Source organism: Cotesia glomerata, linkage group LG2, assembly GCF_020080835.1.
Source record: "Cotesia glomerata isolate CgM1 linkage group LG2, MPM_Cglom_v2.3, whole genome shotgun sequence".
NCBI classification, from domain to species: Eukaryota; Metazoa; Arthropoda; class Insecta; order Hymenoptera; family Braconidae; genus Cotesia; species Cotesia glomerata.
Genome location: NC_058159.1, coordinates 5806281 through 5950459, shown reverse-complemented (window position 1 = coordinate 5950459; position 144179 = coordinate 5806281). Strand labels below are relative to the sequence as shown.

At 27.5% G+C, this 144179-nt stretch overlaps 7 protein-coding genes across 17 annotated transcripts; 5 read left to right on the top strand and 2 right to left on the bottom strand.

The window, feature by feature from the left end:
* Positions 1 to 19038: 19038 nt before the first annotated feature.
* LOC123259580 (dolichyl-diphosphooligosaccharide--protein glycosyltransferase subunit DAD1) lies at positions 19039 to 20522 on the top strand. The gene is made up of 2 exons (XM_044720175.1): positions 19039 to 19360; positions 20286 to 20522. Exons 1-2 carry the CDS (start codon positions 19156 to 19158, stop codon positions 20414 to 20416), a joined length of 336 nt encoding a protein of 111 aa, XP_044576110.1. The 5' UTR covers positions 19039 to 19155; the 3' UTR covers positions 20417 to 20522.
* Positions 20523 to 23894: 3372 nt separating this feature from the next.
* On the bottom strand, positions 23895 to 125818 carry LOC123259575 (E3 ubiquitin-protein ligase AMFR-like). Of its 3 annotated transcripts, XM_044720161.1 has the most exons (10): positions 56314 to 56722; positions 55662 to 56068; positions 51692 to 51991; positions 44367 to 44624; positions 36368 to 36523; positions 31204 to 31514; positions 29381 to 29777; positions 29058 to 29299; positions 24265 to 24303; positions 23895 to 24158 (listed from the first exon to the last, which is right to left on the bottom strand). In XM_044720161.1, exons 3-10 carry the CDS (start codon positions 51956 to 51958, stop codon positions 23963 to 23965), a joined length of 1866 nt encoding a protein of 621 aa, XP_044576096.1. In that variant the 5' UTR covers positions 51959 to 51991; positions 55662 to 56068; positions 56314 to 56722; the 3' UTR covers positions 23895 to 23962. The 3 variants fall into 3 exon arrangements, with proteins under 3 accessions (XP_044576096.1, XP_044576097.1, XP_044576098.1); XM_044720162.1 differs by lacking the exons at positions 55662 to 56068; positions 56314 to 56722 and adding an exon at positions 125570 to 125818; XM_044720163.1 differs by lacking the exon at positions 24265 to 24303.
* On the top strand, positions 58387 to 61790 carry LOC123259579. Of its 2 annotated transcripts, none has more exons than XM_044720174.1 (6): positions 58387 to 58556; positions 58631 to 58917; positions 59074 to 59645; positions 60694 to 60798; positions 61291 to 61449; positions 61654 to 61790. In XM_044720174.1, exons 1-6 carry the CDS (start codon positions 58492 to 58494, stop codon positions 61720 to 61722), a joined length of 1257 nt encoding a protein of 418 aa, XP_044576109.1. In that variant the 5' UTR covers positions 58387 to 58491; the 3' UTR covers positions 61723 to 61790. The 2 variants fall into 2 exon arrangements, with proteins under 2 accessions (XP_044576109.1, XP_044576107.1); XM_044720172.1 differs by having other exon boundaries at positions 59074 to 59696.
* LOC123260129 lies at positions 76103 to 78589 on the top strand. The gene is made up of 3 exons (XM_044721086.1): positions 76103 to 76197; positions 76269 to 76555; positions 77955 to 78589. Exons 1-3 carry the CDS (start codon positions 76133 to 76135, stop codon positions 78587 to 78589), a joined length of 987 nt encoding a protein of 328 aa, XP_044577021.1. The 5' UTR covers positions 76103 to 76132.
* LOC123259576 (hepatocyte nuclear factor 4-gamma) lies at positions 87415 to 124977 on the top strand. 6 transcript variants are annotated; one of them, XM_044720167.1, is made up of 8 exons: positions 87415 to 87807; positions 90244 to 90357; positions 118182 to 118380; positions 118585 to 118679; positions 118933 to 119069; positions 121266 to 121545; positions 122356 to 122490; positions 124333 to 124977. In XM_044720167.1, the coding sequence occupies exons 2-8, from the start codon at positions 90276 to 90278 to the stop codon at positions 124839 to 124841; spliced, it is 1437 nt and encodes a 478-aa protein (XP_044576102.1). In that variant the 5' UTR covers positions 87415 to 87807; positions 90244 to 90275; the 3' UTR covers positions 124842 to 124977. The 6 variants fall into 6 exon arrangements, with proteins under 6 accessions (XP_044576102.1, XP_044576099.1, XP_044576100.1 ...); XM_044720164.1 differs by having other exon boundaries at positions 87416 to 87807; positions 122338 to 122490; positions 124333 to 124976; XM_044720165.1 differs by having other exon boundaries at positions 87416 to 87884; positions 122338 to 122490; positions 124333 to 124976.
* A 3740-nt stretch (positions 125819 to 129558) lies between the features above and the next one.
* On the bottom strand, positions 129559 to 132194 carry LOC123258677 (DNA replication complex GINS protein PSF3). Its single transcript, XM_044718836.1, has 4 exons — positions 131841 to 132194; positions 131628 to 131772; positions 129901 to 130030; positions 129559 to 129833 (listed from the first exon to the last, which is right to left on the bottom strand). The coding sequence occupies exons 1-4, from the start codon at positions 131944 to 131946 to the stop codon at positions 129600 to 129602; spliced, it is 615 nt and encodes a 204-aa protein (XP_044574771.1). The 5' UTR covers positions 131947 to 132194; the 3' UTR covers positions 129559 to 129599.
* A 1266-nt stretch (positions 132195 to 133460) lies between these two features.
* LOC123259259 (TBC1 domain family member 13) lies at positions 133461 to 140993 on the top strand. Of its 3 annotated transcripts, none has more exons than XM_044719602.1 (12): positions 133461 to 133855; positions 133957 to 134020; positions 135103 to 135176; positions 135235 to 135360; positions 135437 to 135590; positions 137548 to 137704; positions 137797 to 137799; positions 137865 to 138063; positions 138139 to 138340; positions 139987 to 140109; positions 140226 to 140283; positions 140363 to 140993. In XM_044719602.1, exons 2-12 carry the CDS (start codon positions 134001 to 134003, stop codon positions 140438 to 140440), a joined length of 1194 nt encoding a protein of 397 aa, XP_044575537.1. In that variant the 5' UTR covers positions 133461 to 133855; positions 133957 to 134000; the 3' UTR covers positions 140441 to 140993. The 3 variants fall into 3 exon arrangements, with proteins under 3 accessions (XP_044575537.1, XP_044575538.1, XP_044575539.1); XM_044719603.1 differs by having other exon boundaries at positions 133935 to 134020; XM_044719604.1 differs by lacking the exon at positions 137797 to 137799 and having other exon boundaries at positions 133465 to 134020; positions 140363 to 140987.
* The last annotated feature ends 3186 nt before the right edge of the window (positions 140994 to 144179 follow it).

Genomic DNA, 144179 nt, shown 5'->3' with positions numbered 1-144179 from the left:
ATTCAAAAAATAGTGTTTTATCAAACTTCTATCAGACTTTTGAGCTCGAAGAGAAGCATAAAGAAGCTATCTCTTTGAGTTCGGAGAACTCAAAATAACACAGAAATTGTACTTTTGAGCTCGAAGAGCTCAAAAACAAAATAAGTGAAATGTTGAGCGTGTAGGTATGGTTAGCGGGAAATTGCAGGGATGGCCTTTAAGGTCAACCGTTTTCCTAATTTTTTTTTCTTTTTTTCTACGATTACTGAAAAAGTAAGAACTTTTTTTACTAACGTGAAAAAATCAATTTTAAATTATCAAGTGCTATTTACATATAAAAGTTGCAAAAGTCATGTAAACAATATTAAATGAACATATATCCATGTAAATATAGTTCAGTTCAGAGGGAGATTGAACGCATAATAAAGACAGAAATATATCGAATGATAAATAGCTATTGAGTTTTTGATAAACTTTAGAGTGTCTTTGGATCGGTAGATCGGTACGTTTGATCCGCCGCAGTGAGCATGGATTTCGGGGTAAATTCTAAACACGCGAGCTATAGTTCGCCATTCGCGACACCATAAACATGTCAGATTAGTATATAAACAAATCGTATACATAATGCATGCCGTTGCTCGTATCCTCGTACAGTGCCGCCAAACTTGCAGAGTAAACGCGTATCCTCTGTATATATGTAATACATAATACATATATGTGAGTAAATTGTATGTAAACACAAACACAGGCATATTTATCTTATTTAGATTCGAATTTCTTGCTCTTCTGATTATGTACAATACAACATCGGTTTCTTGCTCGGATCTCTGTCTGACTAGACTGTTTCATGCATAAATATATATTTCACTTATTATATTCGATTGGCTGCATCCATACGGGCTTTTTGCGGTGTATACGTGTGGACACAAATGAGATGGTGGTGTGAGGCAGATCGAGCATTATTATTCATATCTCGAACTCGACAGTGTTGTGTGTATTAAAAACCCGATCAAGATATAAGGCTAACAATAAGAAGAACTCATCAGAAATTTTCCAATATGCTATGTGTTAAGTTAATTCTTTTTTTATTATGTATCGCTGTACATTCGACACCACATCCGCTTTTAATTTTTACTACTACACTATCGTTTTTATTTATCAATGTATTGACAATTATTCTTTCATAGAAATTTTTTCAAATAATTATTTTTATTGAGAAAAATCTTGGAATCAAAAAATTGATTCATTGTAATAGATCAATTACTTGTTTAACAATTGTGCAAAAGTCTTTGAAAAATTTTCCATGCAAAAATTGTAAATAAATAAAAATACAGTCGACGCTCTCTGTATTGGACCTCTCTGTATTTGACCGCTCTCTGTATTTGACCACATTCTTCCTCTGTATTTGACGATTTTACACAGCTCTTATGGATAAGGACGAGTCAAATACAGAGAATGGTCCTGTATGGGCGAGTCAAATACAGAGAGCGTTGACTGTATAAATATGCAATAACTTGATCTGGATATCGAAGCATTGAAAAATTTACCGTTTTTTATCCTATTTCTCGACTAAAAAATTCCCGAAATTTTTTTTTATCTATACCGTAACCCGACAAAATATAAATAAGTTTGTCTGACAATTTATGGCTGGAATTCCATCGAAAAAATTTTAATTAGAGCATTTAAAATTCTTCAAACAGAGAATCTTACTCGTTTATTAAATTATTTAGATAAAAAATGTAAAAAACTAAAAGGTGATATACCGTTAACTGAACCTTTCACTATTAATTCCTCCAATCGGCAAAGTCATACAATACCCTCTTATCCAAACGCTCGAAAAGTTCTATAAGCCCTGAAGCCAAATAAAAAAATTTACCTTTCTCGTTTCTTGTCCAGTGCTCTTCTATTCGTCCGTCACACAAGCCTTATTAAAGGTAAATCCACAAGTAGAGATTAAAAATAAGGTAACACAATAAAAAAATATAATACTTTAAAGAACTAAACTGAAAAGTGAAGAAATAATTCAAAATTTCGCCGAGGAACGATTCTTCTGTGTTAAGATCTGAGAGGTGAGGATCGTAAGCCGAGAAAATTTATTACTTAACTATACTACGGAAAACCCAGATCTCACTAGGTAAATATTTTTTTTTTAAGTAAAATGATTACAAATACAAAATTCGCTGAAAAAAAAAATTACTTGTATCAAACTTAATTAGCGAATTTTTTAAATTAATATTTTGATGAAACGATAAGAGATACGCAGTAAAATTGATAATTACCTTATTGATTTAAAATTAAATTTCCTAAAAAGAAGTATCCCTACACAGACAAAAAGGTTCACTTGAGCCAAGAAAATATTTTTCTTCCTAATTATTTTCTTGAGCGAAAAAAAAATTTTTTTTTGACACAAGAAATTTCACTTATTCCAACTAAATTGATTCTCTTGCTTTAAGAAATACGTATCTTAATTCAAGAAAATTTATTTAAGTCAAGAAAATCTTCTTGTTTTGAGAAAATTCAGCCACTTGCTCCAAAAAATTTAGTTCTTGATAGAAGTAAATTTTCTTGTCTTCAGAAAATTTCTCTCTTGCTCCAAAAAATTAAATATAAAGATAGAAGTAAATTTTCGTTAATATTTTTATTGATTAACATGTCAAATGGGAAGATCAAATAATATTGAATCATTTTTTTTTCATTCAGTATGTATAATTGCACGCTAAAATAATATAAAATGGGTATCAAATATTCAAGAGAAAAATTGTCTGAAGGTGAGAAAATTTTTTTCTCAGCTGAAGTAGGTGGCACTGCTTCCCTAAAGTATTTAAAAATCTTGATCAAATATAAAAATGTATTGTATTAAGTATTTATGATAATTTGAATCAAGAAAAAATGACTTCCACCAACAATAGAATTTCAAGAAAAATTTTTACTTCGGCCAACACAACTTCGGTCTTTCTTCAGGTACCCAAAAATTTTTTTGAGCCAAGAATTTTGTTTTCCAGTCAAGAAATTTTTCTTTCTGAGTTCTTTTTTTTCGTATCTTAAAAATTCAACCTACAAATTAAAATTAAAACTTGTTACAATAATTTTTAACGCCATCTTAAGTAAAGTAAATAATTTTGATTTTTTCAAAAATTTATCAACATAAAACTGACTTGCCGTAAATTAAGCAGCACTGAAAGGATAATAATAACAAATAAAACAATCGGAGACGAGCATAAAGCACAACTGAGTGAACAGATGAAAAAAAAATAAAAATCGAGGACCGTAAGCAAGAGAGGAGGTCGCGTGGGCGTCACACCACGTAAGCATACGCGGGTCACGAATTCAACATACTAATGAATCTCAATTCTTTTCCGTCTGCATCAAAACTACTACAAGAACATAAACAGCACAACTGAGCAATGAGTATACAGTAGAATGGTTCATGACTCGTCCGTCCAATGTCTCGCCTTATGCCTTGTCCTCTACTCTCTCGAAAATCCAGGAGTTTGTTCTATTGTATGAGTGTGTGTGAATTAAATGCAGAAGGTGTAGCCCGCGCGTGGGTCATCGGACACCACAAGTCGTCACACGACAGCCGACAGCGCAGCTTGGATGTCTTATGTGCACTCGGGCTCATGTTCGTATTCAAGTCTAAGCTCAAGTTCTTTATTTTATTTAATATATTTTATTCAGTCCCTCATGTCGCTAAATTATTTATGTTTAAAAAAATCTCCGATAAAATTTTTATTTTTTAACTAGCATAAATTTTTCGATTGAATAAAATTTTTCATCTAAATTTGCGAGTTATATTAATTTTAATATTTTTATATATTTGACACATTTTAACAATGCAATGTAATGTATGTGCAGTGGCACTGTCTTTCAAATAAAAGTGTCCGAGACAATGATAACAGAGTAAAGTTAGAGTGGATGTCATTAAACTTTTCAAGGGAACATGCTACTTAAATTCTTGAAACTATTACTCATCCGGATTTTATCATTTTCTTTTTGTTATGTAAATATACTATTTTATTAATCTTGAGACAAGTTGAGATTCGTTTTATTTCGTTTAGTCATAAGGTAAAATAATGCTAAGTATAAAACAGATTATAAATTACGGTATCAGCGTGCTATATTTCCTAGTAAAGATATACCTGGTATATTTTTAGATTATTAGTATGCAATAGAATACTTGTGAAATCCTCAAATCGACGGTCTTCCATTTTCAATAAAAATTATAATTTCTTACGATACCAAATACATATTAAATTAATCTGTTATGCTGATGCAAGTATTGAATTAGATGACCGAATATATTACGAAAAATTTAAACTTTTTCTGAAATAGGAATTAATTTTTTCGTGTATTACATTTATCAAAAGTGTGAGGTTGATTTTCGAGGTATTGATAAATTATTTGTATGCGCATTTTATAAAAAATTAAATTTTAATGCTGTAAAAAATTTCTATTCAAATATTGGAGTTACGAAAAAATTATTAGGGATATTTTTTTATGTATATAATTTTAATTTATTCTCTATATCGAATGTCGTATGATTGTGCTCGCGGGGGTGTCAAAGTATTTATATTTTGGCACGCATTGTGCAGGTTATAACTAATTAGCTGCTCTAATTATATGCATTTATTTATCAATATTATCAAGTTATTAAGAGTTAGGTACACGGATTGTGTAATGTTTTGAATTTAAATATCGTGATGTAAGTATTAACTACGCAATCGAGAAAGTCACGCAAACTTAAAAGTTATAAATAAAAAAATCTTAAAAGCGGTTGACCCTGCAGCCATCCCGGTAACTTCCGTTATTTTCTAACTCAAATACTTTGCACGCATAAAAACAATTTTGTTGAAATAACAAAAGACGGGATAACTGAAAAATATGTTCTGGTAACAAATGAGTGTAGTTATAGCAAAAAATTTATTAACATTAACAAAATGTTTCAAGTTGTACTAACAAGCCAGTTTCTTAAATCACAAAATCAATTTGTTGTCCTAACAAAATCATTTTGTTACTGTCACAAAATGACTTTGTTGCTGCAAGAAAATGATTTTGTTGCAATAACGAAATTAATTTGTTGCTAAAATATTTTCCAAATCAACTATAGCTGATTATAGCATATTTTTAAATTATGTATTCTTTTAAAATTTACTGAAACAAATTTATTTGTTATTCCAACAATTTCTCATTGTTATTATTACAAATTCTCTTTATTAATTCCACAAATTGTCTTTGTTACTCCAAAAAATTCTCTTTGTTATTTTAATAGAATAATTTTGCTATTCAAATAAAAGAATTTGTTATACCAACTAAAGTATTTTGTCGAATCAACTTAAAGATTTTGATATAGTAACAAAATTGTTTTGTTGTTTTATTTATCAATAACTTGTTTTAACCTAAATTTTGTTATTTTAACATATAATTTGTTATCCCTATGTTAACAAATTCATTTGTTACCACAACACATCTTATAGATTATTTTAACAAAATTTTTTTCTGCGTATGGAAATTTACCACATAGTCAATTTCCGAGCTCTTTAAACTCAAAAATCAAAAAATTACTGAACAATCTTTTTTTTAATCTTTAAATTGCAAGATTTTTTAAATGTGTCGTAGAATTTTAATTTTTATGAGTCGATTGATCAAATAATTTGAAAGTTATACTAAAAAAATTTTTTTTTATTTCTTAAACGGTTAAAAATCGTATCGAAATCAATAACTTCTTTGGTTTAAAAATTATTAATTTTTTAAATGAAAAACAAATAATAATTTCAACAATTTTTTTTCATACTTGTGACAAAATTTATAAAAAAAAAATACTACACCGAACGATAACTCAATAATTTTACGAAGATAATTTACAGTTTTATAAAACCCAATATATTTTACTATTAATATGAAACAGTTAACGGCTGCGAAGCTAAATTAAAGGACAATAAAAGTGTGCCATTAAACTGTTTTATGGATTTTTAAAAATTATTGCCGGTATAAAAATATATATGGACGTATAGATATATAATGTTATTTAGACATAAAATATGAAGCACACTCGATTAAGACGAGCGAAATTTTATTTAGGTGTCGGCTCCAGGCGCGAAGGTACTTCTAGGATACAAGAAAAACTGCGGATTCGCGTGCACCACGAATATTTTATCCGTCTATACATCCGTGCCATGAGCAAACTGAACTCCGATCCGACCAGCCCTCTCCAGGTTTTGTTTCAAAATAACCAATGAAAAATAAGTTGCCTAGACGCCTAGCCGTCCTGAGGGTACTCACCCCGTCAAATATTCTTTTTAGTTACTCTATTATTTTCTTAATATAACGTAAAACATATCACATGAAAAAATGAAAAAATTCAATCGCAAGAATATCAAAGAAAAACGTTTACTTGTATAAGAAATATATCGTTACTTTTGTTGTAAGCCGTTCTACCTGAAAACTTGATCTTATCTTAATATTTTTTTAACAAGTCCACTGCCTATCAGTTTGGTAAACCGAACTTTCGTAAGTCTTTGGATTTTATAATTTCCTGCAAGTTAGGTATTCCAAACATTCGCCAAACTTCGTCTTACCATAGATGGCCCCAATTACTTTTAAGTTTGGCAAACCGAACTTCCGTAGACCTTTGGATTTTATAATTTCCTGCAAGTTAGGCATTCCAAACGTTTGACGAACTTCGGCGTTTCTTGCCAAAGTACTCTAAAACGGAGTGGGAGTAGATATTTGGCTTCAAGTCTTTCCAAGGTTAAGCCTTTTAGTTCTATACATATAAAAGTGTGTATTTATGAGAGTATTTGTGTATTGTACATATAAACATGGTGTCTCATGTACCCGACTAGAAATTTCATTGAGGCATATGCCGAAGAACCAATTCGGGGCAAGTTTGGCTTGCCTAACTTAGGCTTGCCTAGGTTGTACCTCATAAAAACCAAGGTAGGCAGAACGAAATGTTTGGCTTGCCATATTTGAACGTAACTAGGAAAGTTTCATAGATTCCTTAAGTCTGATATATCATGGGAACGCCGAACTGGTTTCAAGTAACGATAACCTGAGTTTTGCTAGTTTGGAGCGAACTTGGCTTTCCGGACTTAGGCTAGCCCAATTCGAATCTTATTTGTTTTAAATTAGGCAAGCCGAACATTGGTTGTGCTTATAAGTATCTTGAAGTAAGAGGTCGCTCATCATCGGCGTAGCGTCGCGGTATGGTATAGGGCCCTCGTGCGTCGGGTACCGTGTTCGAGTCTCGCGTTCGACATGTACGATTTTTAATAATTAATAATTACTAATTATAATTACTATTAAGGCGAGTGTGAAGTAAAGTTAAGTGTTATGTGTGATTAGTGTATCTAACTCCTCCATCATCTCCTTTCCCCTTTGACTTATCAAATCTACCAATCAAAAAAACCTCTTCACATTAAAAAACGCTCCAAAAAACAAAAAAAAAATTACAGAAAAAATAAAATTAAATAATAAAAATAATATTAAATAAAAGCAACAAAAAATTTGTTTTTTTTTTTATTCATGAAATATTTAAAAAATTTAGTTCTAAATTTAATATTTATACTTAAAATAGTAAAAGAAGATAAAAAAATAAGCATTTGTTATTATTAATTTTCGCTTGATAATAAAAAAGCTAAAAATCAAGAAAGAATTAGATTTGGATTCTTCGTTGCGAATTTGGTTTCCAAACTGCAACCTATTCAGGAAGCCAAGTTAGGCTGAGCCTCGCAACTGCGTTACATCCCAAACTTCGGCCTGGTTTGGATGCCTCACTTACTGCAAGTTTGGAATTCGGCATGCCTTACTTGCGACAAATCACTGCCTCACTGAAATTTCTAGTCGGGTATGTTGGATAAATTTAAGATACACAGTCGCTCTATTGGTCAGTTAATAAAATAGTGTTGAATCACCTTTAGACTGATAAATTTTAATTTATGTTAAAGTTTTTTATTTTCTTTAAAAAAATAATTTTTTACCGTAAATTGAAAAAAAAACTACTTGATTCAAGAGTTTTTTGTTTTGAATATTATCGAAATTTTCAAAAATTTACAAAAGTTGTGTTTTTTTAAATAATTTTATATATTTTTTTAGAAAATAAATAGTTTCATTAAAAATAGCAAAAATTTTGTTCTTTTCGAGTTATAATTCCTTTACAGATTTTTTTTTTTGCAAAAATCTTTGCAATAAAATTTTTTATTAACGTGCAGAGGATCCAAAAATTATCTTAAATAAATTAGTTTTTTTTTTTATTCAGTGTAGATCTAGTTAAAATCGAAAATTTCCGTAAAACTTCATTATTTACAATTGATTAATCGATATTTTGATGGATGTTTTCACTCGCTTGTTACAACGCTGGAATTGACTCCTAAACATCTCAACTTTTCATTCATTTTTGTATTTCCTCGCACTTTTATCTTGGTAGAATCGATGTCATTTTTAGATTCACCGAGCCGATCCTTGGTTCTTTCTTCTTTCGGCACACGACCCGCAAATAACCCGCCTCGATACTCCACAACTCAAGTTTAACTTGAACATATTGAATTGAACTCTATATTTGATTCTATTGGATTTAATTCCGTTCCATCGTATCTTAACCTCTAGTGATACAAATAAAACGAGTGGGACTATTTTTGACATACACTGTGTGTATGAATCAAAAAGATCATTTTTCATTTCATCTGGTACCGCAAAACAAAATCACCCTCAATTTTCTCATCTTTCATCTCTCTTTTCTCAATCTGGCAGTAGTAGTCGTACGTATTATACACGTAAACCGGTGAATGGCCTCAACTTTTCAGGTCTTTTTGTTGTTTTTCTCTCCCTCTCAGACCGACGTATGACATACACTCGTTATTTCTCTTATCTCCTTCCCAAGCATTATAAACTTTACAAGTAAAGCTGTACATCTTTCTCAGTTTTTTAAACGTCGGTTTGTATGTAGTGTGTCGATGCTCTGGACGAAGGCTAACATATTATTATATGTATACAATATACAATATACTATACACTAGCATCATCGCAATATCTCTTTATTTCTCTCTTACTCGCGTTCTTTTATCATATTCTATATACTTGTTGTATTTTAGTATTTTTTAAAACCCGACGTCATATTGTCAAATGTCCATGAAAATAAGTCACTGCACCGGTCAAAACCTTTATACATTAGCAAATGAGAAATTTAAGATTTTTTAAAAATAAAAAAAAAAGCTAAATAACATTTATTATTTTTTACGTGTTTTATTTTCTTCATTTATTTCGTTTATATATAGACTGAAAAGTGTGTATTTGATTGCGGTTTTGTTGTTACCAATGCCACAATACAGAGTTCCAATGAGTCTTGCGGTTTTAACGGAGAATTGTACTTAGTAATTTTAAGTTTATTTTTATTCTTACTGACTGCCAGTTGAAAAGGACAAACGCTAAATAACACTAATAAAAATAAAATCACCTTTAGATATTTTACTTTTTATTTGTCATCAACATGAAGGGGTTAATGGACCAGCAAACAAAAATTCAAAATCCTTTTATCAATATCTAAGTATTTTAAATAAAATTACCTATACTGAAATAGTAATTTATGTCATATGGCCGCAAAGTGGCGATTTTCTGACAATGATGATGTTGCGATATGAGCTTAAGGTTCGTGGCGGGAATGTACAAAAACGGGCGTAATTTTAACGTCCGAAGCGAAGCCGAGGACGGAAATTTATGCTCGTTTTCGTACATTCGCGTCACAAACTTTAAAGCGAATATCGTAAAATCGTCGTTGTCAAAATCACCACTTAGGGGCCAAATGACATACAATATTTTTTGTTATTATCGCTCCATAAGTTTAACTTCTGAGGGATAGGAGGCAAATAATGACATATTCAAATTTTATAAGGGCAAAAAAAAAACATAATTTTATATTAATTATTTGGTTGTTATTTCATTAACATTAGATCTGATTCGTAATAAACTGCCAGCAGAAAAATAATTAGCGCCACTCAATAGTAACTAAGTTTAAAATTTACTCAAAATCATCGGTCGGTACACTAGAATTTAATTTATTTCGTTCTAAATTTCATCCGATTACACAAGGACATTACGGAAAAAAGGGAGAAGTAAACTTTGCAGCCTAGGCCGCGGAAAAAAGGCGGTATGGTAAAGTCTCTAAAAATGATTATCTTTTCGGACGCCACCCAGCGCTTAAAAGTTGAACTTTTGAATCGAGTATAGCAAAAAAAAAATTTATTCGATTCAAGAGAGTAATTATTGAAACAAAAATATCATTGTGGAAAGCTTCATATTGATTTAAGTAAAAAAAACTTTTTTGGTTCAAGTCAATTTTACTTTAAATAATCATTTTTAAAAAAATGTATCTTCATTTTAAAACTTAACCGAGACTTAACTCTCTTCAAAGGAAACGATTCGGGGGCCATACGCCTTCTGTCGGAGATTCTTAACACTACATTTAGTCCAAAAATTATATACGGACGTTAAATTTTCTGATATAGCAGTATAAAAATGTTTTTTACGGGGTTAAATACAATAAACTTGTAATGTAAAAAAATACGACGTTATAAATTATTTGAAATGGTAATACAACCCTAGTGGTAGTGTACCTTATTCCCCAGAAAAAATAAAACAAGACCAATGATAGGATTTTGTATAAAATTTAACACATGAAGTAACATTATAACCAGCAAAACAGTGAAAGGATCACATCAGCAGAAACAGCAGCGCCCTTTCGTTAAACGTGACTCGCCTACCAAAATTGCAGTAACGTTCCCTCCTACACATACTATACTCCCTAACACACTATACTATATTCTACATTGCAGTGTAATAGTACATTATAATATACACAAGATACAAGATACAGGCACACCGTTTTTATCCTTACGCGATTTATCATGCGTAGGATTTTAAGCCATCATATATGTCTTGGCTTTCACACACACAAGTATTTTTTTTTTCATGAATAATACACCGTGATATGAGCGCTGAAATAAAATATCGCCGATATTTTCGTCCGTAGTGACTTTAACTAATTTGACACACACTCATTAGACGGTATCTTTATAATTTATAAGACGATTTAAACTGTATTTTTTTTTTTTTTTTCATAATATTATTCAATTTTTTTTTATTATTATTTTATTATGACTGGCTGATGAGATCTGCCAGGTCTGTTGAGCATTTCAATCATTAATCATAAAAATGTGCCCATGTGAATGTGTGTGTTGTAAGTTGATGGTATGTAGTGTACAAATTTGCCGAGCGCATTCTTATTATAAATTCCATATGAATGAGTAAGACACACAAAAGACTCGAGAAAATTATGAGAGTATACACACTATTCAGATGTACGTTTGATCCCTACAGACCTTGCCGCATAGCATCACATCTAGGTGTCTTTATGATTGATTTTATCATCACGTCATACTCCAGTATATTGTGTGAATTTGGACGTGTATTTATATAACAGTATTATCATCATGAATTCTTCATACACATATATTATTATATTATATTAAATATTTAATATTTAATCCAACGTTCTCATATTGTTTTGTTTCATCATTTCGATCCTAGTATATTTAATATATTTTATCTTTACTAGTCTTGAGTTAGATTCAGATACGTGCTCTTGTATTATATCAATCATGCTAAAACTATTTTTATCGATACAACATTTGTTTATATAGTGGTATTTATTCAATACTCAATTTTAAAATTTAATCTGCTCAATATTTATAAATCCAGTAATTATGCGGCTTCGTGACTCAAGACAGTTTTAACTTCAGAGTTATCTTTATTTTTTCTTTAATTGTTTCTACTTATTCGTGGGTCGACGAAAAAAATTATACCGTATTATTTTTTTTTTTTTTACTTCAGTAATTTCAGAGTTCCGTAGATAAAAAAATATTTAATTGAAGTGATTATTACTTAGTTGTTTATTATTTTTTTATTTAGAGGCAAGATCAGTAACTCGATTATTTCCGAAAATAAATCTTGATTTAACGAATAAATTTCCAAGTGCATTTTTTAAAGTTAATATAAAAATTTATAGGACAATAATTTTCTCAGTTGAAATATAAGTCCTCTGTTGAATGCAGACACGTATTGTACTCTTAAAAAATCTAAAACTTTAAGGAAAAAACCTTAAGAAGAAAGAGAAAAATTTTCCATTAGAAGACATTGAAAATTCAAAGCGCAATGGCTCAAAAACGTAAGATAAAATAAAAACCACACGTTTATTCAGATAGTTTATTATTTAACGTTTTTCGTTAAGGTAGAATCCACTTTACGAGGTATTCGACAAAGGTTGAGCGAACGCCAGAGCTTGAATTTTATTTAAGATGCAGGAAAATAATGATTCGTTTTACGTATGTATCAGTACGACCCATCTTCGTCCTTTACATACGATTTTGTCGAGGATGGCCAACCGAGCGTGCTCTCTACTATATGTATACCCATACCCATACCCTCTGTTATTGTTGCTACTGCTGCTGCTCCGCCACTAAAGTTATTGTAAGCGTATATAGTGTGAAAGCACCGTGTTACACTCTTTTCATCTCTTGCACTTTATTATCCTCAACTTATTCTCTCTCTACTTATACATATACTACATACTACAATGTATAGTGTCGGTGCCAGTATCAGTCTACTCTTACTTTTACTCGAACTACTACGACTCTTATTATTATCATTATTTTCATTTTTATTATCAAAATCTGTCCATATACTTTCCTCAGCTATGCTTCTACAAACTCAAGCTAACCATACGTTCCAGGTTGTTGAATTGTACTCTACTCGCTTGACTCAGGTTCTCATTTTAATGGCCTTCTTCATTTTATATTTTTTTTATTACTTTTTCTTAACTTATATTTTTTCTTCCGTTGGACGCGGCGTTAAATTCCTAACGATGAATCATATCACGCGACGCGATATGCAAAAATGAAAATAGGTCGAGTTGAGTAAATTACTTGTGTACATAGGAGTATATACTTATATATATATATATATAGATGTTATTGCTCCTCTTTCTTTTACTACTCACCTATCTCTACAATTTTATGAGTCATTTCATGGCAGTCTGATGTTAATCATTGATAATCATAACTATAATAGAGAAAATATTTTCTGTACACGGAGAAAAAAATTATCCTCAAAATTTTAATTTGCCGATTTTGGTTGTATTGAAAGATTCGATAGAACTTTAAATAGGAAATGAAATTTAGTTTCAAGTAGTATGATTCATTTTTCCCGGGTCAATAAACCATGCAATACAATTGTAGATACCGCGGTACACAGAATGAGATAAATATTCATAAAAAATGATAAAATTTAATTCCTAATAAAATATTAATGATTTAAGTTGAGATTGAACACGTCTGTCATTTTACAATGTGACAAAAAGAAGATAGAAATCGAAAGATACTATTGAGAGTATTTGGAGTGGATTTTAAAATCGTGAGTTAGCATTGAATTGCGTTAATATAAAAACACTTTTATACAGACAGTAAAAAGTTAGGTAGAGTTATCAAAAATTTATTTGTTCAAAAATCGAATTATTATTAATACTTTACCGATAAATTGATATGATAAAATAAAAATAAGATTTAATTAAAATAAAACATTGAATTTTTTTACTTTAAAAAGTAATATTTTATCATAATTATTTTTATTTTATCGAGAAAATTAATAAATTGGTTTTTATATAAATTAAGTTTTTTACTTCAACATATTTTTTTACTGTCTCATTTTTTATTATTTTAACAAAATAATTTTTTTGTCTTTATAAATTAAACTTTAAATTTTTATAACTATCCAACGAGAATTATAAAAAAAAATGACAGTATTTGTGATCGATAATTATTTTTGTTGCTATCATTATGATTTTTCCAGCCACCGTTTTTTCTACACACTATAAACGCATTAATCATGATGACTATCACAAGCTAATAACAAGGGAACACTTAGAGTCCAATTAAAAAAACATGATAAGATTGTAAATTAAAAGGAGCTCGTATTTTATATTTTAATATTTAAATGAAGAGTTCACACTTTGGTAGGGAGCTAGTAAATATTGCGAACTGGGAGTATGAGTCTGCAGTCTGGTAGACAGAGTTTTAAAGAAAAAGAGTAAATAAATAAAACTAAAATGAATGCGTAAAAATAAGTGCAAAATTACCATCATACTGTGTATAGCCAACAACCGTAACAATCTCATTCAAATTTTTCTTTCTCTCTTATTCTCTCACCATCCTATGCATAAATATGTTTTACATGGATGTATATGTATAATATAGAGCTGTTATATTTCGTGAATTTTTCACATCCGCTGTGTATTGTCAAGGGCCAGCAATTGCGACAACAACCCGACCCGGGAATATAATATGTAATGTTTTGAAATTACTTTAACAAGAGCCCTTTTTTACTCTATCTAGTTTTCTCTGGGGTTTAAAAGGCCCTTCAATTCCACACTCGGAAGTCGCGAGACCTTCAATTATACTGCTTGCAATTGTACGAGTATTTTTATACAAATTGATTCAAAATAACTCTTACCTTAGTTAAACAAAAAATTGTTGTGTGTATTTTTAGATTTTTAATCGAACTATTTTGTTTTAGTTTGAATTCTACTATTTGATGGTCTCACAGTTGGCATCTGGTTCTCGGACCGTAAAATCTGGACAATGAAGACAAGCAAATGTAAATTGTACAATAGAAATAAAAATAGTGAGCGTCAATAAAAAGAGAATCGAATTCATCATTTTTTTAATTTTTTTGGAGAAATAAAAATTTTTATATCAGATTGACCGAAAAAAAAAAAAAAATTTTGTTTTATTGAATTGATTTTATAAGGAATTTTGTTTCTGTTCTTCGAGAGATTGAATTAATCTATATTATTAAGAGAATAAGCCAAATTTTGTGGCCAGTGTATTTATATCATAAAATGGGTTTTTATGGTTAAATTTGGTATCGTTGGAAAAGCCTTGACTTGGAGTTGTACCTTTTAATAGTTTCATATCATTCTCACCAATAGTCAATTTATGATGATAAGTATTTAGGTTGCATTCGAAAATGCTCTATCTCTAGATACATAAGTAAGAAATTACCTTGTATCTTGAGAAATATTGACATTTTTAAAGATATAAACTCATCCCGATGTTACACTCATCGAGACCTTTCATTTGAGTATCCACATCAATTTTTCATATATTTTATATATTTATATGTTTCACAAATAACATATATATATATATATATATATATATATATATATATATATATATATCATATATATATATATATATAAAATATATAAAAAATGCCATGTGGGTACTTAAATAAAAGGTCTCGATGAGTGTAACATCGAAATTAGTTTATATCTTAAAAAATGTCAATAATTAAGAAATGACATTGTATCTTGTCAACTATTGATATTTTTAAAGATATAAGCTCATCCCGATGTTACACTCATCAAGACCTTTCATTTGAGTACCCACTTGCATTTTGATATATTTTTCATATATACATATATATACATAATACATATAAATATATGAAAAATATACAAAAATTTTTCCATTTTAAGTTACTTCACCTCTCATGAGGATAAATATTAATAATTTATTATGTATTACATCGAAAAAATTTTAACAAAATTTTTTATGGACGATAATCAAAGATATAAAACTTTGCAAAATCTGTAATTTAAACGATTGTATAGTTGGCTTTGAAACTGAAAAAATAAATTAACTTAAATAAAAAAAAAAAATTCTTGAACCAAGCAAAATTTCTTCAAAATTATTTTTTTTATTCAAGTCAATTTTTTTCCTGTATATTTATTTTAATTTTATAACAGTATCGAAACGATTGATTAAACGATCTTCAAATATATTTACCAATATGTGACTGCGGTCAATATCTACATATTAAAATTTAATTGTATTCAGCTTTATATATATATATATATAGCATATATATATATATATATATATATATATATATATATATATATATATATATATACATATATATATATGATTACTAAAACAGAATAGTAAAATAATTACAGTTAATTTATGGACATTGCATGTGCAATGCACCGATATTTTTTTCCGTTTGATTACGATCGTTGACTGCCGGTGGTTTTGAGTTTGAGGGAGGATACATGCACAAACATGTAAATAAATATGTGTATACATATATGCATAACAGTACGCTCAAAGAGATGCGTATGCTACAGCACATGATGTATAGCATATCTATGTCGATCAGCTAAAATATCTGAATGCACTACCATGACCCCGTAAAAATTGTACACACCAACCGGCTCAGGTTAAGTGTACCGTTTCGCCGTAAATGCGCATTACATTTCCGGAAATTTATGTTGCTATTGTAGAAAAATTATTTATATAAATAGAATGATAATAATACAAGTATTTTCAAATCTAATATTTTAAATAATAAAGGAGGAAGAATTTATTGAAATGAGAGATTTATTAGAGCATCCCTGTTCACACGAGCAGAATTATTTTGGTATCCACAGATTCTGAGACCAGGATGTATGAATATTTATAAATTTATTCTTATGGTAACGAAAAAAGATCGAAAAAAAAACCCTTCATCCTCAATTTATTGTGTATGTATATTGTATTGCTTTTGCTTTAATATAATGTACCGACTCGACAATAATAATTTACCAATTCCGTATAAAAATGCATCACATCCGCCCACGTTAAAGTACGGGTTTTAATTCTTATTATATTATCTGTATAACGGGAACTTAACATTGCAACTGAAGCACGACGATACTACTTAGTTATTTATTAATTTATTATCTGATAATGATAATCTAATTACAGACAAGTCAGGTTGATTCTTCAACCGCAACGAGATCTTGTACGAACCTCGAAAAATGAAAGTAATTTTAAGTCCTTTTATATTTTTTTTTTTATTTATATTTTCTGGTCTATTTATCCTAGAGATTTTATTTTTTTTGGGAGAATATTTTTGAAGGTACTTTGGTCTGATATTTTAATAGCTAGTGAAAAAAGAATGCTTTTAGGTTTTATATAAATTCAGGAAATTTATTATTTTTAATTTAAGGAAGAAATAAATTCAATGCAATTTAAAGTTTTTAATGAAAGGTTAAATATTTCTGATCCTTAGAATGTGATGACATTAAAGTTAACAGTCAGTTCAAAATTTTTTAATTTTATTGAACAAAAAAATTTGTTCCAAAAAATGATTTTTAAAAAATTGCACTTTTTATTTTTCAAATTTTCTACATGTCAATTTTTTTTTTCAAATTTTTTTTTCCATACTTTATTAGTGGCAAAATTCTTTAAATAATTAAATATATGCTAAATTAATTATGACATTAAAGTCAGCTGTCACTTGACCAATTTTTAATTTTATTTAACAATTAAATTAATTCTAAAAAATTATTGTAAAAAAATTGCATTTTTAATTTTTAAAAATTTTTACGTGTTAATTTTTTTTTCCATAATTTATTTGTTAGAAAAATTCTAAAAATTATTAAATGTCAGCTAAATTAATTTTCATAAATTTTGAGAATTGAATTTTATTAATTTTAGACATGGTCCTGACATCTCTGAGATTTTAACGGAAGCTCGTGGAAGTAAATACGAGGGTAATTTTATTTCATTTATAAGCTTGAATTTTTATTGTTTTATAATTGCAATTTTAATAAAATAAACGAAAAAACTTACAGTACTGTAGACCTCGATGATTGAAAAACAATTATTCCGCATCCGCAATTCTTGACACCAAATACTCTGTACAAATTTCTGTCCTCTAAAGTCGCTAAAACTTCACTTTCACAAATTAACAATAAAAAATTTTTAATTTACACATTTTTTTACTATTTTTAATTTCTTGAACTAGAATCAAATTAATAAAAAAATAAATTACTCTAAAATGTAAAAAAATAACTAAGTTTCTAATTTTAAATTTCTCCGCGCGCGCGCGCGACGTTTCAGTTTACTACCAGCGCCACCAACGAACAAACTCGAAACTAATTCTTAGCAAAATAGATTTACTTAAAAATTTTTTTTCTTTATTTAAAGAAACTAATTTAATATTTAAAAAGTCGTGATTTATTTCATATTAAAAAAAATTTTTATTTTAATTATTAAATAAAATGATTTACGTCAATATTTCAAATTCAGGGGCTCCTTAATTTTTTATAAAACCAAGTTGCGTTCAACAATAGAATAAATTGTAATACTAAAGTTAGCCGACGTATTTAATTTTTTGATTTCTTTTCATTTCTTAAATTGTAATTAAAAAATATTTTTTAAAAATTGCACTTATAAACCTTCAATAATTTTACATATGAATTTTTTTTTTATGTTATTTCATAATAATTTTTTTAATAAAAAAAATTCAAAAAATTTTTAAATGTCAGCTAACTTAATTTTAATGAATAAATTGCGTCTTACCATTGTCAGTTCAAACCGGCTGAAAAATAAACTAAAATACGCATTGAATGAGACTGAATTTATGCTTAAAATATTCCTAGGGTTAAATTTAATCTGCGTGAATATAAATTTTTATTTATTTCAATAATTAAATATTACTTTTCCATGAATTTGTCAAGAGATTAACCGAGGCGCTCGTTGGTTGTCGCTGTAATGGCGGCTAACGGAATAGGCTACTGCGCATTAACTTCGCGCAGGAAGACTTGCCCCCACTTTTCTTGCTTTTCAACTGATGATACTGAAGTTAGCTAACAGCTGTCAATTTTTTTAACTTTTACAAGATTATTACAATAATAAATATTTTTTTTTTTTTTCAATTTTGACATCTGGAATTTTTTTAATAAATTTTTTTCATTATTAAAAAATATAAAAAAATTTCAATTGAATTATAATGTCAGTTTGAATGTCTTTATCAACTGCCGAGCTCTTGCTGTCATTTGATTACACAGAAATCAATGTTAACTTTTTTCAATTGATCGTATAAATTTATTCGTAAGTATTCCTTCTATATTATATTATATTGTATGCGAGTTTATCTATATTTTTTATGTTGTTACAGATACTATTATATATTATTAACCGTGATATTGGTGTTGCCACGCGTCAATCACTGGAAAGCTAAAAAATTATTGAATAAAAAATTATAATTGTTATAAATAATTAAAAAATAGCAATAATGTCTATCGTTGCAGTGCTGAAGAAATTTTTCAACGAGTACAGCAAAAGTACACCCAAGAAACTTAAAATAATTGATTCGTACTTGCTGTACATTTTACTCACCGGTGTCATACAATTTTTGTATTGTTGCTTAGTTGGCACATTTCCATTCAACAGTTTTTTAAGTGGATTTATTTCATGTGTTTCTTGCTTTGTTTTAGCAGGTAATTTTTTTTTAGATTTATTTACTGTCATAACCTCATGGAAATAAAATTAGCCGACTTTAGAATTTTTTTTTATTGAAAAAAAAATTAGATGAAAAATTTTAAGTGCAATTTTTAAAAAATTTTTTTACTTATAATTTTTATTGATTCAATAAATTAAAAATTATCTCATGTCGGTTAATTTTAATATGATAATATGTAACCTCTAATTGCTATTATTAATCAAACACACTTCTGTCATTTTTTAAGAAAAAAAACTGACATCTGATAATTTTATTTTTTTAACAAATCAAACTACAAAAAAATTATTTTTATTTTTTAAAATAAATTTTTTTTTTATATTTTATTAAAAAAAATTCAATACTGTCAGATGTTTATTGATTTTAATTAAATAAATTTTTCATGAAATAAAAGTATAAAATTAAATATTTTCTAAAGATGTAATTAATTTTTTAACTCATTGAAATTTAATGACACTGAAATTAACATGTATATAAAGTTAGCCGACATCTAAAAATTGTTATGATTTTTTTTTATTAAAAAATTATTACAAAAAAATAAAAAAAAATTTTTTTCATTTGTTTAAAACTTCAAAAACTATAAGTGCAATTTTTTTAAAAATATTTTTTAGTTATAAATTTAATAAATTAAGCAAAATAAAAAAATCAAAAATGTCGGCTAACTTTATTATTATGAAATTAAACAAAAGAAATTTTCATAACAAATCAATGATTATAAAATAAATATTGTTAAAAATTCGCACTTATAATTTTTTTTAAATTTCTACGAGTGAAATTTTTTTCATTATAATTTAATTGTTAAAAAAATCTAAAAAGTTGTTAGATGTCTGTTAAATCCAGTATCACGAAATTTACTGTTGTTTTTTTTTTAATTAATTATTAATATTGATTTTTTTAAATTGCAGTTTGCTTGAGACTACAAGTTAACCCGCAAAATAAAAGTCAATTTTATGGAATAAGCCCTGAACGTGGATTTGCTGATTTTATTTTTGCACACATCATCCTCCATCTCGTCGTAATGAATTTCATTGGATAATTTAAATATTTAATTACTAAAAAAATCATCAATTATTGAAATTATATCTAGACGACAAAAACTCTTTGCACTATTTGTAATAATGAAATAAATTTATTATTAATAATTATTTTCTTATTATTTTCATAAAATTAGTTTCAGTGATTAAAGTTTAATATAAATTCATTTATCATAAATTTAATTATCAATAAAATTTTTTTATAAAAAAAAAATTCACAATCACACAAGGTTTATATGATAATCATAAACTAAATATTAGAGGATTTGTTTTATTATTATCAATATTTTTATACAGTCAGTTCGTTTACATATTCATTAATTTTATAAATCACTAAAACAGTCTAGGAAATTAGACAAGATATAATAAATAAATTAAGTGAATAAAAAATAAACATTCAATTAATATCCTAAAAATGAGAATTACAATAAAATTTTTTTAATCACTCAATTCTTTCCAGTAAGGAAAAATCATTAAAAATCACTCCAGCAATTAAATTACAAACTTAGAACACTTTAAAGACTAATTTTTTAATTATCAAATAAAAATTATCTATTAATTTTTTAATAAAAAAAAAATGATTAATATAAATAACTCATAAATAAAATAAAAAATCTCAAAATTAAAATGAAATAATATTTTTAATGTATAAAAATCGACAAATTCATGAAATATATTCTATAATTAACGCTTTAATTCTAATTAAATTTTATCACAAAGCAATCAGCTAATTAATAATCATACCATATAATAATTAATGAATTATTTTTAAAGAAAGCACAACACATTTAATTATTATAATTTATTGTAGATCATATTAAGTTGCGTAAGCTTATTAATAAATTTAAAAAATAATAGTAAGATCAATAACGATTAAACTTATTTAATACTTTTAAGATACATTACATATTGATTATTTATTAATATTTATAATTAAATATTCACTCATTACTTATATCTATTTTGCTTTCACATTTTTTATTTTTTCAGCTTAAATATATAAAACATAAACCTCACACAAATCTCTCAGACTTTAATTAATATCATCAGCTCGTTTACAAACTTTTTTTTTACATCATAATTAATAATCGATAATTATTACAATGGCTAAGTATTAAATGGATTTAATTATTTAGATTAAAAGTACTCTGCCTTAAAAAGCTTCAAAATAATTTTTTTTTTTTTTAATATAATTTCAGTAGAATAAATAATAAAAATCATAATATTGTTCCTATAATTTCATGGATGAATTGTTAATAATAATAATAGAAAAAAAGTAATTTTAAGAAAGTACAATCTTTAAATATTTTATAATTTACAAAGTAATATATTTAATAATAAACTAAAATGTCTTATTTAAAAAAAAAAAACACTCGTTTTTTTAACTGTTTAATTTAAAAATAAAAATTAATGATGATTATAATTTTTAATTAATTAATAATTGATATAGTGATATATATTTTAAATAAATGAAATGGATACAACAGAAGCCGAGTGTATAATTGGCACATGAATGACAAATACATGTTAATTAAAATAAATTTTCAAATAAATAATTATAATTAAGAGTAATTATGACAGTCCTTTTTGAAAGATTTATTGTCGAGTAATTAATTATAGCAATTGCAAGCTTTTCCTAATTTTTAAAATCAATAATTTTAATAGTTTACTTTTTATAATTTTTTTTTCAATTTATAAATTTTTATATTTTAACTTTCTAATATTTTGATGGCTTATTATTGTGGAAAAAAATTTTTAAATCCTGCTCTGGAATATCGTTAGAAAAAATAAAATTATAAATTGTGATCAGTAATAATAATTTTTATGTTTTTAATGAATATAAATATTTGCTGGAGTATTTAACTATTTTATCTTTAAATAATCAACTCAACAATTAGTACTTTTAATCATTAACAGTATGATCTAAGTTTATTTTTTTTTGAACACTTGAAATAAAAAAAGAAGTTATCAGAGCAGACTTGAATAAATATTTATTTAAGCATAAAAGATAAAGTGCTGTTAAAATTGTCGAAGCGTTTCATCAGCCAAAGAATGCTTTGACGTAAAAGTATGCTGCGTGTTAAAATTTTAAATTCGTTGATTAATTAAAGAAAAAATAATTTATGAATTCCTCAATAATTAAGTACTACAAACATATCGCGTTACAGACCCCATAAGGGCGTATAATAAAAATCCTATTTTTTTTCTAAGTCCAAAAAAAATTTTTAGTTTGGAAAAATTTTTTTTTTTGCGTTTCTGCACGTCTCATATAAAAATACGTTGATTCCCAAAAAAAAAATTTTTTTTTACACCCTTCCACGAAAAAAACAAGATAACACTGGATATCATCCCAGATTATACTAAGTGAAAAAAGATTTCAGATAGTAGCTAGTATAATCCAGATATCACGCAGTATAATCTGGTTTTTTTTAACTACTATCTGAAATTTTTTTTTACTACAGATATCACTGAATATAATCTGGGATGATTTCTAGTGTCATCTTGTTCTTTCAATGAAAAAAATTTTTTTTTGAGAACTGACGTACTTTTTTGTGAAATGTGCAGAAATGCAAAAAAAAAATTTTCTTCGAACAAAAATTTTTTTGGACTCATTTCAGACAAAAATACAATTCCCGAAAAAAAAATTTTTATACGCCCTTACAGCTTTTCACCGGGATCTTTTGCCGATATGTACCCTCTTATAGCATCTGGAACGCGATATAAGTGAACAATTAAAAATTATTGAGTTTAAAAATTAGTCTTTAATCTGCTCTAGTGGTCGGATTTATTTGAGCTGCTGATAATTATAACATTTACTCAATTTTCTAAATAATTACACTTATCAACTTTAGTACTTTTAATAATCAAAAGCTCATTGCAATTTAATTTTTTTTTATTTTTATTTTCTATTAAAAAAATTTACTCGATAATAATCGGCAGATTTAATGCAAGGCTGAATTTATTTATCATTCTCTTTAGTAAATCATTCAAAAATCTAATTTATCTTAAAATCAGCTATCATTTTTAAATATTTTTTTTTTCCTTTGATTAACTTGATGTAAAGTTTTATTTTAAGTTTAATCTTGCATAAAAACACAGCCGTTTGTTATTTATCATTTATTATAATTATGTATGTTTTTATTACCATTAGTTTGTTAGCTTTGATATTTAAGTTAAAATTGAAAACGATAAAACATTAAATTAACATTTTTAATTTGTTAATACGCCTTGATTTTTTTTTTTAATTCCGATATGCGCAACTTTGAGAATTTATTATTTTCAATTTTTACGTTCTCATACTTTGCATTTAATTGACAAAAATAAATATATCATTAATATATATTGTCACAAATATAATTACTGATTATTTTTTATCTTCAACATACAATATTTAAAAAATCAATTGATCTTACTTTAATAATTTTTTTTTTTTTTTATTCGTAAAAGATTGATGAATCAAAAATAAATTTATTTTTTTTTAATTACCAATTTTTTCAATAATTTTACTCGAAAATAATAATTAAAATAAATTTATTTAATGAGTTATTTTAAGATCTGGACTCTATTGAATTGTCAGAACAAATTCCAGATGATGTTGACTCAACTTCAGACTTTCGGTGTTTCTCAAGATACTTTCGTCTTGCTGTCAAAAGCATATGCTCTTTACGACGGTGTAATATTCGCTCACGTTCACTTGAACATTTTGAAAATCTTCCGCCAACAGTTGATGGTTCTTCAGTTTGACTAAAAAGTATTATTATTATTATTATTATTATTATTATTATTATTATTATTATTATTATTATACAAAGCTTAATATTTTATAAAATAACAATAAATAAATATTTACTTTTCCACTATTTGAATAATATCATTACTTGGTGACAATCTAAAAAAAAAAAAAAAAAAAAAAAAAAATACATCAATTATAAATAAATTAAAGCCAGACAATTTTTTAATTTTATGTTAAGAAAATTAATTGTTAAATATTTACAAGAAAAAAAAAAACTTCAACTCTTAAACTGATACTTTGTAACACATGTTTGTTGACTTTACATTGACCTACTTAATAACATGATTTTATTATCATCTATTTGATAATTATTATTTATGCATTCAATATTTAACAAAAGTTAAAACATTAGACAATAATAAATTAATTTAATATATTAATAAAAAAATTAAATTTCATTTTTAGTAACTATAAAATAATTTTTTAGACCAAATTAGGGTAATTATTTACAAGTGGGGTCAACCCTATTTTGCCCTATGTTTAACCGAAGAAAATTTTTTTTAAATTGTTCGTTTTTTTTATGTATTTTTCAAAAAAAAAAAAATATATATATCAAAAACATAAAAAAAAGATAAAGTAGAAATTTTATCCAAAAACATAAAAGCCAATATTTTTTCTAACTTTTAAAGGCAAAAAAGCTATCGAAATCTTTATTTTTTCCTATCATGACAATTTTTATCATAAATGCGCTAAAAAGAAAATAGCGAAGATATTCCAAGGTATAATTCAAGATTCTACTGAGTATAATCTAAATTCTACAGGATACAATCTCGGACTATATCCAGTAGAATCTTACGCGGTATAATCTGAGATTTTACTTGGAGAAATGGAAAATTACAATGATTATAATTCAGATATCACTCAGTATAATCTAGATTATACTAGCTACTACTCTGATAGCCACGCTTTTTTTAAAAGTAGTTGGATTTCAGCAGTTACAGTTAACTTAGCATCAAGTTTGCGGTAATTCTTTACAGTACAACAGTTGTGAACAAATTGACGAAAATCTACGTCCACAATTTGAATACAAGTTAACACCAAACTTTAGGTTAAATTTCCTTTCAACTTTACTAAAATACTTGCACTGCAAGTCTTGACGTCAAATTGCAGAATAACTTATAGACAACTTAAGGAGGGACTGTGCAAAATCACTTTTACGCGCATTTCTGAGTGAATCGTTTATTTGGGAAACCCCATAAGTCATATTTTTTACGAAATCGGGTTTATTGCATTTTTCGGTTCTTTGAATTTCCTCTTACTTATACCAGTACCAAAAAATAATAAATTTGTGTTAAAGACCTAACCAATCGGTCGATATAAATCTCTTTTAGTTGAGAAACCCCATAAGTCAGTGACTTATGGGGTTTTTCGAATAAACATTCAATTTCAAAATTCCAAAAATAAATTTCTTTTTGTTTTTTTTTTTTTTTTTTTTTCAATAAAACTTTTTCTGAGTAGAAAAATTCAGTTCAATGCAAAATACTTAAATTTTAATAATTTTCACAGTATGGGTTGAAAAAAATTAAATTAAATTATTGTTTTAATGTTTGATATGATTTCACTGACTTTAATTCCAAAATGATTGATTATTAGACAATTAGAAACTAAATTTACTGTTAAATACTTGAATTTTAATGAGTTTTACAATATTCGCTTGATGAATTAAAATTAAAAATATATTGTTTTATTGTTGACTCTGATTTAACTGATTTAAATTCTGAAATTAATGATAACCAAATAAAAATATATTATATTTACTGTTAGCTTAGATACTTTGATTTCAATAATTTTTGCAATTTTAGTTTTGTAAAGTTAAATTGTGATAAATTAAAATGTTGTTTCATTGTTGACTCTCAGTTCACTAATTTGAATTTAAAAATAGAAGATTTATTATAATTTTCGTTAATTGTAGTTCCAATACAAATTTCGTACTTTATTTTATAAATATAATAAATGATTGGCGGAGAAAAATTAATATATTAATGATTTTATTACTATTTTGTTCGTTTATTTGAGAAACCCTATAAGTCAATCAACTTCAAATCATTTTTATGAGTAGTAGGAATTAACAATTAAATTTTTTCATGCTCGAATATTTTTTTGGGATACTAACATTATTATTATTCATCATTGGTTCATGATGTTAATGCAAACTTAACCGAGAAAAATGTTTTTTGCTTCTCCTGAAAAATTTAGTATTTTTGACTTATGGGGTTTCTCAAATAAACGATTCAAGTGTCCTCTATACGAATAAATTTTTTTTAATAGTCCTTGCGGTGCTAATTTTCGAAATATTAGCAATTAAAAACTGTACATCTAACATGTATTCCCTATCCTGATCGTAGTTAGAGTGAACATTTTATTGAATAACAACCATACTTTTCTTAGAATTTTTTTGAAAAACTGAGAATATTTCATTGAAGTTATAACAAGTATTTTTTATCAAAAATAACATAAACGAGCGGTGTTCATTTTTTTATAAAAAATGTTTGAAGTTAGTGACTTTCGATATTTTACGTGAGTGGAAGTAAGTGAGCGATAGTCTGTAAAGAGAGGCAGCACTAGTGCGTGAGAAAGAAACCAATAGCCATAACCTATTGGTGTCTTTTTTTTGCCGCAATACCTCCTTAAGGGGGAACACCACTGTAACGATCGAAAGAAAGACGTGATTTTCGGAAATTTTTTCGACAGGGAAAATAAAGGAATTTGAGGATTGGATTTTTTTTATTTTATTAAGGGTACATTAAAGATTGTTACCCTAAATTTTTATTAAAAAATATTTAATTATTACAAAGTTATTAACAATCTCGTCGAGCACTACAGAAAATTTCCCCCCTCCACGGTCGGTTCGATAACTCAAAACAGATCATCTGAAATTAAAAACCCCAATTGCTTTTTAATCAGTAAGGATGTAGTTATCGTCACACGTACGGAATTTTGAAATTTTTATTTTAAAAAAAATGGCGACTGATTGAAAATTTTCTCACTATTCTTAATCTTTTTTTTTTTTGCTTTAACCCGGCTAAAAAAATCTTTAAAATAAAAATTTTTTTAATTCCGTACGTGCGACGATATCTACATCCTTACTGATTAAAAAGCAATTTGGGTTTTTATTTTCAGATGATCTGTTTTTGAGTTATCGAACCGACCGTGGAGGGGGAAAATTTTCTCCAGTGCTCGACGCGATTGTTAATAATTTTGTAATAATTAAATATTTTTTAAGGTAGTTTGATCGTCGCATTCCGAGGTCAAATTAGTAGATATATTTTTTTTCTTTTTTGCAAGAGATCACTCGAAAAATAGTATAAAATATAAAATTATTCTAATCAGAATTTAATTGATTAAATTCAATTCATAATTATGGTCAAATAATTATAATAATATAACTATTAAAATATCAACTGACAAGTACTGGGCTGTCACAAAACAATAACAACTGTTATAGGTTATGTAAGGTCAGTACTTAAAACAGTTGCTCACGGTGTTCATTTATTGTTTAAATTTACAAATATCACTTCAATATGTTAAATCTGCTATAATTTACGTGAACTTTTAATGAATGTATAATAACAATTTATTTTAATGCAAAAAAACTTTATGATTATATTTCAATTTCAAATTTGCCGCGCACCGAGAAGTCGCCATTTTTTCCCTAATAAAGATGAGGGAGTAATGTCTCCGACAAACAAAGATAGAAACCAATTTGTGATATTAAAAAATTAATTAAATTAAAACTATGTGGTAAATCGTTATCAAATTTTGATAGAATATGGATGAAACATTGTTCTATCTATTGGAAAGTTTTTTTTACTGGGTCAAGTAGGCCGATTTTTTATAAATTCTCCATTTCCGGTTATTCACTGATAGAAGGATTTCTTAGTAAGGTAAAAGCCCCAATAGATGATCATGTACCAGTATATGATCACTCCATGTATTTGTATACCTATATTTATGAATATAGATGTACAAATACATGGAGTGATCATATACTGGTACGTGATCATCTATTGGGGCTTTTACCTTATTTAAAAAGATTTCTTTGTATTTAAGAAATCATTTCTTAAACATCATTTCTTAAATACAAAGAAATATTTTTTAAATATTAAGAAATATAACTACTAAGAAATATTTCTTAAATGCAAAGAAATATTTCTTAAATACTAAGAAATATTTTTTAAATGCTAAGAAATGATGTTTAAGAAATGATTTCTTAAATACAAAGAAATCTTCTTAAATGCTAAGAAATCCTTCTATCAGTGTTGAACAAGGACACTCATAAGAGACCGTGTATTTTTGCAAAACTTTAATTAATTATATCTCTTAAACGGTGTGGTAAAAAAATCTGATTTTTTTTCTATAGATGTATTAAATCATAATCTTTCGAATAATTATAAAAAAATATGGGGTCAAGTTGAAGTCATTTGGAGCCCAAACTACCTTAATAAAAATTTAGGGTAATAATTTTTAATGTACCCTTAATAAAATAAAAAACCCCGATTCCTAAATTCTTTTATTTTCTTTGTCAAAAAAATTCCCAAAAATCATCTCTTTTTTTCGATCGTCACAGTGGTATTCCCCCTTAACTAAAACCGTTTGGTTTGCAAACTCTTTCCATCAAGTTGGTTACAAATTTCGACAATAGATTGAATAAAAGTTTGAGTTAAGGTGGCTATCAGGGTATTTTAAATTTCTTTTCACAACAGATGTCACTGAGTATAATCTAAAATTTTATCCAAATTAATCTTGTTCATTCCGTGTAGTTATGGCCCAAAATAGAGTTGAGCCCACTTGTAAATAATTACCCAAATTAGTCATAAAATTACTGTACAAAAAAAAAAAAATTAAATTACCTATCAACAACAGGTACATCAAATTTAGGATCCCACGTCTTTGAAGTAACTGGACTAGGCAAAATATGATTACTACTAGTTTGAGTTTGAGTCGAAGTTTCAGGTTCGATCTCACCAATCACATGATGCGGCAGCGTTAATCTACCGTCTAAGATATTTTCTACTGTTAACTCGACAGATCTGGTGATTCTTAAGTCTTCTAATACAACATTCCGCGGGTAATGAGGAAATAACTGTAATACCTGAAAAAAAAAAAAAAAAAATTGTATGATAATATTAATTAATAAGAGTAATTGAATATTCGGGAATACTGATCGACTTACTTGTCTTGCCATTGCATCCAGCTGAGAATTGCTGTGTGCCAAGGTAAGAATGTCACCTCGCAGACGATTATGCGTAACTTCAACAGAAAAACTCGGCAGCCAAGACACGTACCGCGAGCCGTCAAAGTGAAAGAAGTGATTGTCATTTCTACCAACTGATGTCTGTGATTCGGGTGACTCTACTCTTAATTCTACTGTGCTATCACGTCTATTAGCCTGCATGCTCAATGTCAGTCTGCATGTCGGACACGAGGTGTCTTGTTCCAGCCAAGATTGCAAGCAGGAGTTGTGGAACAAGTGGCTGCATGGCAATTTTCGGGCTGAGTCCATTTTCTCCCAACATATTGCGCAGTTGTCGCAATTTTCGGCTAGTTCTTCTGGTGCGGCCATTGGGTAGCTTTAATTTTTAATAGAATTTATTAATTATTTTTTTTTTTTTTATTTATATAAAATTAATGAAAAAATTATTTTTATTAAATCATATTAGAAAAAAAAATTTTTTATCAAATAAAATTAATAAAATAATTTTTTAATAAATTAAATTAATTTAATAAAAAATTTTTTTGTTAAATCAAATTAATAAAAAATTTTTTTATAATTATGAAAATCAAATTAAAAAAAAATGATTGATATTACACTTAAAAAACTAGATAACTAAAATGTTATTTTTACGGTTTTAATTAACATAAATTTAACAATCTGAATTAATTTTTAAATAAAATGTGTCATGTTTAACAATTTTTTATTAACTAAAAACCAGTTAAGATAAGTCGAAAACCACTCTAAGGATTTTAATATTCAAACAAAGCTTATTCTAAAAATATAAATTTACTCAAGCATCTTTCTACCCCCGACTGTAGTCAATTAAAATAAGAAATATTCTTAAAATTATTAATTTCTAAAAATAATTTTTATTTTATCCCGCTTTTCTTCGAACTTAATGAGCTAAGTTTTAACAAGTGACCGATTGAAAAATTCTTTAATTTTCTCTTGTAAAAAAAAAAAATACAGTGCACAGAAAAAAGTAAACTGTAGTAAATAACAGTCGATTTATAATAAGTAATGATCAACTGCTAAAAATTACCATTTTAAACAGTAAAATCGTGATTTTACTATTCACTTTATAATATTTACCATTTAAACGTTACAATTCACTCTTTACATGGAAGAAAATACTAGTTCAAACAGTTATATTCGCTATGTTAATGTCTAAAATGTTAAAGTATAATAATTAAGAATTCAGACTTTGATATTTATCATTTCGTACCTAAAAAATGATCTTATGATATGTAAAAAGTATAAAATAAAGTTAGTAAATTTCTAATACAGACAACGTCAATATTTACTAAGTAAAATGGTAAATTTTTCAACGCAACGCTAAAAATCAAACTGTAATTATTGACTTGCTTGAATTGGTAAAATGTATATTTTAAAAGTATAATTTTTACTGTTTCAAACGTTAAATTCTCCCAGAGTGAGACCCCCTTCTCTTTCATCTGAGTTCCCCTTCTCCTCATAATATCGACTATATATTGAAATGGCAATTTTTACTGTTTGAAACTGTAATTTTTAAAGATGAAAGAGTCGTTATTTACTATAGTGACAGCTACTAATCACTTATTTTGGATATTAAATTATAAATTGTGGCTTTTATACTTTCTACATTAAGTTCTGTAATATTTATATTTTTGCCACTCCAATGTCCGCTTTACTGTTTGAAACTATAAAAATTAACCGGAATAATTTTCCGTGTATAATTGAGCAACTATCTTTACTGGCAAATAATGACATTTTAAATTCTAGATAAGATAATAAATACATACTTTTTCTCCATATGGTTTAATACTGCAAGATAGTTCCTGTGTTTAGTAATTCTACGTTGAATCTCATGAAATAGGAAGCGTAACTGCATGCATATTACAAGTGACGCCATGCTTAGTAAAATGTTGCTCCACAACAGCATGTGCACATGGTGAAGAAAGTCAACTGCGAGAACAGTTAATTCGCAAATTAATTCCGTGTAATAAGCCAGCGGTCCACGTTTGTCTGATGACCGGGGCGATGATCTCGTGTCGTAAAGGTGAATCGCGTATCGCAGCATCACGTGAGTTGTACGAACTGACAGCAGGATACACTGGAAAAATAATACGATTATTAATTTATATAATTAAGAGAGTAAAGAAAATTTTTACTCTTGTATTAAATGACAAAATGAGTTTTTTAAATGAAATTTAGTATCATTGGAAAGCTCTTGACCTGAATTAGTGCTTTTTCAATGTTTTATATGCTTTTCTAAAATAGTTTATTTATTATGATGTTTTCAAAGTAGTTATAAATAGATTCGAATTTAGCAATAAACAAAATTTGTTTATTTATTTATTTTCTTTTGTACACGTCAATGTGGTTATATTTCAAAAATTAATTTATGTAATTAAGAGACTAAGAAAAATTAAGTAACGGATATATCTTTATCATAAAGTGGGTTTGATATTTTTTAGCGATAGTTATTTATGATTTAAATAATTGAGAGAGAAAGGAAAATTTTGTGACGAGCATATTATTATTTTTAAAGAAATTTTTATAGTTTAATTTGGTATCATCAGAAAGGTCGAGACAAGGATTAGTGCCTTTTGGTTTTATATATTTTTTAGTAGTCAATTTTTTATGTCAAGTTTTTGGAGGTGTTTTTAATAGTTTTTTGGTTTTATAAATTTATTCGGTTACATTTGTCCATTAAATTATTTGTAATTGATCCTGTAATAGCACTATTATTTTTAAAATTTATTTAAAAAGTACCTACCCTATGCTTAGTGTGATTATAAATATAAAAAAATCATTAAGGCAAAGTTTTCTTATTTATAATTCGTAAATCTCGACAGTTACATAGTGACTGGAGGTTGTTAGTAATTGTAATTATAGTTTTTAATAAAAAAAATTGCTTATTAAAATGCATTGAATTTTTTTTTACTTTAATTTTTTTCAGCGATTTTTCAATCACTGTAATTGATAATTATTGCAACTGAGAAAAATCAAGTACAATGTTGAATTATCAAGTTTTTTAAAATAGTTGTTAATCACAGTAATTATAAGTATGTATTTATTTTTTTACTGCATGCATACATTTTATTAGATTCAGTTGTTGAGTAAATAATTATTACTGATATTCGAAACGAGATGTATCATTAAATTATTATTGAGACTATCGACCTACTTCTGACTTAATGTAGTTCTCGATAATTTACATTTATACATTTATTAATTAAATATTCGTTGTGAAAAAAACTACCGTTAATTTGAAGCAAACTTTTTTGCAGTGAGTCATACATCGGAATACATACATAATTCGACGATATTCAAGTATTATACTTTTATTTTCGTTGATGTTTATTCATTTAAAGTGGAACCAAATTTTGTTTTTTAAAAGTTCCGAAAAGCGGCTGTAGTACAGTGACATTAAAACTATACAAGGAAATGGCATTGTTTGAGTTACACAGAAAAAGAAATTAACTTGTATTAAGTAAATAATTTTGAAGAACTTTATCTTCTTGATTTGAGTAAAAAAATTTTTAGACTAAGAAATTTTTCTTGGTTTAAGTAAATTTTACTTGATTCAATAATTTTTCTCTTGATTCAAGTTAATTTTTTGTTCTGTGTAAAAAATCAGGTTATTTTTAAAATTAACATTCAAAAGTATGAAAAAATATCTGACATATTTAATATTTATAACTTTCTACAAACTACAGCTTTTTTTAAATTAATAGCTTACAGAAAAAGTTTAAATTTAAAATAATATTAAATTTTAATGAAAAAGTTAAATTACAAAAATTTTTTATAACTTAACTAATTATTTTCAGTGTAAATAATTGGATTAAAAATTTTTTTTTTAATTATAAAGGTGAAATAAAATAATTGTTAAAGTTAATGAGTGTAAATTGTTAAAAGCACTTTTTTTTATCCACAACTTTGCGAAATAACATTGTGAAGATTTTAAAGTAATAATTACACTGCCAATGTGATGCGTGTTCTATTTTGAGCTGAGGAAGCATCTGCCCGGAAAATTCAATCATTAAATTTTCGAGGTGTTGTTTTACACTTTCGTGAACAAAAATTACCCGGTCTAATAAATTAAAATTCGCCAGATTTCACTCAAGTTATTTTGTAAATTATTAAAATTCTAAATTTTACAATTATAATTTAATTATGTAAGTTTCAAGTTACTTTTTATACTTTGTAAACACAAAAAGTTATCTAACACCCAATCTGACGAAAATAATTCATCAGATCAACGTAATACAATAATAATTATTGCAAAAAATTTTGAGTAGACATTAGCTAAGAAAAAAAATTTTATTACAATTAAATTATTAATTACCCAGATCCCAGGATAATAATTCAAAAATTATTGTCTATGAAAAATGATTAATTACTTGTTATAAATTATGAGTAATTTAAAAATAAAAAACAAAAAATTTTCCCATCAATCATTGAATAACACGTAATAATTTTTTGCAACTGTTATATAAATTATGAAGGTTAAAAAACTGTATATATATTTATGTACATTCTTGAAATTTTTTTATTTTTTTTATTGCAAGAAAATAATAAATAAAAAACTTTCTATAACCGCGACTACAAACCGGCAGACCACGAGCAGGAAGGAAAAGAGAAAGGTGCAAATAAAAGATAGAACAGTGTCGGTTGATGCCCGAGACCTTTGAAATAAAATTATATACTTTTTCTTAAAGGTCGTTTACCATCATATCTAATTGCCTTTTTTTATTTAATTAATTTTTGAATTTACTATTACATATTTTTTTTTAATTTTGAGCTCCAGGCACAGTCTTTTGTAATTTTACTTTTAAAAAAATTTTTTCCATAATTTTTACTGACATTAAATCATAAAAATTATTTTTACACAGAAAAAAAGATTCACTTGAGCCAAGAAAATATTTTTCTTCCTGATTATTTTCTTGAGAAAAAAAAATTTTTTTTTGACACAAGAAATTTCACTTATTCCAACAAAATTAATTCTCTTGCTTCAAGAAATACGTATCTTGATCCGAGAAAATTTATTTAAGTCAAGAAAATCTTGTTGTTTTGAGAAAGTTCAGTCTCTTGCTCCAAAAAATTAAATATAAAGATAGAAGTGAATTTTCGTTAATATTTTTATTGATTAACATGTAAAATGGGAAGATCAAATAATATTGAATCATTTTTTTTCATTCAATATATGTAATTGCACGCTGAAATAATATAAAATGGGTATCAAATATTCAAGAGAAAAATTTTCTCAAGGTGAGAAAATTTTTTTCTCAGCTGAAGTAAGTCGCGTTGCTTCCCTAAAGTATCTAAAAATCTTGATCAAGTATAACAATTTATTGTTTCAGGTATTTATGATAATTTGAATTAAGAAAAAATGACTTCCACCAAGAATAGAATTTCAAGAAAAATTTTTACTTTGGCCAACACAACTTCGGTCTTCCTTCAGGCACCCGAAAATTTTCTTAAGCCAAGAATTGCGTTCTCCAGTCAAAAAATTTTTCTTTCTATGTGATAAATCAATTTTGAAAGAAAATTAAAAAAAAAAGTATTAATAAAAAACTTTTGGAAGAGAAATTTAAGAAAATATACTTTGAAGTAATAAATATTAAGTAAAAAATTAAGAAATACTTTGGAGAAAGAAATTTATAAGAAATAATTTCAAAAATTCTTAGTAAATTATTTTTTAAAGTAGTAAATTATTTTGTTCTCCAGTCAAGAAATTTTTCTTTTTGTGTATCAGCATTAAATCAATAAAATTTTTAATCAGCTTGATTAAAAAAAAATTCTATCTTCAAATTATAATTAATATATCAGTCGCAATTAATAATCGTGATAAAAACATCCGCAATAAATTAAATCTTTAAATACTTTAAAATAATTTCCTTGTAGCTAAAATAATTTACAGAAGCACCGATACGAGTGTAACTACCATTCTATTGACTTTTGCCCGGTCATGTTTGTCACTTAAACATAACATCTGATAAAAATCATCGGATATTAAATAATTAAAAAAAAAATTGTTAGTGTTCACAATATAATTTTCTCGTTTAATTGATCGAACAAGTGGAGACAGTAGATGCACTAAATTGTACATACAATTGCAAGACATACAATAACAATATATATTTTGTACTAAAGCTGGGCTTTAAAAACCGCATGAATGCATTGCCGTAGTAACGCAATGTAAATATGCGTATAACTAATGTCGTATCGCTTGGACACGTCATTGGTGTTTTATATATATACACAACATATGTATATGTACATATACCCAGTTGTCTATAACGGTAATAACTTGGACAATCTCTACAGTATTCACAGTTAAATCCGCGTGTTTTTACTTTCTTATCTTTATTATTCGTTTGTATTTTACCTTTTTATTTTTACCTTTAACTGCTGTGATAAATTTTTTAGATAACATACGCGACTATTTGGGAGCCTCATAAGTTTTTATGAGTTAATCCATACACGGAAAAAATATTTAGTAAAAATTTGTTTAATTTTAATTTATGATTTTTTATTTAAAATTGATGGACTATTTTTTTTTGTAATTAATTAATAAAAAAAAAATTTTTTTTATACTTAAAATAAAATAATTAATAGTAATGTAAAAATTTAATTTTGGTAAATATTGAGTAGAGAAGTTTAAAGAAAATTATTAAATAAAAACGGTAATATTATACAACAACTGAATATGTACAAATAGAGGAAGATTTCCTTGGCACAGTATCATATAAAATGTATATAAATTTAAAAGTTTAAGCTCAAGATAAAATTTTTTTCTGGAATAGGAAGTTATGCGACAATTCATGAGTGTATTTTATATTCAATGTGGATGTATGAACACAAATGTTTTTTCTCGGTGATTGTTGACCATCGTCAAGGATCAATACCAAGTAGTATATAAAATAACAGCGTCGACGACGACGCATGGTAACAACTTACCTCAGCTGCCATAAACGCATAAGTATTGAAGGACACAAAAAATAAGGCTGCTGCTGTCGATATAAGTAGCATGAACAAGGATAGAGCCAGGATCGCCGCGAGTAAGCCGAGAAGACGCGCGTGACTCCATCCGGGTGTTGTTGGCGAAAAGGATAACTGTAAAATAATAATTTTTATATTTATTATGATCTCGTAAATTATTAATAATTTATTGATTCAAATTCAAAGTTTTTTTTGTTCAATAATAATAATAAAATTTATATTTTGTAACTAATAAATACTTGACAGTACATTTATAGAGTAAATCGAATGGAATAACAGAGGAAAAAATTTAAAAAAAAAAAAAAAGCAATAATACTAAAAATTCCATTCGGCCTCATACGAAATGGAAGGTAGATTTCATTTGATATATGTTATGTACATCAAATCAAAAGCAAATTTAATAAGCTTTCACATGAATTTTTCGAAAATTAGCTATCTTATTTCAATCGAAAGTTATGAAGGATTCATCAATAAAGCCATAAAAAACGTGATTTTCACTATTCGATGTTCTAATTAGCAAATTGTCTAACTCCATTTTAGAGAATCTTCCATTTGTACGAAAAAACAATTAGTTCAAAATTTATTATCACTATAAAAATCCGTTTAATATCTAAAAGAGGTACAGTGTTTTGGTTTAGATCATTCAAATAATTTATAATTGGACTATTACTACATCAAAATGTTAAAAAATCACCCTCTAAAAAATAAGGAGTTAGACTAATTGCTAATTAGACCGTCGTATTTTGTTAATTTTGAAATTAGCTACTTCTTCGAACCTAATTTATTGATTTCGTCTATCCTAGGACTCATGCGAGATAATTGTCTAAAAATGGTTCAATAGTCTTCTTAACTTTGATAAAATAACTGAAAATGGACAAAAAGTCAATGTTATATACGTTTGACTGAAGGTAATTTCATGAACTATCCCATGAATTTTTCAAAAATTAGCTATCTCTTTTCAATCAAAAGTTATACATCAATGAAGTAACCGTATAAACGTGATTTTCACTATATTGAAAATTTTAAATAGCCGCCATTTCTAAACTAATTGACCGATTTTGCTCATTTTCAAACTCGTTCAAGGTAATTACCCAAAGAATATGTGTACCAAGTTTCATCAAGATCGGTTAAAAACTTTTGCAGATATCCTGATGACAAGGTCGGTTATATTACATATATATAAATTTTTTAACCAACGGTATTTTTAGAACTTACTTGACTAATTATGACATATGATAGCAAAATCAGTTGAAAATTCCACCATGAGAACTAATGCAATAGTTAGATTTCTAACAAAATCCACCTAAAAAAGATCCAGTACAGGAATCGAACCTATAACTTTTGATATCGCGTCAATTTAGTTATAACTATTTGAGTTAAATTAACCAGTCATACAAGATTGCGTCTTTTCTTTTTTAAACATTAAGTGTTTTTTTTTTTTTTTTTTTTTTTTAATTAATTTGTACCAATCGATATTGTAGGAATAATTATTTTATTAATGACTGATAATTATATTATAGTTTTTTTTTTTAATCTAGTTGATTAGATTAAACAAAATAAAATTTTTAACACTAGAATGTTTAATAATTAAAATTCCTGATTAGCAACCGCAATTTCTTTTCACATAAATTTTGAAATAACTAAATTATTTATTTTAAATTTGTTCTGCATATTTTTTTCATTCCAAATTACGAGCTGAGATATATATTTTTTTTTATTTTTTCTCTTTTAATTTTCTGATCTTACAAGAGTTGCATATTGTTCGCGTTCTAATTTTTCTAGCCGACTCAAGGACTGCTTCTTTTCATTCAACGGCTTGTTAGTATACGTTCACACGACACACTTTGCTCGGTTACAATAAAAATTCAGTTCGCCGTTTTAAAATTAATCTATCACTCTGATTTCATATCAGTTGAATTGGAATCCTGTAATTTATTTCACGTCTCTGGATAAAAAAAGTTTAACACTTATTTTTTTTTTTTAAACCACCTTCTGAAATCAATGTCAATATTTTTATTGATATAAATTTAATATAAAGAATATTTAAAATATTTCTCAATATAAGCATCGGTATTTTCGGGTCGATAAATTTAAGACATTTAAGATAGAATAATCTCGTTAGGAAAATCTAATAGAAGTAACCGACTTATTTGCCATTGACTTTGATATGACGCACCCGATTAATAATACAACTTAAATAACAAAATAAAATTTATATGGTTTATATTATTGAATAAAAAAAAAACATTATGTATTAAATAAATTACGGAGCAAAGAGTAATGATCGTGGTTTATAAAATAAATGCGAAGTTAATCAAGGCTGATCTTCGATTAGATTGGCCATTAATCTTTGTCTGGCATTGAAATATTCGCTCACCACTCATTTTAACTGTGTCTTACTATATAACACTATTTCATGCACTTTCTCTTTTACTGGAGCTTTTAATATCTTTTATAACTGGACTTTAATAAACATCTAAATGATTTTAATAAGCTTCTAAATCATAATTCTTTTTAAGTTTAAATTAGCTAGATTTTTATTTAAATTATTGATAAATACTGCTAAAATGTAAAAATGTATATATTAAGATATTTAAAATTTTTTATTTACTCAAACTATACTTCAAATTTTAATTATATTATTTATGGATAACTAGCTGTTACTCGCCCGCTACGCTGGGCGCTTTATAGAATTGCATTTTTAGATCTAGATTTCAAATTTAATTAGAGTATTGTTAGTAGATTTTATGAAAATCTAACTATTGCAGCCGTCCTCATGGCGCAACTTTGAAAAATTTAGTCGTTTTCTAATTCAGTTTGTCGAGCAGAGTCAGAAAATGTATATAGTTCAAAAGTTTATATATGTATGTATTTATATATATATATATATATATTTATACGATATAACGCGGCTTGTCAGCACGATAGCGTTTTCAATTTATAACCGATTCTTCTCAAACTCAACATGCTTTATCTATAGATCAAAACCAAGGTTAAGTTCGAAGATGAGCTTAATCGGGCGAGTAATTTGGAAATGACAGGATTTTGAAATTTTGAAAATCGTAAAAATTGATGTTTTTACTACTTCAACTTGATATAATTACTGATCGAGACAAGATATAAAAACGCCATTCGGCCATACCCGACATGGATAGGTAGATTTCTTGTTTGAATATTGAAAAAAAAACACGTTATTAAAAGGCAAAAATGTCCTAAAATTTATTTTTTATTATATTTTTGCAAATAATGATATGAGACCGACTACAACCAATAGATATTCAAAGACATCTTCCTAAAAAATAGGATTTGTAACAGACGAAAGTCATTTGATGATAATAGCTAAAAATTAATTTATTTTTGATTTTTTTTTAATTTTCCAAACTCCGAAATAAATTGAAAAAAGTATCAAAAGGTAACGAATAATAGCTCAAATCGAAGATAATTATGTGAATTTTGACATAAAGTTGATAAATTCAAGCTATCTTTTATGGCTTAAAAATTATTTAAAGAAAAAGGGCTGAAATACGTTCATTGAAAAATTTTTGAAAATTTTCAAATTCACGGAATTAATTAAAAATCATCAAAACTAGACAAATAATAGTTTAAATTGAAGGTTATTAAATGAAATTTAAGATAAATTTGATAGATTTTATCTATTTTTACATCTGGAAGATTATTTTCATAAAAATACAAAATTCAAAATTTTTGAAAATGAAAAAATTTTCAAACACCCACAACTCGTAAACTAACCGGCCGATTTTGCTCATCTTTGAACTTGATCTTGGTATTGATCCACAGAATAAGCCCACAAAATTTCATAAAGATCGGTTGAGAACTGTGGGCGCAATCCTGCTGACATGGCGCGTTATATCACATATATATATATATATATATATATATATATATATATATATATATATATATATATATATATATATATATATATATAGATACATACATAAATACATATATAAACTTTTGAGCCAATGCCATTTTTCGACATTACTCGATAAAATAAAACATATTATGATAAAATTTTCCTAAAATTACAACATGAGACCGGCTACAATAGTTATATTTCTATAGAAATCTACCTAAAAACTCGGTAAAATGCATCGTAAAGCTCTTTTAATAAGCTTCAATTTCCACTACTCAGAAGTGGTAATAGCCTCAATATTACTCCTTTTAGAATTCGTTTAATGAAATAGTTTTACTGTTGCAGCCGTTTTAGAATTATTGTCTGCATCATAGCTTAATCATGATGTAAATTCAATAATTACGATAATGATTAGTCTTTCGTGTAATGTTTTCAGGTAATTCGTCAGTAAATACGTCACAAATTAGTTCTATATATTGTTCTCTTCAATTAAAATTTTATCCGGTTTCAAACATCTGATTGATTTGCAAATTGTTGTTCCTAAGCAGTTATTTAAAATTTGGTCATTTATAATTCAAATTTTATAATCTTTGCAATTCTTTGAGAAACTTTTTCTTCAAAAGTTAATTTTTTTTCCAAAATTTGTTCTAAATAGTTTTAAATTTATTATTGAATTTTGTTTTTAATTTATAAATTAAGTTATACATTATTAGTGTTATTATATTATTTTATTGAAAATCAATTTTCTTTATTTGAAAAATCTACTTCCATTTCGGCTGTTTTGATTTGCACAGATTTCAAATTCTGTCGAATTGGCATGCACCTTTTATCCATGTAATTATTCTAGCTAATATTCATTGTAACTTTCAATGTGTAATCATTATAAAATTGCCGTGTCTTTCTTACAAAAATGAATAATAATTGATATGAAAAAAAAAAAATTTGTAATGAGCATTGAAAGTTTCAGTTAAAGAAATTGCAGGTTCATAAGTGAAGAAATCTGCCTAGTATATAAACATAACCAATAGAACTAAAAAATTTATTTTTAACAAATGACAATCAAATAGCATAAATTTAGCTGCAATAAAAATTCATTATTTGTAAGTCAAAAAAATATAGGTTCCGGATAAGTAATCACCAACATGTCATATACTAAAACCTTCTCCGAAACACGCTGCATCTTATGGTATTAGTATTATTCCGATCGGTTCAGTAATTTTCGCAGTATAACCGGACAAAAAAACCGGCTCTCTATTTATTAGTATAGATAGAGGGTAGAAATACCGTTTTTGGCCACCTTAGCACTGTTTTTGGCCAGTTAACATTTAAATTAATTTATACAAAATTATAATATATTATAACCTTATTTTTGTTGAGTTTTAAAAAATTTATATTAAAACAAATTGAGTTTGTAATGGTTTATTAATATAAATTCATTTCTATCGTTTATTTGAACAATAAATGGCCATAAACGGTACAGTGGCCACAAACGGTACTTCTACCCTATGTAATTTTTATACTTAAGATAATACTGCTAATCTTAATTTTATTACTTATGCACGGAGAAAAAAATATTGCTATTACCACGATACAGTATAGTGATGATCACGATCCCCGCATGACTATACTTTAGATGCGCATATGCCCAATCTAGTGGATCGTGATTATCACGATCCACATGGATTCGGATATCGAGTGTCTATATTGCTATGGTTTATAGATGATAAGTTGTCTTGAATTAAATATTGATTATATTTTGTTGCAGATTATTATTTTTTTGATATATTATTGTTATTAACATAAATACAAATTCCTTTTGTAGCTTGATTAGTTAAAAATTTTTGTGTAGATTATGACAGTCAAGAATTGGGTTAGGTTTAAAAATGTTTGAATAATGACTTACAGCAGTAGTGTTGGAATTGATCTCATATGACTTTTTTTTTTTATTTTTACAAATATTATTATTATTTGTTTAGAAATTTGTATCATCGAAGTATTCATTTAAGAGGCAAGTATTTTTATCATAAGAAAAAAATTTTTTAATGGAATTTTTACTCCTTTATTACTGTACATATTTCATACAATAACATATTTTTGTATAAAACAGTATGGGATCAAATCATTTATGCTAAAAAAGACTTTTATGAAAACAAAAATTTTATTTATTTAATACAATATATCATGTACATTGTTTTTCCTTATCAACGCAGTAGAATTATATACGATAACCACGGACACAGCATTAACACAGTTAACATAGGAAGATTTATTTCTTTATACTAGCCTTCAAAAATCGACACAAGTTTTTCAAGATTTCACTCGAGTAATTTATCAACAACCCTATCATCTACATCGCTATGATTATTAATTCACTAATTTATGTAATTATCACTATTTCATCACCAAAATTGTAAACAAATCCACTCGTAAGTTTCAGACTTGGTTATGCGTGGTGGCGCTGAAGGCGTCGTGGATCGTGATAATCACGATCCGTTTCGCCGTAGTAAGGAAACGTTTCTTTATGATCACAATACGCTTTGACATATTCACATACCACGGCAAGTGAATATAAGAATCCGAAGTATTGAGTATATCAGGTTATAATATTGTGAAAATGACAATACTGTTTTGAACTAATCACAATACTACGTTCACGATCCACTGAATCGCTACAATAGCAATACTTTTTTCTCCATGTGTGAAAAAAAATTCTATGTAATTAATTTTTGCTATTTCGCTTTATACCTTGGCATTTAGATTCAATAAATAAATAAATAAATAATAAAAATAACAATAATGGACTCTTTAAAATTAATATAATAATAATAACAATAATAAAATCTAATCATACCAGCCTGTTGAATATAAAATTACATATGTTTTATTTTAGCCAGTAAAATTTAATAAAACACTTCAGTGTAATATATTTAAATTTAGGCTGGCGCCACCGTTGTTATATTTTACGAATTTTTATAAATATTTATATATATATATATATATATATATATATATATATATATATATATATATATATATATATATATATATATATATATTGTTTTTTTAATTTAAATACTAATTGCAATAAATCACGGTACTTTTAAAAACCTGTTTTTATCTTGATAAGTTTTTATTTTTTACCTGTGACAATTAAATTAAATTTTTATGTTTGAGAAAAAAATTTTTTTCTGCTGTTACTTTGATTCTAAGAGCATAATATGTAATTAGACAGGTTTTTTTAAACAATAATAATAATTTCTTAAAATGTGAGTTAAGTTATTACTTGATAAGTAAATGAGCGTAATTATATATATTTTAATTATTATAAATAAATAATCATCACTAAGTAAAGTATATTTTTCCGTATGCATGTAAATATTTCAATGAAAAACTATCAATAGATAATAAAATTTTATAATAATTTTAAAAATAATTCATGATAGAATTTAAGAAACTCAAGTACGCTAAAAATTTAATTTTTTTTTCTATTAATTGTTGATTGAAAAGAATATTCCAAGGCTTAAATTAAGCAGATAAAAAAAAAAGGTAAATATAAATAAAAACATTTTGAATCTTAAAATTTGTAAATTTTTTTTTTTAGTGTCTAGACTAGACTCGGAATAATTTTTTTGAACCTCATGAATGCAAGGTCAGTTAAATTGTACACACAGTATTAATTTGTTTTTTAATGGCCTCAGTATGACAATTCGTAGCCGAAATATCGAACACTCAATAAAGAATGATATTTTTGACTCCAATCGTCTAAAATTATCAATTAAAAAAAAGAAAAATAAGATAAAGTTGTGAAATGAACAACAGACTGTACAAGATAAAATGATAAAAATCATATGAATAACTTAACTAAGATTGTGTTCATAAAACCTTGGCGATTGACAGCACAAATAAAGTGAAAAGTATTGATTTCTATCAGTAATTCCTTATTATTGTTATTGATTATAATATTATCGAAGGTTACTTGATTTGAATTTGAATTTGAGTACATGGTAGTGTGTTTGTAATTGAAAATAAACGGGCTTGCATGGAAACATAATAACTTAATATGTAAAATTTTGTACTCACGTAAACGAATCGATCTTTACAGAGCTGGCTGAGAAGACCCAGAAATCCAAGAGCAGTGAACCATGCCCACCATAAAACGATCTCATCAGCATATTGAACGTTTAGAACACCAAACACAAATATGAACTTGTAGAATATAAAATTTCCAAATTTATCTTTTAGATGCTGTCGCTCCGATGCTCTTAGTTCTCCGAAGACAAATTTTTGAATCGTTTTCCCGAGAAGAATCAACGCGCAGTAAGCTATGTTCATTAACGGCTGAAACAAAATTATTAATTTATTATAATATTTTTAATTAAAACTAGCAACCTTGCAGTCACTATGTGACTGTCGTGACTTGTGAACTATAAATAAATAAAATTTTGCTTTATTAAATAATGATTTTTGTTAAATTGCACTGTACTTTCTTAATTATTGACGTTTTTAAAGATATAAGCTCATTCCGATGTTACACTCATCAAGAGCTTTCATTTGAGTACCCACATGAATTTTGATATATTTTTCATATATACATATATATAATATATATAAAATATGTGAAAATTGATGTGGGTACTCAAATGAAAGGTCTCGATGAGTGTAATGTCGGGGTGAGCTTATATATTTAAAAATGTCAATAATTCACGAGATACAGGGTAATTTCTTACTTATGTATCTACAAATAGAGCATTTTTCAAATGTAACCTAAACACTTATCATCATAAATTGACTATCGGTGAGAATGATATGAAACCTTGAAAAGGCACAAATTCAAGTTAAGACCTTTGCAATGACACTAAATTTCACTAAAAAAAAAACGATTTTATCATATGGCTATCTTGGGCACAAAATTTTTCTTATTCTCTTGATAATATAGATTAATTAATATTTTAATTTTATTGAAATGTCATGAAAACTGTAAAACATTATGTATAACTTGTAAATAGCTGTTTTAGCTAAAATAAACGATCATTATTATTATTATTATTATTATTAAATATTCTTCTTTAATAAATATATATCATAGTATGATAGTTAAATAATAAACCATCTAAAAAATATTAAAAAATTTTATTGATTAAAATAAATCCTTCTATAAGAGAACGTAAGCTTATCTACGTCATAGTATATATTATATATCAAACATTGTGTAATTTAGTAATAAAATTAAGCCGTTCAACATATATTAAAAAGATGTTTTTAACTGAGTATTATATTAAATTGTGAAGATTAATGTAATGCTGATGACTGATGATAATGATTAATGATGATGACTGATTACTAATGTTTTTTTCAGTATATCGTTTACCACTCAACTCGTACAGTTGTGATTCACCATTAACATGTTTATTTTAATTTATTAGATAATTACAATAAAATATTTAGGTATCACACAGATTATTTTTCCTTCATTCAATTCTATAAATACTAAATTTATTTATTTATTTTAACACTTCCTGGTTTTGTACATATTATTCAAAATAATTTATTCATAATTTGTGATTTTATTCATTGATTCAAGGTCCTAAAAATTGGGTTTCAAGGACAATATATGACAACTTGTACGAGGATTAAAATTCAATGTTCAAAATTTTTTAAATGCTATTCATAAAAAAAAATAAATTCAGTAAAATAATTTTTTTAACACAAAAAAAATAAAATATTTTAGATTATTATCGATTTTCTTATCTGAAAAATTGATCAAATTAATTTTGTAAATAAATTAATCAATATAAAATTTTTATCTGGACAATTTTCAAAATCTCAAGAAATGCTTTAAATTTTTTTTAAGAGTTTAAAATATTCCGCTGATAATTTTTGAGATTCTTTAAACAAATTTAAAGCCTCGTGCAAAAAATAATTTTAGCAGATTGATAACTAATAAATCATTAAATAAATAAAACATTAAATGAATAAACGATGGCGTAGAAGTCAATGTACAGCATTAAAAATTATTATAGTTTGTTTGTGTCAACTCATTCGGGTCATTGTGAATATACACTCATTAAATCAGTAAACAATAATTAAACAAGTTTATTACTTGCGAATCCCGAGAACTAATTCACATTTAATTAATTGAAGGTTCTAGAATTTTTAGAAATGTCAACGGTGTACAAAATTTTTTATTCCAATAATTGAGAGCTAATTTTTTAGTGTCTAACTTTATTAAAATTGACAACATTTTTGGGTTTTATTTCTACCCTATGAGTAATAATAGTGATGATTGATTAAGAAAACATTCAATATCCAATTATGATAATTAATTCTGTTATTTATTGATTTTACGAAAAAACGAGTTTATTTTTTACATTTAAACTGTGTCAAGTCTAAAAATATCTTATATTTTCTCGTATAAGTATGTGTAAAAAATGAAAAAAAAAAAAAAACTAGACAAAAAGATTATAGAGAAAAAGAAACTGACAAAATTTACACAACCGGATTTCCGCACCAGTTGGAACTGCAAACTGCAACGTGATTCATAACATAAAAGTAAAATATTTCAATCTCACGAAAAACAAAATTGATAAGAATTTTATTTGCTATCTTTAAGCAGCTATTTATAAAGAATTTAAGAATTCATATATACAAATATAACCTGTAATTGATTTACGTTAAAGATTTTTTCAGTGTGCGTGCATTATAAAAAAGTAGATATGCAAACTAAATTTATTTAAATATCACCCAGTTGTGAATTAACATAAACGTTTAATGAACTTTTAAGTAAGTGGAGGATAAAAATAGAAATTCAATAAATCTTTTCTTAAATGTAAAAGCTTATAAAATTAATTATTTAAAATTTTATCCAACTCTTGGAAATAAAGATATAAATAATTTATCAAATAATTAAAAATGCTAAATTATTAGAAAAGATTATCGTTTATTGTTAGAATATATTTTTTTTTAATTAAAAAAACTAATATATGTTGCATATCTCAGCGTTTCTATTTTTACAAAATAAATCCTGTTTAAAAATACGCAAATTGCTTTATTAATATTTATCAAGACGATGTGTCTATTTAAAATATTAATTAAAAAAGCTTTTAATGTCTAGAGTAAAGATTTAAAGACGTACTAAATAATTTCCCGTAAAATTTATCCTATAAATAAGATTAATTTATTTTTCAAAGGTATAGTCGGCAATTTATAAAAATGAACGAATTTACTACTTATAAAATAAAAATTATTTTCCACATAAAATTGTCTCAAACTATCATTAAATCCCTCATAAATTCATAAATTTAAATGGCTTACACCTTAAGAAAAACAATTACAAAAAATAGAAATATTAATACCGCAAACCGCAAAGTTTATTATACTTGATAATAAGTTTATAAATAAAGTAATAAAAGATAATAGGAATAAAATTATCGAACAAATCAATAACTGTTTTATAATTATGATTACTCACACGTTTATAATTATGCAATTTTTATAATAGTTTTACCAGAGCGATTGTACAACTGAACAAACAGAAAAAATTTTTTATTACTGTCATCGCATCACGTAATTATTTTTTCATTGATCAATCTTAACTTCAACAGCTGCTTAAATATTTCATTTAAAATTATTAACATCAGATCGGGATTATCATTACCATTACATACTTGGGAAAAATTATTCGTATTCAAGACACAAGACAGCATTCGTAATATAATGCTCGAAAATCTTTCGCAATTATCCTATTCATGTGGGCGCAATTTTTCTTCACAATTTAATTCAATGTTTCTCTCTCCAAGTTATATCAAAGCCCGTCTCTATTGTGTGGGAAGTATTGTAATGCGGGTTTGCGTACATCAATTCTTAGTACATATAAACGCAACACATTTTTATTTTTAAGATAGCGGTGTAATATATAATTTAAAAGCAGCGAACGCAATACTTTACTGTTATTCTGGTTCTATATTTTCTGAGAGTTTTTCCATCAGTAAAGAACAAGAACTGAAAATTTATTCCAAGTAATAGGTACAAGTACAAGTATAATAACGTATAAATGTATGAGTAGTTTAATTTCTAGGGTAGGCCGCCGACCTGGTGGATAGTCGTTATTTTCAGTCGTTCTGGAAAGTTTCCTTCTATTAACATCATAAATGATGGAAAGAAACTAACTGGTATTGAAAACAGTGTGCGTATGTGTAGGTCGTTACTCGCTAAAGATATAACTAACAATATCTATGTTCAAGATTTTTTTATGCCTTATTTTCCCGACGAGTTTCTTGACATAAACAATTTTTTCGCAGAAATATAATAACCAGGAACCCGTCATTCGAGATTCAATAATATTGTGAATGAGAAATTTTATGTTATATATTATTATTTTGATACATTTATAGTCACTGAAAATGATTAAAATTTTTTCATAGTATTTTGTTTGTTAAGGTCGATTGGAAATTAAGTTTTAATATGATGTTAATTAATATTAAATATTGTATTAAATATTTTTGTGCTAAATATTTAACACTTTTTTGAATTAATTCTCTTAATTAATTCATTTATTTCATTAATTCTCTTAATTAATTAATTCTCTTAATTTAACTTAAAAAAATGATAAATATTTAACAAAAAATTTTTTGCTATGTATGACAATTTTTTAAAAAAAATTCTTCGAAGAGTTTTTGGGTAATTAATTATTAATGATAAAATTTTTAATAAGTGCTCTATTAAATTATTTATTAAATAATCATTAAATAATTAAATTAATTATTATTTAAATTAAAAAACAAATTATTTTATGGGTAATTAATATAGTTTAATAATATATTAAAAATTTGGATTTTTATCTTTACATCGCCTTAATATCGAAAAAAAATTCAAGATAATTAGCTGTTTTTTTATGATAATTAAGGAATTAGAATTTAAATTTATGTTTGAATATTATTATCACTAAACTTTCAAAAAGTTAGAGGAATTTGTTTGTAATATCAGTAGTAACTAAAAAGTAATTTTCTGAGGCATGTATACTGTCAATGTTTAAGACTTTGAGTCATAGGTGATATTTTTATTTCTTTAAAAATATTTGTATACATTATTAAGCCGTGTGTATTTAAATAATGTTTAAAAAAAATTTAATAACTTTAAAAGGCTTCTGTCGTTTTAATAAAAAAAATAATTTAAGAATTTTTTAGCTTATTAGTATTAGTATGTTTTAACATGAAATCGCACACTTCAAACGGAAAGGCGTGGCTATTGAATTTTTTAAAAACAGTAATTTATCTAATCAAGTTAAGTTAAAAATTGAAACCACTAATGAATGGTCATAAGTAGCGGAAAAGTTTGAGAAAAAAATTTGAAATATTCTTAAATTTTTTAACACATTGTATTGACATAAAGCAAAAAAATAAAAATAATAATAATAAGGATAATAACATACAGCGGTATTACAAAATGGAACGAACAAGCCACAATGATACTGCAATAAAATTAGACGTCAGTCGGAACAGAAATAGTCGTATACATTATTTTGCATTTATTAATAAAAATTTATATCACATATAAATCTGACAAGCTTATCGTTTTATGCTATCATTAAATGACTTGTAAGTAATTCAAACTCATTAAATGTCACTCTACACGTGTCCTCCTCCCGCGTTTCGACTGACTAAAATCATATATCGTGCAAATATTATATCATATATCATTTATTATATGAATAGAGGCTTAACATCATATCAAGTATCATGACAATGACTGCTTATCATCCGAAGAAATTGCAAGAGTCATTTTTACTTATACTGCAGAACATACGGCTTTTTTAAATACAAGTGAGAAATTATAATAATTTATCTAAATAGTTATAAGATAAAAAAAATTTTTTTTTTTTTGGGTATTTATATTATAAAGTAGGTGTTTTAGTTAAATTTAGAATCATTTTGTCTTTACCTGGATTTGTGTCTTTTCAAAATTTTAGATGGTTAATTTATTATAATAAATTTTCGGAGCATTTTTTAATAAATTAAAATTTTTATTATTTTATTTTAATTTATAAAACGTACCCAAAATATATATATTATAATTAATAATTTTAATTAAAATTTTTCTTATTCATAATTCGTAATTATCGACATTATCGTCACTAATAATAATAATAATAACAACAATAATAATAATAATAATATTTTTACATGTAATGATCAGAGAAAAATCGTTTAACCTATGAATTTTTAGTGATTGTACTACACTACTGTACTATTTAATTTTCTACATATAGGTACGTACATTCACGCGAGAAATATCAGTTTGGAAGGTATCATTAAATCTTTTTCTACTGTATATATCATTAGATACATGTAGTGTGCTTGTAGGTACTTGTAAATACACGAGATGATAAGTTTAAAAGCAATATAAGTAAGTAGAGAAAAACGACCTTGAACTGCTCACGATGCAAATCTAGTCAAGCACTATTGTATAGTCTGACTTGTTATGCACGAATAACACGTTGTGTATTAAATAAATAACATCTGTTTTACAAGATTGAGGTAAATTTGATTGAAAAATTTTTAGATAATTATGAAGTGAAGAAAAATATTTTCTTTTAAAAAATTAAAGAATTTTACGGATATTTAATGAGAAAACTGGATTTTTTTTTTAATTATTCAAAGGGATTCGATCGTTAACACGAGGCAAGTTGTAAATTATTAATCATAAATTGTGATATAAATTTGTCAATATTGAGAATTTTTTCAAGAGGATCGGCAGCAATTGGATCTCCTTAAGAACATGTAGGACAGAGAATATTCAAATTTTGGACAAAATACTGAGACGCTTTTTGACCAAGTAATTTTTGAACAAAAAATCATTAAACTTGGCAGGAGTATGTTAATAATAGTCTTTCGTAAATTGATTCTTCTATTTTTAAGTTTAATCATTGATAAAAAATAACAAAATGATAAATAAATAGGTAGAATTCGCGCGTAAAACTGCCTCATCTCCGAGCCCATCACATATTCAAGTAAATAAACTTTACTATAAAGAAATTACTAATAAACTTACAACCAATATAATCTTTGAGATTGATTTAATTTTTTGATTAATCTTTACTTTAGTTTAGATTACTTATTAGACAGAATTATTGAAATGCAGCTAGGTTTGGATAGAAAACTGATTATTAACAAAAAATTTCATTTACTATAGTAAATAAACTATAGTTTAATTTTTTTGAACAATGTTGGGAGTATTGACAGTCAGCCTGATAACCTTCAGTGCATTTTATGTGTTTCAAAAAAACAATCCGATATATTCAATTGGAATTTGTTATCACTAGTCCAGACTGAATTACCGACAACAGAATGTACCATATGATCTTAAACCAAGCAAATATGTGTAAAATGAATAAAAACAAAAAAACTCACCCAAAAGCAAACGGGTTCTTGAATCATACAGGCAAGAAGTTCTTTCAAGTGCATACCCGGTGTCCTCGAGTCATTTGAACCATTCCCGCTTTCGGTTCCATTATTATTTTGATCACTGAGGGTAATCGGAGTATTATTTGAGTGCCATCCAGGATCCTTAACTATCTGGGCTGCATAATAAACCGAACATGACCATATAGCAACACTAATTACGGTGTAAACTCGGAAACTGGGAACTGGCAATCGGGCTAGAAACACCGTCGGCATTGTCGCTTTTTTACTTTGGGCTCTTTACTCGCTCTGAAAATAAAAATATATAAATTTTTATTACATCACTTATTTGTGTAACCCATTTGTTAACTTTTATTATTGTTAATACTGGCTTTTTAACGGTGGTTTTATATTCGCTTATATACCTGCTGTAAAAAAGTAGCATATTGAAGAGGCTGCAGTTTAAGTATAAAGTGCATTTAGGAATTATGTATGAGAACAAATTGATAAAAAGTCGACTTTTAAAGGTCTTGTTTTTTAAAGTAATCTATATTATCTTTGTATTTGTGGTAAAATTATACATGCACTTATTAATGTGAGCGGAAATTAATTACGGTATTGATGAGTAACAAGTTAAATATCCAGCAAAATTGATTTTTTGTGCTTTATGATTTTTTTAATCAAATAAAAATGAGTAATGTTTTATGTTAATATTAATGACAGTAAGTGGCAATTTTTTGTAATCATAAAAATTTTTATTAAATTACTTTTTTGATTATAAATTGCAAAGTAATTACTTCAAAAAAAATCTAGACTGAAAAAAAATTAACTTGATTAATTTAAGAGAAAAAGATTTTGAATAATAATAATTATTATTTGATTATAAAAAAACAAAACAAATATTTTTTATAACACCAAATTTTATCAATAAAAAATATAACAATATTGTAGTAATACAAGTAAAGTCAGTGATATGCATATATGACCCGTCACGTGACATATAATAGTTAATGCGTAGATATAGAATCTAGAATCCGTGTAGGTTGAACCCGACAGGCTTTCTTACAACCCCCAAGAGCCACGTAAGAGCTAACCATTGAGCGAATCGTTGACGCTTTCGTAACCGTAAATCGTACAATTTAAAAACGTTATAACTTGTAACTACTATATATATTTATATTTAACTTATCCAATTATACCCGGAAACGCGGTTCAAAGTGCTTTGTTATGCTCGTAATAAAAAAAAATTTTTTTAAATAGAATAAAATAATATAATAAACAATTATTATTATTCTAGCCATGCTTTATTAACATAAACCTTAGGTGAATATTCACCCGGCACTAAAATTATTGAAATTTCGTAATTACTATTCAGTAAAAATAAACTAATGGTTTCATCACACAATGGCTAATAAATAAAACATTTATTTAAAGAAAAAGTTAACAATTATTTATAACTTGTTGAAAAATATCTAAAGTCCTTTGGAAGGTATCATATATTACTTTTATTTTTAATTATTTAATTATAACTTTAAATTATTTATTTTTGGAGCGATAGTATCTATTTGAATTATTTATATTTATGTAATAAAGGAAAAATTTTAATAATTTTATAATTAAAAAATATATAATTCAATTTTAAGGAAAGTTACGTCAGCGATTGGATAATATATGAGGTGAATGTTTCTACTGTTGACAGCGTCCCAATTATTCACGTATACATCTCTAAAATCAACTTTCCGACGTATGTACCTGTACAGATATACAAAATATGCAAATAGTTGTTTGGATGTGGATTCTTGGTTCAAATCGTGGTTTAAATAATTAAATTGTTACCAAAACCTGGGAGCGAGCTCAACATTAACGATGCAAAATCCGAGGTTTACATTTTATTCTGTTCAAGCCAAACTCGCTTAAATTTATGCCAAATATTTGCAGAATCAAGTGCAAATATTTTACCAAGATTTTGTTTTTGTCTTACGTCAATTCTTTATATAAATTTTAATAATTTTTTTCACCAATTATGTTTTTAAAAAATGATCTAATAAAAATTTTTTTAAAAATATTATTCATAAGTTTGAATTTTTTTTTAGTTACATCAAAATTGAAACAGCTTCAATTAATTTATTAATGAAAATTAATTTAGCAGATAGTTGATAATTTTAAGAATTCTTTTAACAAATAAATTATGGCAAAAAAAAGTAGAAAAAAAATTGGCATGTAGAAATTTTAAAAACGAAAAATACAATTTTTTAAACATAATTTTCAAGAAAAAATCCATTTGTTGACAAAAATTAAAAAATGGTCAAGTGACTGTTAACTTTTATGGCATAATTTATTAATATTAAATTTTATTAATCGAAATTATTGTTCATTAGCGCATTAACCTCAACATTAATAAAAATAAAAAATACTTCTCGAAAAAAAGTGAAAAGATAAGATTTTTGTAGACAAAATAATTTATGGTTCACAGTACAACGACCTGTAAGTCTTCCGACAAGTAGGATACGGACAATTATACATTAAACGATAATAATAAGAGGAGAGTTCAGTGACGTGAGATGATGGAGATCGGCCCGATTTAATTCAAGATCTAACTGGAATATAAATAATGCCCGGATGTTGTTCAGTTCCTGTCTCCTGAAGCCAAGTCTCGCTGTTTTAATTTCACTGGCGATCGGCTATTTTAATACTTAGATTAATATTAAAGTAAATCATTAAAAGTAAAATGAAAGTTTTTCACGTTAGCTAGCAAGAAAAAATAATTAATTAATTATTCATTCTATTCCGTGATTGTGAATACATTTTTATTGTATAATTGATTGCTTAATTTGATCTAACTCAATTAACATATTTATTAGTTCATTACTCGCTGACCTACTTGGAGAATAAATTGATTTTTTGAATATTAAATTGTATTATTTATGATTATATTTATACAATAATTCTTAGTTTGTTTTGAAAAATTTTTAAAAAGTTTGATAAAAAAAAATTAATTAGTGATGATAATTTTAATGTTTTTTCTATAATAAGATAAAATTATAAAAATAAATTCATTAATTATAATTTTATTTATCGAATTGTTTATCTTAAATTAATGACGGATAAAAATTTATTGCACGTGGTTTTATAACGAGAAACGAGGTTCACTATTTTCTTTTAGAGAAATTTATCTTGGAAAAAAATGTTAAAGAGAAACTAAATGAATCATTGAAAAAATGCTAATTTTTTTTTTTTAAATTACGTGTAAATATAATTTCCAATTCAAGTTTATATTAGTGAGTCGGAATCATTAAATTGACAGTAAATTGTTATTTACGTTTTTGAGTTATTTATAGATTATGCGCAATGCAATATTTGCGTTATCATTTGCACGATATCAATTATTAATTAATCAACAATTATAACCGTTACTTTCTTTGTTAATTCAATAAAATAGACTGTGTTTTAATTTTTTTTTTAGATTATATTAATCAAAAAAATTGTAAGGAAGAGTGAAATTTTTTTGGAGCATGAAAAAATTTTTTTAAGACAAAAAATTTTATTTTAGTTAATAATTATTTTTTTCTGAGCGAAATTTGAAAACTTCAATTTAGTGAAATAATTTTTTTATATTAATAATTATTAATAAATTAAATTAAACGATTTGATACAAATGATATTTAAATTTCTCAATAATTATTGACAAATTTTTTTCACAGCTTCAAAAGCCTAAAAATAATCATTACTATAAATAAAAAAAATTTATAACGCAAAATAATATTTCAAAGCAATATCTATAAATAATATCATTACATCACAAGGCGATAAAATATCCCTTGATAATTCGATAAATTTTTTCCAGCGAATCAAAATTTGTATCACTAAAAAAAAAATATTTTTCAATAAACAAATTTCGATAAAATAAACTACAGTTAAAAAAAAAAAAAAAACATCTGTTATTGACAATAAAATAAAATAATAATGAAAATTTTCTTACCTGGTGTTATTAATGGCCACTAAACTCTTCTAATCCAATTTAAACAGGAATATTATATGTAATACTTGGAAAATAGCAGCGTGTACTAAACTAGTACTTATTTAGGACATAACCAAAATCACAGGCAAGAAAAACTAATCGTTAACGCCCACGTAAAGATTCACTCAATCACAATACACATAATAAAAATATAATTACAATAAAATAAACTTTTAATAATTAAATCACTTTTCCGAACCGAAAGAAATTAAATGTGTAATTAAAATTACTTTTTTAATCAACGTCCTCTGTCAGCCAACATCTGACTATTTTTTTCAATTCGAAGATTCTCACACTACCCTCAGTGTCTGAAACTGCATCCACTGCAAATTTGTTTCAAGGAAATTATTTCAAGGTCGTGATTACATCTGCCAAAAAATAATTTTATAGTCAATATTATTCATACGCTATTGGATATTTACTATACAGTTACTCGAACATTTTTTAATTTTTTTTTTAACAAACAAATTAAAAAAAAAAAATTATTCTTAAAAAATTGAATTTTCATTTTTTTAAATTTCTACATGTCAATTTTTTTCCATAGTTTATTTGTTAAAAAAAATGATTAAATATCTGCTCTTAAATTATTTTTTATATATAAATGTATACTTACATACAAATAATTATTAATTTTTTTCAGTTCTTCAAAAGTCGATCTGAGAAATTCCAGAAAGAGCAATGACAATAACTTAATTGAATATTTTTTAGTTCCATTGACAATTACTCCCCTGGCGAGTATTACCTCGACAAGTAAAGCATGTGTATATATTTGTGTGCTCTATTAATTTATATTTGACAAAATACTTATATTAATTCAGCGACTTAGATAACGATGTGTAACGCCGGGTTGAGATTACTTGGGTTTTGTATTGAACTGGGAACTGCTAGTACAGTTTTAGTCTTATTTTATATTTTTTTAATATTATTTCTGTCGCGAGTTTAACGAACGGAGTTTTTCATGTTCTGTAACTACCGCATACGTGTTATCGTGCTCCGTTTAATATGAATACTGAACAGAGCGAGTGTGGGACGGTTTTATATACATTGACGTATTTGTTATACTTTTTACTCCGTCGATGAAATTTCGGATTAATTTTGAGATTAGCAACTGCAGCGGCATCTTTGGGATTTATTGAAGAAAACTTTACAATTTGTTACCCGAAATTAAGTCCAGCTGTCAGTTTTCATGAAAAGTCAACTGCGCATGCGCGAGGTTAAATTTGAAAATGCGCGCGCAAATACGATAATTCAAATAAATTCTGAAGGTGCTCAGATTAACATTAAGTATGTTATTAAAATTTTAATTATTTAATTATACTGAAGTTAGCCGACGTCTTTAATTTTTTTTTATTTTTTAATTGGAACTAAAAAATATTTTTTCAAAATTGCACTTACAGTTTTTAAATTTGTTTTACAAATGAAATCGTTTTTTAATAATTTTTTCAAAAAAAAAAAATCTGGGAATCGGTTGACCGCGCAGGCCAACTTTAGAATTCGCCGCTAAGTTTGAATTTGAAGCACCTTTAAATGTGTTTTTGATTTTTTTCTGAAAACGAGTTTCAGACTCGAACTTTTAACTATGCGCCATTTTGTAAAATTTTTTTTTTTTTATTCTAGTTCCTGCGACGACTATACTTATACTAATTAAAAATCCATCAGAGATACTTTCGTTTGTCCAACAGAGGGCGAGAGAGAAAAAAGTATAACCCCTTCTTTGTAAAATTATTTTTTTTGTTTTAAAATTAAAATTTTGAAAATATTCTCTAAATTTTTATGAAATGAAAAATTTTTCTTTATAAGACTTTAACGAAACGTAAAAATTTAAAAACTATTTATAAAATTTACAGTTTTTTTTTCAATGAAATATACACTGATAGAAGGATTTATTTGTATTAAAAAAATATTTGTTAATAGTTAACAAATCATTTATTAGAGACCATTTTTTAGTATCAAACAAATATTTCTTAGTATTTAAAATGATTTGTTTGTATTTAATAAATCAGATATTCATTTATTAAATATTAATAAATCGTTTTAAATACTTAGAAATATTTGTTAAGGACTAAAAAGTGGTCTCTAATAAATGATTTGTTAAATATTAACAAATATTTTTAACTATAAACAAATCCTTCTATCAGTGTATCTACAATGGAATTGTCTGATAAAAAAAAAATTGTTTTAATTTCCGCAGTGAATTAAAATAACTTTTTTCAAGAAATAGATATTTTTTTTTTTAATTAAAAATTCATAAACAACGAATATAGAAATAATTCCTTTGGGAAAATTATATTTTATAACAAAGATCTTTGTCGACTTGTTATAAAAGATGCGAACATGTAGTTAATTATTCATTTGAAAATGGGGTGGAAAAAATATTGCTATTAATTTAGTTTCTTGTATCGGTTGTATTGCAATTAACAATTCATGTATCGTGAACATAAAAATAAGTTAACTTATTATCCACGCTGATTTTTATTCCTTCATAAAAAATAATTTATTGACGTAGTTGAGAAACACCAACATTTAGTTAATTATTCATTAAAGTAGGGTGCTAAAAGTTTTATTTTTTATAAGCTGGCAATAAAAGTCTTGCGAAGGTTTTTTTTTAATTAAAAATTAATTTACTGGTATAATAGAAATAAAGTTATTTATCATTTACACGGACTTTTTATCCTCTTTAGAAAATAAAGACAAAAAAAATTCTAGTCGTCACTATTGTTATCTGTTCCTGATTATCGGAATATAAGTTAGAGGAATTAAAAACATTCTGATTATAAATTTCCAACAAAAAATGTCGAAAATCTCGCCAATCAGAACACATCGAGTAACATTAGATATTTCGTTAAAATTAATTCAGTTAAATATTAAAAAAAATTAATTTATGAAATAGTCGTAATAATTATTTTTTTTTTTTTTTTTATCAACTGTAGATGCCTTGGTATTTTTGATTTTGATTCACCAAAAATTGCTATGAAAATTCTCAATGCCATAATTAGAGTAGTCAATTGGATTATCGTAATAGCAACTCTTGCAACAATGGGTGCCGATGTATATATCAATATAAAAGATTTAGAAGCAGTAACCAATGACGTGGGTTACTTATTCCCAATGCTCGGAATACTTATTAAGACTTTTGCGGTGGTTCAAAATCAACGGAGCATTCGTCAGCTTATTGAAGATATTCATTTCAATATTGACAACTTACGTTATTCTTCAGGTAACTCAACGAATCATTTTTTAGTTCCATTAATCATTTTTTTTTCATTAAAAATTTTTGTTTTTTATTTTAGATAAAATAACTAAAAATTTTTTATTCTTTTATATTTATTTTGTAAAGCATGATATTTATAACAAATAAAATTTATTTTTTAAGATCTAGGTGTATTAACAAAAATAAGAACAACATTATTTTATCAAAATTTCGATTACTTTGCCATTGCTACAATATTATCAGGCACTGTTATTGCACTAACAGCTATGTCCGCAGAAACAGATACAAAGTTGGCGTTACGTGGAATTTTTCCGTACAATACAACTGTAAGTCCGACCTACGAAATAGCCTTTTTCATGCAATTTTGGACAGTATTCATGAGTTGCCTGTGGATACTCATAATCGAAACATCAATTATTGAATTAATAAGATGGATAAATGTTCAACTAGTAGTACTACAAGCTAATTTTCAACATTGTCAAAACTGGCAAATGCCTCGTGCGACCTTCAAAATGAGCAAAAAAAATTACGATATAATAAGGAATTACAAATATTTCAAAGTTAGCGATGAACAAACCCTAATACAATCATATATACCGTTCAATGATGACGAAGCTAATGTTGAAAAGGATTCGTTTGCTCTCAGATATAAGACGTGCTTGAAACATTATCGCCGAATAATTGATAATGTCAATAAATACAATGAACTTTTTAGTGTTCTTCAATTTTTAACAGTATTTATAACTTGTTCATTTGTCTGTCTCTGTTTATTTCAAATTGTTATAGTATGTTTGTAATAATATAAACAACATTATTAATGTAACTCAGGGTGTTTTATCTGAAGTGATCTTTTTTTTTTCTTGTTAAAACTCTGAAAAAAAAATTCCTTGAAAATTTCAGCTCTTAATTTTAATTCAAAGCACACCCTTTATTTTTTCTATTGAATTTTTTCTATTTAAAGTCACTTTTTTATTTATTAAAACTGTAATTTATAATTAATTTAATGTTCTTCGAAATAACCTTTGACTCTTTTTCCTTTAATTGACTCGTATAATTTAACGATTAAACGAGCACGCCGAAGGCGTGCGAAGTTTGATCGTAATTATGCTACGAGCCTCGTTCAAAGAGATTAATAATAATATTAATAATTTTATAACCATGTAGTTACCTCAATAGTCACTAGAGTGCACAACTTGTTTAGAAAAAACTAAAAACATCGGTTCACCTACCTCGGTTACTCCCTCTACTCTTCATATTTTAGAGATAAACTTACTTAAGAGGTTAAAATTTGGACAAGCTTATCTTCCTTCTTTCCAGGGATTGGGACTTCAAAGATCTTCTTTGAGGGTGGGACCTTAATCTCTTCGAACGAGGCTCGTAGTATAATTACGATCAAACTTCGCACGTCTTAGGGGTGCTTGTTTAATCGTTAAATTATACTACGAGCCTCGTTCTCGAGATTAATAATAATATTAATAATTTTATAACCATATAGCGGTTTAGAGATTTTGCCAATTTTTTTTTTTTTTTTAAATATCAGCAAGTTATTTATTACTTGGAATTGTTCATACAGCATATTTTTATTACTTAACCTAATACAGCTCTTGCAAAGCTTTGATTACCAGCGGATATTGGCCTATTGTAGACCCGAGCAAACATCTCCGATTCCTTAGACCAACCAGATTTTTATCGAAAAAAAAAACTTTTCAAATAAAACACCCCACTGTTACTAAATATTGAGACATTAATAATCAAAATGATTTTTTTTTAATTTTTTTACAGAATAAAAGTAATAAAGCAGCGGTTTTTAAAAGTTCAATATTATTATCAGCAGAGTTGTCACATTTATTTTACTGGTGTTTTTTTGGTAACTCATTAATAGAAGAAGTAATTACATTAATTTAATAATTGTTTTTACTTTAAAAATATCATTATCAAAAATATTTTTATTGTTAAATTTTAGGCAATGTCAAATAATTATGCTTGAAGTAAATATTTAAATGAATTTTTCCAATCAAAAAATTTTTTTATTATTTTTTAAGAGTAAAAGATTAATTACTGTTAATAAATATTTATTAATAATAAAAAAATTATTGCTAAATATTTAGAAATAATCAAAAAATGAACAAATTGTTCTTTATCTATCTAGTAAATATTTTTGTCGATCTAAAAATAAAAAAATCATTATTGCATGCGCTAATTTGTTCATATGTACAAATTCATTGAACACAAACATTATGTAATTAGAATACATGTTCATCAACGTAACTAACAGTTGTCTCATTTATTGTTCATTACCTCAAATCAAAGAAATGAACTCTACCAATTTACAAAATTATTTATATAAGCTCATTTCTTAATTATTTTGACTCCAAGCAGACTGAAATGTTGCACATTAGTCAATATAACTCCGGTTGGGAATCGCAATTAAATAAAAATGAGCGTCATCTTGTGATAAATTCTTTGATAGAGAGCAGATGTCCATTGAAAATAACAGCTGGGAAATTTTTTGTTTTGTCTTTGGCGACCTATTTAAAGGTGAATATTCTTTAATTAAAAATTATATATTGTGAAAAATTTTTTTACAGTAACTGTGAGGTTCCTAGTATAAATTGTGGCTTTTAAAAAAAAATTTAAGCTACAAAGTCTATCTCTAAAAGCTAAAAAAATTTTGCATACAGTACTTGTTATTCTTATCAATATTTATAAACATCAATAAATAATTTTATTATTTTCTTTCAGGTTATACAAAATTCTTATTCGTATTTTGCAATCCTCAATACTGTGCATAGTAACGATGATGATAATTAATGATAAATAATATCACTCGAATGACTTTGTAGTAAAAAAATAACTGTATTATGAATTTTGAGATAAATAAATTCATCGATTGCAAATATAAACTTCAATATTTATTTACCAAAAATTAATTTAATATGTATAAAATAAAACAAACAACTTTTTTTGAGTAATTTGAAAACTAAAAACAAATTTTCACTGAAAGTAAATTCAACTATAAATTTAGAAATTATTTTTAAAGAAATGTATTTAATTACGATAATGTTGACAGTCTTTTTTATCTGCAGCCAATCAACTTTTGTTTCATAAATCCCCCCCCCCCCGCTACTAGATTTTAGTACTTGAATGGAGTGGAATTAAATACAAAAATACAGTTGTGGCCCATTCAATTTCGCGTTGTAAACTTACAGTACAATAAGCCAGAACTTGAGAGTATTTACAAAAGAGAAAGTAAACCAACTTTTTTTCAGAATTTTTTCAGATTTTGTTAAAGAAATTAACTCAACTATCAAATACGGGGGCATAGAATATAAAAGTAAAAAATTTTCAATAAAACTTCGATGTTTCGTTGCTGATGCTCATGCCGGTGCATATGTTTTAAAGCATTACGGCCATAATTCAGTATATCCGTGCTTAAAATGTTATGAAAAAGGCTCTTTGTATATGGGATCTAAGCGTTTTACCGGTAATAATTATAAATTACGAACAGATTATGCGTATAGATCACTTTTAGATATTGATCACAATAAAGGAAAGTCTGCTTTGCATGATCTTTCAATAGATCTAGTTCAATAAGTATCATTTGACTATATGAATTTAGTGCGTTTAGGCGCAATGATAAAAAGTATTGAATATTTAGTGTTTGAGAAATGCAAACCACAGAAATTACAAATTTTTTAAATAAAATTATTGTCTAACAAATTGATGAATCTCCAACTATATTGTCCACGTGAATTTGCCCGAATTCCTCGCCAATTACACAAATTATGTCATTTTAAAGCTACCGAATTTCGCTAACTACTTTTATATACATTAATTGTTGTGACTCGATGAATAATTACGGATGATCAATACAATCACTTTCTATAGCTTCATTCTTCAATACGGATATTACTGAATAATACGTCTTCAACTGAAAATCTCGATTTAGCCGATTAATCATTAAAGACTTATGTATTAAATGCTGAAAATATCCACACGGTTTACAATCTTAAGGTAGTACGTATAGTACGTGAAAAGCATATTTCAAGAAAATTATGAAATTTTTAACTTCCCGTTAAGAAAATCGAAGATTTTCGAAAAATTGGGAAGTTATTGGTTTTACCCCGTTTTTCGAAAATCGAGTTTTCATCAGATCTCGACGTTTTGAGGTCCTAGGAAGCTTCCCTGACTATTCCCGCGAGGTGTCACTATGTATGTGTATGTGTATATATATATATGTGTGTGTGTGTGTGTGTGTGTGTGTGTGTGTGTGTGTGTGTGTGTGTGTGTGTGTGTGTGTGTGTGTTTTTTTTTTTTTTTTTTTGTAGGGGGGGGAATCCTTTTTACGGATTCTAGGCATAGCTGTTTGGCCTGGATATGTGGCGACTCGACGCAGCGTCATACTAACTCGACACTAACGCCCCTACCCACTAAACCCTAAACCCCTTTTCCTTCTTTCCTCTAATCCCTCATGGAAACCGCCGTCAGGCATTACTTCGTGAAGGGAGGATCTAGCTACTGCTCTTCCTTCTGGTGGCTAAGGTGTTAACTATATTCCTTCTATCTTCTGCTATTTGCTCTTTTTCTTTCGGTGGAACGCAAGTCTTTAAGGACTTCTGTTGCAAACGTGTTGGTAGCGTTCCAGGCAGCTTCTGATGACAACATTGCTTCTACTAGTGAATCTGGTTGCATTCTCTGGTTCAGGATCCTCTCCAGTTCTTCACGCTGTGGATCAAAACGAGGACATACAAAGAAGACGTGCTCCGCGTCTTCAGCAGCTCCTGGGCAGGACGGGCACTCCGAAGAGTCATCGTGCTTAAAGCGGTGTAGATACTCTCGAAAACACCCATGTCCCGACAACATCTGCGTAAGATAGTAATTGACCTCACCGTGATTCCGGTTAAGCCAAATGTCGACCCGAGGTATGAGACAGTGCGTCCACCTACCCTTCTCTGCAGCATCCCATTGTAGTTGCCATCGGCCTATGCTCTTCTGCCGTTCTTCAATTCTAAGTTCTTCCGGGCTCAGTGCAGTTGACCTTTTTCGTTGGTAAAAGGCCCGTCTTTCCTCTGCTAGAACTCTAAGAGGTAGGGTTCCAGCAATGACGCACACTGCTTCTTCTGATATAGTGCGGAAGGCACTAGCTACTCGTAGGGCACTCAGTCGGTATATTGGTCCAGCTTTTCTCCATGATTCTTGGGTTTCCAGTGCATCAGCCCAAATGGATATTCCGTAAGTGAGCACTGATGTGACTACTGATGACAATAGTAGCCTCCTGCTCTGCATTGGGCCTCCGATGTTAGGCATCAGCCGTGCGAGACTAGCCCTCACTACTGACGCTTTGGCACTGACATGTTCCACCTGCTGTTTGAAGTTGAGTCGTGCATCCAGCATCACTCCCAGATAACGGATAAATGGTTGTGATGTGATTTCTTGTTCTCCGACTCTCAACTTGATGGTTTCTACCGTTTTTCTGCTGGTGATGAGCACTGCCTCGGTTTTATGCTTGGCTAGTTGCAAGTTCATCATGTCCATCCACAAATTGACTCGTCTGAATGTAATATCAAATGCCATTTCTATCTCTTCGAGGTGCTTTGCGACAATCACGACAGCTACGTCATCCGCATATGCTACAAGTTTGACTCCCGTAGGCAATGCTATTCTCAGGAGGCCATCATACATGATGTTCCATAGCAGAGGACCTAAGACTGATCCCTGTGGCACTCCTCCGGAGATTTCGTACACTTCCGTACCATTCGTCGTGTCATATTTCAGGAGCCTGTTCGTGAAGTAGCTCGCTACTATTCTGCGAAGGTATCCTGGTATGTTTTTTTCTTCTAGAGCCCGCATAACGCAGTCCCAGTTAGCGGAGTTGAAGGCATTCTTGATGTCCAAAGCAGCCACCAAGCAGTATTTCTTCTTTCCACCTTTCCATCTCGTTCCGGCGATTGCATCCTTGGCTATATCAACAACCAATTTGATAGCATCCAGAGTTGACCGTCCTTTTCGGAAACCAAACTGGTTCTCTGCTAGGAGTGGATCGACTAAAGCCTCTATTCTCTGATGAATTATGCGCTCGAATATCTTGCCGGCCGTGTCTAACATGCAGAGTGGTCGGTAGGATGACGGTTCTTCCGGCGGCTTTTTCCCCTTCGGAAGTAACACTAGCCGTTGCTGTTTCCACTTCTGGGGAAAAGTCCCTTCCTTCAGGCATGTATCGTAAACGTCCAGGAATAATGTTGGTGCTGCCCTAAGGATTGATTTCAGAGCAATATTAGGAATTCCGTCCAATCCCGGCGCCTTATTATTCCCTACTCGATTTACTGTCTCTATCAACTCGTCCAACGTGATAGTTGGGATGTCTTCAGAATTGAGCTGCTCCAACTTGCAGGTGAATACCAGCTGTTGGGGAAACAACGTAGTATATGTGTGTGTGTGTGTGTGTGTGTGTGTGTGTGTGTGTGTGTGTGTGTGTGTGTGTGTGTGTGTGTGTGTGTGTGTGTGTGCGTGTGTGTGTGTGTGCGTGTGTGTGTGTGTGTGTGTGTGTGTGTGTGTGTGTGTGTGTGTGTGTGTGTGTGTGTGTGTGTGTGTGTGTGTGTGTGTGTGTGTGTGTGTGTGTGTGTGTGTGTGTGTGTGTGTGTGTGTGTGTGTGTGTAAGTATGTAAATCTCTTATAACTTTTGAACGATTGAACCGATTTCATCGCGGTTGGTGCCATTCGAAAGGGCTTTGCCAAACTTAGATTTCCTGTTAATTTGAACCGATTCGGACCGATGGATTTTGAGAAATTTGGAGAAATCTAAAAAAAAATAGGAAAAAAAATTTTTTCTGAAGTGGTTTTTTGGGATAACTTTTAAACGTCTCTACCGATCGATTCCAAAAACTAATCAGCTCTCAACCTTGAAAAACCACGTCGATCGCTGCCAATTCGGTCAAAATCGGTTGATTCGTTCGAGAGATATCGTGAACGAAAGAAAAACAAAAAAGGTGTTTTTTCGGAGTTACTCCGAAATTTCTAGTTTGACCAATTGAAACTTAGAAATTCTTTATGAGGCTTAAAAAACCGAGTAGAATGCCGCCAACCGCGTAAAAATCGGTTCATTTATTCATTTATTCAAAAGTTATTGTGGTTTGAAAATTCAAAAAATAGTGTTCTATGAAACTTCTATTAGAGTTTTTAGCTCAAAGAGCTCAAAAGCATAGAAAAGGTATCTTTTTGAGCTTGGAGAACTCAAAAGAAAACACAGATTGTATTTTTGAGCTCGAAGAGCTCAAAAAAAAACGGCTAGGTATTAACGGAATTTGTGGGAAGTTGCAGGGATGGCCTTTAGGGTCAACCGTTTTCCTAATTTTTTTTATTGAAATGTAACAATACTTTTCCCCAAAATTCAACTAAATTCGACCGATGGCGGAGATATCGGCTGGGTAGGGTATTTTACGCTCGCCCTTTTTAAACATATAATAAAATTAACCCGGAAACCCCTCAGGCTGGGTTAGTGCACATTTGGACGCCAGGTAATTTTTTTATGAAAATTACCAAAAATAATAAAAATTCCAGGGGCCGCGCCGGACGATCAATTAACGATTTAAATTGATGAGAATGGAAAATAAATCACGAAATAATCAAAGTCGAGATGAGGATATTATTTGGAATCAAAAACAATAACTAAATAATTATAAACTAATATCCTAGATTATTTAACTAAGATAGGAAGATGAGTCATAGGAAAGGAATCCGGGAATCAGCTTTCATACATTAATTATTAATGTATCAGAAAATTTCAATAAAAATAAATAAATTATTTATTCAAAAACAAAGTTACTTAAAACTAAATTTATCCTTTAAATAACAAAATAAATCCTTTATGGAATTCGTGATTAACATATAAATTTTTCTTCAACTTATTTTACAATATTGCGTTCGAGAATAATAATAACCGCAATCAAAACAATAATCGTAACAGTAATTAAAATTTAAGAATATTAAATCTGAATTGCGCTTGAAAATAATACTTGTAATGATAGTTAATGTTTGACAATAATAATTGTCAATGACGCAAAATAATAAACCTAATTTGACAATAATAATTATAAAAATTACTGGCCGTATCGAGGACCCAACACGCGGCTTTCGGGACAGGTACAAATATTCCCTTATGATAACCCTTACTCGCTACGGGATCGACCCGATCAATCGATAGTGATTTTAGTTGGACAGTAAAAGAATAACTTATTTAAGCCAGGAGACAGCGGTGTGCGGATATTAATTGATCTCAACTTGTGAGTACTCACCAGAAAAGGAAACTCAGACCAAGGCACCAAATCCACACTCCTTACAATAGCGGAGGTCCCGCGTGCCTACCTCACACCAAGCGGGCCACCGCGTGTCTGCTCAATTTTTGTCACCGTAAACCGTTCGAGGCCTCGTGTTCGACAAAAAGGGCCTCTCTAGCCATTTTCCCTAATTCAATGAACTCTTTGCTCGCGATCGATATTGTAGGGCCTCACCCGTGCGAGTAAAGGCTATGATTTATCACTCATAGCAAAATTAGGTACTATATGCCAATGATTTACGGCAATGCACACAAATAATAATAATAATAATAATAAATTACAAATAATTCATTATAAATGTCTGAAATAAAGATAAAATTAATTCTTAAATTAATAACCATAATATTAGAAATTTCAAATATAAATAATACTAATAATATTAAATTCAATAAATAAATTCATAAATCAATATAAAATAATAAATTCAGAGACACACCGAGTGTGGATCTGTTGCCAAATTTAGGCGCAGGGAGGGACGCACACAGGGAATAAAAACCCTGTGACAGAAAGATAAATATATTAATAATTCACCACCAAAATTTCAGATCAATTCACCGCACCGTTTTTGAGTAATTAATTTTCGAAATTGCATCTGTTCGGTGAACAAGGCCCAGTAGCGATTAACTCGCTCCTGGGGGACTCCCAAATTCAAGAGACGCACCTGTCCACCGCTAGTTCCCCCAAAAACTAACCGCCTATGAATGCTTAGCTTGACTGATCACGCCATGTCTCGGTGGTGTGATTGGCTGATCGCTCCGCTGACATGCGCAATCAGCCTTCTTCCCCAAGTCGACGAGGAAGAAGACGCATTATTATTATTATCTTTCGCTTCTACGCTTTCGCTGCATCAAGTCGCCATTAGTATTTCTTTACTTTCGCTTTTCGTTAATAAACCGCATTTCGCTTATTTAATAATTTAATTTGCTTAAATTAATTGTTAATAATTCGCTTTAGTTTGTTACAGATAAGTTGGGTTATTTGTACATTATTTTTACCGCTTTTTCAGTGCCGGCAAAGTGTTCAACCACGTGTCAACCGGCTTCGCTTTTGCAAACCACGCTGTAAATTATAAATCCGCTTTTATCTTAACAATCCGCTATTTAACATATTAAATATTGAGTGTATTTAATGTAAATAAATTGCTAGTGTTAATTTTGATAATAATTTACGCGTTTTAATTGAGATATCCAGACCTAAACCTGATCCCCGCTTTTCCGCTCTTTCAGTAAATATTCAGCATCTTTTACACGTAGAAGTATAGAGAGATTTACCATATCTAAAGTACCTATTTTTTGGTAACGCTTACAGTATAAATTTTTGATAGTTAAGATATGCTTACGTTACTTAACAATTTAATTGTTGTTGCGACTTTCCTAGAAATAGCGAAATCAAATCAAAAGATTATCAACGTGCTGGCTGCGTTCTCCCAGATCAGCGTGCTGTTCAACTTGTCCGATATTCAGACGGAAATAGCTAAGATAATAGATAAAGCTATACTTAAGAGCTGTAATTAAGAGCGGTTGATAGTTGATTTTCAAACGAGTTTTCCTCATGAATAAGATAAAATTTTGAAAAAAACGCTTCGCTTTTCGATAGATAATTAAATTATCCATCGAAGAGCGAAGCGCTTTTTTGGAAAATTTTCATTTATTTATGCATTAAATCCGTTTTAAGATTCCATAAGTTGTACAAGTATGACAGAGATACTCTCGTTTGTCCAATAGAGAGCGAGAGAGAAAAAATATAAACCCTTCTTAAGTACACCCAAGCAAATTTGAACCAACTTCAAGCTCACGTATTATTTATGTATTCCATATTATTATAATTTAATTAAATTCTTATTCAGATTCATATTTGTAAATCGGTTGCGAAGTGTCGAGTTTAATATAATATATCAAATTTTATTTTTTATGTCGGTATTTAATTCATTTTCAGACAAATCTTGACGGCTTGAAAGTGAAATAACTATCAAAAAAGTGCAAAAATTAGTCTGATATAACAAAATACCTCAAATTTCTATCGATAATAATAATTATTGTTATATTTATTATTACAATTATTATTATAACTGATATTAAAAATATAATATAAATTGAAAATAATTGTAAGCGCATAAAATGATATTTAAATTCTTTGTAAATGAAAATTCATAGTAATTTTAGTACCACTATAAGTAATAATTTTATCTATTTACTTGTTCATTAGCAAACAAAAAAATTAAAGGTCACATTACTATTTATATTTATTTTGCATATATATGTATGAATAGTACCTTGGTGTTTTTAAGAAATTTAATTATTTGATTGTTGTTCCATTTCTTTTTTGCTGTAGATCAGGAACTACATTAACTAAATGAAGCTTTTTAATGTCAAGGAAAACTTATAGGTTTAAAAATGTATTTTTGTGCTTCAAGATAAACGGACTCTTAAAATTTTCTTGCATCACAATTTTGGTCAATGACTACATAAGGTAATGTTTATACTAGTGAATTGAATTATTATTTGTTTTGCAATATACTAAATATAATAAAGTATAAATATGTGTAAAATTCAATTAAAAACGAGGATTTTTTAATTATGCTTTTTAAATGAATGTATTGTAGATAGAATAATTTATCCTCATAATGTGTGCAGATGAATCATTAAATTTCTCCATTAAACATATATGTATATTTTTTATTTTTCTTTTTAATAAAAATTTTCAAACAAAAAATTTTGTTTAATTTCCTCAAATTACTTATATTTATGAATTGTAAATAATAAACAGTTTGTCAAATGAGTAATAAAATCGTATGATTTAAGTTAACGCATTTATTTTTTTAAAAGTATTGCAGAAATAATTGCCTCAAAGTTTGTTGCATTTTAAGATAAACTTTCTGAGTTAAAAATTTGATTGCTATTTATTTCTTAATATTTGTAAATATTTTTGATATAACTTAGAGGCTAAAATATATACAACAGCTGAAAAATTTTTCAAAATATGTTATAGTCAAGCTTGACATCGTTTTTCACAGCAATCTCATTATAACTTTTAGCCAGCCTTCTACAAATAAATTCTTGTCAATAACTTTGGTTCAGATGTCGCTTTAGATTTATTTGAATTTCTTAAGCAACTTCAGTACAGATTCAATACAGATTCCTGCAGTGAAAGATTTTGAGTGAACTTCGAAACAACTTGGCTAAGTTGTGTAGGATCCCGTCAGTGGATTTACCGGTATTTTGATTTTATGTGACGAGACCGTCATAAATACCGTTTTGTTACGGTACCTAAATGACGTCTCAAATTTTTTTTCAACACACTTATTGTGCAAATGACAGTCACAAGCCCGGTCACAATTGTTACCGTCAAATACAACTACGTAGACGTCCCGTGGCGGTTTTTAACTTCCCGCTAAGAAAATTGAAAATTATCAAAAATTGGGAACTTATTGGTTTTACCCCGTTTTTCGAAAATCGAGTTTTCATCAGATCTCGACGTTTTGAGGTCCTAGGAAGCTTCCCTGACTATTCCCGCGAGGGTGTCACTATGTTTTTTTTTTTTTTTTTTTTCCCCTTAGAGGGGGGGGAATCCTTTTTACGGATTCTAGGCATAGTTGTTTGGCCTGGATATGTGGCGACTCGACGCAGCGTCATATTAAAACTCGACACTAACGCCCCTACCCACTAAACCCTAAACCCCTTTTCCTTCTTTCCTCTAATCCCTCATGGAAACCGCCGTCAGGCATTACTTCGTGAAGGGAGGATCTAGCTACTGCTCTTCCTTCTGGTGGCTAAGGTGTTAACTACCTTCCTTCTATCTTCTGCTATTTGCTCTTCTTCTTTCGGTGGAACGCAAGTCTTTAAGGACTTCTGTTGCAAACGTGTTGGTAGCGTTCCAGGCAGCTTCTGATGACAACATTGCTTCCACTAGTGAATCTGGTTGCATTCTCTGGTTCAGGATCCTCTCCAGTTCTTCACGCTGTGGATCGAAACGAGGACATACAAAGAAGACGTGCTCCGCGTCTTCAGCAGCTCCTGGGCAGGACGGGCACTCCGAAGAGTCATCGTGCTTAAAGCGGTGTAGATACTTTCGAAAACACCCATGTCCCGACAACACCCATGTCCCGACAAGGGTGTCACTATGTATGTATGTATGTATGTGTGTGTGTGTGTGTGTGTGTGTGTGTGTGTGTGTGTGTGTGTTTTTTTTTTTTTTTTATAGAGGAGTTCAAATACATTTACGTATACCAGGACGAGATGTTTGTCCTGGGTATGTCGGACTCGGAAGTCAATATTATTGACAACAATACCGACTAAACATCCTCCTCTCTCTTTCCCCATAGATGTTACGGGGAAGACTGGATCGGGACCGCGTTAGCATTACTTCAATCCAGTCCGTGTTGCGTCTCACGACGGTTGCTCCTAGTTACTAGTCTCTTTCTGCGATTTTTTCCTTTAAAAGACGCTGCGCATAGGCTGCGACAGATGACCAGTTATCTTCTTTTTTGATCATGCAGGTTACTAAGCTCTCAGAGGAGAGCGAGGTGCCAATAGTTTCATTAGTACTGCTTTTGTAGTCCTTCCACCGGTCACACTCAAAGAACGTGTGCTCGACGTTGTCAATTTTGTCTGGGCAGTATTTGCACGTTGGTGTGCTGTGCAGTCCCATCTTAAAAAGATAGGCATTGAACTGCCCATGTCCCGTCAATAGCTGGGTCAAGAAAAAGTCCGTTTCTCCGTATTCCCGAGAAAGCCAGACGTCGATGTTTGGGATCAGGCGTGCCGTCCATCCAGGATTTTTTTAACATAATTTCGACACTTTTCGGAATAACTTTCAAACGGCTCTACCGATCGATTTCAAAAACTAATCAGCTCTTAACATCAAAAAACCACGTCGATCGCTGCCAGTCCGGTCAAAATCGGTTAATTCGTTCGTGAGTTATCGTTGACGAAAAAAAAAACAAAAAAAGTGTTTTTTCGGAATTACTTCGAATTTCCTAGTTTTATCAATTCGAACTTGAAGATTCTTCATGAGGCTGAAAAAACTGCGTTGAATGCTGCCAACCGCGTGAAAATCGGTCAATTCATTTAAAAGTGATGGCGGTTTGAAAATTTGAAAAATTTTGTTTTATCAAACTTCTAGCAGACTTTTGAGCTCGAAGAGCTCAAAAGCATAGAAAAGCTATCCCTTTAAACTTAGAGAACTCAAAATAACACATAAATTGTAATTTTGAGCTCAGAAAGCTCAAAAACATCATTAGTGCAATTTTAAGCACCTAGATATGAAATTAGCGGGAAGTTGCACGGATGGCCTTCAGGGTCTACCGTTTTTCTAATTTTTTTCTTCATATTTGGGACGCAGTTTATATTATTGCGACGATTGTTTTGATTAACATGTATTTTCCAATCAGTATTCGTTTTGCGCGACCTGAGATTCATTTTGCCCGCCCTTGTAGGGCAAAACGGATAATGTTGACTTTTTTTTTTTTTAATTTCAAAGAAGAATTTCTTTGTTTTTATTTTTATTTTACTTTAATTATAAACTTCAATTACCCAAAAAATTAATAGTTAAAGTTAAGAATAGATATGATTATAATATATATTTGTTATTTCATTTTTAAATTAACATATCCTTTTTGCCCGTCCTTCCCCTACATAACCGCTAAAATACATTATTATTTATAATTGAAGTTAATTCCACTAGATGGCGATAGTTTGTGACCGTCTTAACACAATATCGGTCACAAAACCGTTCTGTGACGGTAAGAAGTCTGTAAAATTATTCGTCACGTGATCAGTGTACATCTCTATTATTGATATACTTTTTACTCCGTCAGTAAAATTTCGGATTAATTTTGAGATTAGCAACTGCAGCGCCATCTTTGGGATTTATTGAAAAATACTTGACAATTTGTTACCCGAAATTAGATTTAGCTGTCAGTTTTCATGAAAAGTCAACTGCGCATGCGCGAGGTTAAGTTTGAAACTGCGCGCGCAAATGCGATAATTCAAATATATTCTAAAGACGCTCAGATTAACATTAAGTATATAATTAAAATTCTAATTATTTAATAATACTAAAATCAGCTAATGTTTTTCAAAGTGTATCATAGAATTGAAAAAATTGCGTGGAATATTGCCAACCGCGTGAAAATCGGTTAATTCATTCAAAAGTTATTGCGATTTGAAAATTAAAAAAATAGTGTTCTACGAAACGTCCATCAGACTTTTGAGCTCGAAGAGCTCAAAAGCATAGAAAAGCCATCTCTTTGAGCTCGGAGAGCTCAAAATATTACATAAATTGTATTTTTGAGCTCGAAAAGCTCAAAAACATCATTGGTGCAATTTTAAGCGCCTAGGTATGGAATTACCGGAAAGTTGAAGGGATGGCCTTCAGGGTCAACCGTTTGGCTAATTTTTTTTTATTTATTAATTAGAGCTAAAAAATATTTTTTAAAAATTACACTCATAGTTTTCAAAGTTTTTTACAAATGAAATTTTTTTTTTAATCATTTTTTTAATAAACAAAAATTCTAAAAATTTTTAAATTTCGGCTAACTTAATTTTCATAATTATTTAATGTTACTTAAACTTAAAAATTGAATAATTAAATTATATTCAAAATTTTAATGTATAATTGCAAATTATTAATATAACAAACGTCTAATTAATGATTGAATGAATTTGAAGTTTTTTATAAAATATTTTACAGAATTATTAACAATAAGAATATTATTTATTGTAAAAGATAATTTTTATTAATCAAAAAATTTTTTATTTTAAAAATATGTAATGTAAAATTATTTTTCTTTGTGTGAAATTAAAATTTTGAAAATATTGTAAGTTTTTATGTAAAATTAAAAATTTTTCTGACTTTGTAAGGCTTTGTTAAGCTTTTTAATAAAAAGTTAAAATTTCAAAACTATTTATGAAAAATTATTTTCGTTTTTTTTTTTTAAAGAAATACTTTTGTCTACTGTCCCCACTATGAAACTTTTCTGGAAGTAATTGCCAAAGTATTTTTTTTTTTAAATGCAAAAAAATTCAAGGAATCCAATGGTACAATTTTCATGCAAAATTTCGTTGCCGATTTTTTTTTATTTATAAAAAACTTGCAAAAAATCTTTCAGCTAACTATAATCAATATGTGGGGAAATACTTTTTCTGTGGAGTTGTTTAAACGTTATAAATATAAAAGTTCAATGTTTTTTTGAATCCATTGGTTACAAATTTTTTATAAAAATATTCATTTTTAATAACAAAATAATAAAATTAAATAAAAAAAATACTTGCCTAACAGCTGAGCTTGTTACCGAACAGTCTGAGCAGCTCTTGAGTGGAGAAAGTTGCGCGCGCCGCTGGGTCCGTTTGAATTGCCACGGCGTATGACATAAAATTTTCAATAAATTTTTTTTTTTATCATTTAAATAATCGTGTTTTTCAAAAATTATTCTCAGAATTATTTTTAACTTTAAAGTTGTATGAAAAAAAATATATTTTTTCAATGAAAAATTATTATTTACTTTTGTAAAAAATGTTTTTTTAAACTAAGCATAATATTTAATATCTTACTGTGATTTTAAAATAATTTTACAGAGTAACTTATAATTATTTTTGGTTAGGAAAGTATTAAGATAATTTATATTTAACGATGAGTAATAATAATTAAAAAAATATTAAGAAAAATTTTCTAATTTTGCCATTGACTAGTTAAGTATTAACAACAAAATTTTATACTCATATTATATAAATTTATATTTTTTATTATTCATATAATAATTTTTAAAAAACACGATTATATAAATGATTAAAAAAAAAAATTTCTTGAAAATTTTATTTGTCATACGCCGTGGCAATTCAAACGGACCCAGCGGCGCGCGCAACTTTCCCCACTCAAGTGCTGCGCAGACTATGTCGGTAACAAGCTCAGCTGTTAGGCAAGCATTTTTTTATTTAATTTTATTATTTTGTTATTAAAAATGAATATTTTTATAAAAAATTTGTAACCAATGGATTCAGAAAACATTGAACTTTTATATTTATAACGTTTAAACAACTCCACGGAAAAAGTATTTCCGTACATATTGATTACAGTCAGCTGAAACATTTTTTGCAACAGTTTTTTATAAATAAAAAAAAAAATCGGCAACGAAATTTTGCGTGCAAATTGCACCATTGGATTCCTTGAATTTTTTTGCAGTTAAAAAAAAAATAGACTTTGGCAATTACTTCCAGAAAAGTTTCGTAGTGGGGACAGTAGACTACTTGGAAAAAAAGAATTGTTTTATAAAAAAAAATATATTTTAATTTCCGCAGTGAATCAAAATAATTTTTTTCAAGTAATTTTTTTTTTTAATTAAAAATTCATAAAAAACGAATACAGAAATAATTTAATTGGAAAAACTATATTTTATAACAAAGATTTTTGTCGACTTGTTATAAAAGATGGGAACATGTAGTTCATTATTCATTTGAAGATGGGCTGGAAAAAATATTGCTATTAATCTAGTTTCTTGTATCGGTTGTATTGTAATTAACAATTCATGTATTGCGAAAATAACAATGTTGATTGATTATCCACGCTGATTTTTATCCCGTCATGAAAAATAATTTATTGACCGAGTTGAGAAACGCCAGCATTTACTTAATTATTCATTAAAGTGGGGCGGTAAAAGTTTTATTTTTTATAAGCTGGCAATAAAAGTCTTGTGAGGGTTTTTTTTTCTAATTAAAAATTAATTCACTGGTATAATAGAAATAAAGTTATTTATTATTTATACGGACTTTTAATCCTATTTAGAAAATAGAGACAAAAAAAATTATAGTCGTCAATATTGTTGTCTGTTCTTGATAATTGGAGAAAAAGTTAGTGGAATTAAAAGAATTCTAACTATAAATTACCAACAAAAAATGTCGAAAATTTCGCCGATTAGAACACATCGATTAACATTAGATATTTCGTTAAAATTAATCCGGTTAAATATTAAAAAAAAAATTAATTTATGCAATAGTTGTAAATATTAAATTTTTTTTTTATTAATTGTAGATGCCTTGGTATTTTCGATTTTGATTCACCAAAAATTGGTATAAAAATTCTCAACGCCACAATTAGAGTAATCAATTGGATTATCGTAATAGCAACTCTTTTAACAATGGCTGCCGATGTATATGTCAATATAAAAGATTTAGAAACAGTAGTCAATGACGTGGGTTACTTATTTCCAATAGTCGTAATACTTATTAAGACTTTTGCGGTGTTTAAAAATCAACGGACTATTCTTCAGCTTATTGAAGATATCCATATCAATATTGACAGATTACGTTATTCTTCAGGTAAATCAACAATTTATTTTGTAGTTTCATTAATAATTATATTTTTATTAAAATATTCTGTTCTTCAATATTATGTGTTAAAACAGTATTCAGTTTAATTTTTTAAAATCATTTGTTCAAAAAATTTCGACACCATTAAATTTTTAAAACTCACAAAAAAATTAATTATAAAGTGTGCTTAGATTTTTGTTAATTTTTAAAGTTTCAAATAGGAATATTTAGACTCCGGGTGAGATTTTAATCCTCTATGATATTTATATACACAGAAAAAAATGAAATAGTAAAATTCACTCATAATTATTTATTATAATTTAATTTTAATTTGATTCCATTTAATCCGTAAGATGGATGGTGTGGCTTAATGTATATAGAATAAGCAAAAGGAAATTTAGTATAGACCGGATAGCTCAAATGGTAGAGTAGCCGACATGTCTTCGGAAGGTTCTGGGTTCAAATCCCAGTCCGAGCTATCTAATAATTTTTTCTCGCATATTCTATAAACTCACATTAAGATGATCCTCTCTACATTCCTTTCTCAATCCTTTCCTACCAATATCCTGTTACGTGAATGTGGAACGCTTCACGTAATAATTACCGTAACTCCTATTCTTTCCCGCATCACAGCATTATTTATATTTATATTTATTTACAAATAAATCCACCCTTCATTTCTACTTTTAATTTTTGCGGCTGTGGACCGACTTGTGCTTTCTGTACCGTATTCACCCTGAATCTCACCTTCTCAGGCTGTTGGAACAGAATCATGGGGAAACCACAGAGAAAACCCATGATAGTACAGTCGGAGCTGGGCTAAGTCTAGTGATTGATAAGAAACTCTTCTTTATCGACCACTGGAGCATTAGGCCCCTCTCCTAGTGTGCAGAGATCTCTCGCGCTAGCCAACGCTGACTAAAGTGGTCACCCATTCAAGTTGTTGCTTAAATGTGTGATCGCCCAAGTCAGACGTGTGCCGCCCGGCTATCTCTGCCACTTCCAGAGGCTGGCAACGTAACGTAACGCACATATTTTTAATTATAATCACTGAAAAATATTGGTGCGTGCTGGGATCGAACCCGGGTCCCACTCTTTCGAAAAGCGAGCACCGAGCCGACCAGGTCATTGCCAGCCTCATGTGTGCCGGTGTTATTATTACTGTTCAGAAAAATTCAAACAATAAATATAACAAAATAAATTATTATAATCATAATTTAACTGTTAAAAAATATTATCATATTATCCATACTATCAATGGATTATAATTTTTTATAATTTATTTTTCTGTGAAACTTTGAATTTTTTTTTTATAAACAAAAGTAAATTAATTTTTTTATTAATTTCATTTGATAAAAAAATTTATAATCAAGTATGATATTTATAATTAATAAAATTTTTTTTCAAGATCTAGGTGTATTAACAAAAATAAGAACAACATTGTTTTATCAAAACGTCGATTACTTTACCTTTGCTACAGTATTATTAGGCACTGCTACTGCACTAACAGCAATATCCGTAGAAACAGAAACAAAGTTGGCGTTACGCGGAATTTTTCCGTACAATACAACTGTTAGTCCAACCCACGAAATAGTCTTTTTCATGCAATTTTGGACTGTATTCATCAATTGCCTATGGATACTCATAATCGAAACATCGATTATTGAACTAATAAGATGGATAAATGTTCAACTAGTAGTACTACAAGCTAATTTTGAACATTGTCAAGACTGGCAGATGCCTCGTGCAACCTTCAAAATGAGCAAAAAAAATTACGATATAATAAGGAATTACAAATATTTCAAAGTTAGCGATGAACAAACCCTAATACAATCATATATACCGTTCAATGATGATGAAGTTAATATTGAAAAGGATTCATTTGATCTCAGATATAAGACGTGCTTGAAACATTATCGCCGAATAATTGATAATGTCAATAAATACAATGAACTTTTTAGTGTTCTTCAATTTTTAACAGTATTTATAACTTGTTCATTTTTCTGTCTCTGCTTATTTCAAATTGTTGTAGTATGTTTGTAATAATATAAACAACATTATTAATGTAACTCAGGGTGTTTTTTCTGAAACGACCTTTTTTTTTTTTCTCTTTAGAACTCTGAAATTTTGTTCAAAACATTGAAAAATAAAAAATTCCTTGAAAATTTCAGCTTTTAGTTTTAATTCAAAGTACGTCCTTCATTTTTTCTATTTAACGTTACTTCTTTATTTATTTTTACAACTTTGAAGAATTTTCATCTATTATATTGATAAAAACTGTAATTTATAATTAATTTAATGTTCCTCGAAATAACCTTTGAGATTTTTTCTTAAATTGACTCGTATAATTTTGAAGATATTGAGAAAATGGCTCGTCCTAACAAATTAACAGCTTAAATTTTGAGAGAAAAATTTTTTTTTCAATGTTTACATTACAAGATTTTATCGAAGAAAAAATCTTTTCAAAGGGAACACCCCAATGTTACTAAATATTGAGACATTGATAATCAAAATAATTCTTGAATTTTTTTATAGAATAAAAATAATAAAGCAGTGGTTTTTAAATGTTCAATATTATTATCATCAGAGATGATACATTTATGTTACTGGTGTTTCTTTGGTAACTTATTAATAGACGAAGTAACTATATTAATTTAATCATTATTTTTATTTTAAAAATATCATTATCAAAAACATTTTTATGGTTAAATTTTAGGCAATGTCAAATAATTATGCTTAAAGTAAATATTGAAATTAATTTTTTTAATCAAAAAATTTTTTTATTATTTTTTAAGAGTAAAAGATAAATTATTGTTTATAAATATTTATCAATAATCAAAAAATTAATACTAAATGTTAAGAAATATTTAAAAAATGGACAGTTTTTAACTTCCCGCTAAGAAAATTGAAAATTTTCAAAAACCGGGAAGTTATTGATTTTACCCTGTTTTGCGAAAATCTAGTTTTCATCAAATCTCGACGTTTAAGGGTCACAGGAAGCTTTCCTGACTTTTCCCGCGATGTGTGTGTGTGTGTGTGTGTGTGTGTGTGTGTGTGTGTGTGTGTGTGTGTGTGTGTGTGTGCGTGTGTGTGTGTGTGTTTTTTTTTTTTTCTACCAAGAGGGGGGAATCCTTTTTACGGATTCCAGGCATAAATGTTTCGCCTGGATATGTAAGACTCGACGCAGTGTCATGCAAATACTTGACACTAGCGCCCATACTCACTAAACCCTAAACCTCTTTTCTTCTATCCTCTTATACCCTATGGAAACCGCCGTGTAGGCATTACATCGCAGGGGGAGGAATTAGCTGCCGCTCTTCCTTCTTGTGGCTAAGGTGTTGTTTCTACCTTCCTTCTAAATTCTGACTTTGGATCTTTTTCTCTCAATGGAACGCAGTTCGATAAGAACTTCTGTAGCGAAAGTGCTTGTGGCGTTCCAGGCAGCTTCACTCGACAACATTGCTTCTACTAACGTCTCTGGTTGGACTTTCTTGTTCAAACAATTCTCTAACTCATCTCGCTGAGGGTCAAAACGTGGGCACACAAAGAAAACGTGCTCTGCATCTTCAGCAACTCCTGGGCAGGACGGGCACTCCGGAGAGTTGCCGTGCTTGAAGCGGTGTAGATACTCTCGGAAGCACCCATGTCCTGACAACAACTGCGTCAGGTAATAGTTGACTTGACCGTGGCTCCGGTTCATCCAAACGTCGATCTTTGGTATAAGACGATAAGTCCATCTACCTTTTCCTGCGGCATCCCACTGCAATTGCCATCGTACGATGCTGCGATATCGTTCTTCTGTTCTGAGTTCTTCGTGGCTAAGTGTGGTTGACCTTTTCCGTTGGTATAGGTTTCGTCTTTCTTCAGCTAGGACTCTGAGGGGCAGAGTTCCAGAAATGACGCACACTGCTTCCTCAGATATTGTTCGGAAGGCGCAAGCTATTCTTAAGGCACTCAGACGGTATACTGGTCCAGCCTTTCTCCATGCTTCTTGTAATTCTAATGCGTCAGCCCAAATGGATATTCCGTACGTGAGCACTGATGTGACCACAGATGATAATAATAGTCTTCTGCTCTGCTTTGGACCTCCGACGTTCGGCATTAGTCGTGATAGACTAGCTACCACTGCTGATGCTTTAGTACTCACATGTTTGACTTGCTGTTTAAAGTTCAGTCGGGCATCGAGCATCACTCCCAGGTATCGGATGAATGGTTGTGATGTAATTTCATGTTCTCCGATTTCTAATTTGATTGTTTCTACTGCTTTCCTGCTAGTGATAAGCACTGCTTCAGTTTTATGCTTGGCCAGCTCCAAATTCATCATATTCATCCATAGATTGATGCAGCCGAATGTAATGTCAAAAGCCAGATTTATCTCTTCCAGATGTTTCGCGACTATCACTACAGCTACATCATCGGCATATGCAACTAACTTGACCTCTGATGGCAACGCGATTCTCAGGAGTCCATTGTACATGATGTTCCACAGGAGTGGTCCAAGAACTGAGCCTTGTGGTACTCCTCCAGTGATATCGTACTCCTTCGGACCGTTTTTCGTGTCATACTTCAGGACCCTATTCGAAAAGTAGCTTGCTACCATTCGAAGCAGGTATTCTGGTACTTTTTTGTCTTCGAGAGCTCGCATAATGCAGTCCCAGTTGGCGGAGTTAAAAGCATTCTTGATGTCCAAAGCAGCTACCAAACAATACTTTTTCGTACAACCTTTCCATCTCTTCCCGGCGATTGCCTCCTTGGCTGTATTGACGACCAGGTTAATTGCATCAAGGGTTGCTCGTCCTTTCCGGAATCCATACTGGTTGTCTGATAAGAGTGGATCAACAACAGCTTCTATCCTTTGATGAATTATACGCTCTAGTATCTTGCCCGCCGTATCTAACATACAGAGTGGGCGGTAAGATGATGGCTCATCCAGTGGCTTTTTTCCCTTTGGAAGTAGTACTAATCTTTGCTGTTTCCATCTTCCAGGAAAGATCCCTTCTTTGATGCACGAATCGTAGGTCTCTAAGAATAATGCTGGCGCTGCTTTAATAGCTGTTTTTAATGCAATGTTCGGGATTCCATCCAATCCAGGCGCCTTATTATTCCCTACACGTTTACATGTCTCCATAAGTTCCTCCTCTGTGACAGGTGGAATGTCTTCGTGGTTGAGCTGCGGTGATAAATAGGCGAAATTACGTTGCCTCGGGAACAGCGTGGAAACAATCCTCTCTAGGAGCTGCGGGCATGTGGGTGACGGCATTGGCTGGCATTTTAGGTGGGTCATGACCACCTTGTACGGCCTACCCCATGGGTCTTTCTCTACCTCTTCTACGAGCTCCTTCCAGCAACGTCTTTTACTCTCTTTGATGGCTTTATTCAATTCTCGACGGGCCTTTTTGTAATCTGTCAATAATACTGCAGAGTTAGGTCGTCGATAGCCCCGCTGGGATAATCTTCTTCTTCTAAGACACTCTTTACGAAGGGTACTGATGGTGTCGTTCCACCAGTGGACCGCCGGTCGTTGTTTCATGTCCTGTTTTCGAGGCATAGTGGCGTCGCAGGCCTGGAAGACTCTTCTCATTAGTTCCTTCGTCTTCTGTTCAGCACTGCAAGTGGTGATCGGGTCGTTGTCTAACGCCACGACAAAGACATATGGGTCAAAAGATTTAACTTTCCATCCAACTGCGTTGGTCTGTCTGGTTGCTCTTCGTGGATTCTGGCCAGTCGATACTTCCCAAAGTATTGCACTGTGGTCGCTGGCAGTGTAGGTGTTCATAACCACCCAGGAATAGCTCCCTTTCAATAGACTACTGCTGACGAACGTTAGGTCGACAATTGAACTTGCCTCTCCTTTGGTGTATGTTGGTGCATTGCCGGTATTGAGGAGGACTACGTTCAGTGTAGCCATTGCTTCCAGTAGTGCTTTTCCACGTGGATTAGTGAGCTTGCTGCCCCAGTCCACCGCCCAAGAGTTGAAGTCTCCAGCTATTGCCACGGGAAAATATTGGCTTGCATCTTCGACTAATCGATCAAGAAACTCTAAAAATTGTTCCATAGAGAAACTAGGCGGCGCATAACAGCTGTAGAAACGGATCCCATCTACACATGCAGCTACAAAACCAGCCTCTCTATTATTGACGACACTCTGAAAAGGAAGTTTTCCACAGGACCAGATGACAGCTTTGAGGGTGCTGTCCGTTTCCCATGGTTGGGTACTAAGGTGTTTATATGGTTCTGCAATTGGCACTAAATCTAGCTCTAGTTCGCGCGTGGTCTGAACAAGCAGGTCATGCGCGGCCTCACAGTGGTTGAGGTTGAGCTGCAATATCTTTATGTTCTTTTGTTTGTTATCTTCTGAAGCGCCTCCTGGAATATCGGACACCTATTAGTGCCGGCATAGTGGGCGAGGTCTTTTGCTTCTGGATTTTCCGCGCAAATTGCACATTTAGCTGGATTTTTACATTCAGCGATCTTGTGTCCTTCTTGACCGCATTTGATGCAGTGATTAGACCTGTTTATTTCATTTTTGCACTGTGATCCAAAGTGCCCGAAGTGCCAACATTTAAAGCATTGGATCGGTCTCGTCGTCGCTCTTATTCGACAGTTAACCCAACCAATTCGGATCTTGCCGTTTCCGTCCAGTAATTTTCGCGCTGTGGTCGCTGGTAGTGTGACTGTTGCCATCTGCGTACCTCTAAAGGCCTTACGGATCTTTATTGTCTCTAGTGGTATTTCACAGGCTTCTCCGACTTCTGTTTTCAAGGCGACCTGGATGTCTTCCTTCGTCGTTGTGTCGTCGATGTCTCGGATCTCGATGGTCTCCTGTGACCCTTTACAGATCACTTTGGCTTCTGCTTGAAGGATGCCCGCAATAGTTTTCTGTAAGGCTTGGCCTTTGTCGGTGCTCTCCCTCGATAGCGTAATCGGCATGTCTCTGGTATTGGTCCTGTGGATTTTTTCGACCGTATTGCGGACCTGGTCTTCTGGGACGTCTTGTTTGATACGACGTAGTATCTCGGCATACTTGGCCTTATCAGCTGGGCGGATGATTAGCGCGTCAGGTCTGATCCATTTGCGCGGTTTTTTCTGCTTAGGCTCTGGCCGGGGTTTCTTCGACTGCTCCTTTTGCAGCTGCTCTCTTTTCTGCTTCTTCAGGTCCTTCTTAGACTGAACAAGCTTCCAGGCCGTCGTCTGTTTTTTGCCAAAGTTGGGCGCTACTGGGTTCGACGACGGGCTTTTTTTTTGCGTCTAACTTCTTAGTAATTTGCGTGTCTCCTGGTTCAGGTGAACTTCGCACTCTTTTTTTTTGTTACTCTTGGTGTCACTTTTCTCATGTTCACCAGTAACTGACTCACCGTCAACTTCACCTCCGGTGTCCATCACTTCGATAGCTGGGGGCTTGTTTTGGCGTCGCTGTCTGTTGTTGTAACTGCTCCTTGTTCTTTAGAATTTGGAGAGTTTCGAATACTCCTTCGATACTTACTATCTGATTTTTTATCGGCTTGTGGACATTTGGCTTCGGTTCAACGAAGACACGTAAGTCGCTGATGAGCTTGCCTAGGATGTCCCACGCTTGCTCCTTTGTAATTCCAGCGCCTTTGTCCATTACCTCTTTGAGGGCATTCCTTCCTTTGCCCTGAACTCTTTCTTCTTTTGGAACTGATAAAATCCTCATCAGTTTCTTCTTCGCGTCCATCTTCTCTTGATTGTTTATTTGATCCATAACTTCTATGATACTCCAAAGCAGAAGGTCGTCTCCGAACGCGATGCCTCAGGAAGTGGAGGGGTGATCACTCCTATAGCTACCCCCATTGCCATAAGAGCTTGTGGCCATTGAGGCGGGAAGTTTCAACCGCTTCGACCCTGCACCTTCTTCCTTCATCGGCTTCCTCTTGCTCCCGTGGGTACGGCACGTTGATGCCGGGAGTTACCACATACGCCGCGCTATACGGATCATATCGCACATCTCTTTCGAGCAGCGTCACTATATCCGCTTGCGTACGTGACCCATTGGTCAGGTGTTGTGACCGACCCTTCATAATTGAAGGGGAGTTTTGTCCGCGGGAGCGTATTTAATTTGGCTCCTACCCCCTGCCCTTATCAACTATAGTAAATAAGCATCCTCTAAGGACAGAGAGCGTTCCCCTATCCGCATGTGGGGACGCGCCTGGTAGCAGTTTCTCCTCTGCCGGAGGCGCGCGCGCGTGTGTGCGTGCGTTTGTGTGTGTGTGTGTGTGTGTGTGTGTGTGTGTAAACCTTTTATAACTTTTGGAGGGCTCGGCCGATCGGATCGAAATAGATGGCGATGCAAAGAGTATCATTGCCATTAAATTTCGTGAAAACTTGAATCGACTCAGTTCGTTAGATTTGGTGCAATATCAAAAATAAAATTAAAAAAAAAATTGTTTTTTTGGAATAACTTCTAAACGGCTCCACCGATCAATTTTAAAAACTAATCCGCTCTTGAGTTTGAAAAACCACGTCGATTGCAACCAGTCCTGTCAAAATCGGTTGATTCGTTCAAGAGTTGATCCGTTTGAGAGTTAACGAAAACGAAAAATTTCGAAAAAAGTGTTTTTTTCACTTAACTTCGACATTTCTTTTTGGATCATTTTTGATGAAATAAATTAATTATTAGAGTCCAAAAAACCACGTCGATCGCCACGAAGAACGTGAAAATCAGTTTATTGGTTCGTGATTTATCGTTGTCCAAAAGATTCGGAAAAAGTGAATTTTTCAGATTTCTCCAACATTTTCGGTTCGATCAGTTTGTGTTCAAAAGTATATCATAGAATTGAAAAAACTGCGTGGAATAATGCCAACCGCGTAAGAATCAGTTAATTCATTCAGAAATTATTGTAGTTTGAAAATTCAAAAAATACTGTTTTATTAAACTTCTATCAGACTTTTGAGCTCGAAGAGCTCACAAGTTTAGAACAGCTAACTCTATGAGCTCGGAGAGCTCTAAATAAGATACAAATTATATTTTTGAGCTCAAAGAACTCAAAAACGTCACAAGTGCAATTTTAAGCGCTTAATAGATATGGAGTTAACGGGAAGTTGCAGGGATGGCCTTTAGGGTCAACCGTTTCCCTAATTTTTTTTGTTTTTTCATGTATCTAGTAAATATTTTTGTCGAGCTAAATATAGAAAAATTATTTTTTGCATCCGCTAATTTGCTCATATGCACAAATTCATTGAACATAAACATTATATAATTAGAATACATGTACATCAGCGTAACTAACAGTTGTCTCAGCTTTTATTCATTGCCTCAAATCAAAGAAATTAACTCTACCAACTTACAAAATTAGGTATTTGCATGAAAATGATTTTGCAAATAAAGTTCAGTTAATAAATTCTTTGATACACATAAAATACCTAAGTAAGATTAATTAAAATATATATAATTAATTTAAATGTTTATGAATAAAAAAAAAAAATTTTTTTTTCAAAAATTTAAAAAAATTTTTAAAAATAATAAAACATAACTATTTAATGGATTGGAAAATCATGCAAATACCCAATTATTTATATAAGCTTATTTGTTAATTATTTTGACTCCGAACAGACTGAAAGGTTGTACATTAGTCAATATAACTCCGGTTGGGAATCACAATTAAATAGAAATGGGCGTCATCTTGTAATAAATGCTTTGATAGAGAGCAGACGTCCATTGCATATAACAGCTGGGAAATTTTTTATTTTGTCTTTGGCGACCTATTTAAAGGTGAGTATTATTTAATTAACAATTATATACTGTGGAAAATTTTTTTACAGCAAATGTGGGGTACCTAGTAAGGGTAAAGCGATAAAAAAAATTAGGGGTAAAATTTGTGGCTTTTAAAAAAAAATTTAAGCTACAAAGTCTACCCCTATAAGCTAAACAAATTTTTTTATAAACCTCTGATTTTTTACACAGTACTTGTTATTCTTATCAATATTTATAAGCATCAATAAATAATTTCATTACTTTCTTTCAGGTTCTACAACATTCTTATTCTTATTTTGCAATCTTCAATACTGTGCATAGTAACGATGATAATGAATAACAAATAATATCACTCTGAGTAACTGATAGTAAAAAATAACTGTATTATGGATCTTGAAACAAATAAATTCATCGATTGCAAGTATAGACTTTAATCATGTAAAAATGATAATATATATTTTTTTCAGATGATCTAACAACGCGGTAATATTATACTTCAAAAAGTCTATCAATATTTATTGATCAAGAATTAATTTAATATGTATAAAATGAAACAAACAATTTTTATTTAGTAACTTAAAAATTTTAAAAATATGTTCACTGAAAGTAAATTCAAGTAGAAATTTAGAAGTAATTTTAAAATAAATGTATTTAATTACGATAATATTGATAGTCTTTTTATTTGCAGCCAATCAACTTTTTCTTTGTATATTCAGCTATACCGATCATCGGCAGTTTATTTATTTAATCCCCCTACTTTTTCATTTGATAATAACTATGTACAGTCGATAATAGCGACTTGAGAATTAACTTTTATTCTCTGCAGTAATAGCAATATAACCATACTAATTTTGAAACTTGTTCAAAATTTTAATCTGGTAAAATTTCTAATAGCAAATAGTTTAGAAAAATCTATAAGCTAATTTAAAAATAAAGATAAATAATGTGAATTATTTCATAACCGAACGACGTAATAATCGATAAAAAAATGTAACTTATCATTAATCTTATAAAAAGTGTGGATGCATATTTTTAAATATTAAATGAATATTTTATGCAAATCATAATTAATTCTTAGCGACAAGAAGAAAAAGACAAAATATCACACATAGGATAAGAGACAAGTGAAGCGGGAGTAGTGTAACTACAATACAAACAAAATAAAGTGTGTGAAGTACGCTCGCACATAATTACACCTCCAGTATGCGTATTGCCGTCTTTACGCATAGCACTCATCATCGTACGGTTTGTATGCGCACATACATGGTTAAACGGTCGGTTATCATACAAGTGTGCATACGTACATGTATGCACACATCTATCCGTCTATATCTGTCTCTAGTGATTCTGTCGAAATAAAAGCAAAAAGAGTTAAGTTAAGTATCATGGCCGTACCAGTACAATTGGTTTATACGCGCGTGCAATAACGTTCAATTATTTATGATTTATCATCGATCGTGACGTGGTTTTGTCGATTATTGTCAAGTTAACGAAGCGCCGTCGGTGGATCATTAAAAAAATTCATATGGATACCCACGTGGCGAACCAGGTGAGAGAGATAGCTACAGTTCGATTACAACAATATAAACCCTAAACCAACAAGTTACTTCATAGATATCGATATCGGTAAGATCGACCGCTGAACCACCTTCGAGATATTTTACCGCCACTCTTTGCTTTATTTATTTCTGATATGTAGATTTGTTTATTTTATGTAACTCTCTTCATTTAGTTATTTTCATCGCGTTATCTTCGGTAATTTTTGTAGTTTTTTTCCTTGAAAAATTAGAGGAATCTTTTTTATCGATCGCAATTTAGTCCATGTTTCTTTAGCACTGTACTTTTAATTGTGTGTTTAAATTCCGAGAAAATTAGAAATATTTTGTGCAGGATACAAAAATTTTTACCTTTTTCTTAACCAATTTTTACTTGTAAAATAACTTTTATAGATTTAATATGTTCATTTAAGATTTTGCGTTGAATCGATTTAGAAGAAAATTTTTTTTTTCGCCCATTATTTGCAATTTATTTCTCATTCATTAACAGAAATTCAATTTAAAGTTTAAAAAAACATTTGAAATTACTAAATTAAAATTTTTAAGTAAAAGAATCTTTGGTGGTATATTCATAGAATTTTTGGGAATCTCGTTTGACTTAAAAAAAATTTTTAAGGAATGTTATTTCTAAAAATTCAATGATTGGACAAAAAAAAATTATTTTCATAGTTTCTTTTAACAATAGTTGAAGTTAAATAAATTCTGCTTTGTATTATGGTGAATACATTTTAATGAGCATCTTCATCTAAACGCGCACTGATTTGTAATCATGTGGAAAATTTTCGTGGCCTATTATAATACAATTTCAGTACAGTCACTGTGAATCATTGCAGCACAACATTTAATCGGTAAAACAGTTCTTGTATTCTAATGAAAAAAAAATGTTCAGATTTACAGAAATATTTATTATCGACAACCAACATCTTGACAAAAAAATAATCTATATAATTAATCGATAATTTTTAACTTCCCACTAAGAAAATCTCAGATTTTCGAAAATCGGGAAGTTATTGGTTTTACCCCGTTCTACAAAAATCGAGTTTTCATCATATCTCGACGTTTGAGGGTCACAGGAAGCTTCCCTGACTATCTCCGTGAGGGTGTCACTATGTGTGTGTGTGTGTGTGTGTGTAAGTATGTAAACCTCTCATAACGATTGAATGGCTCCACCGATTCGATCGCGGTTGGCACCATTCGAAAGGGCTTGTCCAAACTTAGATTTTGGATCGATTCGGACCAATAGATGTCGAAAAATCTAAAAAAAGCTGAAAAAAAATTTTTTTTCAAAAGTGGTTTTTTTGGAATAACTTTCGAACGGCTTTATAGATCAACTCCAAAAACTATTCAGCTCTTAACCTTGAAAAACCACGTCGATCGCCGCCAATCCGGTCAAAATCGGTTAATTCGTTCGAGAGATATCGTGCAGGAAAGAAAACCCAAAAAAGTATTTTTTCGGAATTACTCCGAAATTTCTAGTTTGATCAATATAAATTTAAAAATTTTTCATAAGACTTAAAAAACTACGTCGAGTGCCGCCAACCGCGTGAAAATCGGTTCATTCATTCAAAAGATATTGCGGTTTGAAAACTCAAAAAATAGAGTTTTATCAACCTTCTATCAAACTTTTGAGCTTGAAAAGCTCAAAAGCATAGAAAAGTTATCTTTTTGAGCTCGAAGAGCTTAAAACAACATATAAATTGTATTTTTGAGCTCGAAGAGCTCAAAAACGTCGTAAATGCAATTTTAAGCGCCCAGGTATGGAATTAGCGGGAAGTTGCATGGATGGCCTTCAGGGTCAACCGTTTTCCTAATTTTTTTAGTCTAATTATTAGCAATTTTCATTATCAATTACCATAAATAATTAAATCTTAATTAAGGCCATTAATATAACAATTTAAAAAATTGATAACAGTTTTAAATAGTTGAAAAAAATAAAATAAAACTAAACTTTTAAAAAACAGTAAATGCAAAATTTTTTTCAGTATTGTTGCATTTTTTAATCATAGAAAACAATGATTTTTTTTCATACAAATATTTTTTCATAATAGATCTTTTTTGTCTCAATCAAATTTTTTATCAATTAAGAGGGTTATCTAAATTCTTAAATTTTCCAAATAAATTGAATTAAAAAAAATTTTTTTTATTTAAAACTATAATTCTTACATCAAACTAAATTTAGGCCTGAAGCTTGAAAAAAATAGTAAAAAAATAAGAATTTAACAGAGTGTAATCTCTCGAAGATGAGAATCTAAACTCTTAGAAGATATCTTTGATAACGAGCCGTAATTCGTGAGTATGTCTTTACATATTTTGATAAAATAAAAAACATTATAGTAGGTATAAACCTTGTTTGCTTTAGTCTCAATAGTAATACATCTTAATCCACTACAATAAATCTAAAACTACAGTGCTGTACTTAAAAATTGTAGATTTGACGGAACAGAAGTGCAAGTACCACAAAATGGACGATAGCAGTAAAGAATCGTGTTCATTGGCCACTGACAGTCTTCAAAATCAATCGCCAGGTTCGCCATCTTCTCATGGTGAGTTTTTACCATCTTATAATATATTAAAGCTGTCTTGTTATATTATTTTCAGCAAACAAATTTTTTTTTTAATTTACAATATGAGAAATGACTCATAGCTCATAGTGATGTTCATATTTACAAAAATAAATCTATTGTTGAAGAAAAAGATGAATTTATAAACAATTAATAATTATAATAATATAATTTTTTTCAATGGACATTTTTAATCGGTGATTAAAATGTCTAGACTGGAAATTTTATTTACTTATGATTTTATTTAAATATATATACAACTATTATCAATATTTAGCGATTGCAATTAAATTATCAGTTATTACTCACTTTTAGCGATAAAGAATAAAAAAATTTCTGCATCTGCTTGTCATACAATATAATAAAATATTCAATCATGATTTGATGAATCGTCTAGGCTAATTAACTGATGGATTAATTTCATGGTAACTATCCTGTCAATATGTCAATAGTTAACATGAAAAAAAAAAAAAAAAATAAAATAAATAAAAAAGCAACTGCAATTTATTCCGGCTTTTTTTTTTATAAATAACAACAGTAGTAGTGTAGTAGTACAGTGAGAATAATGGATGAAAAAACTTCTTCCATAAATTATCCTTAAAAAAGTTATCTTTCGTGACTACTTTTATATAATTGTATTGAAATAGCTTCGCTCATCATGTCAATAAGTAGACAGGCTCCTTACATTGTGACCCAGACCTCCTCGGCTTTAATGTTTGTCATGATGTAGATGTTAAATTGTACTTGAAAATATACAAGTTATTACAGTAGTGTTGGGCCGTGAAATAAAAAGTGATGCAAAAATAACACTTTTGTGAATGGATATGAGTGTCCTTTTGAATTCATCGCCGATTATGAGGAATTATTATTGCATTATGTTAAAATTTAAAGATTCTGAGCATCATTCTTTAAAACCTCTTTTATTCATGTTAGGTTATAGATAATGTATATATGATAATTAGTTTATTTTATCACCCGTATTTTTGGTGCATTAAAATTTACATGGAAAAAAGATTCACTTGAACTAAAAAAATCACTTGAATTATTTTTTTTTTTACGTTATTTTTATTTAATTCCAAATTTAGGAGTTGATATAAATAGGTGATTTTCTGTAAGGACGTCTTAAATCTGTACAAAATTGTCCGACCAAATTATTTTTGATTTTATTAGAAAAAAAATTAACAAGGGCTACAAAACTATCAGCTTAATGATAATAAATAAACAGCCAATTTAATTTTTGTTTTTTCGATATTTGTGTATCTTTTGCTATATAACATAACAGGGGACTGTTTTTTTTTTTTTTTATCAAATTGAGAAAAATCAAGCAAACTATTTCAAAGCATTCAACTTTTGAAGTTCTCAATTAATCTTTACATTAATTAGAATAATATTAAGACTTATGGATCCAATTTTATAAATAAAAATAGTTACCAGGGGACTGAGTATCTCGTCGCTCAGACACATATTTCCAGCACAAACGGTGTTTTGACACTAAATAAAATGGCGATAAAGCACTAACAGCCCTATGGTTATTAACTCAATGCTAGTTAGGTCCTTATAAACCTTACAGAACATAAAATAGCAGGCTGGATTTTTTTTTTGCTTTCAACTTTTGGCAGGGGACTGTTTTAAAACGCCTGAGACAAACTTTTTTTTAATGAATTTAATGAAACAAATTAATTTTCGGTACTTTTTATTAAAGAAAATTGTTAGTTAACTAATTAAGTTTATAAATATTATGGACAAAATTATATATTATGGACGAATAACTTAAAATTTAATCTTAGTTTCAATTTTGGGAAAGGGACAGCCCAGGGGACTGTTATTTTGGTGGTTTTAAAATTTTTAGCAAAAATAGTATATTACACACCTAGGGAAATAAAGTAAGAAATGTCTCAGATCACATGTAATTGTTGGCCGAGGCGAAGCCGAGGTCGACAAACATGTGATCTGAGGCTTTCTTATTTACTTCCCGTGGAGTGTATACTATTTTTTTTGCTCGACGAAGGCAGAAAGGGGCAACTTCGTTTAGCGCAGCAGGCTGAAAGTTGACGCTTTCTGCCCGTCGAGCAAAAAAACAAATTTATTTCATTTTAGTTTTCAATGCTCCAAGTAGAAATGTTTTTTTACTTTCGTAATAAATATTTTTCAGTAACAAAATAACAATTTTTCTAATAAAAAAATGCCCGGGAAAGCAAAAAACATCCTTACAGAGAATCACCCAAATACATTACTATTTTCTTTTATTTAGTCAAACATTGACAAATTAAGCGATACATTTCCAAAGGAAATGGCATCTCAAGTCGGTACCGTCTTAAAGCGACGTTACCGGCTGGTTGATCTAATAGAAAATTTTCTCTGAATAAATATAATCGTATCTCGTTTGAAAATAATAAAATGCTTCATTAAAGAGTTAAATCCTTAAACTGAGACATTTTCTATTTTTAAAGAACAACTTTATTGAATTAAGTAATTTTTTTATTTTTTTACTACAGTATATATATAACATTGAGATTAAAAAAAAGCCAGTCGATTTTCGTTAGCCACTTATTAATAGGTTACATTTCGTCCAATTGAAATGTAAAACAATCCATTGAAAAAAAAACACAAAACGTATTTAGCAAGACCTACTTGTTATTCACTATGAATAATCTACTTAGCCGTCATTATTCTATGTTTCCAACCGACCCCGACGCTGAACTTTTCATAAGTTAAACAGTCGAGACAACATGTGAACCTGTGCTGTATACCAGTCGGTTAAAAACACTAGCATAATTGATTAACTTGCGTGGTGTATTGATGTTGTTTTTCTGTAACAGTCTGTATTTTCTTCGAGCATCATATGTCACATTAATATATATAAATATATAAGAGGTGAACTATTCCTTAAGGTCGAATTGAGCAAAAATTTTTTTCTCTAATTCAACAAACAATTGTATTTATGCAACAATATGCGCAAGTAATCACTAGTCTCCATTTAGAAATTTTTTGTCGCGGTTTTTGTGGTCTCCCACCAATTTATTATTTTTTGCATGATACGTCAATAAATATTTATCCTACACTTGTTTATATTATCGATCTAAATATACACTTATTTACAATGCGAAGTTATTATTTGTGTGATCATAATCATTAATTATACGATAATTGTTGTTATTAATTTGGTCAGGTCACTAACAAACTGTTTTGATGATATTATTGCAACTACTTGAGCACATGGAACATTTATGTGATTAATATACGCTCTTAAAACATACAGAACCTTGTCTACAGATTAATAAGTAAATATAAGTATAATAAAATTATAAATTATAATAAATTATAGCTCCGTAGCTGTAAGCTCAAAAGAGGGGTCAATAGATAACCTTTAACTCAACCATGCGACTCCAGTTAAAATGACATATAACATAATATTTTATGAATATATATTCACACCATTTATTTCTACAATAATACAGTAAAAAAAAATTTATTTTACTTGAGAAAAAAAATTTTTAATTTAAAAAATTAATCTTATTTTTCAACAGCTGAAAAAATTTTTTTAGAACATAAATTAGTTTTTTTTATATCAAGAAAAATTTCTTGGGTCAACAATTTTTTTTTTCAAATCAAAGTTGAGCTTAGTATTTTTTTAAATAAAAACATAAATTTAAAATTAATTTTAAGAATAAATATATATAATATATGACTGATGATAATATAAAATTTATTACGATCGAGAACGACTTTGCTGAAACTAATTCAATGAATTTTCTTAATCTCATCCAGGTTGCTGCAATTATCGTTGCAATATGAAAATAATCCACTAGCGATTGCAATAAAATAACCTTCGTTTATAATCAGTGTGTTACTATTTATAATTTATTGTGTTAATTAGACAATGATCAACGTTAGATAATTCCATAAAAGCTTCCTCATCTCACGCCAGAAAGAGGCTGAATTATTGGTATTGTACAGAATTATAGATATTTTTTGTTGTATAATTTACTGTATGCTCGTTATTATTCAATTTTGCAAAAGTCGTGGCAAAATAAAAAACTTAATTTAATTCTTTATAAAGGTCAACAATATAATCACCTGGTTTATGTTTGAAAAATTGTTTCTGTCAAAATAAACATTTTTTTTTAAAGGTAATTTAGGAGTTTAGTTTTACTCCACTTAATTTTTTTTCGATTATAAAAATTAACTTTAATTTATTCAAGCTGGATAATTTCAGTTTGATTAATTTTGCAATGGAAAATCTGCCTCCGCTTTAAGCAATAAATTCTTTTATTTAATATTTTTTATTTATTAGGAAAAAAGTTGAGATTTTATGTGATTTATTCTAGCGGTCGGAGGTGAAACTTGAAAGCATTAATCCTCTAATTATCGTTAATGTCATTCTCCCATTAATTTTATTTCTTTATTTTATATCTGTATTATAATTGATTTCTCAAAAATTATAATATTTTCATATAAACTCTAAAGCAAAAAATCGAAGGATATTTATTTTTAAAATCGATAACACTTCAGTAGCCGTTTAATAATAAAATTAAGTAATAAACCTTACCTATTAAAGTTATGAGTACACTTTAAAAGAAAATAAGTTTTTTTGAACTAAGAAAATTATTTTGAAGAGTTTTACTAATTTGAATCAAAGCGAAAAATTCTTGAATCAAATAAAATTTTCCTAATTTAAGAAAAATTTACCCATGTAAAAAAAATCGTCTCAAAAGTGTCTTAAAATTGTCGTTTATTTAAGATCTTAAACGTGACACAAAGCAAGACTGTTTTAAGACTCGTTTAAGACGCCAAAGAAAAAAAAAAATTCCAAGAGCAGATTTTTGAAATTTGGTTTTTGAATTTGTTATGAAAATTAATTTTTAGACGATTTTGCAAGTTTCTTTGAAAAAAATTTAAAGACTATTTTAAAATGAGTTCACAGCGACAAAACCTTGGAACATTAAAAAGGAGCGTCTTAAAATTGTCGGATAATAATTTTTCAACAATTTCAAATTCAATTCGAAAAGAGCGTATTAAAAAATTTTGCGGTTAAAAACTCGCAAAATCGTCTAAAAAATGTCTAAAAATAAATTTTCATAACAAATTCGAGAACCAAATTTAAAAAATCTGCTGTTGAAATTTTTTTTTTTTTGGCGTCTTAAAAAAGTCTTAAAACAGTCTTGCTTTGTGTCACGTTTAAGATCTTAACAGACGACAATTTTAAGACACTTTTAAGGCGATTTTTTTTTACACAGATACCTTCAAGATATCTTTAAAAATTTTTATACTAAAAATTAAGACGTTAAAGTTTTTCAGAATGATTTTCTTGCTTAAGAATTTTTTTTTTCAGTGTAATTAATAAAAAAAAACACACAATAAATTTTTTTTTCTAAATATACTGCAAAATTTTTGGTCGAAAAAAAAACTTTTTATAACAAACTTGAATAATTTTTGAGGGTAATTCATCTTTAATTAATATATGATTAAAAATAAAACAAAATAAGTATCGTAGCAGTGCACTTTGGCTTTCAAAATTTCTGAATAATATCTGAGGGATATAAAATTCTAATAATGATTCAACTTATTTTTTTTATTTTTTCATGAGTAATCGATAAAATTGACTACTAAATTTATAAATATAAATTTTTATTTCTTCTAGTGTCAGTTTACCCAGATCGTATCTTAACGTTTAGTATAAAATAAAAATAAGACGAATAACAAATTCAATTTTAGTTGTTCGTAAATATTTGTTTACTAATACAAACTTGTAATAGATAAAAATAGTTTAAATAATTATCTTTGTATTTTTTATGACGATTTCTGAGAAGCGTTTTTTTTAGTATCGAAAAAAAAACGACTAGTTTTTCTTGATAACTAATTTTTTATTTAATAACTCTAAAAGAAAAAAAATTTCAGTGTAAGAATGTTCTTTAATTATTAGAATAAAAATATTAAAATAAAATTTTATAAATTATTATTAAAATGAAAATATTCATTTGATAATTAATTAAAAATAAAATTTCCGAAGTGTGGCTTTAATTAACCGATAATCATATCAGTAACAGAGTAATCTTCCGCAAGTGAAGTAGCACGTGCAACGCATGTGTAAAAAAAGTGAGTAAACAATTTATTATCCTTTATAACTTTTGAGTTGTAATTTTATTCTATAATTATGGAATTGTTTTGTTTGTTTTTGTGCTTGAAAAAAAAAAAAGTGGTACGATTTAAAGAAAATGTCTCATTTATAATGATAATATAATAACAATTAAAATGAAAAGTAATCAAATCATAGTAGTAGGTATATAATAAAAATAATGAGAACATATAATAGTTATTGTGATTTAATGTAGTTATACTGCATTTTAATATCATTAAGTCACTACTGTAATAATAATGATTCATTTTTCTGTGACACAGTGAATAAGGGGCGGCTAAGTAAGTTTGTTTAGTGCTCGTGCCAAATATGACGCATCAACACTAGTCTTAATAATTAAAATAAATTATTTTTTTGTTTTATTATTTTAAGTTTTAAAAATTCATTTTTAATCCAATTAAAAAAAATTAATGTATTCTTATTATGCATTTTATTTTTAAAGTTCATATTTGGAAATAAATATGGGTTTAAAATAATTTCATTAAAAATCTATTTAGAATTTTTTTTTTAGTAATTTACGAATTTTTTCTTTTAAATAAAAATATCAGTAGAAAATTTTTATATTTATTTTTTTATTAAGTTAACATAAAATTTGCATTATTTTGGTAATAATTTGTTTCAAACTTATTATGGTTACCTTCAATTTTTATCATATAAAAAATAACTGAAAATATCTTTCGTTTTAATTAAAAAAAAATTCATGAAATTTGACTCACTTTTTTTTCCAAAATATTTTTTTTAGAGAAATTGAAACATTTTTATAATAAAATTATGTTTATTTAAAAATATGAATCTAAGGATCAAAATTATCATGAAACAATTTTTTTTGCGCAATTGTAAATTTTAATTGCAGGCACGTCTCCAAAAAAAAAACTTTTATCCTTAAAAAAAAAATACTTTATCAAATTATATGGTGTAAAATTTATCTATAAATACATGCCTATCAAAATTTCATATGCATCTATTTGAATAATATTTTTCCCTACACTTTTTGGTCATTCAGCTTTCTTAAATGCTAAATCAATGTAATTAATAAAACAGGTTTTCTTATTGTTGAATCTTAAAACATGCGGTGTCAATGTTTCAGTTAAACGACAATAATACATCTAAAAATATTTTTAATATTTATTGCTGTTTATATTTATCTATCGAGTAATTTAGTAGCTGTTTGAAGAAGAAAAAAAATAACTTTAAAGTTATTAACACTGTAATCGAAAAAAACATCGTAGTTTCGGGGTTCTATGAACTCAAGAATTTTTATATCCACGAAACAAAAAAAATTAAAAAATACGATTTTAAAAAATAATGAAATTATTTTTTAAAGATATAAAAAATGATAAATTATATTTATAATCATTTAATATCATTTCAAATAACTCTTCAATTTTTTTTTTTTTTAATACTAGGTCTTAATGCGATTAATCTCAAAAGTGACACAAAAACTATGTAATATAGCAGATACAGACGTCATCGGATTAAGAAAATTTCTGCTCAAATTTTTTATTCATTTTTATCGATAATTTTTCTGTCTTAGTAAATCAGAGTAAAAAATGAAAAATAATTGCAGTGAAATTTGAATTTTCGATGACTTGAAGATAATTTCTAAATAGTTTTCGAGTGACTAAAAAAAAAATGATTGTCCAATTATTTTTTTCCCATCAATCAATGTCATTTTCAGTAGCAACACAAACAATAAAAAATACACATAAATTACTTAACAAAAGACCAAATATAAGTTGAATTATATTGAAACAAACAATGAATCATTCGAGTTTTCATCCTCGAGAAACATAATTATCTTTACTTTGAGTTGTGATAAGGGCAGCTTTATTATTATTATTATTATATTAAAATAAAAATAAACAAATTTTAAAGCATGATGATGACGCAAAATAGTAAAGTCAAAGCATTAAAAAATAAAAAAAAATATAAATAAAATAGCATTCTCACTTATAGACTATCCTGACTTAATTTCCATCATCTTACACGCACAGGGAATATATACAGTTGTCAGCAGCAAGATTAGATTATCGGTTTAGCCTGTTTGTCTCCCACCATCTTTCACTTTTCCCTCTTTCAAAACCCAAACTCTTCAAGTCGGTTGATTTAGTATCCACTGTGTTAGCAAGCTATGCAGGTCTGTACGGGTTACTCATAGGTGACTTCTTACCTTGTATCACCGGTAATACTTGGTACTTATTATTAATATACAATCGGCCCTTCAGTAATTAAAAAGCTAACAAACAATACTTTTTTTTTTTCTTCAATTTCTTCTCTATCAGTAAAATGTTTTAACGTGTGTGGTTATTTTACCTTCGTCTACATTTTCGTGATTAGTGAGTGCACTTCACTGTCAATATGAGATTTGACGATCAATTTTTCACGATGCTTGGTAAGTCGTTTCATTTTGTTCGTTCAAAATAATTTACATCTTCTTTAATAGTTAAAAAATTTTTTAATAGTAAACAAAATTTTTTTGGAGTAATTTAAATAGTCGAAATTTATAAGTCAAATATTGAGTTTATGAAAAAAAGTCAATCAGTCTTTTTTTATGAGATGTTTTGATCATATTTTGAAGCTTTAAGCCAGAATTTGAGTTTAAATTATTAGTTCAAAAAAATTCAATTTTTTTTTTTCGCATTTATGAATTTTAAAATAAAAAAAAATTAATTAAAAATAAAAGTGACATAAACTAAAAAGTGACTTAAACACTACATGTATACGATAATTTTCTCATGAATTACCCATAGACACGTGAGTAAATAAAGGTAGAGCCAAATCAAATATTATTTAAAAATAAAAACGTCACAAAAAATGCTAATGTAAAATCGAAGAAAAAAATCTAAAATCTCTCAAGAGTCAATGGTATCTTTGCCATGACCTTGTATTGTAGATGCATTGGCCATTGTGTCAATCATAATTAAATATCCTATATTAATAATATTCATATCCCAGCGAATAAAAGGTAAATATCTATAAAATTATTCGATACTTAGGCGTCATCATAAATCCTATTCACTCTCGAGATGACTCCTTGTTTTTTATTTCATTAATATATTTATGCCTGTTACGTAATTACGAAATTCAATCAACAGATAGTAAATATTTAATGCACGTGTATTGATTGATTACCATAAGCAATGTTTATTGCGTCAAAAAATGAACCCCTTGACTCGGTTTTTTTTTACTCTCGTCTTTTTATGCCGATGCATTTAAATATTAAGTAATATTACTTTTTTATTTTTAATATTATTATTATTATTATTATTATTATTATTTAACGGTTTTTTTGGTTAATTTGATGAATTGATTGTGTGATTAAAAATAAAGCCGAGGCCACGATGAGTTTTGCTAATTTTTGACGATGACACAATGAACAGGTCTCAAGGTCCTTATTCCTAATTTTGTATTTACAAATTATAAATATTCCTAAACAATATTTTAAAATTATTAAATCCATTTTTATTCATAAGAACACATATATTCATTATAATTATGACTTACGATCATTTGATTATTTTATTTTTAATTTAACTTCTCCTTATTTTTTTCTTTACAAGATAACTTTTTTCATTGATACTCTATCTGTGAATTTGTTATAAACAATTCTAAAAATACACCGCATAAATGATATCTCAATAAATTATTTCTCTTAAAACGTTGATAGGCATTTTTTTTTATTATCTTAATCGATTATAAAATTTGTTTATAGCTAGAGATAAAATTTTTAAACTGTTATGCAACAAATAACAAAAAAGCAAGAGTGATTTTATTTGTTTGAATATATGTTATCAGTAGTCAGTATTTATTAATCGAGCGGGTAAAAGTGGTGCAACAAAAAAAGGCCGTAAATTTTATTTCAAATACGTAGATTGCATTAGTAATTTTATTGAGCAAACCGGGCATTAATTATTTACTCTATTAAACTTTTAAATATAAAAAACATTTTTTAATGGATAAAAATTTTTATTTCTTGTATAGAAAATTATTTCCTTATTTTATTCGTAGAATTTTTTTTACTATTAATTTTTCTTAATTATCTATCAGAAATTTGAAAGTTTTTCGGGTATAGCTTTTTGAAAATTAAAATAGTGAAGCGGCTTGAAAGTGAATGGTTGTCATTGAGTATAATGAGTGGCCAAAAAAAAATCTTGTTCAGAAGATTATTTAATTATTTTTATAATGTCATGGATTTTTGGACAATTGACATTAAAATGATCGACGAGTTTGAAAAATAATAATAAAAATAATGTGTTATAATTATAAAAAATTATCTAGAAAATTTTTAACCAAAAATAAAGGAGATTTTTAATAAAAATTTAATTAGATCAAATTGATAGCGCAATATTTCGCGATCACCGTCTGTCGAATAAATACTCGAAATTAATCAAATAAAGCGACATTAATAATGATATCCAACAAAATCACATAATTTTCTTATCGGTGAGAAGAAAAAAAAAAGAATAAAAGTAAAAGTATTATTGTAATTTTATTGTTAATAAATAATGAAAATAAACGGCAGATAATGTATTAGAGATTGTGGTTAATGTGAATCATTAACAACAGTTTGTCTTGTGTACGTCAATATGAACAAGAGAAGTCACTCGTCGCCGCTACTGTCCTGTGCTATTAATATGTGTTTTATCGGACAATCTGAGTCACATTTCACGGCAACCGCGCTTTGTTTGTAACAAATCTCTTATAATTAAACGTATCACATACTCTTAATAATAATAATCATACTATATGACAATTTAGTTTATTTACTTGCATTAATTGGCGTATCTTGTCATTGTGAAGTTAATAAGATTTGATTCACTATTTTAAAATCAATAAACAAATTAAATTACAGTTTCCGTCGAATTGTAAACACTTGTGGTTAATTAGTTTATTCACTAGTTACGGTTTTTGCCATTTATGGTCGATTGTTAACATTAATTAATATTAACGATTGAAAAAATAAATTGAAATATCAACTAGATTTTTGTAACAACTTGAAATAATTTTTCAATTTTAACTTTAAATACAACTTTATCAGTAGTAATATTACTATTACTATATGACGTTAGCCTATTATGATGTCAAACAATCAGTTACACGTTAAGATTCTATATTTTGTTAATTTTATAATTATTTTTAGCTATACATGTACCATATAAATTTACCCCATATAAATTTTTGTAACCTTTTAATTGGCCTTGTACTGTTGAATTATTAAATAAAGAAAAATAAAATAAAATAAAAATTGAGGTGGAGCGAAAAAAAAATTTTTTTCCTTAGCTTAGGGGTAGAATTTTTAGTTTATAAAGGAACAAAAATTATGAGTTACAAACTGTATCCCCAAGCTAAAAAATGAAAAAAATATTTTTTCGCTCGATTCTAATAAGTATGAAAAAAAAATTATTAAATAATTTTACTCAGAAAGAAAAATTTCTTGACTGGAGAACAAAATTCTTGACTCAAGAAAATTTTCGGCTGCCTGAAGGCCGGTTGTGTTGGCCGAAGTAAAAATTTTTCTTGAAATTCTATTCTTGGTGGAAGTCATTTTTTCTTAAAATTATCATAAATACTTGATACAATAAATTTTTATATTTGATTAAGATTTTTAAATACTTAAGGGAAGCAGCGCGACTTACTTCAGCTGAGAAAAAAATTTTCTCACCTTGAGAAAATTGTACTCTTGAATATTTGATACCCATTTTATATTATTTTAGTGTGAAATTATACATATTGAATGAAAAAAATGATTCAATTTTATTTTATCTTCCCATTTGACATGTCAATCAATAAAAATATTAATGAAAATTTACTTTCATCGAGATATTTAATTTTTTGGAGCAAGAGAGAAATTTTCTCAAGACAAGAAAATTTACTTCTATCAAGAACTAAATTTTTTAGAGCGAGGCTGAATTTTCTCAAAACAACAAGATTTTTTTGACTTAAATAAATTTTCTTGGATCAAGATACGTATTTCTTAAAGCAAGATAATTAATTTTGTTGGAATAAGTGAAATTTTTAGTGTCAAAAAAAAATTTTTTTTTCGCTCAAGAAAATAAATAGGAAGAAAAATATTTTCTTGACTCAAGTGGACCTTTTTTTCTGTGTAGTTTTATAAATTTCGTTTGTACTTCAACTAAGCGTTCGTTTCTGAGCGACCATTTTCTCTCTATAAGAGAAAACAAAATGGTGGATTTATTTTGCACTGATTTAATTTAAATTAAAATAACATTTTAATATTTAAAAAAAACATTAATTGATCATTAATATTAATTAAACTAAATATAAAATTGAAAATTAAAAATTTCTTAATATATTTATGTCGATAAAAAAATGGATTCTGTATTTTTGTATACGACATTAAAATTCATGTGGCGGTTATATTTTAGGTTGCAAGCCATTTTATACTTACAAACCACCATACGCCGTCAATTTTTGATAAATATAGTTACATTTACATAAAAATGTCTATTTATTTACCAAACATGCTAGAATGACGTTAATAATATATATAGCATCTGAAGACATTATTTTTTGATGGAAGACAGACAATAAAATGAATATTTTTCGTTTAGTTGCAGCAAACTGCACGCATTTCGTCCTATTCAGGAAGTCGTAACATTCATGTGTCACGAGAGATATAGGAAGGTCGACGGATGTTAGATTTGTCGTGATATCTTGATGTAAATTAGCTCGGAGGGTCCCGACCCGGCTTTAAAATCACTCCACATCGCAATTGAATCATGATTACTGTTTAAAGAATTTAAGAATACCTTATATACATAAAGTTCATTTTTTCAATTTTATTCTCTGTTTATCTACCGTACATGCTATTTCTTTCTTGAAGAAATGTAAAAAAAAAATAATACATACGTACAATGCACGCGTCTTGAAAAATGCTCGGTAATTGCTATTATCAATTAACGAGACGTAACATTTTAGTGTAAGATATGTAACCTTCATGAAATAAAAGAGACATATCAATAATAATTCCTACTGCAAGTCACGGTCGATAGAAGATACCTTGGCTTCTTAATCCACGTGTATGCACGACAGCTCAAAAACTAGGAAGACGTTGCTAAAGTATCTACAAGTTTTTATTGTAATTATTATTATTTTTATAAAATGTACGTATGTATATAAAGGCGTTTGTTTGTGATATGATGAGGTCACGCACTTTATAATGTGTTGTTACTAATAAATGTACTTTCGTTTCTTAATAAATTTAAATGTTAATACATTATTTATATATTAATAAAATGATCACAAAAAATTCGTCATTGAATTGTTAGAAAACAATTTTTTTCTTCCGTCGTTTGATTTTAATTTTTTTTCAGAAAAATTGTTGTGAAAATATGACATTAATTTTTGAAATTATTCATCAAAAAAATTTATTGTAAAGGAGATGACTAATTGTTTAATTACTTCGATAGTTTTCAATTGATTTTTTGAGTAACTAGAAATTTTAAAATTAAAAACTACAAAGAAAAGTTACAACTTATTTTTTATCAAACGGAGATTAAAAAAGTGTTGATTTTTTTTGTAGTTATAAATTGACGTATTGTTAATTGTAAATTTTTCCATGTGCAATAATTAATATAAATACATAGATAAGCACCTTGGATGAAATAGTTAATGTGATCTGTTGCTACACGCGACCTAAAATCTTGTATCGATTATTACTAACATAAAAAGTTACCCGACAAAAAATGAAAGATGTATACCATTAACACTTTACGTACACGCTGCATACATATATATATATATATATATATATATATATATATCCACACACATAATTTGCTACTTTAGTGATGGTATATATATGAAACGGGTTTGTAAATTTCCATTCCAATCTGTGTAATCGACAATCGTAATGCATGCCAATCAAAATTATATTAATCAGTTGAGAATCTCAATTTATTGTCTGATGATTATTTTTATATTTTTACTTTTTACTAGATCACCTTTAAATTCGACCATGATAAATTAGGTATTGATTTAATTACAGCTATAATTAAGTTTCTAGCCATTAGTAACGGAGATAATTCAATTGTTTCAACAAATAATAATTTATGAAAATTTTTATTTAAAAATTTTTGGTATTGAAAAATATTCCATCTCATATGTTTGATTTTTATTAATTATTAATAATTTATTGCAGTAATCAGAATGTTAATTTTTTGGAAATTATTTTAAATGGATGTTTTTTGTCTCATATTTCATTTACATAATATGGGTACTTTTAAAATAAATTAAAAAAATAATATTATTATTATTAAAGGATAAATTAAAAATAATTTAATGGAAAAATTATAAAAAATCAACAAATTGTTAAAATCTCCTTAAAAAACTTGAGAAAAAAATTGACACCAAAAAATGTATAAAATGATTAAAAAGCAAATTTAACTATAAAAATTCCTTTTAAAATAAAAATTTTCCCATCAAAAAATTTTTCTTATTCTCTCAATTATTTCGACAATAAATTTACTTTCACCGAAAAAATATCAAACGATAAAAAAACAAAAATTTAGGTTACGACCTTTCGAAAAATACTAAATTTAATTTAAAAAAAAAAGGAAGACAAAACTTTTCTTAATTTTTTACTTAAATAGATTATTTTTTTTTTTCTAATTTATTTTTAAACAAAAAAAAAGAACCATAAATTCAAAACTAGCTGATAAAAAATCCAATATTTATAAACCTTTAGTGTAATTTTATTTCTTTACTAATATCTATTACAACTGTCACGTGCAATTGCTTCTTTTTAAAGCCTCGACTTGCAAAGCCCCACTCCACACAATCATTCATCATCCAACATATAGAAATCTACACTCGCATGGATACATATACAAATTTTCAAGACATACACAGATATAAAAGTACATAATGTAATGGTTAGACAGCATTGAGGCGCAAAACATGCGTGCATTTACAGCTGTTTCCCAGTTGTTGACTGGCCGTCGGTCTAGCAAGATTATTTTAACTGGGAAACTTAATAATAATAATAACTAATAACAATAATAATAAATGATAATGAGCAAAACTTAACCCGACAACACAGTAAATAAAATATGAAAAGAAAGAGAAAGAAAACTAATAAACAATAAATAATATTTTTATTGTTATTATTACAAAACGATAACCCTTTTGTATTCCGATTATATGTAATCTTCATACTTAAGAACCTCTTTGTGCAACTAATAGTTTTTTTTTAACAATTATTGTTGTAATTATAATTAAATTAAAAACGCAATGCAGTGGTCACTTTACAATTATATTACAATTAAATTCCCATTTTTTGTTTAAAAACTAAAACAATAAAATATTTGATGTGTTATTTTTGTGTATTTTTACGAGTATTTAATGGTTGATATAGAAAATATAAATAATGTGTATTATATACATATGAAGGCAATACACTGGCTGTAAACCTGTTAACGACACTTTCAATTTATTAATTGTTTCACTTGTGCGTCGAATAAGACTCACTATACTTCACATATAATGTGTAACACTACTACTAGCTGAATGTGACTGTATGTGCATGATATATCTTCAGTGTTACTTTTATTTAAGCACGCGAGATTAAAGACACAAGTTAACTATTTCTACCTTTTATCTGTGCCGGTAGAAGAGCCAACTAGTTACTCTAGTGTAATTTAACATTAGCTGTCATATGACGTACTAATGCTATATGTATCGGCTAGTTTTTACCGTGCAGTGAAGTGAACTTTTGGAAAAATGGGGCTGGCAGGTATGGAAATTTTTTTTTTTTTCGTAAAAATTTCTCTGAAGATAATCAACAAGGGTTTTGATATTTTTCGTACATTAGATATATAATAGGATATTATCTTTATGTCTTATTAAAGAAACAATTTCTGCATGATTCGTTAAGTTGTTGCGTGTCTGTTAGCGGTTAACCGTGTCATTCTGCTCTCAAACTCCCAAATAGATACAGCACGAAGAAATTATTTTCAAGGATTTAAACAATTTCGTAATTTATTAAGCGGGATTTAAAATTATTTTAACAAAAGTGTTTTTTTGTAATTTAGGAAAAAATACATTCGTTTATTTTAAATGAATTTTTTTAGTATAAAATTTTTTTTAATTTTTGGCTGTCCCATTTTAAGATACTGTTTAATTTTTTGACCTGATTTATTTCGACATTTATTTTTTATTATTTAAAAAAAAAACAACCTTAAGTATTTTTTGTTTAAATTTTTTTGTCGATTTATCTTATCAATATAAATTGACTTTTTAATCAATTTAGATTGTAAATTTTTTTTGAAGGCAAATTTTAATTAATTTTTTTTATTTAAATCAAAGAAAAATATTATTTTCCTGTCAATTCAAGACAATTTTATTTTAAAAATTGACTTTTTACTATAGTTCAATATTTCTTCTCTTAAATAAAAATAATTTCTGTGTCAATATAGAAGAAAAATTAAAGTGAAAAAAAGTAATTAATTTTTTTAATTATTTCTCTAAAATTGGTGTTTTTTTTTTTTTAGATATAAAAATTCGATGAATAATTAATTTTTAACTACTTATATACGACTTAATGGATCAAGTTATTTCGATGTATTAAAAAAATAATTTTATACGAGTAATTGAGAGTTATTCGCACTGGTAAAAAAAAAGAAAAAACAATTAAAAAGTTGTTTTGCAATAAAAATAAAAGAAAGTAACAAACGCTTATTACTGTCATCGGGTCAAAGGATTGAATAAAACAAAGAGATAAATAATTTAATACCTTCGATTTCTTAAAATGCATTATAGTTAATAAACTACTAAATTCATGGAAAATTTTTTTTTTATATCGGGGAAAAATCAATTTCATTCCATGACACTGCACTTAAATCTGCATGCGCGGGTATCATAAAGTCTATGGAATGATTCATCAAAAAACGTGATTGTACTGTCTAAAAATATAATAAATATATTTTAGTATCTTTTATTATTATTATATCATTTTATTGTTTTATTATACCGAGGCTAGAAATTTTTGATTGAGGAAATTTTTAACGAAGTAATTATTCATTTTTTTGCAATATTTATAATTAGACTCTTAAATCTGAGAGAAAGCTATATAGTACTCTGTGATTAGTATTAGCGTCTTGTGTTAATAAAATGCGTGTCATATCAACTGGCATGCTCTTTTTATGTCCGTAACAGAAAATTAGATGGATGGACTTGTAATGTAATGTGATGGATAATATAATATCCTGTAGGTAATATAAATATATACCGACAGTTCCTTATAGTTCGAACGTAGCATTTGCTGTAAGCCATAACCCATAACCATAACATAACATTTATGTATCTTATAATTCTCGCATTTATTTATATAGATTTGTACCTTTCTCTAATTACTTAAATCGCACTGGCATCCGGTGATAAAAAAATTACTCACTTTTATTGAGTACTCAATGCACATTTAATTGCAGCCAAGAAAATTTATTTTTTAAAAATTAATTATTCTAAAAAAAAGAAAGTTATTTATTATAACCAAAAATTAATATAATATAAATTATATTATAATATATAAATTAAATTAATATAACCAAAAAAAATTATTGCTATGATTTTTTATGATAACTTTTAAATTCTTCGACCAATTGACGAAAAACTTTGTATACACTTTTTGTGCTTGAAAAATTGCATAAATTGTCATCAAGAAAATAAAAATCGAACAGCGCGTTTAATAGTATATTACACCCCTAGGGAAGTAAAGTAAGAAATGTCTCAGATCACAGGTAATGTTGGCCGAGGCGAAGCCGAGGTCAACAAACATGTGATCTGAGGCTTTCTTATTTACGTCCCGAGGAGTGTATACTATTTTTTTCCCCGACGAAGGCGGAAAGCGGCAACTTCGTTTCGCGCAGCGGGGCTAAAGTTGACGCTTTACGCCCGGAGGGGAAAAAAAGTTATAGCCATTAAAAATTTTCCGAAAAAAAAATTTCTTTAAGATAAATTTCAAATTTATTAATTTATCGACTCAATTTTTTATGCTCAAAAAATTGTGTCGAATCTTGTCAAAAAAATCTAAAGATCAAATACATTAAAAAAATATTGCAGTTTAGAAATGTTCAAAAAAGTGTTGTTTTAAAACAATTCTTTAATTTTTTAGATCAAAAATTTTTTAATTGGTAATTTCTGGAGCAATTCTAGCTAAAAGCTTCAGGGGCAGAATGCAGTGTCAACTTAATTTTTTAAAAATAATTCCAATCGCCCAAAAATCAATTCAAAGTTTAAAAAATATTTTAATTATAATTAACTCTCTGTAAATTTTGATGTCAAAAACTATAAAAAAAATAAATTTTTTGCCGTTAGCATTGTAGCACACCTCTCCCCTATTAACTAAAAAAAAATTAATTAATTTTATCTTTTAATTAACCGGGTAATTTTATTGAATGGTAATTATGAAAATAAGTGTTACATAAGACGTCTAGATCAGATCTGTTACTGTGAAATCGAGAGTGAAATAAAGAAACATTACTTATTTTTTATTTTATTAATAGAGAGGGAAAAGAGCGCGTCCTCGAGGCCGCCATAAATGTATTCGAGGTAGCGGTCAAGTGTCAAGACTCTCTATAGGTGTTTTATTTATATACATATATATTTATTAATGTATATAATAGGCATCTCATTTATTTGATTGCTAACAAAAAATGGCAATCAGTTAAGCAGAAAAAAAATTACTGAGAATGAAAATTTTTGCAAGTAATGCATTTCTTGCGTTAATTTTAATAATTGGTATGTTTAAGTGTAAGTTTTAACTATATATGTTAAATATAAATATGTAGGAATGCGTTAGTGTTATATAGAGCAGCATTTCGAGAGTGACGATTATCGTATGCTCTCGCGTGTCGCGACAACTAGCTTAGACAAGGAGCTGTCAATGTTGCAATATATTTTCCTCATTACATATACATTCACAAGTACACACATTGATATGTACACATATTCATGTTTTATAGTGATCAAGTAGATAATGGCTGATAGTATTGCCGACTTGTTAGTGAGTAATAAACTGAATAACTATGTATCTGTTAGTACGCATGGTACTTGATCGATACGATGTTTACCTCTATTCTGACCGAACCCGATAATCAGATATATACAGTATATATCTATATCTACATCACATTACATGGCGTAATGCCTTTTACGATCGCAATTAGCGGAATAAATAAAAATAATCGAAATACATCCAACTGGGGTCATTGTAAATTTATTATTATTGTGATTAATTACCTTGCGTATGCATACTGACTTATTTTTTTTTGTTTAATTTTTTTATTTTATGAGATGATTTCTTTTAAATTTTATAAAAATTTTGCTAAGTGAATAAGGAGATAATTTTTTTTTATTTTAATGTTATAGTTTTATTATAATAATAATAATAATAATAATAATAATAATAATAATAATAATAATAATAATAATAATAATAATAATAATAATAATAATAATAATAATAATAATAATAATAATAATAATAATAATAATAATAATAATAATAATAATAATAATAATAATAATAATAATATGATTAATTTTAAATCGGGAAAATACAATGATTGAACGGATTATTATTAACTATTAGTGTCACTAATTATGTTTAATTGCCGCACAAATTGAATTTATAAATAATAAATGTTAAATAAAATAAATAATCTGAGTAGAGATCATTATTATTATTATGCAAGGTGTTGAATGTTACGAATATAATTATAATATTAAAAAATTAAAGTGATGTGAAAATATTATTGAGACATAGTCAATAATATTCCATAGAAAGTTTATAACAGTACCTTTTAAATTATACAAAAATGTTGTCAGGCTCAATAAATTTACTCACCGCGGTCATTTTTCTACCCGAGTCTCATTACTAAAACTCTCAAAGTAATTTGTCACTTAGAAAAAATATTTTGCTAAAAATTTTGTTTATTCCTTCCGAAAATTTGCAAATATCAAAAATTAATCAAATTAAAAGTATGCACTATGATTTTTTAGAAAAATTAAACTTTTAAATTTGTAAAAATTGTCAAATATTGATATTACTCAAACTAAATAAACTTTGGTGTCAATGCTGGCAAAGGTTTACAGTTAAATATGTTACTCAACTCCAAATACAAGATAGGTACTAAACCGAAAAAGCCCTGGGGGTATATTATTATATTAAAAATAAATGGTCTTGAATTATATTTATACCTAATACATAAATGTTTACTTTTTATAACAACTAATTTGCTCATCAGTTCACCATCACTGTAATGTACATTATTATTATTATTCTATACATCGAAAAATTGAGAAATATTTATGACATTGTGACATTACGTATATTACAATATTATTTTATATTAATCGTATATAGTAGTAATGTAATTTTTGTACATTAGCTAAAGATATTTTGTAACATAATGTATCCATTATCCTTGACTTCGAGACAGTAATATTATGTCTACAATAAATTTTTAATAATAATAATAATAATAATAATAATAATATTAATTTTTATAATAATATTAATAATATTAACGTTTTTTTCTACTAATAATTAAAATTTGGAAAAAAAAAAAAATTTTTGAGCGTCAAATTTCTACTATTAAATTTTTTAACCAAAACAATAACAATAATAAAAATTTTATTTAAAAAATCTAATCACTGATAAAACAAGATATTTAATTAATTACTCTTATCGATAATAAACGATAACTAAACCGAACATTTTTACCCTACGCAGATAATACATTTGTTAATAATTTAAATAAATATGTTGACATATTTTAGACAAAACAATGTTACATGATGGAATAAAAATTTTATATGTATAATCAGAAGCACAAGTTGCGTTACGCTATATATTACTATCATTTTCTGTACACATATATTTACATGCACATGTCCAAATGCTTGAGCAGAGTGGACATTAACATCACATTACATTATTAAACTTTCCAGCTTTACTTCAAGAACACTAGACAGAAAATCACTAAATCATAACTACGTATAGCATATAACACATAATGCTCATAACTTGTGTAATCTTCTGATTGATGCCTGAAGTAATTTTTATTTTTTATTAAATGCATTTTTTTATTTCTTACCGTAATCGAATTTTAGTTGATTGTTGACTCGAGGCCGACATCGAATATAACAATCACAATAATAAATAAATTTTTCTACAATTCAATGTGTAACATAAATTTTTTTTTTAATTATTTTAGATAGAAGAAAATATCTAGTTAGAAATTTTTATTAAATTAAATTTTTTACAAGAAGATTTGAACGATATCATTTGGGATGAATATGATTTAAAAATAAATAGTTGATAATTACACGGAAAGATTAAAACCCGACTGGTTTTATGGTTCGTGTTCTGTACCAGACTCAGTCGTGTTCGGGTTACTTTGCACGGATTCTGGTGCATCACCCGACTGAGTCGTGTTCTGCACCAGACTCAGTCGGGTGATGCACCAGAATCCGTGCAAAGTAACCCGCACACGACTGAGTCTGGTGCAGAACACGAACCAGTCGGGTTTTAATCTTTCCGTGTAGATTACACGATAAGTAAATAAACTAGTGTAGTGTTATGGGTAGCACGTGTACAAATTTGTACACACGAAATGAAATATAACTATCATATGCCTATGATATAATAACGAGAACGATGCGACACATTAGACTTTGGAATCACAACATTGCGGTAGGTTAGGTTGTCGTCATAATAATAATCGTGCTCGTAATTCCCTCAGAATTCCCCAATATACAAGCAATACATAATATTTATATCAGTATGATGATGAATGATGGATAATGTGTCTAGCGTACACAGGCATTGTGTTAGTTTAAAGTCCAAATGTATACTATAACTCGTCTTTATTTAACTATATGTTTATTAAATCGCCAGACACCGGAACGAATTTATAATTGGCTCTCATTATTATTTCGTACTATTATATTTTTATTTACAAAACACTTTTATTAACATTAAAATTATCATTATCATTTTATTAATATCAATATTCATGTTTACCGACGTAAACAATCCCGAGTGCTTTTTTTTGATGAATGAAACTTCTACCTAATTTAAAAACTCAATATTTAGATTTTTTTTTATATCTTAACTTATGGAGTTAATATGGAATTTTTATTTTGTTTGAGACATTTTCCACACTAATAGAAGGATTTTTTTATATTTAATAAGCTTTATTAACTGTTAATAAATGATTTTTTAACATCATAGGATTTAATAAATATTTTTTAACAGTTAACAAATATTTATTAATAGTTAATAAGTAATTTATTGAGTACAATTTATTAACAGTTAATAAATATTTATTAATGGTTAATGAATATTTGTTAACTATTAATAAATATTTATTTAAAATAAAAAGCAATTTTCTTTTGACACTTTTTATAACTCCATAGCTGGAATACATGTTAATGATTAAATTTACTAAATAAATTGACGTTTTTAATATTTAAAAATATAAAAGATAATTATGAGCTGTGATTGAATTTGGTATTTTGCGATAAATCTTGTTATAATGTAATATAATTAATGCAAATAACAAGGTTGGCAATAGCCTAATCGGCTCGGTACCTGCATTTCGAAAGAGTGGGACCAGGGTTCGATTCCGGCGCGCACCAATATTTTTCAATGATTATAAACTAAGAATATGTGCGTTTCATTGCCAGCCTCTGTACCGGTCGGGTTTTCTGTGGTTTTCCCGTATAGTTATGGAGGTAAAATGTCATTATAGAAGTACCTCCATACTATTTAAGACCGTAATGCAAATGCAGGTACTGATTATAACGCGTAAGTCGGCCACAGTCGCAGCACATGTGTGTCGGGCATGAAAGAAAAAATCCCGACATGCAGGGGGGTGGGGACGAAAAAGTGGTTGAGAGTTATAATGACGGGGTTGAGAGATTATATTGCGGAGAAAAAAGTGGAGAGACAATAATTCCCCACCCTCCCTTGTAAAACACTCTACAGTGATACAAGTAAAACCATCCTCAATTATATCCTCAATAATTAATGCAAATAATTTATAAAGATGATTTTTGTTTATAAGCAATCTTCATATCATATGTCATTGCAAGCAAAACAAATTCAATCAACAAAATATTTGTTAACTGTTAATAAATATTTGTTAATTATCAATAAATACTTATTAACTATTAATAAATGTACTTTCCTCCCAAATAAATGTTTATTGAATGTTAAAAAATATTTATTAAAATTTAATAAATCAAATAATTGTCTTCAAATAAATTAAATTATTAATAGTTAATAAATCCTTCTATCAGTGCATTAAACGTGAATTTCTACCATGAGTTATTTTTCTGAACTTATAGTTTCTAAGGAACAAAAAAATATCTCAATCGTAAATTTACAAGCATGTATGGAGTACTTATTAAGCTAGCAATTTTTCACATTTAGTTTTTTACTCTACAGAAAAAAAATGTACTTGAATTAAGTAAATAATTTTGAAAAATTTTATCTTCTTAATTTGAGTAGAAAAATTCTCAAATCAAGAAATTTTTGTTAGTTTAAGTAAATTTTACTTAATTCCAGAATTTTTTATCTTGATTCCAGACATTGAAACTCTTCAAAATTATTTTCTTGGTTCAAAAATTTTTTCTTTATTCAAATTAATTTTTTTCTGTGTAATTAAATTTTTTATATAAAATTAAATAAAAGTCAGAAGTTTGTAAGCACGATATCTTTTGACAAATAAAATTTTTAAACTTTATTTTTCGTTTAATCTTTCCATAAAATTAATTCAAGAAACCCTTTTAAGAATCTTAACTTAACACTGTTTAATTCAATAATAATTAATATATTTTTAGATTTTATTTCTACTATCTAAAGGAGGGTTATTTTAAAATGTCCACAATATAAATTAATGAAAAAAAAAAAATTATTTTGTGCGACACTTTAAAAATAAATTTAATTGTAATTATCGATAATAAATTTTAATTTTTTATATATTGATACAAGCTCTTTATAAGCGTTTTTTAATAAAACAAAAAATAACTTATCATACCTGGTGATAAACTAAAATAATCTTATTTGTAAACCGTCTTTATTAATTACATATTATTTAAAACAAAATCTTTTAATTCTGAAAATCTCAGCTCCTAAAATATTATTTCACTTAAAAATAATAAAAGATAAGATATAAATGAATATATAAAGCGTTTATGGAATTTCACAAAATTGGACACACTGATAAAGTTAAGATAATTATCGCGACATTAAATAAGCACTGAAAGAGATTAAATATATCGTTTATTTTTAATATTATTTGTAATTAGATTTGAATGTATTAAATCTTAACTTATCTCTAAAGTCACTTGAACAATTATTTTAAAATAATATACTGATATATTTGTGGGAAAAAAATAACGATATCACGTAACATAATAGATAATATTTAAATAAATAAAAATCAGTAATCGCTTTTAACTATTTATTGCATGTCTTTTACTTTTATTTCAAATAAGTATTATATCAGAAGAATAATCTGTTATATTTAAGATAAATATCTTGTATCGATAAATAAATCATCAGATGAAAAAGCCGGGGATTTAAAAATGTTGTAATGAAGCTTAGCATTTTTATAAAAAATTTGTATAATAAGTATAACATTTTACAGAGTAATTAAGAGAACGTCTCATGAATTTTTATATAAATTATTATGTTAAGAATTTACTATGTTATTTTATGCTAGTCATTGAGAATATATTGATAAGTTAATAACAGAATGACTAAATATAATATAACACAATATTGTAAAAAAATTATAGAAATTCCATTTGATATCGATAGCAATTGCATAAAAGTATTTCTCAATTATAAACATTACAATTTACATTACCTATCAGTAGAATTGTGTTCAATGACCTGAACTGTTTTTAGTTGATGTGTAATAAATAATAATACGAGTATCATCAATATTAACAATAATAAATATTATTTGAGTCTATGAGCTGTCATTTTGGAATTGATATTTCAAATTGGCGATCATTGATTAGTTTTATTACGTTTTATTGCTTAAAATGTTACATTAATGTGTTACGGTAGTGAATTTAATATTATTTTATTAGGAAAATTTTTTACAACAATGCAATAAAAATATGTACTTGTATATTTATTCTTTGTTTCATACAACTTATTAATATTTGAATCACGTAAATAATTTTAATGAACTTTAAAGTTTAAGTAAATTTTACTTGATTCAAGACAATTAAATTTTTTTTAATTATTTTTTTCGTTCAAAAATTTTTCTCTTAATTCAAGTTAATTTTTTTTCAGTATAGTTTAATAATTTGAAAATTACGATTCATTACAAAACGAAACAAAAAATTTAAACTAATTTTTAATTAGTTTAAAATAACATTAGAGTCAATAAAATATTTACAATAATCGACATCAAGCAATCGAAGTTTTTTTACAATAAAATGAATTTTTTTATTTTAAACTTATTGAAATTTATATCCATCATTTGATAAATTTTTAATGTAGAAAAATAAAATACTTTTATTCTAATGTCGGTGAAAAAACAAAATGTTTAAATAAAAAATGTGTGTAACTTATGATCCAAAGTAAATATTTAAAAAATATACATCAAGAATTGACATGAAAATAAAAAATCATGTCATCTTATTTGTATTGCGCCGTAGCAAACTATCCGTTAATCATAGATCTGAGTAATGTTATAATAATTACAGATAATTAATAATAATAAATCTGAGTAAAAAAAAGATTATTTGTTACGTGAATCAGTAAATAAAATACAAGCATACATAATTTATATTTCACTTTTCTTCTCCGTGTAGCTTCGGTAAATATAATTATAAAATTATATAATGGATAATACGTTATGTAGTCAAATAATCACTATGCATCATTACATATCATTCGAATATTTAGTATATTATTATCATTATTAGTTTATGTGTTTTAGACCGTTTAATAATCATTGCATAATTATTATTTGTAACATATCATGTCCGTCTAGTAGATAAACTTTTAATTACCATGGAACTCATTAAACCGTAGTGTAATAATTAAATATTTTATTTTAATTATTAATAAATATTTTAATTGTACCTATATCCTTCGTTGAGAGAAAATTTTTTTTCTTATCTTTAATATTCTCATTGTATCTGGCGCATGACCGATACTATTGCAAAAATAAAAAAAAATTAATATTAAAAAATTATCATCATTACACCAGCACGTGTAATGTTGCCATTTTATATAAATTAAATTAAATATATAACATTGATATTAAATATTATATCTGTAAATGTTTTTACTGTCGCGTTTGTATACGAAACAAAACATATATACACTTTCTTCCCGATAAATGTTATCACGATTCTTGACTTTACGGTGATGAAGAATATGAGTATGTGTCTACGAACGATAAGACCAATCGTAGAAGATTTTAGATATACATTTCCAATTTTTTTAATAAGAGATAAAAAATAAATAAATACTCAAATATTAAAAAATTATGTATTATATCTAGATCAAATATTTTTGGGAAATAACTTTTTTTAAAGTGAAACTTTTTTTCTATCGCCCCAAAAACAAAATTTTACATTTATCTATCGAATTTCGGATTATTTTCGTTACTATGAAATATTAGTTACATTTATAAACTGCAAGACTCATGGCGAAAATAAAGTTATTGATAAAATAATTGAATTGGAAGGTAGATTTTGATATTATTAATAGTTAAAAAAATTATGTCAAACAATAAATTCTTAAACTATCAGTAAAAAATCACAATTAGTTTTTAACCAAACCACCGTTAGTTATATTACATGGACTAATATAACCCGTCTACCATACACGGGTAGAAATTGAAATTCTTAATAAAATCATCATTCGGTAAATGTTTTGTAGATCAAATTTTAAAGACGCAATTTTATCAGCCTTAAGATAAATTTTCAAGAAATAAGCTATCTTATTTCAATTAAAAGTTCTTTAGAAATAAAAATACAGAAAATCCAATTTTCACTATCTTCAGAAAAATTGAAATGGCTATTATTTTTAAACTTATTGACCGACTTAGCTCATCTTTGAACTTATTTGAGGTAATCATCTGAGAAACATGTGTACTAAATTTCATTAAGATCCGTTAATAACTAAAAGCACAATCGCGGCAACTTACCCTTGGCTGTCCCTTCATTTATCAATTATCAAATTAGGATTAAAAACGCGATTTTAATACCCTGAATTGATTAATTTTCCGAAAATTTTTAGTTGAATGTCAACAATTCAAAAAAAGTTTCTTGCATCATGATTTCATAAAACCACACAATATTTTTTTATCAAAAAACTCTTTTGGTTTTAATTATTCACTTCGATGAATTTTAAAATATATATTTTTTTCATGATTTAATTATTTATTTAAATATATAATAATAATTCTATACTATGTATAGAAACAATATTTAGTAAAGTTTACATAAAAAAATTTTTTACTTTAATTTAAAAAAAATGAATGAAAAAACATTTTATTTTTGTCTATAAATATTTTTTTTTGTCCAAAAAATTTTATTTTGTCTCGAAATAATATAATCTAAATAAAAAAATTTTGAATTAAGAATACTAATTTATAAAAATTTTTTTCAGATGCTGATCTCAGTATGGGAGCCGGTGGTACCGGTGGGTCAGTTCTAGGAATTCCTGGGTCAGGAACTGGAGTACTATCTCAACACTGTGCTATTTGTGGTGACAGAGCGACAGGAAAACATTACGGCGCCGCTTCGTGTGACGGCTGCAAAGGATTTTTCCGGCGATCGGTCAGAAAAAATCACTTATACACTTGCCGGTTAGTTAATACTCGATACTTATACAACGGTAGAAAATTATCTTTTGATTGATAATAAAAAAAAAGTTAATCGGCAACCATTGAATTTCAATTGGCGACTTAAAAAAACAAAGTTATTAATTTATACTGCAGACATAATGAAATTTTTACATGCGCTGTAATTAAAAGTTTATAAAAAAATTTTAATTGGATTTTTTGTTCCAGATTTAATAGAAATTGCGTTGTTGATAAAGATAAAAGAAACCAATGCAGATATTGCAGGCTACGGAAATGCTTCAAAGCCGGAATGAAAAAAGAAGGTATGATGATTTTTTAATAATCTTTTATGGTACACAGTAAAAAATTTTGCGTCATTGCGTCAAAAAATTTTGTGTTAAAAATTTTTATGTTAAATATTTAACACATTTTTGTGTTGATTTAACATAATAAGTGTTAAATTTACACATAAAAGTGTTAAATATTTAACACAAAAATTTTTAACACTAAGTTTTTTGACGCAAAATTTTTTACTGTGTATTAATTATTGATAATTATTAAATAAAAATATTTCAGCGGTGCAAAATGAACGCGATAGAATAAGCTGCAGAAGACCGAGTTATGAAGAGCAAACCAGCAATGGAGGTGGTCTGTCAGTGGTCTCTTTGCTGCAAGCTGAAATGCTCAGTAGACAAGTCGGGGCGGCCTTAGAGGTCAGTTTAATTTAGCCCTCTCATTGAATATTTATAAATCTTTACCCATACCATCGCTGTAAGTAAGTCTGACCGCGGAAATGTCCGGGACGCATAAAACATAAAAACATAACAGTATCCGTTCAAATAAAATAACCTTTTTCTCCTGTCATCATTCTCAATAAATTTTAGATTGTTAATATTTATCGTACAATGACTCGAGTGATATTTTTTATACAAAGAAAGAATTTTGAAATTGAAACGTTTATATTTTGGCAATTAAATTTATTTAAAAGTATGTTGCAAAAAAGAAAAAATAGTCTACGAATTTTAGGTCTTAACATTTGACCTCATGTTTAAGTAATTTCTTAAATTAGTCAACTGATAGTATATTACAACCCAAGGTCAGAAAGTTGGATTTCCTGGCGTATGGGATATGATGGCCGAGGCCATCATATCACATACGTCAGGGTATCCAACATTCTGGTCATGGGTTGTATACTATTTTTCTTGCCGGGCGTGAGGGGGGCGCCGCCCGACTTTTGCAAAGCCGAGGCTTTGCTGGTCGGGGCGGGTATAAAAAAAAAAAATAAAAGTTAATAAATTGAAAAAAATGTTATTTTAAACTTTACTAACAAATGCTCTGATTAAGAGTGATATCATGCACAGAATTTGTCACAGATATTTAAACTTATTCTAATTATAGAATTTATTTTTTTAAGTTGATTAAAAATTAGTTTTTAATTAGAATTCGACGGCTAAGAAAGATTGAAATTAAATTATTACAAGTTTGTAGAGTACATGGATCGTTTTATAAACATTGCTTTACTAACTATAATAATATAAAAAAAAAAGCAAATAAAATTCACAAAACTATTATGTTTTATTTTTTAAACTTTTTATATAAATTATTTGTGCAGTATTATTATTAAATAGTTCATTAACAATGATCTAGTTAAAAATTATTTTTATTTTTTTGACATTTTTTGGTTAGTTTATGCGCTGACATGTTACATACAGATGATGTTGTGACTGTTATATATACAGTTGAAACTCGCTTTATAGGCCGGTCGCGCCACGAAAATGCGAAAGAAAGCGAGGTTCTGTGCTGCCGAGCCAGAAAATATGCGTAGCGCGCATGCGTTAGAGCAGGCCATAAAAGTTTCTCTTCCTGGAGTAAATTGCTGTCAGGAAGAGCGTACTTTCGGCTAGGAGAGCAAGAAAAATAATTTTACAATGTAGCTTATTTCACGACTCATAATGCGAAGCATCAGAGAGTGCTTTACGATCGAAAAATTTTTTTCGCCTCATTTCGGCAACTATTTTTATTATTATAGTTTTGTTAGTTCACTAAATCAAGATATTTTGCATACTATTGTCAAAATAATTTAATGGAGATTAATTTGACACTTTTCAAAAATTGATTTAGTGCAATAGAAACGGAAAAAAACATCAAAATAGGTCAAAAAATTTTCCTGTTCGTCATATATGAAACTCCGGAAACATTGTAACTTGCGAAAAAATGCATTAATTGAGTTAAACTTTTTTTTTTTAATTCTTTGGAAGAATTGTAGCTCACCGAATGCGAATGGCTAGGTAATTCAGTGTCGTTTATGTACAATTAATAAAATAAAACAAAAACTAGAAGACTGTATATCTACATATATTGTGTACATTTATCCCACTGGAGGCGCGTACGCATTATCGTGCTATTTTATATATTTTTTTCACATTCTTTATTTTATTAATATTTCATAATTAAATGAGCATTATGAGTCGTGCACTTTTGGATTTTCCAAATTTTTTCATTTTTAAACGTGAGAAAGATATTTTAAATAGAATTTCTGTTTAAATTTGAAAGTAAAATCTCGAGTTTTTATTTGGCTTTACGCTGCGCTGAAAAAAAAAATTTATTTTTAAGAAAATTAACAATGTGATTAAAAATTAATTTGTTAAAAATTTTAAACAATTTTATTTCTTAGCTGAAGAAAAAATTTTAGATTTTAGTTTTCTTTTCCAAAATTTAGAAACTATTTTTTCAACGAGAAAATTGCTGTGAAAAAAAAATTTTTTTTTTCAGCTAAGAAAGAAAATTGTTTAAAAATTTTAACAAATTAATTTCTAATTAAAAAATTGTCAATTTTTTTTTTAAATAAATTTTTTCTTTGAAAGTGCGTTTGGAAAAAATTAAGATTTATAATAAAAAATAATTTCCAGGTCCAACAATTAGGAAGCCCGAGTAACGAGACTGATCTCAGTAACAAGCAGATAGCAAACATAAATGACGTGTGTGATAGTATGAAACAGCAACTATTAATACTCGTTGAGTGGGCCAAGTACATTCCGGCATTCAGTGAACTTACTCTTGACGATCAAGTGGCACTACTACGAGCCCATGCCGGGGAGCATCTTCTTCTAGGCGTTGCAAGACGTAGCATGCACCTCAATGATGTTCTGCTACTTGGCAACAATTGTATCATCACCAAAAGCTGCCCTGGTACGTTGAGTTCCAAGCAATTGCATCATTTTACTGTATTTCTGTATTGCATAATTACAATGCATGTTTATTGTTTATAATTACAATAATAATAATTAATAATTAATCGTGAATGATAGTCCTGGGAAATGTTTTTAATAACTAATAGCATTTTTATATGATTGCTTAATTGCTATGGTTTCTTCGCAAGAAAATATTTTTAGCTTGAATTCTTCCATCTTATTTCGCTATGCGCTAATTTTTTTAAAATTACAATTGACTAATTTTACATTCTCAATTGTGACAGAGAAATATTTTTAATGGACTAAAAATGGAGACGAATTGTCCAGTTTTTTTCGGCATTTTATCCTTAACGATGAGAGTATCGAAGATAAAAATGCATGGCCGAATTAATTACTGTAATTATTTTTTAATTAAAATCAATTGTTAAATAAAAATCATAAACTACAACTCCTTGATATTGACTGAAGAATTTATATATTAAAAAAATTATTGCTTATAGAACCTTTTTCTTAAATTAAGTAACTTAATTTTCTTCTAGATTGCTTTCTATTATATTAAATTAAATAAAAGTAGATAGTTATTTAAACACAAAACTGGACATTTCAAGTGCACGTTATTGGGGTGTAGCTAGTTGGCTGAGTTCGGCATTTGTCTTGGTCTTTAATAGTAATGAATGTTGCATGGAACGTTTTGTTTGTTGGTTAAAAAATGTAATTTATAAAAAAACATGAATCCCATGCCGGACTCAGTCGTAACAAACTATACGAACGGTATAACTCTGGTTATCAGTGATATCATTGCCCACAGATGGACGTAATCAAGACCTGGATATCAGCAGAGTCGGCATACGCATAATGGAGGAATTGGTGAAGCCGCTTAATGAAGTTCAGATTGATGACACCGAATTCGCTTGCCTGAAAGCTATCGTATTTTTTGATCCAAGTATGACAATAATTTGCTCGCTATTTTTTTCATCAACAGTAATCTATGTAATTAAGAGAATAAGGAAAATTTTTACTCACGTATTTATGTGATAAAATGAGTAATTCACTGAGAAAAAAGTATTTTGATAATCAGTATACCTAGGTATTGTGATAATCAGTAAACTTATTGTGATTATAAAAATATCACGTATTTTTAGTAGCACAATACCAAGTATTTTGATTATCAAAAAAAAATATCCTTAGTAGCAAAATACTTTCTCTCAGTGTTTAAATTAAATTTAGTATCATTGGAAAGACCGAAATCTGAATTAGTGCCTTTTCAATATGTCATAGCTTTCCTAAAATAGTTTATTAATTATAATAAGTTTGGTAATTATTTACAAGTGGGGTCATTCCATGCTAGCCCATGTTAAATTTTTTTTTTTTTGATCAAATTAATCAATTTTTTTTTTGTACTTTTTAAAAAAATATTGATATCAAAAACATTAAAAAAAGATAAAATAGAAATTTTATCCAAAAACATGAGAACAAAAATTTTTTTCAACTTTTAAAGGCAAAAAAGCTATCGAAATCTTTATTTTTTCCTTTCACGACATTTTTTATCATAAATGCGCCGTGAAAACAAACAAAATAAAAAAAAAATTGAAAATGTTAATTTTCACCTAGTTATGGCCCAAAATGGGGTTGACCCAACTTGTAAATAATTACCATAAGTTTTTGAAATAGTTGTAAGATAAAAGACCCCATTAGTAGCACTTTTTCTTTCAATGAAAAAATGTTTTACTTGCAATAAAAATTAAAAATTTTTTTGATCTAAGGGTTTCAAAAATTAGAAATAATATATTCATTGTTAAAATTAATTAACAATTATTTATTTTTCATCGACCTGATTATGTATATAAATTAAAGTTTTTTCGTGCCTTTTGGTCAAGTAACTAGTGAATCTAATTCAAGCCAACCGATGGACATTCCATAAATAAGCTTCCAGCTTTACTATAGTATTCAAATTCGATGGACCCCATCGAACTTATGTAAAGAGAGAATTTCTCTCGACCAATAGAGTGGATGGATTTTCCATCGATTGGCTTAAATTAGATTCACAAGTTACTTGACCAAAAGGCATGAAAAAACTTTAATTTATTAAAATTAATGATTTCATTATTAAATAAGTACCAAAATCAAAGAAAGTGTCAGTAATGGGGTCTCCGCAACTAATGGGGTCGTTTACCCTAAATAGATTCTAATTTAGCGATCAACAAATTTGTTTATTTATTTATTTTGTTTTGTACACATCAATGTGGTTATATGTCAAAATTTAATTTATATAATTAAGAGACTAAGAAAAATTTTTTAACGGGTATATCCTTATCGTAAATTGGGTTTGACATTTTTTCAGCGATAGTTATTTATGATTTAAATAATTGAGAGAGTAAAGAAAATTTTCTGACGAGCATATTATTATTTTTAAAGGAATTTTCATAGTTTAATTTGGTAAAATCAGCAAGGTCGAGACAAAAATTTGTGCCTTTTGATTTTATATATTTTTTAGTAGTCAATTTTTTATATCAAGTTTTTGGAGGAGTTTTTAATAGTTTTTTTGATTCTATAAATTTGTTCGGTCACATTTGTCCATTAAATTATTTGTAATTGATCCTGTGACATTACTATTATTTTTAAAATTTATTTAAAAAGTACCTAAATTATGTATAGTGTGATTATAAACATAAATAAATCATTAAGGCAAAATTTTCTTATTCACAATCCGTAAATCTCGACAGTCGCACAGTGACTGCAGATTGCTAGTGATAATAATAGCTAATCTTTAAACTACTTGTTCCAGACGCTAAAGGATTGAGCGAACCGGCAAGAATAAAACACCTGCGCTACCAAATCCAAATAAACCTCGAGGATTACATAAGCGACCGGCAATACGACAGCCGTGGAAGATTCGGCGAGATATTATTAACGTTACCGGCACTACAGTCTATTTCATGGCAGATGATCGAGCAAATCCAATTTGTGAGGTTGTTCGGAGTCGCGCACATCGACAGTTTGCTCCAGGAAATGCTACTTGGTGGCGCGTCTGCTGAATTGAATGGCGCGTCGACACCCTTGCCGATATCAAACCCCCCGGGAAGTTATGTAAGTAGCAATGAAAGCCCCAGTAGCCCTTTAACGCCAGCTAACACCGGGCCTCTGAGTCCTCAAGATCATATGCTGAGTGCGGGCAGTCCTGTCATGATTTTACGCGACTTAACTTCCATTACTTCTCATGATGACAATAATACTGTCGCGGGGTTTCGACTTTTTAAGCAAGAGCCTAGTTTAGAAACAGAGACCAGCTTTTGACTAGATAGTGAACAATTGCCAGTGATTTTAACTAAATAAATTTATAATATAGTTAAGCAAATTTACAGTTTTGGTGGTTATTTATAATAAGAAAATTAATTATTTGAGGTAATAATTATAAATATATATATATATTTTTTTTAATTAATTCGTTTCTAAAGTTATCAATTTTTTTGATAAGTGTCATTAAATTTTAACTGTTGATTTCAATATTATTGGTTATGAATTAAGCTATTGAAATTAACTGACATTAGAAATTTTTTTTCTATTTTATAATTATTGTTAAAAAAAATTTAATTAAAAAATTCCACAAATAAGCATGAAAATTAATGTAGCACATATTTAATAATGATTTAAATTTTATAACAAATAAATTACGGCTAAAAAAATAAGAAAAAAAAATTGACGTTTAGAAATTTATAAAAATAAAAAATGCAATTTTTCAAAAATAATTTTTTGGAACAAGTTTTTTTGTTAAATAAAATTAAAATAATTATCAAGTGACAGCTAACTTGAATTTCATCAAATAAGCATTAAAAAAAAATTATATATTAGTGGAAATTTTTTTTATTGTTATTGATTTGTTACAAAAATAAAAAAAAATTGACAGTTGTCAGCTAACTCCAGTATCATTTTAAATTATAAAATATTTAATTAAAGAAAAATTTTTAATTAATTTTATGAAAATATTTTTTAAAAATTATAAGAAAAATTATTTTGCGAAATACCTGTTTTGAAAGTTCACTTTAGCAGCGTTGGATGACAGTTATTTTGGAAAGCCGCTTAAATATACTGCGTATTATTTTATTAAATGTTTTTATGGAATATAATTTCACAATTTACACTTTTATTTCACTAAAACATAAAAACAGTACTCGATAGAATATTATTGGAGTATATAGTGACATTTCTTCATAAATTACTAAGTGAAGAACAAAAGAAAACAACGCTAAGTTATAAATTCACCGGGATGCATACAAATATGGCTGACCATAAGCTTGACTGCGTAAATTCGTTAACCGCGCCACCTATCGGCCATTATTGTAAATACTTTGTTTTAAAAAAGTTCACTTCAGACATGTGGAAAGAATTGTTAGTGTATTTAGTTCTACAAAGAAAAAATAAAAAATCGGGTTAAATTTAAATTAATTGATTAATTGTGATAAATTGAAAGAATTAATTTAGCTGATATTTGATAATTTGAAGAATTTTTTTAACAAATAAATTATGGCAAAAATAATTTGACATTTAGAAATTTTAAAAAATTAAAAATGCAATTTTTTAAAAATAATTTTTTGGAACACATTTGTTTGGTGATATTGAAGTTAGCAGTCACTTGAAAATTTTTTTATTTTATTTAACAAAAAAATTTGTTCCAAAAAATTGCAAAATTTATTTTTTTGAATTTTTATGACATTAAAGTTAACCGCCATAATTTTTTATTGCATTTTCAATTTTTTCAAATTTCTACATGTCAATTTTTTTTCTCATTATTTTTGCCACAATTTATTTGTAAAAAAAAAATTTTTTTAATTATCAAATGTCTGCTAAATTAATTTTCATGAATTTTTACATATCAATTTTTTTTTCTAATTTATTTGTTATAAAATTCTTAAAATTATTATATATATGCTACATTAATTTTAATATTTATTTGTCAAAGAAAATAAAAAAATTATGAAGTGACAGTTTTAATAAAATTGAAATCAACAGCTGAAAAAAAAAATTCTCAAATTGCCTTTAAACAATACCTCGTATTATTTACGATTGTTTATAATAATTATAAGTGATAAAAAAACGTTTAAAGAATATTGCATTGAAATTTATCTAATCAAATAATAAATTTCATGACAATAAGACACTTATTATTAAAAAAGGTGCCTTTAACACAGAAAACTTTTTTACAAAAACGTATTTTATATAATTAATTATTGAAAGCCAATAAATAAATGATATTGTTAAGAATAATAATTATAATTTATAAAAAGTATAAATAATCTGAGCGCATTTTATTTAAAAAAATTTATTAATGTATGTACAGTTATTAATAGGAAAAATAAAAATTTTCATATAATACAAAGATGTGCTTAGATTATATGTATTTTTTATCTCATATATAAATAGTTAATATGTAACGTGATAAGAAAAAAATAAGTTATCAAAATGACAATCGATATTATGTACAGAATCATCGAGTCAATCACACCTAGTGCTCAAACTATTGCTCAATATTAACTCTAGTTAATTCATTATTCAATATATTTTTAAGTCTACTCAATTTATGATTTTAGTAATACAATATTTTTTGTTTTATTTTATTTGTAATTAATTAATTTAATGAGTTAATCATAAATTTGCCCTGGTTATTTATGTTGAAAAATCACCCGGTTACAATTTTTTTTAATTAATTTTAATTTAAATGTAAAAAATTGAAATTTAAAACTGCATTTTTATTATATATTGATAACCGGGATATTTATAATCAAAAAATTAATTAAAACTTGCCCATTAAAAATTAATATTCAGGGCAATGCAATAACTTCGCCAATAAATTAATATTTAATTTAAAAAAGGGGTGTAGTGCAAGCCTACACAGAATTTGTTTCCATTTTGAAAACTGACAAAATTTATTTCTATACGAGTCAAGCAGATACGTTTCTTTTCACAAAGAAAAATCTCTATACAAAGTTAATTCTATACCGCGGCATCACTACACATATAAAAATAATAAACAGAATAATTTTCAGATTTTAAATCTCTACATAGTTTATCTCCACACAACCCTAACTTCAAATCGTAAACGTTTGACATTCAATTGAAAAAAAAAAAAATAAATAAATAAATAGAGTATTAACATTGATACATTAATAAAAAAAACTCCGTGGAGTGAATACTTTATTTTTTTTATTACATAATATATAAAAAAAATATTTATCCGTTTAAAAATTACAAAATTCGTATTTAGAGATTTTTTAAATTAATATAATTTTTTTCCTTAGTTTGATGTAACAAATAAATTTCAATATTTGGGAAAAATTGCATCAATATTTTTTTTTTAATTTCATCAAGTTTTTTTTTATTTCTATAATAATTTATTTATTATTAGATCGTAAAAATTGCATCAAAATAAAGTTAGCTGACATTCCGAAATTTTTAGAAATTTTTTATTGAAAAAATTTCAATTAAACAATTAAAAAAAAAATTTCACTTGTAAAAAACTTGAAAAACTATAAGTGCAATTTTTTATAAATTTTTTTTTAGTTGTAATTTAATTAATAAAAAAAAATCAAAAATTTTTAGACGTCTGCTAACTTCAGTATCATAAAATTGCCACAATAATTTAAAAATTTTTAAATACGCATTTTGTAACTTTTAAACGAATAAACATTTTTTTCATTGTTATGTTACATAACTTATGTAGTAAGAAAAAATAAAGAATTCACTCCGCGTTTCTTTTATTAATGTATCAATGTTAATACACTATTTATTTATTTTTTTTTTTTAATTGAATGTCAAACGCTTACGATTTGAAGTTAGGGTTGTGTAGAGATAAACTATGTAGAGATTTTAAAATCTGAGAAATATTCTGTTTATTATTTTTATGTGTGTAGTGATGTCGCGGTATAGAATTGATCTTGTATAGAGATTTTTCAATGTGAAAAGAAACGTATTAACTTGACTCGTATAGAGATAAATTTTGTGAGTTTTCAAAATGGAAACAAATTTTGTGTAAGCATGCACTACACCCAAAAAAAGGCATAATATGTGATAAATGTATTGGAAAAAAGTAATACGTAATTTTCTTTTTTTTTTTTTTTTTTTTTTATAAATTAGATTAGTTAATGGTGCCTTGATAATTTTTATGTTTAATGTATTATTTTCATCACAATATATTATGTTATATTATATTTTAGTATAAAATGTATAAATAATTATTATTACATTAGTAGGATAATTTTATAAAAAAATTTTTGGATACATTCCATTAGTTAAAACGTTGTAAATATTTATATTATAAAATATAAAGTTGTTTATTAAAATTTTGCGACTCAAAAAATTTAATAGATGTAAGATTAAACAATAGATATTACGCAATATATTATCGTTATAAAAAATAGTTGAGAAACTTTAAAAAAATGTTTTAGTAATTTTAATTAAATATTACAATATTTTTATTTTTACTCCTATTCTAGTGGAAGGATATATTAAATATTTATCGATAGCATATATTTTGTAATAATTATTTTTTATAATTGATGCACAGTTGTCAGAGATTTAATTAATAAAATATATCTTTTCTCTACAAGAGATAAATCTCAAGTTATTATTGAAAAAATAAATAATTTTAAAGAAAATAAAATATTAAAATATCAGTCAGGGAAATGCGCCAAATAAATGTATTACTGTTTGTACTTGACAAGGTTTATTAAATTCAATGGAATTACATGCAATAAAATAAAAATTCGTTGAATTCACCTATTGATATTTTTGTATAAAAAATTCTGGGAATAATTAAAACAAAAAAATATGTAAAATTTATATAATTAAGTTATATTGTATAACTAATTGTTACTTGATTTTTTTTAATTTCTTTTTACCAATTGTAAATTGTATATAATTTATATCTGTTATTTAATTACTATTAAAAAAAAATCAATTGTATTTGTTAAATAAAGGGATATTGTATTTTAATTTTTTAATTAAATTAATTGCTGAATTAAGTAATTATTTTTTTAATTTATTTATTCATTAGAACGATTATTTATCAGTCTCAAAATCATCACGCTTACGTTTTTTCATAAGATTAGCCACTAGTTCTGATTTTTCAATATTACCACTACCTTGCTTCAACCATTCTATCAAAACAAGTCGCGCTTTTCGGCCAGTTATAAATAAATTACGTTCCAACATTGGTAACTGGCTAGCCAACGTTGGATTCGAGTGAGGATTTTGGGTCCAATCCATCACAAGTCTTATTCGTGATTTGAAAATCTGTAAAATTTATTGACTTGATAAAAAAAAAAATTATAAAAATTTAAGTATTAAAATTAATACTCACTAATATTAGAGTTTCTTTTATCTTTTCACTTTCACGATTATTTAATTGAGTTAAAAGCATGCCTAATTCATAATAATGTTGATTCCATTTGCTCAATGTTACTGCACACGCATCAGCATACAAAATATCTCTGAAAAAAAAAATCAATTATTTTTTTTTAACGTCAATTTTTGTTTTAACAATATTAAAAACTAGCAACCTTGCAGTCACTGTCTGACTGTCGTGTATTGTGAACTATAAATAAATAAAGTTTGTTTTATTATATAATAAATTTTGTTAAATTGCACTGTATTTTTTTAACTATTGACATTTTTAAAGATATAAGCTCATCCCGATGTTACACTCATCAAGAGCTTTTATTTGAGTTCCCCATAGCATTTCTATATATTTTTCATATATACATATATATAATATATATAAATATATGAAAAATTGATGTGGGTACTTAAATGAAAGGTCTTGATGAGTGTAACATCGGGATGAGCTTATATCTTTAAAAATGTCAATAGTTGACAAGATACAAGGTCATTTCTTAATTATTGACATTTTTAAAGATATAAGCTCATCCCGATGTTACACTCATCAAGAGCTTTCATTTCAGTACCCACATACATTTTAATATATTTTTCATATATACATATATATAATATATATAAATATATAAAATATATCAAAAATTGATGTGGGTACTTAAATGAAAGGTCTCGATGAGTGTAATGTCGGAGTAAGCTTATATCTTTAAAAATGTCAATAGTTGACAACATACAAGGTCATTTCTTAATTATTGACATTTTTAAAGATATAAGCTCATCCCGATGTTACACTCATCAAGACCTTTCATTTGAGTACCCACATGCATTTTTATATATTTTTCATATATACATATATATAATATATATAAATATATAAAATATATGAAAAATTGATGTGGGTACTTAAATGAAAGGTCTCGATAAGTGTAATGTCAGGGTGAGCTTATATCTTTAAAAATATCAATAGTTCACAAGATACAAGATAGTTACTTAATTATGTTAAATTGAAAAAACCGATTTTATCATATGAATATCCTGGACCCAAAATTTTTCTCATTTTCTAAATAATATTCACTGAGAGAAAAAAATATTTTTACTCAATTAACAATTTCTTGGTTCAAGAAATTCGCTGACGATCAAATATTCTCTTATTATTAATTATTTATTTCTGAAGAGAAGAACATCAATATTTGTCTTTGGATAATATATAAACAAAAGAATAGCTTTATTCAAATTAAGTAAAAATTATTTCAATCAATTTAATCATTTCTTGAGCTAAGAATATATATTCTTGAAAATTTTCAAGAACATAAATTTTTGTATCAAGAAAATTTTCCTAATAAAAGTATTTTTTTTTTCTCAGTGTAGATTATAAGTCAACAATATAATATAACTAAGTCAACAAAAAGCTATGTGGTGTATGGACCACATGACAGAATCGTAAACCTTGTAAACAAGCTAAATGGTGAAGTGGAATTCTACAGTGGCACATTCAGTGCATATATGTCAAATATCAAAACACAATTTCTCATTTATGTATAAATTACAAAGACTATTTTTTTTCTCATTAATTAAATTCTAATTAATTTTTCTCTTAAATTAATGTTATTCAATTTTAAATAATCTATATTGATGTTTATTGCCGATAGGCGTATGTTGATTAATAAATAAATAAATAAATAATAAATAATTTACCTATAGCCTTCTCTGTAATATTTTGGTATCTCAACACTAACAATAGGTGTTCTTCGAGATTGTAATGAGGATGCTAGCCAAAAAGGAAACTCTAATTTCGTTCCCGGCTTCAAATCTGATAAATCAGAGGTTATATCCAGAAAACCTAAATCATAAATTATAAATAAATAAAATATATTAAATATAAACCAGTTGATTAATTAAATTTTTTACCTAAGCGAGGCAAGTTGACTTCAATTTTACACTGAATCCGTTCTTCGGTCGCCAGAATGTCATTTATTGAAAAATAATTTGGAAAATAACTTTGAGTTAATGACATTTTTATTAAATTTATTAATTAAATAACTATCTACTAATTGTAATTAAAATTAGACAATTATAAAACACAATCACACTAAATTATTGTAAATTTTCATAATAATTAGACTAAACAACGGATTCAACATTCAATACATGGACTTATTTCTTTTTAAAAGCGTTCGAAATCCAACAGATGTTCAGAAGTAGTAGGGATAAGTTTTCAAGTTATCAGCTGTTCGCCCAGTTTTTAAACGGATAAAATTTTTAATGTTGTAAATTTATTTGCAATTAATAAGTAAGTACACTTAAAAAATTTTTAATTATTACCATAATTATTTCTGTTAAATAATAATAAAGTCAGCCGACATTTTTAATTTTTTTATTTTGCTTAATTTATTAAATTATAACTAAAAAATATTTTTAAAATTGCACTTATAATTTTTTAAGTTTTCAACAAATGAAAAAAATTTTTTTTAATGATTCTTTAATAAATAAAATCATAAAAATTTTTAGATGTCGGCTAACTTTATTTTCATTTCTGTTAAATAAATTTATCTATTCTTTATATAAGAACATAAATGATATTAAAGTTAGCTAACAACTAACAATTTTTTCAAATTCACAAAATTAAAATTAACATTCACTTGATTATTTTTTAATTTTATTTAACAAATAAAATTTTTCCCAAAAATTATTTTTAAAAAATTGCATTTTTAATTATTTTTAATTATTTGATTTAATGAATTAATTTTTATTTTAAATTTCTATTACAAATCAAATACAATAAAAAAAATGTCTTTATAAATTCTCATGATACTGAAATTAGATATGATAGCTGTCAATTTTTTAAATTCTTATAACAAATCAATTACAATACTAAAAGTGCTACTAAAAATCCTCACTGATAATTTTATTTAATATTTATAATAATAAAGTTAGCCGACATTTTCAGTTTTTTGATTTTGCTTTATATATTAAAATAAAACTAAAAAAAAATTTTTTTAATTACACTTATAATTTTTCAAATTTTTTACAAATGAAATTTTAAAAAAATTTTTTTGTCATAATTTTTTTAATAAAAAAAAATTCTAAAATTTTCAAGATGTCGGCTAACTTCTTTTTTCGTTTAATTTTTACATGTCTAATTTTTTTATGAAATTTTTTTCATAACAATTAAATTGTTATAAAATTCTAAAAAAATTTCTAATATCTGTCAACGTCAATGTTATAAATTTTCACGAATAATTTTTTTTTAATTTTCACATCTGGAATTTTTTTTATAATTATTTATAATTGCTATAAAATTAAAAAAAAATTTCTAATGTCTGTCAACTTCAGCGTTATGAATATGAAAATAATTTAACTGACACTTGAAAAAAAAATGGCGCTTGAAAATTAACTACAGCGCCACCCGTCAGCGCCATGTTTCTTTATTTTTAATTGCATAACTTTGAAAACTACCTTCATTTCCAACAAGCGGTGACTTAATTTTTGTTTTTTAAAGTTTTTTTCTATTTATAAGCTCAAATACTCACATATATTATGTATAAATGTGCAATTGATAATTGATAATAAGTAAAACCGATAAAAAGTAATTTCTTGACTGAAAAAAGCAGCATAAACACATTAAAAGTTTATAAATAAGCTAATTACTAATAAAAATAATGACAGCTAGATATGTTTAACAGCAATACACACAAATGCATGGAGGTTAAACATCTGTCAAAAATAAAAAACAATAGAAATATTCGTATATAATTACAAATTATATACATAGAGTAGTATGTAATACATGCATAACTTGAGTGCCATATGGGAATGAGAATGATTAAAAAAATAATAACAACAAGTCGGAATCGTATTGAGATTAAATCCCAGACATTCTGATAAATATTTAGCCTTAATATACGTCCACATATTGACCAACTGTAAGGAAAATTATGTATTGAATTTTTAATACGTACAATTACAAATTTTTATTAATTATAATTGTAAATTGTTTATTGGATATTGTGTTTGTTCTGAATAGATTTATTGAGATTGCATTGAGACATTAATGAAACACCCATTAGAATGAGTATATTAAAAAAAAGGTAAAATTTATTTATTTAAATGATAAATTATTTTATTAAGTATCAAGTTATAATTTTATGACACTGAAATTGATGAAAAATTATTAAATTATCCGACATCTAAAAATTTTTATTATTTATTTTATTGAAAATAATTATGAAAATTAAGTTAGCCGACTTTTAAAAATTTTTTTTTAATCGAAAAAATGATTACGAAAACAAAAAAAAATTTCACTTGTAAAATACTTTAAGAACTGTAAGTGCAATTTTTAAAAAATATTTTTTTGTTCTAATTTGATTTAAAAAAAAAAAAAATTAAAAACGTCGGCTAATTTTAGCATTAATAATAATAAAGTTAGCCGACATTTTTGATTTTTTTTATTTTGCTTAATTTATTAAATTATAACTCAAAAATATTTTTAAAAAATTGTACTTATAGTTTTTTAAGTTTTTAACAAATGAAAAATTTTTTTTTTACTTTTTTTTTTTAATAATTCTTTAATATGAAAAATTATAAAATTTTTTAGATGTCAGCTTTTATTTTCATTTAGCATTATAAAATAATTTTTAAAAAATTTGACATGTAGAAAATTTAACAAATTATACGTGCAATTTTTTAAAAATATTTTTTTAGTTCTAATTTAATTAATAAAAAAAAAATCAAGATGTTGAACGTCGACTAATTTTAGTATCATTGGAATTAACATACATTGAACCATTTTTTAAATTTTTCTTTAAAAGTAAACTAGGTCTAAAAAATAGCATTTATAATTATGAAAATAAAGTTAACAGACATCTGACAATTTTTAGAATTTTTGTTAATGAAAAATTTGTAATGAAAACAATTTTTAAAAAATTCCACATGTAGAAAATTTAAAAAACAATAGATGCAATTTTTTAGAATATTTTTTTAGCTTTAATTTAATTAATAAAATAAAATATAAAAAATTGCTTAATGTCTGCTAGTTTGACTATCATTTTATAATTTTTTTTCGTTTCTAAAGAAGGAATTTTTTAAATATATTTTTCTTGCTATAATTAATTTATTAAAAAAATTATCAGATGACTCTCAATTTCAATCTAATTTTTAAATTATTTTTCAGGTTGGTTGATTTTGAAGAAGTTCTTAATGATGAAGAGATCGATTTAATAACTTTACGTCGCTTGTGTTTTCATGGTAAATATATTTATATATTAATTGTTTATTGCATATGTTAAATTAAATAAATTGACAGGTATACCAGATGAAGGTGGCTTGAGATCATTGTGCTGGAAATTGTTGTTAAATTATTTACCATTGAGCAGAGAAGACTGGTCTGACGTACTCAAACGCAAACGAGATTTATATAACACATTTATTGGTAACTTAATGATTGTATTTAATATTTTTTTTAGAATTTATTTATTACATGTTAATTTTAATTATGGTCATTGCAGAGGATTTGATAGTTACACCGGGTGAAGCAACTGTTGATGGAGATCGAGTTGATGTAACGTTGCATGACCATCCATTAAATTCAAATCCTGGGAGTAAATGGCAGACTTATTTTAAAGATAATGAAGTTTTATTGCAGATAGACAAAGATGTTAGGTATAGTATTTTTTTATGGCTTCAGTTTTATTAATTTTAGCTCGGTTAAATGAAAAAAGTCGGTAAACATGCTAGAGTAAGGCTTCTTTTTTTTTTATGTAACAATTTTTTTTTTTGTCAAGACAAAAAAAAATTCATGGCAATTTCATAGCCACACAAATACTATGACATATTTGTATAAAGTTTAATTTAATAAATTTAGAAAAAAAAATTAATGAATTGCACTGTATAGAATTTTAATGTTAAAACAAAGAAAATTTATAGTAATTTTGACCATTTTTTAATTTTTAACTTCCCGCTAGGAAAATCGAAGATTTTCAAAAATCGGGAAGTTATTGTTTTCACCCCGTTTTACGAAAATCGAGTTTTCATCGAATCTCGACGTTTCGAGGTTCTAGGAAGCTTCCCTGACTATTCCCGTGATGGTGTCTGTATGTATGTATGTGTGTGTGTGTGTGTGTGTGTGTGTGTGTGTATGTGTGTGTGTGGATGTATGTAAACCTTTTATAACTTTTGAACGGCTTGACCGATTTGATCGCGGTTGGTGCCATTCGTAAGGGCTTGACCAAACTTAGATTTTGAATATACTTTTGAACGATTAGGACCGGTAGATTTTGAGAAATCGCAAAAAAACTACAAAAAAAAATTTTTTCAAAAGTGGTTTTTTTGGAATAACTTTTAAACGGCTTTACCGATCAATTCCAAAACTAATAATCTCTTAACATAAAAAAACCACGTCGATCGCAGCCAATCCGGTCAAAATCGGTTGATTCGTTCGTGAGTTATCGTTGACGAAAAAAAAACCGAAAAAAGTGTTTTTTCGGAATTACTCTGAAATTATTCGGTCTATTAATTTAAACTTGAAGATTCTTTATGAAGCTTAAAAAACTGCGTCGAATGCCACCAACCGCGTGAAAATCGGTTCATTCATTCAAAAGTTATTGTGATTTGAAAATTGAAAAAATAGTGTCTTTTCAAACTTCTATCAAACTTTTGAGCTCAAAGAGCTCAAAAGTATACAAAAGCTATTTTTTGAGCTCAGAGAGCTCAAAATAATACACAAATTGTATTTATGAGCTTGAAAAGCTCAAAAACGTCATGAGTGCAATTTCAAGCGTTTAGGTATAGAATTGGCGGGAAGTTGCAGGGATGGCCTTCAGGGTCAACCGTTTCCTAATTTTTTTATGACAAATAAATTTTTTTTTAAAAACTATTTTAACAAAATTGGATTTTTAATTTTTTTTAATTTCTGCATGTCAATTTTTTTCCATAATTTACTAGTTAAAAAAATTATTAAATGTCTGCTAAATTAATTTTAATATTTTGAGATCATTCAAGTTATAATTTGATTGATATGTATTTAAATAATTAACAACTAGCAACCTTGCAGTCGCTATGTAACTGCCGTGGCTTGTGAACTATAAAATAAAATTTTGCTTTATTAAATAATAGCTTTTGTTAAATTGCACTGTACTTTTTTAACTATTGACATTTTTAAAGATATAAGCTCATCCCGATGTTACACTCATCAAGAGCTTTCATTTGAGTACCCACATGCATTTATGATATATTTTTCATATATATATATATATATATATATATATATATATATATATATATATATATATATAAATATATAAAATATATGAAAATTTGATGTGGGTTCTCAAATAAAAGGTCTCGATGAGTGTAATGTCGGGGTGAGCTTATATATTTAAAAATGTCAATAATTCACGAGATATAAAGTAATTTCTTAATTATTGACATTTTTAAAGATATAAGCTCATCTCGATGTTACATTCATCGAGGCCTTTCATTTAAGTACTTACATGGCAGTTTTCATATATTTTATATATATGGTATTTGTAAAATATATAAATATATAAAATATATGAAAAATTAATCATACTTTAAATTTACTAAATTTATGAGAGTAAAAAATTTTTTATCATTATAGACGCTTGTGTCCAGACATATCATTCTTCCAACAAGGTACTGATTATCCTTGTCAAGCGATAGTCAATGCAAATGGACCAAAACGTCTGCATTCACGTGTACAGTATACAGTACTTAGAAGTGCCAATGTTGAGCGAAAAGGTTTAGGCGTCACTAAGGTAATTTTTTTTTATCTTTAATTTATATCCGACAATACACAAGACAAAAATGTTAAAAAATTATTTGTTCTGACTTTCATAATGGAAAGTAGCAGGTAATATGTTTTAATTAGACTACTTAATAGCTTACTTGACTCATTAATTTATAAAAATTCTATAGATCGCCGTGTCTGTAAGAAAAGCTCCGGAAGATTATGCACCACTAGCAGAAGGCGGAGAAGCACACTGGGAAGTTCTAGAGAGAATTTTATTTCTCTATGCAAAATTAAATCCTGGACAAGGATATGTTCAAGGGATGAATGAAATCGTTGGTCCTATTTATCACGCATTTGCATGTGATCCAGATCCTAAGTGGAGAGGTTCATTGACTATTTATTAACAGCCATAGTTATTAATTTTGTTATGAGTACTTACATTACATTATTCTGTTCCAGAATACGCGGAAGCAGATACATTTTTTTGCTTTACAAATCTTATGGGGGAAATTCGAGATTTTTTTATAAAATCACTGGATGAAGCTGAATTTGGTATTAATGCAATGATGATTAAATTGAGTCAACAAGTCAAAAGTAATGATCATGAAGTTTATTTAAGACTACAACAGCAAGATTTGTGCCCGCAATATTACAGTTTTAGGTAAATTATTTTTAATATATTTTTTTTTTAATGCATATTCTTACTTATTAATTTTATTAAGGATATATTAAAGATTATTATCCAAAATTTTATCAAAAATTATTTATTTATTACAATGTTATTAACAATCTCGTAGAGCACTAGAAAAAATTCCCCTCCTATGGTCGCATTGATAACTAAATAAAGGATCATCTGAAAATAAAAACTCATGTTGCTTTTCAATCAGTAAGTATGCAGTTATCGTTGCACGTACTGAATTTTGAAAATTTTAATTTAAAAAAAAATGGCGACTGATGGAAAATATTCTCATTATTTTTACTGTTTTTTTTTTGTTTTAACCCGGCTAAAAAATTTTAAAAATCAAACGATAACTACACCCTTATTGATTAAAAAGCAATTTGGGTTTTTATTTTCAGATGATCTTTTATTTAGTTATCGATGCGACCACAGAGAGGGGAATTTTTTCTAGTGCTCTACGAGATTGTTAAGGAAGTTCGACCGTAACTAATTAGCCAAAATAGTGTTAAAATTTTTTTTTAATTTTAGTCTTTCCAATATTCGTCAAAATTCTCTATTTTAATTTAAAATAATTTTAACAATTTAATAATTGATGATTTTTACTTATTTAATAAAATAAAGTAATAAAATGACTTTGGTATTTATTACTAGCCGGATTAAATAAACAGATTTGGCAATAGCGCGCTTGATTATACCTATAACTGAGACGTGGATGAGTGTGTGAGTTAAACATTTCTCTCTCTGTAACTATACTTCTATCCTTTTGTTTTTTCTCAGCTGTTGACGCGATCTTGTCAAATCTTTATTCGAATAAATGGCTGACGATAAACGAGTTACAAACATAAAATTTGACTTTAAATATTTCAAAAATTATATCGGTAATGTATTATTATTAAATTGTTTTTATATTTTGCAATAATCCAAGTTTCTTGTGTATAGTTTTTTATCCGTTAAAGTTGGGAGGTTAATATTGAAAAAAATAATTTAAGTCTCGACGAATGTTTTTCCGCCATAAGAGCTCGTGTACAAGGAGACAAAATATGTGATTTTTAAAATTTAATATCTAAGTAACTAAACGGTGAATCTTTTTTAAATTTTGGGATTAGATAAATGACGTATTTATTTATACGTATATTTAATTTCAAAGCTCAAAGTTGGAAATTACTTTTTACATTAGATTCGCTCGAACTTCCTTAATAACTTTGTAATAATTAAATATTTCTTAATAAAAATTTCGGGTAATAATCTTTAATATATCCTTAACATAATAAAAAAAAATCTGATCCCCAAATTCCTTTATTTTCCCTGTCAAAAAAATTCCCGAAAATCACCTTTTTTTTCGACCGTCACAGTAGTGTTCTCCCTTAATAGAACCAATATTTTTGACATACTATAAAAAATTTAAACCATTCAGTTAATTATGAATCGTTATTTTTAATTTGCGAGAAAAATCTTGGCGCTATTTATTTATCACAAGTCTTAATAATAAAGACGAAACGTTGCAAATCAATGATTGTTTAAATTGATTGAACTATATTTTCCAATTATCCGTGATCCTGATCGTATTGTCATTTATTAATCTGGAATTATACCGTATAAATAATTAATCACATTATTTATAAATGCAGATGGTTAACTTTATTACTATCTCAAGAGTTTCCACTGCCAGATGTTATGAGAATTTGGGATTCACTTTTTGCTGATGAAAAAAGATTCAGCTTTTTAATACATATTTGCTGTGCTATGATACTGTAAGTTTTTCTAAAATTATAATTATATAAAAATACCAAAATATTTTTATTAAAAAATTTTGTCATTTTTTTCCAAAGCTTAAATAACAAAAAAAAATAATTATTTAATATTTTAGATTACTAAAAGATCAATTGCTAGATAATGATTTTGCTACGAATGTCAAATTACTTCAGGTGAAGATAACAAATTTTTTTTAAATAATTAATTAAAGCCTAGAAAATTTAATTATATTAATAATAAAAATTTTTTTAGAACTTCCCTTCAATGGACATTCAAATAGTGCTTACTAAAGCAGCTTCATTGGCAGGAAAAAGTCTCAGTACTCCTTAGAAAAAAATGAGTAAAATTTTTTGATCATTTTCTTTTTATCCCCATTTTTTTGTTTTTTTTTTTTTTTTTCAATATTTAATATTATACTTAAAGATTTTATTCTACTCTTTAATACTCTAGACTTAACTTTTTTACAAAAAAATTTACTACTCAGGGTATTAGAGGGGAATAAATATTTGTACATAAATATAAACGACAACAAATTAATTGAAAACTAAGATAATATTTGTATAATAATAATTAAGTGAAGATATTTAGACTTTTTAAGCGCTTGTATTCTTATCATCTCATAATCATTAATAATGAGCGCTTAATTATTAAAAACTAAATGTAAATTCTTGCAATATCATTACCACTAAGCAATACAATCCTTTGATCGATTTTTAAACGTTGTCTTTACATATATGTTCATTTTTGAAAGTATATACATGTATCTTAAAAAATTACATATTTAATTATTAATTACAAAAATTTACTAAATATTTCCGGCCATTTTCTATGTGTCTAGTAAATAAAATAATTTTTTGTATAAAATAATTGTTAATTAATTTTTTTGTTAATAGGATAAAAGAATTTTTAAAAAATTATCAAATTTATTTTAATCAAATTTTAAATATTATAAATTATAACAAATTATTTCAGTTGAAATATTTAATGATTAAAAAATTTAATTTTTTTCAATTACAATTTTTTATTTTTAACTTAATATAAGTTTGTTCATTATTTAATTAATACTTTTATCCTATAAAAAAAAATTTAAAAAAAAAAAAAAATAAAATTGTATACCATTATTTTTATAAAAAAAAACAATTCTCTTGAATTTTATTTAAAAAAATAAAATTTATGTTTACAAATATAAAAAAAATTTTTCATTTATGACGCATTGTATCATATTTTAAGTTAAAAATTTTTTTTTAGGTAGATTTATTAGGTAGATTAGAAATCTAATCATTGCATTAGTCCTCATGTTGGAATTTTCCAGTAAGTTCTAAAAATACCATTGGTTAAGAAATTTATATATATGGATGATTCTCTGTAAGGACGTCTTAAATCTGTACAAAATTGTCCGACCAAATTATTTTTGATTTTATTAGAAAAAAAATTAACAAGGGCTACAAAACTATCAGCTTAATCAAAATAAATAAACAGCCGAATTAATTTTTGCTTTTTCGATATTGGTGTATCTTTTGCCATATAACATGACAGGGGACTGCTTGCCAGGGGACTGTTTTTTTTTATCAAATTGAGAAAAATCAAGCAAACTATTTCAATGCATTCAACTTTTCAAGTTCTCAATGAATGTTTACATTAATTAGAATAATATTAAGACTTATGGATCTAATTTTATAAATAAATTATAAATAAAAATAGCTGCCAGGGGACTGAGTTTTGAAGTAGCCCAGTCACATATTTCCAGCACAAACGGTGCTTTGATACTAAATAAAATGGCGATAAAGCGCTAACAGCCCTATGGTTATTAACTCAAGGCTAGTTAGATCCTTATAAACCTTACAAAAGGTAAAATAACACGCTGGATTTTTTTTTTGTGATTGAACTTCTGGCAGGGGACTGTTCTTAAAATGCCTGGGACAAACTTTGGTTTAATGAATTTAATGAAACAAATTAACTTTCGGTACTTTTTATTGAAGAAGATTGTTAGTTAACTAATTAATTTTATAAATATTATGGACCAAATTATATATTATTGACGAATAACTTGAAATTTATTCTCAAAGTTTTAATTTTGGGAATGGGACAGCCCAGGGGACTGTTATTTCGGTGGTTTACGAATTTATAGCAAAACAACCAAAATTTATTTCATTTTAGTTTTCAATGCTCCAAATAGAAATGTTTTTTTACTTTCGTAATAAATTTTTTTTAGTAACAAAATAACAATTTTTCTAATAAAAAAATGCCTGGAACAGCAAAAAACATCCTTACAGAGAATCACCCATACATGTAATACAACCGAACTTGTCATTAGGATATCTGCAAAAGTTTTCTACCGATCTTGATGAAACTTGGTACACATATTCTTTGAGTAATTACCTTGAACAAGTTCGAAGGTAAGCAAGATCGGTCAATTAGTTTAGAAATGGCGGCGATCTAAAATTTTAAAAATCGTGAAAATCACATTTTCGGTCACTTCATTGATGTATAACTTTTGATTGAAAAAAGATAGCTAATTTTTGAAAAAATTCATGTGATAGCTCATGAAATTGCCTTTAAAATTTGACGTATTTAACATTGACTTTTTGTCAATTTTTAGTTATTTTATTAAAGTTAAGAGGTCTATTGAACCATTTTCAGGCAATGTGTAGTTCAACCGACTTATGAATGTTATTCTATTAAGAATTCTCAACAGATCCTAATGAAATTTGGTACACTTGAACAATTAGCTTGCATGAGTCTTACACAGAAAAAAAATGTTCTTGAATCAAGTATATAATTTTGAAGAACTTAATATTCTTGATTTGAGTAGAAAAATTTTTGATTTAAGGAAATTTTACTTGATTAAAGAATTTTTCGTCTTGATTCAAGACAATTACCCTCTTCAAAATTATATTCTTGGTTCAAGAATTTTCTCTTGAATCAAGTTAATTTTTTTTTCAGTGTAGGATAACCGAAATTCGTCAATAAGTTTAGAAATGGTAGCTCTTCTAAATTATCAAAATAGTGAACATAAAAATCACGTTTTTTGTAACTTGATTGATGAATACTCTCGATCGAAAGAAGATAGCTAATTTTCGAAAAATTCATGTAAAAGCTCATGAAATTGCCTTTAATTTGATGCACATAACATATATCAAATAAAATCTACCTTCCATTTCAAGTGAGGCCGAATGGCATTTTTATATTTTATATTCATACATTTAAAATATTTATTATAACTTTAACATATATTATTTCACGTGGACGTTTTCAATGGATTTTGGAGTAACAATATCGCTGTGGTAAGCGCAGCGAATCAAATCAAGGGTCATCCGTAGCGTCTATAAACTCTGCGTAAAAAAGGGCTCCGAGGAAAGAAATAAAAAAGGTCCACACCCTTCTGAATGAAATGCGCATAAAAATGCGGGCATGGTTCTTCTTTCTGGTCTTCCGAAAAGAGAGTAATCGCGTGGGCGGACTTTTATAGCGGTTGATTGCTTGATTTACAGGCTCAACTTCATATACTTGCCCTTTGCGACTTTTATCTAGCTCTTTGCGTCTTCAGTCTCCTAATAGTCACATAAATGCTTCTTTTACATTGTATGTATATTATACAGTAATTTTTTTTTTGTTCAGCAAAAAAAAATTACTCGATAGTTGATCAGCCCTTGAGGCGTTCGAAAATTGCAACGGTTTCTTTGACAAAAAATTTTAACAGTCTAATAAAATACTTGATTAAATATTCTATCATTAAACATCCTCTCATTTTAAATGAATTTTATTTCTTCAGCAGTAATTATAATCAGCGGTTCGCTGAAAAACTTTTTATCCTTTAATTAATATTGTAAATTATTAATCAATAATTCAAATTAGACTTTAGAAAAAATAAATAAAGTTTTATTACTAAAAAACTTGTTACGGAGTGGTTAAAATTTTCCATTTATTTAGTATAGACCATTTATTAAAATAACACAAAACAGTGTTAAATATTTAACATAAAAATTTTTATCACGAAATTTTTTGACGCAATGACGCGAAATTTGTTACTGTGTATAATTAATTATTAATAATTAATAAATTAAGTATA

Coding starts and splice junctions, on each gene's coding strand:
- LOC123259580 (XM_044720175.1), top strand. CDS start 19,156: ATGTCTATCGTTGCAGTGCTGAAGAAATTTTTCAACGAGTACAGCAAA. Junction 19,361..20,285: donor TTCTTGCTTTGTTTTAGCAG/GTAATTTTTTTT, acceptor TTTAAATTGCAG/TTTGCTTGAGACTACAAGTT.
- LOC123259575 (XM_044720162.1), bottom strand. CDS start 51,958: ATGCCGACGGTGTTTCTAGCCCGATTGCCAGTTCCCAGTTTCCGAGTT. Junction 44,625..51,691: donor AAGAACCCGTTTGCTTTTGG/GTGAGTTTTTTT, acceptor ATTTTGTTTCAG/CCGTTAATGAACATAGCTTA. Junction 31,515..36,367: donor ATGCGTTTATGGCAGCTGAG/GTAAGTTGTTAC, acceptor TTATTTTTCCAG/TGTATCCTGCTGTCAGTTCG.
- LOC123259579 (XM_044720172.1), top strand. CDS start 58,492: ATGTCGAAAATCTCGCCAATCAGAACACATCGAGTAACATTAGATATT. Junction 59,697..60,693: donor GTTTATTTCAAATTGTTATA/GTATGTTTGTAA, acceptor ATTTTTTTACAG/AATAAAAGTAATAAAGCAGC. Junction 61,450..61,653: donor CTTTGGCGACCTATTTAAAG/GTGAATATTCTT, acceptor ATTTTCTTTCAG/GTTATACAAAATTCTTATTC.
- LOC123260129 (XM_044721086.1), top strand. CDS start 76,133: ATGTCGAAAATTTCGCCGATTAGAACACATCGATTAACATTAGATATT. Junction 76,198..76,268: donor ATTTCGTTAAAATTAATCCG/GTTAAATATTAA, acceptor TATTAATTGTAG/ATGCCTTGGTATTTTCGATT. Junction 76,556..77,954: donor CAGATTACGTTATTCTTCAG/GTAAATCAACAA, acceptor TTTTTTTTCAAG/ATCTAGGTGTATTAACAAAA.
- LOC123259576 (XM_044720164.1), top strand. CDS start 90,276: ATGGACGATAGCAGTAAAGAATCGTGTTCATTGGCCACTGACAGTCTT. Junction 118,381..118,584: donor AATCACTTATACACTTGCCG/GTTAGTTAATAC, acceptor TTTTTGTTCCAG/ATTTAATAGAAATTGCGTTG. Junction 118,680..118,932: donor AGCCGGAATGAAAAAAGAAG/GTATGATGATTT, acceptor AAAATATTTCAG/CGGTGCAAAATGAACGCGAT.
- LOC123258677 (XM_044718836.1), bottom strand. CDS start 131,946: ATGTCATTAACTCAAAGTTATTTTCCAAATTATTTTTCAATAAATGAC. Junction 131,773..131,840: donor AGTCAACTTGCCTCGCTTAG/GTAAAAAATTTA, acceptor TTTATGATTTAG/GTTTTCTGGATATAACCTCT. Junction 130,031..131,627: donor TATTACAGAGAAGGCTATAG/GTAAATTATTTA, acceptor TTTTTTTTTCAG/AGATATTTTGTATGCTGATG.
- LOC123259259 (XM_044719602.1), top strand. CDS start 134,001: ATGAGTATATTAAAAAAAAG. Junction 134,021..135,102: donor ATGAGTATATTAAAAAAAAG/GTAAAATTTATT, acceptor ATTATTTTTCAG/GTTGGTTGATTTTGAAGAAG. Junction 140,284..140,362: donor CGAATGTCAAATTACTTCAG/GTGAAGATAACA, acceptor AAATTTTTTTAG/AACTTCCCTTCAATGGACAT.